This window comes from Hemiscyllium ocellatum, chromosome 46, assembly GCF_020745735.1.
Source record: "Hemiscyllium ocellatum isolate sHemOce1 chromosome 46, sHemOce1.pat.X.cur, whole genome shotgun sequence".
NCBI classification, from domain to species: domain Eukaryota; kingdom Metazoa; phylum Chordata; class Chondrichthyes; order Orectolobiformes; family Hemiscylliidae; genus Hemiscyllium; species Hemiscyllium ocellatum.
In genome coordinates, this window is record NC_083446.1 from 10,657,678 (window position 1) to 10,783,284 (window position 125,607).

The 125,607-nt window shown below is 50.4% G+C and overlaps 1 protein-coding gene across 1 annotated transcript; it reads right to left on the reverse strand.

Moving 5' to 3' along the window:
- Positions 1-5,399: 5,399 nt before the first annotated feature.
- Positions 5,400-114,244, reverse strand: LOC132836246 (transmembrane protein 151B-like). The gene is made up of 2 exons (XM_060855600.1): positions 113,826-114,244; positions 5,400-7,288 (listed from the first exon to the last, which is right to left on the reverse strand). Exons 1-2 carry the CDS (start codon positions 113,889-113,891, stop codon positions 5,846-5,848), a joined length of 1,509 nt encoding a protein of 502 aa, XP_060711583.1. The 5' UTR covers positions 113,892-114,244; the 3' UTR covers positions 5,400-5,845.
- Between the last annotated feature and the right edge of the window lie 11,363 nt (positions 114,245-125,607).

The window sequence follows — 125,607 nt, forward strand, 5'->3', positions numbered from 1 at the left end:
GGGCACTATGGGACCATTTAGCACGGCCAATCCACCCTAACCTGCACATCCCTGGGTACTATGGGACAATTTAGCACGGCCAATCCACCCGAACCTGCACATCCCTGGGCACTGTGGGACAATTTAGCACGGCCAATCCACCCTAACCTGCACATCCCTGGGCACTATGGGACAATTTAGCACGGCCTATCCACCCTAACCTGCACATCCCTGAGCACTATGGGGTAATTTAGCACGGCCAATCCACCTTAACCTGCACATCCCTGGGCACTATGGGGCAATTTAGCACGGTCTATCCACCCTAACCTGCACATCCCTGAGCACTATGAGACAATTTAGCATGACCAATCCACCCTAACCTGCACATCCCTGGGCACTATGGGATAATTTAGCATGGCCAATCCACTCTAACCTGCACATCCCTGGGCACTATGGGGCAATTTAGCACGGCCAATCCACCCTAACCTGCACATCCCTGGGCACTATGGGATAATTTAGCATGGCCAATCCACCCTAACCTGCACGTCCCTGGGCACTATGGGACAATTTAGCATGGCCAATCCACCCTAACCTGCACATCCCTGGGCACTATGGGATAATTTAGCATGGCCAATCCACCCTAACCTGCACATCCCTGGGCACTATGGGACAATTTAGCACGGCCAATCCACCCTAACCTGCACATCCCTGGATACTATGGGACAATATAGCATGGCCAATCCACCCTAACCTGCACATCCCTGGACACTGTGGGACAATTTAGCATGGCCAATCCACCCTAACCTGCACATCTCTGGGCACTATGGGACAATTTAGCACGGCCACTCCACCCTAACCTGCATATCCCTGGGTACTATGGGACAATTTAGCACGGCCAATCCACCCTAACCTGCACATCCCTGGGCACTATGGGACAATTTAGCACGGCCAATCCACCCTAACCTGCACATCCCTGGGCACTATGGGGCAATTTAGCACGGCCAATCCACCCTAACCTGCACATCCCTGGGCACTATGGGATAATTTAGCATGGCCAATCCACCCTAACCTGCACGTCCCTGGGCACTATGGGACAATTTAGCATGGTCTATCCACCCTAACCTGCACATCCCTGAGCACTATGGGACAATTTAGCACGGCCAATCCACCCTAACCTGCACATCCCTGGACACTATGGGACAATTTAGCACGGTCTATCCACCCTAACCTGCACATCCCTGGGCACTATGGGACAATTTAGCACGGCCAATCCACCCTAACCTGCACATCCCTGGACACTATGGGACAATTTAGCGTGGTCTATCCACCCTAAGCTGCACATCCATGGGCACTATGGGACAAATCAGCACGGCCAATCCACCCTAACCTTCACATTCCTGGGCACTATGGGACAATTTAGCACGGCCAATCCACCCTAACCTGCACATCCCTGGACACTATGGGACAATTTAGCACGGCCAATCCACCCTAACCTGCACATCCCTGGACACTATGGGACAATTTAGCACGGCCAATCCACCCTAACCTGCACATCCCTGGGCACTATGGGACAATTTAGCACGGTCTATCCACCCTAACCTGCACATCCCTGGGCACTATGGGACAATTTAGCACGGCCAATCCACCCTAACCTGCACATCCCTGGGCACTATGGGACAATTTAGCACGGCCAATCCACCCTGACCTACACATCCCTGGGCACTATGGGACAATTTAGCACGGCCAATCCACCCTAACCTACACATCTGCAGACAGTGGGAGGAAACCAGAGTACCTGGGTGAAACCCACGCAGACACAGGGGGAGAATGTGCAAACTCCACACAGACAGTCACCCAAGGCTGGAATTGAACCTGATTCCCAGGCGCCGTGAGGTAGCAATGTTAACCACTGAGCCCAAGTGGCAATTATCGTTTGTGCCACACCAGTCTCAGGAAATGACCGTCTCTAACCAGAGATCATATCACCGCTGCCTCCTGACATTTGATGGTGTTACCATCATTGAACTCCCCTGTTCTTGGCATCCTGGAGGTAATAGTTACGTAGCTTCACCTGATTGACGTTGAGAGTGTGTGGTGCTGGAAAAACACAGGCAGCATCCAAGGACCAGGAGAATCAACGTTTCGGGTATAAGCCCATCCCTCGAATGCGTGTAACCCGGAACGTTGACTCTCCTGCTCCTCAGATGCTGACCGAACGGCTGTGCTTTTCCAACGCCACACACTCCCTCGACTCTGATCTTCAGCATCTGCAATCTCCATTTTCTCCTTCTCCTGACTGACAGCCACCTTCAGGTCAGCCTGGTGCTGTTCCTGGCATGCGCCCCACCCCCACCCCACCTACACTCTCCATTGAACCAGGGTTGATCCCCTGACTGGGTGGTCATGGGTGAATGGTTGCAGATTGGGCAGGAGTACCGTTCTGCTGCTGTTGATAGCCCACTGCCCCTCATGGATGCCCAGCCTTGAGTAACTGGATCTGTCCGAAGTCTGTCCCATTTAGACCGCGAATGGAGGGCATTCTCAATGTGACCACCTCCCCACAAGAACTGGGCCGTGGTCACTGTTACCGATGCTGTCGTAGACAGATGCGTCTGCAGCCGGGAGATTGGTAGGGGCGAGGGTCAAGTATGTTTTTCCGTCTTGTTCCCTCTCCCTCACCATCTGCCGCAGATCCAGTCTAGCAGCTACGCCCTTCAGGCCCTGAACAGTCGTGCTGCAGCGGAGCCACTCTAGGTGGGGGCCATTGGAATCCCCCTCCCAGAGTATGTTTTGCCATCCTCAGTACCTCTTCCAACTGTTGTCCAATATGAGGCAGTACCAATCCATCACTCGAGGGAAGAGGTTACATGGGGTCCCTTGCCCATGTTTAAACTGAACCTACGAGTGTCAACATTGAGGACTCTCGGAGCCAATCCCTCCCAACTCAGCTAATGGGGCACGATATATTCAGGGACGGATGGTGGTGTCAGAGTCACTGCCTTAGACATACTCTCTGGTCTTCATGATATTAAATGCTTTAATGTACTTTTGATAGTCTCCAATATAAACGCAGTGGCAGCAATCACTCCCCACGACCCCTTCCCAACTCTCCAAAGACTGTCCACCATCAGGAGGGTGAGGGAATCCTCCTCACTTATCCCCAGAGGGGGTGGGCAGCTCCAACAACGCTCCCCCAGCCCGATTGGCGCCACACCCACTCCCTTCACCATCGACGCTCAGTGTGTACCATCTGTGAGATGCCCGGCAGAAATTCGCCGAAGGTGCTGAGACAGCACCTTCCAAACCCAGTACCGCTTCCATCTCGAAGGACAAGGGCAACAGGTACATGGGAACACTACCCACCCCCCACCCCCCCCCCGCAAGTTCCCCTCTAAGCCACTCACCGTCCTGACTTGGAAATAAATTGCCATTCCTTCAGCATGGCTGGGGTACCCTCCCCAAGGGGAGGGGCGGTTTCCCCACACCTTCTGGACTGCAGCAGTTCAAGATGGCGGCTCATCACAACAGAGGGGCAATGAGGAATGGACAGTAAATGCTAGCAACATCCACAGCCCGTGAACGACCATCCAGTTGGGTGGGCGGCCTGTAGGATTGGCCTGGTTTCGCTCGGTTGATCGGGGTTCAATTCCACCCTCAGGTGACTGTCTGTGTGGGAGTTTGCACTTTCTTCCCCACTCCGCCCCCCCCCTCCCCCCCAATTCCTTACCTGCGTGGGGTTCCCCCCCCAAAGACGCGCAGGTCAGGGTGAGATTGGCTGTGCTAAGTTGTCCCATTGCGGCCAGGAATAGGTGGGTTGACCAGGGAAAATAGGGTGGGGTGATGGATCCGAATAGCTCGCTCTTTGGAGGGTCGGTGTGGGCTGAATGGCTTGCTTCCACACTGTAAAGGATTCTATAACTGGCCTGCCCAGTTACCTCACCATCCCCCTCAGTGGAATATCTGTAGGATTTAACACCATGGTGAAGCAATGGAATCCTAATTGTTCGTGCACGTCCATCTTCACACCACTCAGCAAGACAAACACCTCCAAATATTCATGATTTATTTTAACCATGGTGGAAGCAACAGGCTGTGTGTGTGCGTGTGTGTGTGTGTGTGTTCACGCTGAAGAGAGAATGACCATCCATTGTTGACAGTAAATGTTGATCAGGATTAACTCGTAGCCAGTGTGCAGTTCAGGGAGAGCCCCGTCAAGAGTAAAACACTTAAATTGTCCGATTATTCTGGTAAACCTGATCAGATACAGATCCCTGGAAGGAAAGGTCACGTCAGACCGAATCCGGTAACCGTGTGTTTGAGGGTCGATAAAGGGGACCCGATGGATGTGGCGTTTGGAGAAAGACTAAGAGTTCGCAGGACGGGACAGGGGATAGGAGGAGGGGATGATATATTCACAGAGACATGAAAAAGCAGGTGGTTTTTCCAAGTACACTGAGCTGCCCCCAGCATGTGTGACCACCCTCCCACGCCCCACCCCCGCCATCCCCCACAAAGGACTGGTCAATACATTCCCCCCCGGGGAAAGGGGGACTCTTGGTGGGTCAGGCAGGCTCAATGACACTACCACCAGCACCACCACAAAACAAAATGGCGGCTGCAGTGAGGAGGGGGAGGGGAGGTGAGGAAGGGGGGAGGGGAGCCGCGGGTTCCGTGAGTGGGTGGCTGTGGGGAATGGAAAAGCGGACCAGACCGTAAATGGGAAAAATCGGGAATTGGGCTCCCATGTACCACGCATCACGGTGTTGATCACAGCAAGCAGGTGGGGAACCCACACCGAGCATTATCCTTCACTCACGATGGGATAATCCGCGCATAATACTAGAGAAGATTCTCTACTGTCACATAGGGCCGTGGAAAGTGTACAGAGTCCGTCTCCTTATTTAAGGAAGGGCACAACTGCCTTATGGAAGTTTAACCAAGAGATCCCTGGGTGCATAACGGACTGGACATGTGTGTGTGTGTGTGGAGGAACGGGAGGTGATCAGATGGAAATGTGTAACGTTTCGATTAAGGTAAGACATCGTGTCCCCCAGCACAGAGCACAGAAGGGGCACAGCTTCAGGACAAAGGGGCTAATTGTTTCGGACTGACGTGCTGGGGGAAGAGGGTGGTTAATCTTTGGAATTCTCTCCTGGAGTCTCCCTCCGTTGAGTAAGGCCAGGACAGGCACCTCTCAAGGGACTGAGGTGGGGGAGAGTGGGGCTGAGGCGTGCCCTCCAAGATGGCATCACCCGGGCATACAGCAGGAAGTGGGGGTGGGGGCCGCCAAATGGCCAAGTGCAATTTGCCCCAGGTCCTTGTCTATCTGGGAACTAGAACCCGGTTTGCCTTTGATCCCCAGGTGAAGGAGGGAAGGAGTGGGAGAGAGAGGAGGCCTTCTGGTAACTCAACACTGCACCCTCCCCACTCCATTTTTTCCACATCCCTCCCCCCCACCCACTCCCATCCCTCTTTCTCTACCCTCCGACACTGGAATCTCTTCCCAGAGGACTCAACGTCCAGTGGTTCAGTGAAGTTGGAACTCAGTTGTGAGGCTTTTTCAGGAGGGGGGGAATGGAGACAGGGGGGGAACCTTCCCTTGACCATGAGCTCCCCTTGAGCTAAAACAGCCGCCATCTTGGAGCATGAGAACATACGTAACGGGAGGGGGCGCCAGTGGCGGTGAGGAACCGTAGTTTGTTTTTGGTTTTGTTTTGACAGTTTCACCCCCTTTGGCTGTTCCTGTAGCGAGACGTGAACCGGTCGAGGGAGAGGGACGGGATTAGTTTGTCGATGGCGAAGGACGTTTTTCCTTTGAGGGGTGGGTGTGATGCGGATCAGTTGACAACAGTCGGGAGGTGAAAGTTCACAACGGTGTGTCTGGCCCCGAGCCCGGGCCTTCCTGTTGCCGGGGCTGGTGCCCCTGGCAACCGCTGCCCGCATGCACGATGAGGCGCGGGAAGTAGATGGCGTCCTGGTAAGAGGGTGGCTCTTCCTCTTCCTCCTCCTCGTCTTCCTCGTCGTCCGCCCTGACCCCCGTCCCCGGGGCCTCGACGAAACGCCCTCCGCTCAGGCTCCGGAAGAGGCAGGCCCGGCCTGGGCCCTGGAGCCGGCCTAGCGAGAGGCGGCTGCGGCTGAAGGGCAGGCGGGCGCACGGCTCACGGGCCGATGGCAGCGAGGAGCTGCTGACTGTCCGGCGGCAACGCTGGCACCTCTGGGGGTAGGGGGCGGCGGCGGCGGAGGAGGAGGGAGGCCGAGGCCTGGTGCCTCCTCCTGAGGAGGAAGCCTCCATCAGCATGGCCTCGGAGTAGCTGGGCACCAGCTGCTGGTTGGAGCGGATGTGCCACTCCAGCTCGGTCATGTCAATGGTGTTGACCCGGGTGACCCGCTGGCCGTAGGGACCTGCCTCCTCGGGGGTGAGGGCCAGCAGTCCCTCGTCTAGGCCGAAGAGCTTCTCCACGTGGTAGTGCACGCTGGCCGTGCGGTACTCCACCAGCACCCGGAGCGGCCACGACAGCACCAGGAAGGAGAGCGTCCAGAAGACATAGCGGGACACGTACCAGGGAGGGTTCTTGGGGTCAGAGAAGGCCAGCATGTGCTCCTTGAAGTCAACGTTCTTCAGGTGCATGCCCTCACGGGCCTCCATGTAGTCATCGAGGCCCTCGTTCTGGCTGAAGAACCGGGCCCTCTGGGTCAGGTAGGCCGTCTCCGACTCGGCGCTGGCGAAGCTGAAGCACTTGGTGAAGCGGAGCTTGGTCGCCGGGTAGTCGCCGAGGCCCAGCAGCTCCTTGGAGACGTCCCGGACCCCGTGCCGCGAGTAGTCGAACTCCGACTCGGCCAGGTGGGTGTTGACCCGCTCGTGGTAGACCTGCGTGGTGGTGTAGGCATCGCCGTTGCGGTAGCGGGTGACCTGGCGGGTCCGCCGGATGTAGTGGTAGCTGATGGCCTTCCACCAGATGCAGGGGGTGGCCTGCTGGAGGCGCTGCACTCTCTCGTACACGCTGTTGACGTCCACCTTGTGCTGCATCTCGTTCTTGCCATAGCAGTGCCAGCACTCCACCAGGTAGACCACGTACAGCATCATGAGGAAGGCCAGCGGGATGTAGACGTAGCCGCTGGAGCACGGGCTCTCGTGGTAGATCATCGACTCACGGCCGTAGGGCTTGTTGAAGGCCAGCCTGGTCACCTTGGACAGGTGGCACCAGGTCACCACGCCAAAGCAGCTGTACATCAGGAGGGTCAGGACCAAGCATTTCCAGTGAGTCTCCCTGCACAGCGAACTGCTCAAGGACTGCTTCAGGGGTCGCTGCTGCTTTGGGAAGAGGGGAAACACACAAGCAGAAAATAGCTTGGTTACAACTTTGCCCTTTCGCGCTCCGCCGATCCTACCCTCTTCCTCATTCGGAAAGGAGGAGAGAGTGAGGACTGCAGATGCTGGAGTATCAGAGCTGAAAATGTGTCGCTGGAAAAGCGCAGCAGGTCAGGCAGCATCCAAGGAACAGGAAATTCGACGTTTCAGGCATAAGCCCTCCATCAGGAATCCAAGGAACAGGAAATTCGACGTTTCAGGCATAAGCCCTTCATCAGGAATCCAAGGAACAGGAAATTCGACGTTCCGGGCATAAGCCCTTCATCAGGAATTCCTGAAGAAGGGCTTATGCCCGAAACGTCGAATTTCCTGTTCCTTGGATGCTGCCTGACCTGCTGCGCTTTTCCAGCAACACATTTTCAGCTCCTCAGTTGGAAACCCAACAAACGCACTGACTGGGTGGTACACATCGACCCAGCTCCCTCAGGGCCAGCTCGCAGAGTGTCTGACTCCCTCGGTTTGTTTTTTTTAATCTAGTTTTCTCTCTTTTTTTTTGCCTTTTCTTCCCCCCGATACTATCGTCCAGCAACGGTCGGGCTTATTTTTCCCCAGCACTGTCAGACAGAGTAAAAATACAAGTTAATCTTGATTTATATTCCACCACCAGGAAGAAAGGACACACCCGAGTGGCCAGTGACAAGCTGTGCCCCTCACATCAATGCTGCGGGATCAAACAGTGAAGGGGACGGTAGGGGTTAAATCAAAATAGAGTTGGGGGGGGAAATAATGCAGTCCACTCCCTGCGGCGCCCACCTCTCCCTGAACAACTCCAGGGTGTTGGCACACACCGCGTGCTCCTTCTCCAGAGACAACCGGGCTCTGATATAACCGCAGAAGATGGGCAGGAAGTCAGCCCCAAATCCCTCCCCCGCAACTCCACGGCCCACTGCCCTACCCTGCTCTTAAGAGGCAGACAACAAACTGGCGACACTCAGAGATCAATTGCTTTGACTGAGGTGGACATACATACGTGAGGGCACGGAGAGGTTAATTCCTCCTGCTGAGATTATCACACACATTTGAGGGTGATTCGTGATCGCTTGGTGCTGTTGAGGTGTAACCCAAATCCCTGAGGATAGTAAGAGTCCCCTTGCTCCGACCGCGGCTAAAGGGAAAGACGCCAGAGTTTGACCAGATCAGAGGACTGCCCTCTCACCTCAGAGACAGACAACTGGTGGTGCACCAGGCTAAGAGCCAGCACAGCTCAGGGAGAAGGGAGAGGGGGAGAGGCCTAAACAGGAACCACAGCCGGGCCAGGAATTCAACCCACCACGACGGCATCACTAACCAACTCGGTTAGCTGGCAAAAACGACAAGAAGGTTATGGAGAGAGAACGGGGCAGTTTGGGGATTGATACAGGGCTATGGGAGAGAGTGGGGCAGTGGGATTAGTTTGGGGATTGATACAGGGCTATGGGGAGAGAGTGGGGCAGTGGGATTAGTTTGGGGATTGATACAGGGCTATGGGGAGAGAGTGGGGCAGTGGGATTAGTTTGGTATCAATATAGGGCTATGGGAAGAGAGTGGGGCAATGGGATTAGTTTGGGGATCGATACAGGGATATGGGGAGAGAGAGTGAGGCAGTGGGATTAGTTGGGGATCGATAAAGGGCTATGGGGAGAGTGTGGAGCAATAGGAATAGTTTGGGAATGACACATGACGATAGGGATTGGGGCAATTGGATGTGTTTGGGAATTGGTACACAGCTATGGGGAGAGAGTGGGGCATTGGGATTAATTTAGGAATGATACAGGGCTATGGGGAGAGAACATGGCAGTGGGATTAGTTTGGTGATTGATACAGGGCTATGGGGAGAGAGTGGGGCAGTGGGATTAGTTTGAGGATTGATACAGGGCTATGGGGAGAGTGGAGCAGAGGGATTAGTTTGGGGATTGATACAGGGCATTGGGAAAAGAGTGGGTCAGTGGGATTAGTTTGGGGATTGATACAGGACTATGGAGAGAGAACAGGGCAGTGCAATTAGTTTGGGGATTGATACAGAGCTATGGGAAGAGAGTGGGGCAAACGGATTAGTTTGGGGATCGGTAGGGGCTATGGGGAGAGTGTGGAGCAATAGGAATAGTTTGGGAATGACACATGACGATAGGGATTGGGGCAATTGGATGTGTTTGGGAATTGGTACACAGCTATGGGGAGAGAGTGGGGCATTGGGATTAATTTAGGAATGATACAGGGCTATGGGGAGAGAACATGGCAGTGGGATTAGTTTGGTGATTGATACAGGGCTATGGGGAGAGAGTGGGGCAGTGGGATTAGTTTGAGGATTGATACAGGGCTATGGGGAGAGTGGAGCAGAGGGATTAGTTTGGGGATTGATACAGGGCATTGGGAAAAGAGTGGGTCAGTGGGATTAGTTTGGGGATTGATACAGGACTATGGAGAGAGAACAGGGCAGTGCAATTAGTTTGGGGATTGATACAGAGCTATGGGAAGAGAGTGGGGCAAACGGATTAGTTTGGGGATCGGTAGGGGATATGGGGAGAGAGAGTTAGGCAGTGGGATTAGTTGGGGATCAATAAAGGGCTATGGGGAGAGAGTGGGGCAGTGGGATTAGTTTGGGGATTGATACAGGGCTATGGGGAGAGAGTGGGGCAGTGGGATTAGTTTGGGGATTGATACAGGGCTATGGGGAGAGAGTGGGGCAGTGGAAATACTTTGCGGATTGTTACAGGGCTATGGGGAGAGTGTGGAGCAGAGGGATTAGTTTGGGGATTGATACAGGGCTATGGAGAGAGAACGGGGCAGTGGGATTCGTTTTGGGGATTGATACAGGACTATGGAGAGAGTGTGGGGCAGTGGGTTTAGTTTGGGAATTGATACAGGGCTATGGGGAGAGAGTGGGGCAGAGGGATTAGTTTGGGGATTGATACAGGGCTATGGAGAGAGAACGGGGCAGTGGGATTCGTTTTGGGGATTGATACAGGACTATGGAGAGAGTGTGGGGCAGTGGGTTTAGTTTGGGGATTGATACAGGGCTATGGGGAGAGAGTGGGGCAGAGGGATTAGTTTGGGGATTGATACAGGGCTATGGAGAGAGAACGGGGCAGTGGGATTCGTTTTGGGGATTGATACAGGACTATGGAGAGAGTGGGGCAGTGGGATTAGTTTGAGGATTGTTACAGGGCTATGGGGAGAGAACAGGGTAGTGGAAATAGTTCGGGGATTGTTACTGGGTTATAGGGAGAGAGTGGGGCGGTGGGATTATATTGGGATTGATATAGGGCTATGGGGAGAGAATGGGAACAGTGGGAATAGATTGCGGATTGATACAGAGCTATGGGAAGAGATGGGGCAAACGGATTATTTTGGGGATCAGTAGGGGATATGGGGAGAGCGAGTGAGGCAGTGGGATTAGTTGTGGATCGATAAAGGGCTATGGGGAGAGTGTGGAGCAGTAGGATTAGTTTGGGATTGACACCGGACTATTGGGATTGGGGCAATTGGATTAGTTTGGGAATTGGTCCACAGCTATGGGGAGAGAGTGGGGCATTGGGATTACTTTAGGATTGATACAGGGCTATGGGAGAGAGTGGGGCAGTGGGATTAGTTTGGGGATTGATACAGGGCTATGGGGAGAGAACAGGGCAGTGGAAATAGTTCGGGGTTGTTACAGGGCTATGGGGAGAGAGTGGAGCAGCAGGATTAGTTTGGGGATTGATGCAGGGTTATGGGGAGAGAGTGGGGCAGTGGGATTAGTTTGGGGATTGATACAGGGTTATGGGGAGAGAGTGGGGCAGTGGGATTAGTTTGGGGATTGATACAGGGCTATGGGGAGAGTGTGGGTCAGTGGGATTAGTTTGGGGATTGATACAGGGCTATGGGGAGAGAGTGGGGCAGTGGGATTAGTTTGGGGATTGATACAAGGCTATGGGGAGAGAACAGGGCAGTGGAAATAGTTCGGGGTTGTTACAGGGCTATGGGGAGAGTGTGGGTCAGTGGGATTAGTTTGGGGATTGATACAGGGCTATGGGGAGAGAGTGGGGCAGTGGGATTAGTTTGGGGATTGATACAGGGCTATGGGGAGAGTGTGGGGCAGTGGGATTAGTTTGGGGATTGATACAGGGCTATGGGGAGAGAGTGGGGCAGTGGGATTAGTTTGGGGATTGATACAGGGCTATGGGGAGAGAGTGGGGCAGTGGAATTAGTTTGGGGATTGATACAGGGCTATGGAGAGAGAATGGGGCAGTGGGATTCGTTTTGGGGATTGATACAGGACTATGGAGAGAGTGGGGCAGTGGGATTAGTTTGAGGATTGTTACAGGGCTATAGGGAGAGAACAGGGTAGTGGAAATAGTTCGAGGATTGTTACTGGGCTATAGGGAGACAGTGGGGCGGTGGGATTATATTGGGATTGATATAGGGCTATGGGGAGAGAATGGGAACAGTGGGAATAGATTGCGGATTGATACAGAGCTATGGGAAGAGAGTGGGGCAAACGGATTATTTTGGGGATCAGTAGGGGATATGGGGAGAGCGAGTGAGGCAGTGGGATTAGTTGTGGATCGATAAAGGGCTATGGGGAGAGTGTGGAGCAGTAGGATTAGTTTGGGGATTGACACTGGACTATAGGGATTGGGGCAATTGGATTAGTTTGGGAATTGGTCCACAGCTATGGGGAGAGAGTGGGGCATTGGGATTACTTTAGGATTGATACAGGGCTATGGGAGAGAGTGGGGCAGTGGGATTAGTTTGGGGATTGATACAGGGCTATGGGGAGAGAGTGGAGCAGCAGGATTAGTTTGGGGATTGATGCAGGGTTATGGGGAGAGAGTGGGGCAGTGGGATTAGTTTGGGGATTGATGCAGGGTTATGGGGAGAGAGTGGGGCAGTGGGATTAGTTTGGGGATTGATACAGGGCTATGGGGAGAGAGTGGGGCAGTGGGATTAGTTTGGGGATTGATACAGGGCTATGGGGAGAGAACAGGGCAGTGGAAATAGTTCGGGGTTGTTACAGGGCTATGGGGAGAGAGTGGAGCAGCAGGATTAGTTTGGGGATTGATGCAGGGTTATGGGGAGAGAGTGGGGCAGTGGGATTAGTTTGGGGATTGATACAGGGTTATGGGGAGAGAGTGGGGCAGTGGGATTAGTTTGGGGATTGATACAGGGCTATGGGGAGAGTGTGGGTCAGTGGGATTAGTTTGGGGATTGATACAGGGCTATGGGGAGAGAGTGGGGCAGTGGGATTAGTTTGGGGATTGATACAAGGCTATGGGGAGAGAACAGGGCAGTGGAAATAGTTCGGGGTTGTTACAGGGCTATGGGGAGAGTGTGGGTCAGTGGGATTAGTTTGGGGATTGATACAGGGCTATGGGGAGAGTGTGGGGCAGTGGGATTAGTTTGGGGATTGATACAGGGCTATGGGGAGAGAGTGGGGCAGTGGGATTAGTTTGGGGATTGATACAGGGCTATGGGGAGAGAGTGGGGCAGTGGAATTAGTTTGGGGATTGATACAGGGCTATGGAGAGAGAATGGGGCAGTGGGATTCGTTTTGGGGATTGATACAGGACTATGGAGAGAGTGGGGCAGTGGGATTAGTTTGAGGATTGTTACAGGGCTATAGGGAGAGAACAGGGTAGTGGAAATAGTTCGAGGATTGTTACTGGGCTATAGGGAGAGAGTGGGGCGGTGGGATTATATTGGGATTGATATAGGGCTATGGGGAGAGAATGGGAACAGTGGGAATAGATTGCGGATTGATACAGAGCTATGGGAAGAGAGTGGGGCAAACGGATTATTTTGGGGATCAGTAGGGGATATGGGGAGAGCGAGTGAGGCAGTGGGATTAGTTGTGGATCGATAAAGGGCTATGGGGAGAGTGTGGAGCAGTAGGATTAGTTTGGGGATTGACACTGGACTATAGGGATTGGGGCAATTGGATTAGTTTGGGAATTGGTCCACAGCTATGGGGAGAGAGTGGGGCATTGGGATTACTTTAGGATTGATACAGGGCTATGGGAGAGAGTGGGGCAGTGGGATTAGTTTGGGGATTGATACAGGGCTATGGGGAGAGAGTGGAGCAGCAGGATTAGTTTGGGGATTGATGCAGGGTTATTGGGAGAGAGTGGGGCAGTGGGATTAGTTTGGGGATTGATACAGGGTTATGGGGAGAGAGTGGGGCAGTGGGATTAGTTTGGGGATTGATACAGGGCTATGGGGAGAGTGTGGGTCAGTGGGATTAGTTTGGGGATTGATACAGGGCTATGGGGAGAGAGTGGGGCAGTGGGATTAGTTTGGGGATTGATACAAGGCTATGGGGAGAGAACAGGGCAGTGGAAATAGTTCGGGGTTGTTACAGGGCTATGGGGAGAGAGTGGGGCAGTGGGATTATTTTGGGATTCATACAGGGCTTTGGGGAGAGAGTGGGGCAGTGGGATTAGTTTGGGGATTGATACAGGGCTATGGGGAGAGAGTGGGGCAGTGGGATTAGTTTGGGATGTATACAGGGCTATGGGGAGAGAGTGGGGCAGTGGGATTAGTTTGGGGATTGATAAAGGGCTATGGGGAGCGAGTGGGGCAGTGGAAATAGTTCGGGGTTGTTACAGGGCTATGGGGAGAGGGTGGGGCAGTGGGATTATTTTGGGATTGATACAGGGCTATGGGGAGAGAGTGGGTCAGTGGGATTAGTTTGGGGATTGATATAGGGCTGTGGGGAGAGAGTGGGGCAGTGGGATTAGTTTGGGGAATGATACAGGGCTCTGGGGAGAGAATGGGAACAGTGGGATTAGATTGCAGATGATACAGAGCTATGGGAAGAGAGTGGGGCAAACGGATTATTTTGGGGATCGGTAGGGGATATGGGGAAAGAGTGAGGCAGTGGGATTAGTTGGGGATCGATAAAGGGCTGTGGGGAGAGTGTGGAGCAGTAGGATTAGTTTGGGATTGACACATGACTATAGGGATTGGGGCAATTGGATTAGTTTGGGAATTGATACACAGCTATGGGGAGAGAGTGGGGCATTGGGATTAATTTAGGATTGATACAGGGCTATGGGAGAGAGTGGGGCAGTGGGATTAGTTTGGGGATTGATACAGGGCTATGGGGAGAGAGTGGAGCAGCGGGATTAGTTTGGGGATTGATGCAGGGCTATGGGGAGAGAGTGGGACAGTGGGATTAGTTTGGGGATTGATAAAGGGCAATGGGGAGAGAGTGGGACAGTGGGATTAGTTTGGGGATTGATACAGGGCTATGGGGAGAGAACGGGGCAGTGGGATTCGTTTTGGGGATTGATACACGACTATGGAGAGAGTGTGGGGCAGTGGGATTAGTTTGGGGATTGATACAAGGCTATGGGGAGAGAACAGAGCAGTGGAAATAGTTCGGGGATTGTTACTGGGCGATAGGGAGAGTGTGGGGCAGTGGGATTAGTTTGGGGATTGATATAGGGCTATGGGGAGAGAGTGGGACAGTGGGATTAGTTTGGGGATTGATAAAGGGCAATGGGGAGAGAGTGGGACAGTGGGATTAGTTTGGGGATTGATACAGGGCTATGGGGAGAGAACGGGGCAGTGGGATTCGTTTTGGGGATTGATACACGGCTATGGGGAGAGACTGGGGCAGTGGGATTAGTTTGGGGATTGATACAGGGCTATGGGGAGAGAACAGAGCAGTGGAAATAGTTCGGGGATTGTTACTGGGCGATAGGGAGAGTGTGGGGCAGTGGGATTAGTTTGGGGATTGATACAAGGCTATGGGGAGAGAACAGAGCAGTGGAAATAGTTCGGGGATTGTTACTGGGCGATAGGGAGAGTGTGGGGCAGTGGGATTAGTTTGGGGATTGATATAGGGCTATGGGGAGAGAATGGGAACAGTGGGAATAGATTGCGGATTGATACAGAGCTATGGGAAGAGAGTGGGGCAAACGGATTATTTTGGGGATCGGTAGGCGATATGGGGAGAGAGAGTGAGGCAGTGGGATTAGTTGGGGATCGATAAAGGGCTATGGGGAGAGTGTGGAGCAGTAGGATTAGTTTGGGATTGACACCGGTATAGGGATTGGGGCAATTGGATTAGTCTGGGAATTGGTACACAGCTATGGGGAGAGAGTGGGGCATTGGGATTAATTTAGGATTGATACAGGGCTATGGGAGAGAGTAGGGCAGTGGGATTAGTTTGGGGATTGATACAGGGCTATGGAGAGAGAACTGGGCAGTGGGATTAGTTTGGGGATTGATACAGGGCTATGGGAAGAGAGTGGAGCAGTGGGATTAGTTTGGGGATTGATACAGGGCTATGGAGAGAGAGAGTGGGGCAGTGGGATTAGTTTGAGGATTGTTACAGGGCTATGGGGAGAGAGTTGGGCAGTGAGATTAGTTTGGGGATTGATACAAGGCTATGGGGAGAGAACAGGGCAGTGGAAATAGTTCGGGGTTGTTTCAGGGCTATGGGGAGAGAGTGGGGCAGTGGGATTATTTTGGGATTGATACAGGGCTATGGGGAGAGAGTGGGGCAATGGGATTAGTTGGGTATCAATATAGTTCTATGGGGAGAGAGTGGGGCAGTTGGATTAGTTTGGGGATTGATATAGGGCTTTGGGGAGAGAGTGGGGCAGTGGGATTAGTTTGGGACTTATACAGAGCTATGGGGAGAGAGTGGGGCAGTGGGATTAGTTTGGGGATTGATGCAGGGCTATGGGGAGAGAATGGGAACAGTGGGATTAGATTGCGGATTGATACAGAGCTATGGGAAGAGAGTGGGGCAAACAGATTAGTTTGGGGTTCGGTAGGGGATATGGGGAGAGAGAGTGAGGCAGTGGGATATTGGGGATCGATAAAGGGCTATGGGGAGAGTGTGGAGCAGTAGGATTAGTTTGGGATTGACACATGACTATAGGGATTGGGGCAATTGGATTAGTTTGGGAATTGGTACACAGCTATGGGGAGAGAGTGGGGCATTGGGATTAATTTAGGATTGATACAGGGCTATGGGAGAGAGTGGGGCAGTGGGATTAGTTTGGGGATTGATACAGGGTTATGGAGAGAGAACAGGGCAGTGGGATTAGTTTGGGGATTGATACAGGGCTATGGGGAGAGAGTGGAGCAGCGGGATTAGTTTGGGGATTGATACAGGGCTATGGGGAGAGAGTGGGACAGTGGGATTAGTTTGGGGATTGATACAGGGCTATGGAGAGAGAGTGGGGCAGTGGGATTAGTTTGAGGATCGATACAGGGCTATGGGGAGAGAGTGGGGCAGTGGGATTAGTTTGGGGATTGATACAGGGCTATGGGGAGAGTGTGGGGCAGTGGGATTAGTTTGGGGAATGATACAGGGCTATGGGGAGAGAGTGGAGGCAGTGGGATTAGTTTGGGGAATGATACAGGGCTATGGGGAGAGTGTGCGGCAGTGGGATTAGTTTGGGGATTGATACAGGGCTATGAGGAGACTGTGGGGCAGTGGGATTAGTTTGGGATTTATACAGGGCTATGGGGAGAGAGTGGGGCAGTGGGATTAGTTTGGGGATTGATAAAGGGCTATGGGGAGAGAGTGGGGCAGTGGAAATAGTTCGGGGTTGTTACAGGGCTATGGGGAGAGTGTGGGGCAGTGGGATTATTTTGGGATTGATACAGGGCAATGGGGAGAGAGTGGGTCAGTGGGATTAGTTTGGGGATTGATATAGGGCTGTGGGGAGAGAGTGGGGCAGTGGGATTAGTTTGGGGAATGATACAGGGCTCTGGGGAGAGAATGGGAACAGTGGGATTAGATTGCAGATGATACAGAGCTATGGGAAGAGAGTGGGGCAAACGGATTATTTTGGGGATCGGTAGGGGATATGGGGAGAGAGAGTGAGGCAGTCGGATTAGTTGGGGATCGATAAAGGGCTATGGGGAGAGTGTGGAGCAGTAGGATTAGTTTGGGATTGACACATGACTATAGGGATTGGGGCAATTGGATTAGTTTGGGAATTGATACACAGCTATGGGGAGAGAGTGGGGCATTGGGATTAATTTAGGATTGATACAGGACTATGGGAGAGAGTGGGGCAGTGGGATTAGTTTGGGGATTGATACAGGGCTATGGGGAGAGAGTGGAGCAGCGGGATTAGTTTGGGGATTGATGCAGGGCTATGGGGAGAGAGTGGGACAGTGGGATTAGTTTGGGGATTGATAAAGGGCTATGGGGAGAGAGTGGGACAGTGGGATTAGTTTGGGGATTGATACAGGGCTATGGGGAGAGAACGGGGCAGTGGGATTCGTTTTGGGGATTGATACACGACTATGGAGAGAGTGTGGGGCAGTGGGTTTAGTTTGGGGATTGATACACGGCTATGGGGAGAGACTGGGGCAGTGGTATTAGTTTGGGGATTGATACAGGGCTATGGGGAGAGAACAGAGCAGTGGAAATAGTTCGGGGATTGTTACTGGGCGATAGGGAGAGTGTGGGGCAGTGGGATTAGTTTGGGGATTGATACAAGGCTATGGGGAGAGAACAGAGCAGTGGAAATAGTTCGGGGATTGTTACTGGGCGATAGGGAGAGTGTGGGGCAGTGGGATTAGTTTGGGGATTGATATAGGGCTATGGGGAGAGAATGGGAACAGTGGGAATAGATTGCGGATTGATACAGAGCTATGGGAAGAGAGTGGGGCAAACGGATTATTTTGGGGATCGGTAGGGGATATGGGGAGAGAGAGTGAGGCAGTGGGATTAGTTGGGGATCGATAAAGGGCTATGGGGAGAGTGTGGAGCAGTAGGATTAGTTTGGGATTGACACCGGACTATAGGGATTGGGGCAATTGGATTAGTCTGGGAATTGGTACACAGCTATGGGGAGAGAGTGGGGCATTGGGATTAATTTAGGATTGATACAGGGCTATGGGAGAGAGTAGGGCAGTGGGATTAGTTTGGGGATTGATACAGGGCTATGGAGAGAGAACTGGGCAGTGGGATTAGTTTGGGGATTGATACAGGGCTATGGGAAGAGAGTGGAGCAGTGGGATTAGTTTGGGGATTGATACAGGGCTATGGAGAGAGAGAGTGGGGCAGTGGGATTAGTTTGAGGATTGTTACAGGGCTATGGGGAGAGAGTTGGGCAGTGAGATTAGTTTGGGGATTGATACAAGGCTATGGGGAGAGAACAGGGCAGTGGAAATAGTTCGGGGTTGTTTCAGGGCTATGGGGAGAGAGTGGGGCAGTGGGATTATTTTGGGATTGATACAGGGCTATGGGGAGAGAGTGGGGCAGTGGGATTAGTTGGGTATCAATATAGTTCTATGGGGAGAGAGTGGGGCAGTTGGATTAGTTTGGGGATTGATATAGGGCTTTGGGGAGAGAGTGGGGCAGTGGGATTAGTTTGGGACTTATACAGAGCTATGGGGAGAGAGTGGGGCAGTGGGATTAGTTTGGGGATTGATGCAGGGCTATGGGGAGAGAATGGGAACAGTGGGATTAGATTGCGGATTGATACAGAGCTATGGGAAGAGAGTGGGGCAAACAGATTAGTTTGGGGTTCGGTAGGGGATATGGGGAGAGAGAGTGAGGCAGTGGGATATTGGGGATCGATAAAGGGCTATGGGGAGAGTGTGGAGCAGTAGGATTAGTTTGGGATTGACACATGAGTATAGGGATTGGGGCAATTGGATTTGTTTGGGAATTGGTACACAGCTATGGGAAGAGAGTGGGGCATTGGGATTAATTTAGGATTGATACAGGGCTATGGGAGAGAGTGGGGCAGTGGGATTAGTTTGGGGATTGATACAGGGTTATGGAGAGAGAACAGGGCAGTGGGATTAGTTTGGGGATTGATACAGGGCTATGGGGAGAGAGTGGAGCAGCGGGATTAGTTTGGGGATTGATACAGGGCTATGGGGAGAGAGTGGGACAGTGGGATTAATTTGGGGATTGATACAGGGCTATGGAGAGAGAGTGGGGCAGTGGGATTAGTTTGAGGATCGATACAGGGCTATGGGGAGAGAGTGGGGCAGTGGGATTAGTTTGGGGATTGATACAGGGCTATGGGGAGAGTGTGGGGCAGTGGGATTAGTTTGGGGAATGATACAGGGCTATGGGGAGAGTGTGCGGCAGTGGGATTAGTTTGGGGATTGATACAGGGCTATGAGGAGACTGTGGGGCAGTGGGATTAGTTTGGGATTTATACAGGGCTATGGGGAGAGAGTGGGTCAGTGGGATTAGTTTGGGGATTGACATAGGGCTATGGGGAGAGAGTGGGGCAGTGGGATTAGTTTGGGGATTGATACAGGGCTATGGGGAGAGTGTGGGTCAGTGGGATTAGTTTGGGGATTGATACAGGGCTATGGGGAGAGAGTGGGGCAGTGGGATTAGTTTGGGGATTGATACAAGGCTATGGGGAGAGAACAGGGCAGTGGAAATAGTTCGGGGTTGTTACAGGGCTATGGGGAGAGAGTGGGGCAGTGGGATTATTTTGGGATTCATACAGGGCTATGGGGAGAGAGTGGGGCAGTGGGATTAGTTTGGGGATTGATATAGGGCTTTGGGGAGAGAGTGGGGCAGTGGGATTAGTTTGGGGATTGATACAGGGCTATGGGGAGAGATTGGGGCAGTGGGATTAGTTTGGGATTGATACAGGGCTATGGGGACAGAGTGGGGCAGTGGGATTAGTTTGGGGATTGATAAAGGGCTATGGGGAGAGAGTGGGGCAGTGGAAATAGTTCGGGGTTGTTACAGGGCTATGGGGAGAGGGTGGGGCAGTGGGATTATTTTGGGATTGATACAGGGCTATGGGGAGAGAGTGGGTCAGTGGGATTAGTTTGGGGATTGATATAGGGCTGTGGGGAGAGAGTGGGGCAGTGGGATTAGTTTGGGGAATGATACAGGGCTATGGGGAGAGAGTGGGGAATTGGGATTAATTTAGGATTGATACAGGGCTATGGGAGAGAGTGGGGCAGTGGGATTAGTTTGGGGATTGATACAGGGCTATGGGGAGAGAGTGGAGCAGCGGGATTAGTTTGGGGATTGATGCAGGGCTATGGGGAGAGTGTGGGACAGTGGGATTAGTTTGGGGATTGATAAAGGGCTATGGGGAGAGAGTGGGACAGTGGGATTAGTTTGGGGATTGATACAGGGCTATGGGGAGAGAGTGGAGCAGAGGGATTAGTTTGGGATTGATACAGGGCTATGGGGAGAGAACGGGGCAGTGGGATTCATTTTGGGGATTGATACACGACTATGGAGAGAGTGTGGGGCAGTGGGTTTAGTTTGGGGATTGGTACACGGCTATGGGGAGAGAGTGGGGCAGTGGGATTAGTTTGGGGATTGATACAGGGCTATGGGGAGAGAGTGGGACAGTGGGATTAGTTTGGGGATTGTTACAGGGCCATGGGGAGAGAGTGGGGCACTGAGATTAGTTTGGGGATTGATACAAGGCTATGGGGAGAGAACAGAGCAGTGGAAATAGTTCGGGGATTGTTACTGGGCGATAGGGAGAGTGTGGGGCAGTGGGATTAGTTTGGGGATTGATATAGGGCTATGGGGAGAGAATGGGAACAGTGGGAATAGATTGCGGATTGATACAGAGCTATGGGAAGAGAGTGGGGCAAACGGATTATTTTGGGGATCGGTAGGGGATATGGGGAGAGAGAGTGAGGCAGTGGGATTAGTTGGGGATCGGTAAAGGGCTATGGGGAGAGTGTGGAGCAGTAGGATTAGTTTGGGATTGACACCGGACTATAGGGATTGGGGCAATTGGATTAGTCTGGGAATTGGTACACAGCTATGGGGAGAGAGTGGGGCATTGGAATTAATTTAGGATTGATACAGGGCTTTGGGAGAGAGTGGGCAGCGGGATTAGTTTGGGGGTTGATACAGGGCTATGGAGAGAGAACTGGGCAGTGGGATTAGTTTGGGGATTGATACAGGGCTATGGGGAGAGAGTGGAGCAGAGGGATCAGTTTGGGGATTGATACAAGGCTATGGGGAGAGAACAGGGCAGTGGAAATAGTTCGGGGTTGTTTCAGGGCTATGGGGAGAGAGTGGGGCAGTGGGATTATTTTGGGATTGATACAGGGCTATGGGGAGAGAGTGGGGCAGTGGGATTAGTTGGGTATCAATATAGTTCTATGGGGAGAGAGTGGGGCAGTTGGATTAGTTTGGGGATTGATATAGGGCTTTGGGGAGAGAGTGGGGCAGTGGGATTAGTTTGGGACTTATACAGAGCTATGGGGAGAGAGTGGGGCAGTGGGATTAGTTTGGGGATTGATGCAGGGCTATGGGGAGAGAATGGGAACAGTGGGATTAGATTGCGGATTGATACAGAGCTATGGGAAGAGAGTGGGGCAAACAGATTAGTTTGGGGTTCGGTAGGGGATATGGGGAGAGAGAGTGAGGCAGTGGGATATTGGGGATCGATAAAGGGCTATGGGGAGAGTGTGGAGCAGTAGGATTAGTTTGGGATTGACACATGAGTATAGGGATTGGGGCAATTGGATTTGTTTGGGAATTGGTACACAGCTATGGGAAGAGAGTGGGGCATTGGGATTAATTTAGGATTGATACAGGGCTATGGGAGAGAGTGGGGCAGTGGGATTAGTTTGGGGATTGATACAGGGTTATGGAGAGAGAACAGGGCAGTGGGATTAGTTTGGGGATTGATACAGGGCTATGGGGAGAGAGTGGAGCAGCGGGATTAGTTTGGGGATTGATACAGGGCTATGGGGAGAGAGTGGGACAGTGGGATTAATTTGGGGATTGATACAGGGCTATGGAGAGAGAGTGGGGCAGTGGGATTAGTTTGAGGATCGATACAGGGCTATGGGGAGAGAGTGGAGCAGTGGGATTAGTTTGGGGATTGATACAGGGCTATGGGGAGAGTGTGGGGCAGTGGGATTAGTTTGGGGAATGATACAGGGCTATGGGGAGAGTGTGCGGCAGTGGGATTAGTTTGGGGATTGATACAGGGCTATGAGGAGACTGTGGGGCAGTGGGATTAGTTTGGGATTTATACAGGGCTATGGGGAGAGAGTGGGTCAGTGGGATTAGTTTGGGGATTGACATAGGGCTATGGGGAGAGAGTGGGGCAGTGGGATTAGTTTGGGGATTGATACAGGGCTATGGGGAGAGTGTGGGTCAGTGGGATTAGTTTGGGGATTGATACAGGGCTATGGGGAGAGAGTGGGGCAGTGGGATTAGTTTGGGGATTGATACAAGGCTATGGGGAGAGAACAGGGCAGTGGAAATAGTTCGGGGTTGTTACAGGGCTATGGGGAGAGAGTGGGGCAGTGGGATTATTTTGGGATTCATACAGGGCTATGGGGAGAGAGTGGGGCAGTGGGATTAGTTTGGGGATTGATATAGGGCTTTGGGGAGAGAGTGGGGCAGTGGGATTAGTTTGGGGATTGATACAGGGCTATGGGGAGAGATTGGGGCAGTGGGATTAGTTTGGGATTGATATAGGGCTATGGGGACAGAGTGGGGCAGTGGGATTAGTTTGGGGATTGATAAAGGGCTATGGGGAGAGAGTGGGGCAGTGGAAATAGTTCGGGGTTGTTACAGGGCTATGGGGAGAGGGTGGGGCAGTGGGATTATTTTGGGATTGATACAGGGCTATGGGGAGAGAGTGGGTCAGTGGGATTAGTTTGGGGATTAATATAGGGCTGTGGGGAGAGAGTGGGGCAGTGGGATTAGTTTGGGGAATGATACAGGGCTATGGGGAGAGAGTGGGGAATTGGGATTAATTTAGGATTGATACAGGGCTATGGGAGAGAGTGGGGCAGTGGGATTAGTTTGGGGATTGATACAGGGCTATGGGGAGAGAGTGGAGCAGCGGGATTAGTTTGGGGATTGATGCAGGGCTATGGGGAGAGTGTGGGACAGTGGGATTAGTTTGGGGATTGATAAAGGGCTATGGGGAGAGAGTGGGACAGTGGGATTAGTTTGGGGATTGATACAGGGCTATGGGGAGAGAGTGGAGCAGAGGGATTAGTTTGGGATTGATACAGGGCTATGGGGAGAGAACGGGGCAGTGGGATTCGTTTTGGGGATTGATACACGACTATGGAGAGAGTGTGGGGCAGTGGGTTTAGTTTGGGGATTGGTACACGGCTATGGGGAGAGAGTGGGGCAGTGGGATTAGTTTGGGGATTGATACAGGGCTATGGGGAGAGAGTGGGACAGTGGGATTAGTTTGGGGATTGTTACAGGGCCATGGGGAGAGAGTGGGGCACTGAGATTAGTTTGGGGATTGATACAAGGCTATGGGGAGAGAACAGAGCAGTGGAAATAGTTCGGGGATTGTTACTGGGCGATAGGGAGAGTGTGGGGCAGTGGGATTAGTTTGGGGATTGATACAGGGCTATGGGGAGAGAGTGGGACAGTGGGATTAGTTTGGGGATTGATACAGGGCTATGGAGAGAGAGTGGGGCAGTGGGATTAGTTTGGGGATTGATACAGGGCTATGAGGAGACTGCGGGGCAGTGGGATTAGTTTGGGGATTGATAAAGGGCTATGGGGAGAGAGTGGGACAGTGGGATTAGTTTGGGGATTGATACAGGGCTATGGGGAGAGAACGGGGCAGTGGGATTCGTTTTGGGGATTGATACACGACTATGGAGAGAGTGTGGGGCAGTGGGTTTAGTTTGGGGATTGATACACGGCTATGGGGAGAGACTGGGGCAGTGGTATTAGTTTGGGGATTGATACAGGGCTATGGGGAGAGAACAGAGCAGTGGAAATAGTTCGGGGATTGTTACTGGGCGATAGGGAGAGTGTGGGGCAGTGGGATTAGTTTGGGGATTGATACAAGGCTATGGGGAGAGAACAGAGCAGTGGAAATAGTTCGGGGATTGTTACTGGGCGATAGGGAGAGTGTGGGGCAGTGGGATTAGTTTGGGGATTGATATAGGGCTATGGGGAGAGAATGGGAACAGTGGGAATAGATTGCGGATTGATACAGAGCTATGGGAAGAGAGTGGGGCAAACGGATTATTTTGGGGATCGGTAGGGGATATGGGGAGAGAGAGTGAGGCAGTGGGATTAGTTGGGGATCGATAAAGGGCTATGGGGAGAGTGTGGAGCAGTAGGATTAGTTTGGGATTGACACCGGACTATAGGGATTGGGGCAATTGGATTAGTCTGGGAATTGGTACACAGCTATGGGGAGAGAGTGGGGCATTGGGATTAATTTAGGATTGATACAGGGCTATGGGAGAGAGTAGGGCAGTGGGATTAGTTTGGGGATTGATACAGGGCTATGGAGAGAGAACTGGGCAGTGGGATTAGTTTGGGGATTGATACAGGGCTATGGGAAGAGAGTGGAGCAGTGGGATTAGTTTGGGGATTGATACAGGGCTATGGAGAGAGAGAGTGGGGCAGTGGGATTAGTTTGAGGATTGTTACAGGGCTATGGGGAGAGAGTTGGGCAGTGAGATTAGTTTGGGGATTGATACAAGGCTATGGGGAGAGAACAGGGCAGTGGAAATAGTTCGGGGTTGTTTCAGGGCTATGGGGAGAGAGTGGGGCAGTGGGATTATTTTGGGATTGATACAGGGCTATGGGGAGAGAGTGGGCAGTGGGATTAGTTGGGTATCAATATAGTTCTATGGGGAGAGAGTGGGGCAGTTGGATTAGTTTGGGGATTGATATAGGGCTTTGGGGAGAGAGTGGGGCAGTGGGATTAGTTTGGGACTTATACAGAGCTATGGGGAGAGAGTGGGGCAGTGGGATTAGTTTGGGGATTGATGCAGGGCTATGGGGAGAGAATGGGAACAGTGGGATTAGATTGCGGATTGATACAGAGCTATGGGAAGAGAGTGGGGCAAACAGATTAGTTTGGGGTTCGGTAGGGGATATGGGGAGAGAGAGTGAGGCAGTGGGATATTGGGGATCGATAAAGGGCTATGGGGAGAGTGTGGAGCAGTAGGATTAGTTTGGGATTGACACATGAGTATAGGGATTGGGGCAATTGGATTTGTTTGGGAATTGGTACACAGCTATGGGAAGAGAGTGGGGCATTGGGATTAATTTAGGATTGATACAGGGCTATGGGAGAGAGTGGGGCAGTGGGATTAGTTTGGGGATTGATACAGGGTTATGGAGAGAGAACAGGGCAGTGGGATTAGTTTGGGGATTGATACAGGGCTATGGGGAGAGAGTGGAGCAGCGGGATTAGTTTGGGGATTGATACAGGGCTATGGGGAGAGAGTGGGACAGTGGGATTAATTTGGGGATTGATACAGGGCTATGGAGAGAGAGTGGGGCAGTGGGATTAGTTTGAGGATCGATACAGGGCTATGGGGAGAGAGTGGAGCAGTGGGATTAGTTTGGGGATTGATACAGGGCTATGGGGAGAGTGTGGGGCAGTGGGATTAGTTTGGGGAATGATACAGGGCTATGGGGAGAGTGTGCGGCAGTGGGATTAGTTTGGGGATTGATACAGGGCTATGAGGAGACTGTGGGGCAGTGGGATTAGTTTGGGATTTATACAGGGCTATGGGGAGAGAGTGGGTCAGTGGGATTAGTTTGGGGATTGACATAGGGCTATGGGGAGAGAGTGGGGCAGTGGGATTAGTTTGGGGATTGATACAGGGCTATGGGGAGAGTGTGGGGCAGTGGGATTAGTTTGGGGATTGATACAGGGCTATGGGGAGAGAGTGGGGCAGTGGGATTAGTTTGGGGATTGATACAAGGCTATGGGGAGAGAACAGGGCAGTGGAAATAGTTCGGGGTTGTTACAGGGCTATGGGGAGAGAGTGGGGCAGTGGGATTATTTTGGGATTCATACAGGGCTATGGGGAGAGAGTGGGGCAGTGGGATTAGTTTGGGGATTGATATAGGGCTTTGGGGAGAGAGTGGGGCAGTGGGATTAGTTTGGGGATTGATACAGGGCTATGGGGAGAGATTGGGGCAGTGGGATTAGTTTGGGATTGATATAGGGCTATGGGGACAGAGTGGGGCAGTGGGATTAGTTTGGGGATTGATAAAGGGCTATGGGGAGAGAGTGGGGCAGTGGAAATAGTTCGGGGTTGTTACAGGGCTATGGGGAGAGGGTGGGGCAGTGGGATTATTTTGGGATTGATACAGGGCTATGGGGAGAGAGTGGGTCAGTGGGATTAGTTTGGGGATTGATATAGGGCTGTGGGGAGAGAGTGGGGCAGTGGGATTAGTTTGGGGAATGATACAGGGCTATGGGGAGAGAGTGGGGAATTGGGATTAATTTAGGATTGATACAGGGCTATGGGAGAGAGTGGGGCAGTGGGATTAGTTTGGGGATTGATACAGGGCTATGGGGAGAGAGTGGAGCAGCGGGATTAGTTTGGGGATTGATGCAGGGCTATGGGGAGAGTGTGGGACAGTGGGATTAGTTTGGGGATTGATAAAGGGCCATGGGGAGAGAGTGGGGCACTGAGATTAGTTTGGGGATTGATACAAGGCTATGGGGAGAGAACAGAGCAGTGGAAATAGTTCGGGGATTGTTACTGGGCGATAGGGAGAGTGTGGGGCAGTGGGATTAGTTTGGGGATTGATACAGGGCTATGGGGAGAGAGTGGGACAGTGGGATTAGTTTGGGGATTGATACAGGGCTATGGAGAGAGAGTGGGGCAGTGGGACTAGTTTGGGGATTGATACAGGGCTATGAGGAGACTGCGGGGCAGTGGGATTAGTTTGGGATTTATGCAGGGCTATGGGGAGAGAGTGGGTCAGTGGGATTAGTTTGGGGATTGATATAGGGCTATGGGGAGAGAGTGGGGCAGTGGGATTAGTTTGGGGATTGATAAAGGGCTATGGGGAGAGAATGGGAACAGTGGGATTAGATTGAGGATTGATGCAGAGCTATGGGAAGAGAATGGAGCAATGGGATTAGTTTGGGGATCGATACAGGGATATGGGGAGAGAGTGGGGCAATGGAAATAGTTTGGGGATTGATACAGGGCTTTGGGAAAAGAGTGGGCTAGTGGGATTAGTTTGGGGATTGATACAGGGCTATGGAGAGAGAACGGTTCATTGGGATTAGTTTTGGCGATTGATACAGGACTATGGAGAGAGTGTGGGGCAGTGGGTTTAGTTTGGGGATTGATACACGGCTATGGGGTGAGAGTGGGGCAGTGGGATTAGTTTGGGGATTGTTACAGGGCCATGGGAAGAGAGTGGGGCACTGAGATTAGTTTGGGGATTGATACAAGGCTATGGGGAGAGAACAGGGTAGTGGAAATAGTTCGGGGATTGTTACCGGGCTATAGGGAGAGAGTGGGGCGGTGGGATTATATTGGGATTGATATAGGGCTATGGGGAGAGAATGGGAACAGTGGGAATAGATTGCGGATTGATACAGAGCTATGGGAAGAGAGTGGGGCAAACGGATTAGTTTGGGGTTCGGTAGGGGATATGGGGAGAGAGAGTGAGGCAGTGGGATTAGTTGGGGATCGATAAAGGGCTATGGGGAGAGTGTGGAGCAGTAGGATTAGTTTGGGATTGATACATGACTATAGGGATTGGGGCAACTGGATTCGTTTGGGAATTGATACACAGCTATGGGGAGAGAGTTGGGCACTGAGATTAGTTTGGGGATTGATACAGGGCTGGGGGGGAGAGTGGGGCAGTGGGATTAGTTTGGGGATTGATACAGGGCTGGGGGGGAGAGTGGGGCAGTGGGATTAGTTTGGGGATTGATACAGGGCTATGGGGAGAGAACAGGGTAGTGGAAATAGTTCGGGGATTGTTACCGGGCTATAGGGAGAGAGTGGGGCGGTGGGATTATATTGGGATTGATATAGGGCTATGGGGAGAGAATGGGAACAGTGGGAATAGATTGCGGATTGATACAGAGCTATGGGAAGAGAGTGGGGCAAACGGATTAGTTTGGGGTTCGGTAGGGGATATGGGGAGAGAGAGTGAGGCAGTGGGATTAGTTGGGGATCGATAAAGGGCTATGGGGAGAGTGTGGAGCAGTAGGATTAGTTTGGGATTGACACCGGACTATAGGGATTGGGGCAATTGGATTAGTTTGGGAATTGGTACACAGCTATGGGGAGAGAGTGGGGCATTGGGATTACTTTAGGATTGATACAGGGCTATGGGAGAGAGTGGGGCAATGGGATTAGTTTGGGGATTGATACAGGGCTATGGGAGAGAGTGGGGCAGTGGGATTAGTTTGGGGATTGATACAGGGCTATGGAGAGAGAACTGGGCAGTGGGATTAGTTTGGGGATTGATACAGGGCTATGGGAGAGTGTGGGGCAGTGGGATTAGTTTGGGGATTGATACAGGGCTATGGAGAGAGAACTGGGCAGTGGGATTAGTTTGGGGATTGATACTGGGCTATGGGGAGAGAGTGGAGCAGCAGGATTAGTTTGGGGATTGATGCAGGGTTATGGGGAGAGAGTGGGGCAGTGGGATTAGTTTGGGGATTGATACAGGGTTATGGGGAGAGAGTGGGGCAGTGGGATTAGTTTGGGGATTGATACAGGGCTATGGGGAGAGAGTGGAGCAGAGGGATCAGTTTGGGGATTGATACAGGGCTATGGAGAGAGAACTGGGCAGTGGGATTAGTTTGGGGATTGATACAGGGCTATGGGGAGAGAGTGGAGCAGCAGGATTAGTTTGGGGATTGATGCAGGGTTATGGGGAGAGAGTGGGGCAGTGGGATTAGTTTGGGGATTGATACAGGGTTATGGGGAGAGAGTGGGGCAGTGGGATTAGTTTGGGGATTGATACAAGGCTATGGGGAGAGAACAGGGCAGTGGAAATAGTTCGGGGTTGTTACAGGGCTATGGGAAGAGAGTGGGGCAGTGGGATTATTTTGGGATTCATACAGGGCTATGGGGAGAGAGTGGGGCAGTGGGATTAGTTTGGGGATTTTTATAGGGCTTTGGGGAGAGAGTGGGGCAGTGGGATTAGTTTGGGGATTGATACAGGGCTATGGGGAGAGATTGGGGCAGTGGGATTAGTTTGGGATTTATACAGGGCTATGGGGAGAGAGTGGGGCAGTGGGATTAGTTTGAGGATTGTTACAGGGCTATGGGGAGAGAGTGGGGCAGTGGAAATAGTTCGGGGTTGTTACAGGGCTATGGGGAGAGGGTGGGCCAGTGGGATTATTTTGGGATTGATACAGGGCTATGGGGAGAGAGTGGGGCAGTGGGATTAGTTTGTTATCAATATAGGGCTATCGGGAGAGAGTGGGGTAGTGGGATTAAGTTGGGATTTATACAGAGCTACGGGGAGAGTGTGGGGCAGTGGGATTAGTTTGGGGATTGATCCAGGGCTATGGGGAGAGAATGGGAACAGTGGGATTAGATTGCGGATTGATACAGAGCTATGGGAAGAGGGTGGGGCAAACGGATTAGTTTGGGGATCGGTAGGGGATATGGGGAGAGAGAGTGAGGCAGTGGGATTAGTTGGGGATCGATAAAGGGCTATGGGGAGAGTGTGGAGCAGTAGGATTAGTTTGGGATTGACACATGACTATAGGGATTGGGGCAATTGGATTTGTTTGGGAATTGGTACACAGCTATGGGGAGAGAGTGGGGCATTGGTATTAATTTAAGATTGATGCAGGGCTATGGGAGAGAGTGGGGCAGTTGGATTAGTTTGGGGATTGATACAGGGTTATGGAGAGAGAACAGGGCAGTGGGATTAGTTTGGGGATTGATACAGGGCTATGGAGAGAGAGTGGGACAGTGGGATTAGTTTGGGGATTGATATAGGGCTTTGGGGAGAGAGTGGGGCAATGGGATTAGTTTGGGGATTGATACAGGGCTATGGGGAGAGAGTGGGGCAGTGGGATTAGTTTGGGATTGATACAGGGCTATGGGGAGAGAGTGGGGCAGTGGGATTAGTTTGGGGATGATACAGGGCTATGAGGAGAGTGTGGGGCAGTGGGATTAGTTTGAGGATTGTTACAGGGCTATGGGGAGAGAACAGGGCAGTGGAAATAGTTCGGGGTTGTTACAGGGCTATGGGGAGAGAGTGGGGCAGTGGGATTAGTTTGCGGATTGATACAGGGCTATGGGGAGAGAGTGGGGCAATGGAAATCGTTTGGGGATTGTTACAGGGCTATGGAGAGGGAGTGGGGCAGTGGGATTAGTTTGGGATTTATACAGGGCTATGGGGAGTGAGTGGGGCAATGGGATTAGTTTGGGAACGATACAGGGATATGGGGAGAGTGTGAGTCAGTGGGATTAGTTTGGGGATCGATAAGGGATATGGGGAGAGAGAGTGAGGCAGTGGGATTAGTTGGGGATCGATACAGGGATATGGGGAGAGTGTGGAGCAGTAGGATTAGTTTGGGATTGACACATGACTATAGGGATTGGGGCAATTGGATTAGTTTGGGAATTGATACACAGCTATGGGGAGAGAGTGGGGCATTGAGATTAATTTAGGATTGATACAGGGCTATGGGGAGAGAGTGGAGCAGCGGGATTAGTTTGGGGATTGATACAGGGCTATGGGGAGAGAGTGGGACAGTGGGATTAATTTGGGGATTGATACAGTGCTATGGGAAGAGAGTGGGGCAGTGGGATTAGTTTGGGGATTGATACAGGGCTATGGGAGAGAGTGGGGCAGTGGGATTAGTTTGGGGATTGATATAGGGCTATGGGGAGAGAGTGGGGCAGTGGGATTAGTTTGGGAATTGATACAGGGCTATGGGAGAGAGTGGGGCAGTGGGATTAGTTTGGGGATTGTTACAGGGCTATGGGGAGAGAGTGGGGCAGTGGGATAAGATTGCGGATTGATACAGAGCTATGAGAGAGAGTGGGGCAAACGGATTATTTTGGGGATCGGTAGGGGATATGGGGAGAGAGAGTGAGGCAGTGGGATTAGTTGGGGATCGACAAAGGGCTATGGGGAGAGTGTGGAGCAGTAGGATTAGTTTGGGATTGACACAGGACTATAGGGATTGGGGCAATTGGATTAGTTTGGGAATTGATACACAGCTATGGGGTGAGAATGGGGCATTGAGATTAATTTAGGATTGATACAGGGCTATGGGGAGAGAGTGGAGCAGCGGGATTAGTTTGGGGATTGATACAGGGCTATGGGGAGAGAGTGGGACAGTGGGATTAGTTTGGGGATTGATACAGAGCTATGGGAAGAGAGTGGGGCAAACGGATTAGTTTGCGGATCGGTAGGGGATATGGGGAGAGAGAGTGAGGCAGTGGGATTAGTTGGGGATCGTTAATGAGCTATGGGGAGAGTGTGGAGCAGTAGGATTAGTTTGGGATTGACACAGGACTATAGGGATTGGGGCAATTGGATTAGTTTGGGAATTGGTACACAGCTATGGGGAGAGAGTGGGGCACTGAGATTAGTTTGGGGATTGATACAATGCTATGGGGAGAGAACAGAGCAGTGGAAATAGTTCGGGGATTGTTACTGGGCTATAGGGAGAGAGTGGGGCGGTGGGATTATATTGGGATTGATATAGGGCTATGGGGAGAGAATGGGAACAGTGGGAATAGATTGCGGATTGATACAGAGCTATGGGAAGAGAGTGGGGCAAACGGATTATTTTGGGGATCAGTAGGGGATATGGGGAGAGAGAGTGAGGCAGTGGAATTAGTTGGGGATCGATAAAGGGCTATGGGGAGAGTGTGGAGCAGTAGGATTAGTTTGGGATTGACACCGGACTATAGATTTGGGGCAATTGGATTAGTTTGGGAATTGGTACACAGCTATGGGGAGAGAGTGGGGCATTGGGATTACTTTAGGATTGATACAGGGCTATGGGAGAGAGTGGGGCATTGGGATTAATTTAGGATTGATACAGGGCTACGGGAGAGAGTGGGGCAGTGGGATTAGTTTGGGGATTGATACAGGGCTATGGGGAGAGAGTGGAGCAGCAGGATTAGTTTGGGGATTGATGCAGGGCATTGGGAAAAGAGTGGGGCAGTGGGATTAGTTTGGGGATTGATACAGGGCTATGGGGAGAGAGTGGGGCAGTGGGATTAGTTTGGGGATTGATACAGGGCTATGGGGAGAGTGTGAGTCAGTGGAAATAGTTCGGGGTTGTTACAGGGCTATGGGGAGAGAGTGGGGCAGTGGGATTATTTTGGGATTGATACAGGGCTATGGGGAGAGAGTGGGGCAGTGGGATTATTTTGGGATTGATACAGGGCTCTGGGGAGAGAGTGGGGCAGTGGGATTATTATGGGATTGATATAGGGCTATGGGGAGAGAGTGGGGCAGTGGGATTAGTTTGGGGATTGATGCAGAGCTATGGGAAGAGAGTGGGGCAAACGGATTAGTTTGGGGATCAGTAGGGGATATGGCGAGAGAGAGTGAGGCAGTGGGATTAGTTGGGGATCGATAAAGGGCTATGGGGAGAGTGTGGAGCAGTAGGATTAGTTTGGGATTGACACATGACTTTCGGGATTGGGGCAATTGGATTAGTTTGGGAATTGGTACACAGCTATGGGGAGAGAGTGGGGCATTGGGATTAATTTAGGATTGATACAGGGCTTTGGGAGAGAGTGGGCAGCGGGATTAGTTTGGGGGTTGATACAGGGCTATGGGGAGAGAGTGGGACAGTGGGATTAGTTTGGGGATTGATGCAGGGCATTGGGAAAAGAGTGGGGCAGTGGGATTAGTTTGGGGATTGATACAGGGTTATGGGGAGAGAGTGGGGCTGTGGGATTAGTTTGGGGATTGATACAGGGCTATGGGGAGAGTGTGAGTCAGTGGAAATAGTTCGGGGTTGTTACAGGGCTATGGGGAGAGAGTGGGGCAGTGGGATTATTTTGGGATTGATACAGGGCTATGGGGAGGGAGTGGGGCAGTGGGATTAGTTTGTTATCAATATAGGGCTCTGGGGAGAGAGTGGGGCAGTGGGATTAGTTTGGGGATTGATACAGGGCTATGGGGAGAGAGTGGAGCAGCGGGATTAGTTTGGGGATTGATACAGGGCTATGGGGAGAGAGTGGGACAGTGGGATTAGTTTGGGGATTGATGCAGGGCATTGGGAAAAGAGTGGGGCAGTGGGATTAGTTTGGGGATTGATAAAGGGTTCTGGGGAGAGAGTGGGGCAGTGGGATTAGTTTGTTATCAATATAGGGCTATGGGGAGAGAGTGGGGCAGTGGGATTAGTTTGGGGATTGATACAGGGCTATGGGGAGAGAGTGGGGCAGTGGGATTAGTTTGGGATTTATACAGAGCTATGGGGAGAGAGTGGGGCAGTGGGATTAGTTTGGGGATTGATATAGGGCTTTGGGGAGAGAGTGGGGCAGTGGGATTAGTTTGGGATTTATACAGAGCTATGGGATAGAGTGGGGCAGTGGGATTAGTTTGGGGATTGATGCAGGGCTATGGGGAGAGAATGGGAACAGTGGGATTAGATTGCGGATTGATACAGAGCTATGGGAAGAGAGTGGGGCAAACGGATTAGTTTGGGGTTCGGTAGGGGATATGGGGAGAGAGAGTGAGGCAGTGGGATTAGTTGGGGATCGATAAAGGGCTGTGGGGAGAGTGTGGAGCAGTAGGATTAGTTTGGGATTGACACATGACTATAGGGATTGGGGCAATTGGATTTGTTTGGGAATTGGTACACAGCTATGGGGAGAGAGTGGGGCATTGGGATTAATTTAGGATTGATACAGGGCTATGGGAGAGAGTGGGGCAGTGGGATTAGTTTGGGGATTGATACAGGGTTATGGAGAGACAACAGGGCAGTGGGATTAGTTTGGGGATTGATACAGGGCTATGGGGAGAGAGTGGGGCAGTGGGATTAGTTTGGGGATTGATATAGGGCTATGGGGAGAGTGTGGGGCAGTGGGATTAGTTTGGGGATTGATACAGGGCTATGGGGAGAGAGAGTGAGGCAGTGGGATTAGTTGGGAATCGATAAAGGGCTATGGAGAGAGAGTGGAGCAATAGGAGTAGTTTGGGGATTGACACAGGACTATGGAGAGAGAACAGGGCAGTGCGATTACTTTGGGGATTGATACAGGGCTATGGGGAGAGAGTGTGCAGTGGGATTAGTTTGGGGATTGATTCAGTGCTATGGGGAGAGATTGGGGCAGTGGGATTAATTAGGGATTGATACAGGGCTATGGAGATAGAGTGGGCAGTGGGATTAGGTTGGGGATTGATACAGGGCTATGGGGTGAGAAATTGGGGCAGTGGGATTAGTTTGAGCGTTCATACAGGGCTATGGGGAGAGTGGGGCAGTGGGATTAGTTTGGCATTGATGCAGGGCTATAGGGAGAGGGTGGGGCAGTGGGATTAGTTTGTGGATTGATACAGGGCTATGGGGAGAGTGTGGGGCAATGCGATTAGTTTGGGGATTGATACAGGGCTATGGGGAGAGAGTGGGTCAGTGGGATTAATTTGGGGATTGATACAGGGCTATGGGGAGAGTGTGGGGCAGTGGGTTTAGTGTGGGAATTATACAGGGCTATGGGGAGAGAATGGGTCAGTGGGATTAGTTTGGGGATTGATACAGGGCTATGGGGAGAGAGAGTGAGGCAGTGGGATTAGTTGGGAATCGATAAAGGGCTATGGAGAGAGAGTGGAGCAATAGGAGTAGTTTGGGGATTGACACAGGACTATGGAGAGAGAACAGGGCAGTGCGATTACTTTGGGGATTGATACAGGGCTATGGGGAGAGAGTGTGCAGTGGGATTAGTTTGGGGATTGATTCAGTGCTATGGGGAGAGATTGGGGCAGTGGGATTAATTAGGGATTGATACAGGGCTATGGAGATAGAGTGGGCAGTGGGATTAGGTTGGGGATTGATACAGGGCTATGGGGTGAGAAATTGGGGCAGTGGGATTAGTTTGAGCGTTCATACAGGGCTATGGGGAGAGTGGGGCAGTGGGATTAGTTTGGCATTGATGCAGGGCTATAGGGAGAGGGTGGGGCAGTGGGATTAGTTTGTGGATTGATACAGGGCTATGGGGAGAGTGTGGGGCAATGCGATTAGTTTGGGGATTGATACAGGGCTATGGGGAGAGAGTGGGTCAGTGGGATTAATTTGGGGATTGATACAGGGCTATGGGGAGAGTGTGGGGCAGTGGGTTTAGTTTGGGAATTATACAGGGCTATGGGGAGAGAATGGGTCAGTGGGATTAGCTTGGGGATTGATATAGGGCTATGGGGAGAGAGTGGGGCAAACGGATTATTTTGGGGATCAGTAGGGGATATGGGGAGAGAGAGTGAGGCAGTGGAATTAGTTGGGGATCGATAAAGGGCTATGGGGAGAGTGTGGAGCAGTAGGATTAGTTTGGGATTGACACCGGACTATAGGGATTGGGGCAATTGGATTAGTTTGGGAATTGGTACACAGCTATGGGGAGAGAGTGGGGCATTGGGATTACTTTAGGATTGATACAGGGCTATGGGAGAGAGTGGGGCAGTGGGATTAGTTTGGGGATTGATATAGGGCTATGGGAGAGAGTGGGGCATTGGGATTAATTTAGGATTGATACAGGGCTATGGGAGAGAGTGGGGCAGTGGGATTAGTTTGGGGATTGATACAGGGCTATGGGGAGAGAGTGGAGCAGCAGGATTAGTTTGGGGATTGATGCAGGGCATTGGGAAAAGAGTGGGGCAGTGGGATTAGTTTGGGGATTGATACAGGGCTATGGGGAGAGAGTGGGGCAGTGGGATTAGTTTGGGGATTGATACAGGGCTATGGGGAGAGTGTGAGTCAGTGGAAATAGTTCGGGGTTGTTACAGGGCTATGGGGAGAGAGTGGGGCAGTGGGATTATTTTGGGATTGATACAGGGCTATGGGGAGAGAGTGGGGCAGTGGGATTATTTTGGGATTGATACAGGGCTCTGGGGAGAGAGTGGGGCAGTGGGATTATTTTGGGATTGATATAGGGCTATGGGGAGAGAGTGGGGCAGTGGGATTAGTTTGGGGATTGTTACAGGACTATGGGGAGAGAGTGGGGCACTGAGATTAGTTTGGGGATTGATACAAGGCTAAGGGGAGAGAACAGAGCAGTGGAAATCGTTCGAGGATTATTACTGGGCTATAAGGAGAGAGTGGGGCGGTGGGATTATATTGGGATTGATATAGGGCAAGGGGAGAGAATGGGAACAGTGGGAATAGATTGCGGATTGATACAGAGCTATGGGAAGAGAGTGGGGCAAATGGATTATTTTGGGGCTCGGTAGGGGATATGGGGAGAGAGAGTGAGGCAGTGGGATTAGTTGGGGATCGATAAAGGGCTATGGGGAGAGTGTGGAGCAGTAGGATTAGTTTGGGATTGACACCGACTATAGGGATTGGGGCAATTGGATTAGTTTGGGAAATGGTACACAGCTATGGGGAGAGAGTGGGGCATTGGGATTAATTTAGGATTGATACAGGGCTATGGGAGAGAGTGGGGCAGTGGGATTAGTTTGGGGATTGATACAGGGCTATGGGGAGAGAGTGGGGCAGTGGGATTAGTTTGGGGATTGATACAGGGTTATGGGGAGAGAGTGGGGCAGTGGGATTAGTTTGGTATTAATATAGGGCTATGGGGAGAGAGTGGGGCAGTGGGATTAGTTTGGGGATTGATGGAGGGCTTTGGGGAGAGAGTGGGACAGAGGGATTAGTTTGGGGATTGATGCAGAGCTATGGGAAGAGAGTGGGGCAAACGGATTAGTTTGGGGATCAGTAGGGGATATGGCGAGAGAGAGTGAGGCAGTGGGATTAGTTGGGGATCGATAAAGGGCTATGGGGAGAGTGTGGAGCAGTAGGATTAGTTTGGGATTGACACATGACTTTCGGGATTGGGGCAATTGGATTAGTTTGGGAATTGGTACACAGCTATGGGGAGAGAGTGGGGCATTGGGATTAATTTAGGATTGATACAGGGCTATGGGAGAGAGTGGGGCAGTGGGATTAGTTTGGGGATTGATACAGGGTTATGGAGAGAGAACAGGGCAGTGGGATTAGTTTGGGGATTGATACAGGGCTATGGGGAGAGAGTGGAGCAGCGGGATTAGTTTGGGGATTGATACAGGGCTATGGGGAGAGAGTGGGACAGTGGGATTAGTTTGGGGATTGATACAGGGCTATGGAGAGAGAGTGGGGCAGTGGGATTAGTTTGAGGATTGATACAGGGCTATGGGGAGAGAGTGGGGCATTGGGATTAATTTAGGATTGATACAGGGCTTTGGGAGACAGTGGGCAGCGGGATTAGTTTGGGGGTTGATACAGGGCTATGGGGAGAGAGTGGGACAGTGGGATTAGTTTGGGGATTGATGCAGGGCATTGGGAAAAGAGTGGGGCAGTGGGATTAGTTTGGGGATTGATACAGGGTTATGGGGAGAGAGTGGGGCTGTGGGATTAGTTTGGGGATTGATACAGGGCTATGGGGAGAGTGTGAGTCAGTGGAAATAGTTCGGGGTTGTTACAGGGCTATGGGGAGAGAGTGGGGCAGTGGGATTATTTTGGGATTGATACAGGGCTATGGGGAGGGAGTGGGGCAGTGGGATTAGTTTGTTATCAATATAGGGCTATGGGGAGAGAGTGGGGCAGTGGGATTAGTTTGGGGATTGATACAGGGCTATGGGGAGAGAGTGGGACAGTGGGATTAGTTTGGGGATTGATGCAGGGCATTGGGAAAAGAGTGGGGCAGTGGGATTAGTTTGGGGATTGATAAAGGGTTCTGGGGAGAGAGTGGGGCAGTGGGATTAGTTTGTTATCAATTTCGGGCTATGGGGAGAGAGTGGGGCAGTGGGATTAGTTTGGGGATTGATACAGGGCTATGGGGAGAGAGTGGGGCAGTGGGATTAGTTTGGGATTTATACAGAGCTATGGGGAGAGAGTGGGGCAGTGGGATTAGTTTGGGGATTGATATAGGGCTTTGGGGAGAGAGTGGGGCAGTGGGATTAGTTTGGGATTTATACAGAGCTATGGGATAGAGTGGGGCAGTGGGATTAGTTTGGGGATTGATGCAGGGCTATGGGGAGAGAATGGGAACAGTGGGATTAGATTGCGGATTGATACAGAGCTATGGGAAGAGAGTGGGGCAAACGGATTAGTTTGGGGTTCGGTAGGGGATATGGGGAGAGAGAGTGAGGCAGTGGGATTAGTTGGGGATAGATAAAGGGCTATGGGGAGAGTGTGGAGCAGTAGGATTAGTTTGGGATTGACACATGACTATAGGGATTGGGGCAATTGGATTTGTTTGGGAATTGGTACACAGCTATGGGGAGAGAGTGGGGCATTGGGATTAATTTAGGATTGATACAGGGCTATGGGAGAGAGTGGGACAGTGGGATTAGTTTGGGGATTGATACAGGGTTATGGAGAGACAACAGGGCAGTGGGATTAGTTTGGGGATTGATACAGGGCTATGGGGAGAGAGTGGGGCAGTGGGATTAGTTTGGTATCGATATAGGGCTATGGGGAGAGTGTGGGGCAGTGCGATTAGTTTGGGATTTATTCGGGGATATGGGGAGAGAGTGGGGCAGTGGGATTAGTTTGGGGATTGATATAGTGCTATGGGGAGAGTGTGGGGCAGTGGGATTAGTTTGGGGATTGATACAGGGCTATGGGGAGAGAGAGTGAGGCAGTGGGATTAGTTGGGAATCGATAAAGGGCTATGGAGAGAGAGTGGAGCAATAGGAGTAGTTTGGGGATTGACACAGGACTATGGAGAGAGAACAGGGCAGTGCGATTACTTTGGGGATTGATACAGGGCTATGGGGAGAGAGTGTGCAGTGGGATTAGTTTGGGGATTGATTCAGTGCTATGGGGAGAGATTGGGGCAGTGGGATTAATTAGGGATTGATACAGGGCTATGGAGATAGAGTGGGCAGTGGGATTAGGTTGGGGATTGATACAGGGCTATGGGGTGAGAAATTGGGGCAGTGGGATTAGTTTGAGCGTTCATACAGGGCTATGGGGAGAGTGGGGCAGTGGGATTAGTTTGGCATTGATGCAGGGCTATAGGGAGAGGGTGGGGCAGTGGGATTAGTTTGGGGATTGATACAGGGCTATGGGGAGAGAGTGGGTCAGTGGGATTAATTTGGGGATTGATACAGGGCTATGGGGAGAGTGTGGGGCAGTGGGTTTAGTGTGGGAATTATACAGGGCTATGGGGAGAGAATGGGTCAGTGGGATTAGTTTGGGGATTGATACAGGGCTATGGGGAGAGAGAGTGAGGCAGTGGGATTAGTTGGGAATCGATAAAGGGCTATGGAGAGAGAGTGGAGCAATAGGAGTAGTTTGGGGATTGACACAGGACTATGGAGAGAGAACAGGGCAGTGCGATTACTTTGGGGATTGATACAGGGCTATGGGGAGAGTGTGGGGCAGTGGGTTTAGTTTGGGAATTATACAGGGCTATGGGGAGAGAATGGGTCAGTGGGATTAGCTTGGGGATTGATATAGGGCTATGGGGAGAGAGTGGGGCAAACGGATTATTTTGGGGATCAGTAGGGGATATGGGGAGAGAGAGTGAGGCAGTGGAATTAGTTGGGGATCGATAAAGGGCTATGGGGAGAGTGTGGAGCAGTAGGATTAGTTTGGGATTGACACCGGACTATAGGGATTGGGGCAATTGGATTAGTTTGGGAATTGGTACACAGCTATGGGGAGAGAGTGGGGCATTGGGATTACTTTAGGATTGATACAGGGCTATGGGAGAGAGTGGGGCAGTGGGATTAGTTTGGGGATTGATACAGGGCTATGGGAGAGAGTGGGGCATTGGGATTAATTTAGGATTGATACAGGGCTACGGGAGAGAGTGGGGCAGTGGGATTAGTTTGGGGATTGATACAGGGCTATGGGGAGAGAGTGGAGCAGCAGGATTAGTTTGGGGATTGATGCAGGGCATTGGGAAAAGAGTGGGGCAGTGGGATTAGTTTGGGGATTGATACAGGGCTATGGGGAGAGAGTGGGGCAGTGGGATTAGTTTGGGGATTGATACAGGGCTATGGGGAGAGTGTGAGTCAGTGGAAATAGTTCGGGGTTGTTACAGGGCTATGGGGAGATAATGGGGCATTGGAATTAATTTAGGATTGATACAGGGCTATGGGGAGAGAGCGGGGCATTGGGATTAGTTTGGGGATTGATACAGGGCTATGGGAGAGAGTGGGGCAGTGGGATTAGGTTGGGGATTGATACAGGGCTATGGAGAGAGAGTGGAGCAGCGGGATTAGTTTGGGGATTGATACAGGGCTATGGAGAGAGAGTGGGGCAGTGGGATTAGTTTGAGGATCGATACAGGGCTATGGGGAGAGAGTGGAGCAGAGGGATCAGTTTGGGGATTGATACAGGGCTATGGGGAGAGAGTGGGGCAGTGGGATTAGTTTGGGATTTATACAGGGCTATGGGGAGAGAGTGGGTCAGTGGGATTAGTTTGGGGATTGATATAGGGCTATGGGGAGAGAGTGGGGCAGTGGGATTAGCTTGGGGATTGATAAAAGGCGATGCGGAGAGAATGGGAACAGTGGGATTAGATTGAGGATTGATGCAGAGCTATGGGAAGAGAGTGGGGCAATGGAAATAGTTTGGGGATTGATACAGGGCTATGGGGAGAGAGTGGGGCAGTGGGATTAGTTTGCGGATTGATACAGGGCTGTGGGGAGAGAGTGGGGCAATGGAAATAGTTTGGGGATTGTTACAGGGCTATGGAGAGGGAGTGGGGCAGTGGGATTAGTTTGGGAATTATACAGGGCTATGGGGAGAGAGTGGGGCAGTGGGATTAGTGTGGGGATCGATAAGGGATATGGGGAGAGAGAGTGAGGCAGTGGGATTAGTTGGGGATCGATTAAGGGCTATGGGGATAGTGTGGAGCAGTAGGATTAGTTTGGGATTGACACATGACTATAGGGATTGGGGCAATTGGACGAGTTTGGGAATTGGTACACAGCTATGGGGAGAGAATGGGGCATTGGAATTAATTTAGGATTGATACAGGGCTATGGGGAGAGAGCGGGGCAGTGGGATTAGTTTGGGGATTGATACAGGGCTATGGGAGAGAGTGGGGCAGTGGGATTAGTTTGGGGATTGTTACAGGGCTATGGGGAGAGAGTGGGGCAGTGGGATAAGATTGCGGATTGATACAGAGCTATGAGAGAGAGTGGGGCAAACGGATTATTTTGGGGATCGGTAGGGGATATGGGGAGAGAGAGTGAGGCAGTGGGACTAGTTGGGGATCGACAAAGGGCTATGGGGAGAGTGTGGAGCAGTAGGATTAGTTTGGGATTGACACAGGACTATAGGGATTGGGGCAATTGGATTAGTTTGGGAATTGATACACAGCTATGGGGTGAGAATGGGGCATTGAGATTAATTTAGGATTGATACAGGGCTATGGGAGAGAGTGGGGCAGTGGGATTAGTTTGGGGATTGATACAGGGCTATGGAGAGAGAACTGGGCAGTGGGATTAGTTTGGGGATTGATACAGGGCTATGGGGAGAGAGTGGAGCAGCGGGATTAGTTTGGGGATTGATACAGGGCTATGGGGAGAGAGTGGGGCAGTGGGATTAATTTGGGGATTGATACAGTGCTATGGGAAGAGAGTGGGGCATTGGGATTAGTTTGAGGATTGATACAGGGCTATGGGAGAGAGTGGGACAGTGGGATTAGTTTGGGGATTGATATAGGGCTATGGGGAGAGAGTGGGGCAGTGGGATTAGTTTGGGGATTGATACAGAGCTATGGGAAGAGAGTGGGGCAAACGGATTAGTTTGCGGATCGGTAGGGGATATGGGGAGAGAGAGTGAGGCAGTGGGATTAGTTGGGGATCGTTAATGAGCTATGGGGAGAGTGTGGAGCAGTAGGATTAGTTTGGGATTGACACAGGACTATAGGGATTGGGGCAATTGGATTAGTTTGGGAATTGGTACACAGCTATGGGGAGAGAGTGGGGCACTGAGATTAGTTTGGGGATTGATACAATGCTATGGGGAGAGAACAGAGCAGTGGAAATAGTTCGGGGATTGTTACTGGGCTCTTGGGAGAGAGTGGGGCGGTGGGATTATATTGGGATTGATAGAGGGCTATGGGGAGAGAATGGGAACAGTGGGAATAGATTGCGGATTGATACAGAGCTATGGGAAGAGAGTGGGGCAAACGGATTATTTTGGGGATCAGTAGGGGATATGGGGAGAGAGAGTGAGGCAGTGGAATTAGTTGGGGATCGATAAAGGGCTATGGGGAGAGTGTGGAGCAGTAGGATTAGTTTGGGATTGACACCGGACTATAGATTTGGGGCAATTGGATTAGTTTGGGAATTGGTACACAGCTATGGGGAGAGAGTGGGGCATTGGGATTACTTTAGGATTGATACAGGGCTATGGGAGAGAGTGGGGCATTGGGATTAATTTAGGATTGATACAGGGCTACGGGAGAGAGTGGGGCAGTGGGATTAGTTTGGGGATTGATACAGGGCTATGGGGAGAGAGTGGAGCAGCAAGATTAGTTTGGGGATTGATGCAGGGCATTGGGAAAAGAGTGGGGCAGTGGGATTAGTTTGGGGATTGATACAGGGCTATGGGGAGAGAGTGGGGCAGTGGGATTAGTTTGGGGATTGATACAGGGCTATGGGGAGAGTGTGAGTCAGTGGAAATAGTTCGGGGTTGTTACAGGGCTATGGGGAGAGAGTGGGGCAGTGGGATTATTTTGGGATTGATACAGGGCTATGGGGAGAGAGTGGGGCAGTGGGATTATTTTGGGATTGATACAGGGCTCTGGGGAGAGAGTGGGGCAGTGGGATTATTTTGGGATTGATATAGGGCTATGGGGAGAGAGTGGGGCAGTGGGATTAGTTTGGGGATTGTTACAGGACTATGGGGAGAGAGTGGGGCACTGAGATTAGTTTGGGGATTGATACAAGGCTAAGGGGAGAGAACAGAGCAGTGGAAATCGTTCGGGGATTATTACTGGGCTATAGGGAGAGAGTGGGGCGGTGGGATTATATTGGGATTGATATAGGGCAAGGGGAGAGAATGGGAACAGTGGGAATAGATTGCGGATTGATACAGAGCTATGGGAAGAGAGTGGGGCAAATGGATTATTTTGGGGCTCGGTAGGGGATATGGGGAGAGACAGTGAGGCAGTGGGATTAGCTGGGGATCGATAAAGGGCTATGGGGAGAGTGTGGAGCAGTAGGATTAGTTTGGGATTGACACCGACTATAGGGATTGGGGCAATTGGATTAGTTTGGGAAATGGTACACAGCTATGGGGAGAGAGTGGGGCATTGGGATTAATTTAGGATTGATACAGGGCTATGGGAGAGAGTGGGGCAGTGGGATTAGTTTGGGGATTGATACAGGGCTATGGAGAGGGAACAGGGCAGTGGGATTAGTTTGGGGATTGATACAGGGTTATGGGGAGAGTGTGGGGCAGTGGGATTAGTTTGAGGATTGATACAAGGCTATGGGGAGAGAACAGGGCAGTGGAAATAGTTCGGGGTTGTTACAGGGCTATGGGGAGAGAGTGGGGCAGTGGGATTAGTTTGGGGATTGATACAGGGTTATGGGGAGAGAGTGGGGCAGTGGGATTAGTTTGGTATTAATATAGGGCTATGGGGAGAGAGTGGGGCAGTGGGATTAGTTTGGGGATTGATGTAGGGCTTTGGGGAGAGAGTGGGACAGTGGGATTAGTTTGGGGATTGATGCAGAGCTATGGGAAGAGAGTGGGGCAAACGGATTAGTTTGGGGATCGGTAGGGGATATGGCGAGAGAGAGTGAGGCAGTGGGATTAGTTGGGGATCGATAAAGGGCTATGGGGAGAGTGTGGAGCAGTAGGATTAGTTTGGGATTGACACATGACTTTCGGGATTGGGGCAATTGGATTAGTTTGGGAATTGGTACACAGCTATGGGGAGAGAGTGGGGCATTGGGATTAATTTAGGATTGATACAGGGCTTTGGGAGAGAGTGGGCAGCGGGATTAGTTTGGGGGTTGATACAGGGCTATGGGGAGAGAGTGGGACAGTGGGATTAGTTTGGGGATTGATGCAGGGCATTGGGAAAAGAGTGGGGCAGTGGGATTAGTTTGGGGATTGATACAGGGTTATGGGGAGAGAGTGGGGCTGTGGGATTAGTTTGGGGATTGATACAGGGCTATGGGGAGAGTGTGAGTCAGTGGAAATAGTTCGGGGTTGTTACAGGGCTATGGGGAGAGAGTGGGGCAGTGGGATTATTTTGGGATTGATACAGGGCTATGGGGAGGGAGTGGGGCAGTGGGATTATGTTGTTATCAATATAGGGCTATGGGGAGAGAGTGGGGCAGTGGGATTAGTTTGGGGATTGATACAGGGCTATGGGGAGAGAGTGGAGCAGCGGGATTAGTTTGGGGATTGATACAGGGCTATGGGGAGAGAGTGGGACAGTGGGATTAGTTTGGGGATTGATGCAGGGCATTGGGAAAAGAGTGGGGCAGTGGGATTAGTTTGGGGATTGATAAAGGGTTCTGGGGAGAGAGTGGGGCAGTGGGATTAGTTTGTTATCAATATAGGGCTATGGGGAGAGAGTGGGGCAGTGGGATTAGTTTGGGGATTGATACAGGGCTATGGGGAGAGAGTGGGGCAGTGGGATTAGTTTGGGATTTATACAGAGCTATGGGGAGAGAGTGGGGCAGTGGGATTAGTTTGGGGATTGATATAGGGCTTTGGGGAGAGAGTGGGGCAGTGGGATTAGTTTGGGATTTATACAGAGCTATGGGATAGAGTGGGGCAGTGGGATTAGTTTGGCGATTGATGCAGGGCTATGGGGAGAGAATGGGAACAGTGGGATTAGATTGCGGATTGATACAGAGCTATGGGAAGAGAGTGGGGCAAACGGATTAGTTTGGGGTTCGGTAGGGGATATGGGGAGAGAGAGTGAGGCAGTGGGATTAGTTGGGGATCGATAAAGGGCTATGGGGAGAGTGTGGAGCAGTAGGATTAGTTTGGGATTGACACATGACTATAGGGATTGGGGCAATTGGATTTGTTTGGGAATTGGTACCCAGCTATGGGGAGAGAGTGGGGCATTGGGATTAATTTAGGATTGATACAGGGCTATGGGAGAGAGTGGGGCAGTGGGATTAGTTTGGGGATTGATACAGGGTTATGGAGAGACAACAGGGCAGTGGGATTAGTTTGGGGATTGATACAGGGCTATGGGGAGAGAGTGGGGCAGTGGGATTAGTTTGGGGATTGATACAGGGCTATGGGGAGAGAGAGTGAGGCAGTGGGATTAGTTGGGAATCGATAAAGGGCTATGGAGAGAGAGTGGAGCAATAGGAGTAGTTTGGGGATTGACACAGGACTATGGAGAGAGAACAGGGCAGTGCGATTACTTTGGGGATTGATACAGGGCTATGGGGAGAGAGTGTGCAGTGGGATTAGTTTGGGGATTGATTCAGTGCTATGGGGAGAGATTGGGGCAGTGGGATTAATTAGGGATTGATACAGGGCTATGGAGATAGAGTGGGCAGTGGGATTAGGTTGGGGATTGATACAGGGCTATGGGGTGAGAAATTGGGGCAGTGGGATTAGTTTGAGCGTTCATACAGGGCTATGGGGAGAGTGGGGCAGTGGGATTAGTTTGGCATTGATGCAGTGCTATAGGCAGAGGGTGGGGCAGTGGGATTAGTTTGTGGATTGATACAGGGCTATGGGGAGAGTGTGGGGCAATGCGATTAGTTTGGGGATTGATACAGGGCTATGGGGAGAGAGTGGGTCAGTGGGATTAATTTGGGGATTGATACAGGGCTATGGGGAGAGTGTGGGGCAGTGGGTTTAGTTTGGGAATTATACAGGGCTATGGGGAGAGAATGGGTCAGTGGGATTAGTTTGGGGATTGATATAGGGCTATGGGGAGAGAGTGGGGCAAACGGATTATTTTGGGGATCAGTAGGGGATATGGGGAGAGAGAGTGAGGCAGTGGAATTAGTTGGGGATCGATAAAGGGCTATGGGGAGAGTGTGGAGCAGTAGGATTAGTTTGGGATTGACACCGGACTATAGGGATTGGGGCAATTGGATTAGTTTGGGAATTGGTACACAGCTATGGGGAGAGAGTGGGGCATTGGGATTACTTTAGGATTGATACAGGGCTATGGGAGAGAGTGGGGCATTGGGATTAATTTAGGATTGATACAGGGCTATGGGAGAGAGTGGGGCAGTGGGATTAGTTTGGGGATTGATACAGGGCTATGGGGAGAGAGTGGAGCAGCAGGATTAGTTTGGGGATTGATGCAGGGCATTGGGAAAAGAGTGGGGCAGTGGGATTAGTTTGGGGATTGATACAGGGCTATGGGGAGAGAGTGGGGCAGTGGGATTAGTTTGGGGATTGATACAGGGCTATGGGGAGAGTGTGAGTCAGTGGAAATAGTTCGGGGTTGTTACAGGGCTATGGGGAGAGAGTGGGGCAGTGGGATTATTTTGGGATTGATACAGGGCTATGGGGAGAGAGTGGGGCAGTGGGATTATTTTGGGATTGATATAGGGCTATGGGGGGAGAGTGGGGCAGTGGGATTAGTTTGGGGATTGTTACAGGACTATGGGGAGAGAGTGGGGCACTGAGATTAGTTTGGGGATTGATACAAGGCTAAGGGGAGAGAACAGAGCAGTGGAAATCGTTCGGGGATTATTACTGGGCTATAGGGAGAGAGTGGGGCGGTGGGATTATATTGGGATTGATATAGGGCAAGGGGAGAGAATGGGAACAGTGGGAATAGATTGCGGATTGATACAGAGCTATGGGAAGAGAGTGGGGCAAATGGATTATTTTGGGGCTCGGTAGGGGATATGGGGAGAGAGAGTGAGGCAGTGGGATTAGTTGGGGATCGATAAAGGGCTATGGGGAGAGTGTGGAGCAGTAGGATTAGTTTGGGATTGACACCGACTATAGGGATTGGGGCAATTGGATTAGTTTGGGAAATGGTACACAGCTATGGGGAGAGAGTGGGGCATTGGGATTAATTTAGGATTGATACAGGGCTATGGGAGAGAGTGGGGCAGTGGGATTAGTTTGGGGATTGATACAGGGCTATGGAGAGAGAACAGGGCAGTGGGATTAGTTTGGGGATTGATACAGGGTTATGGGGAGAGTGTGGGGCAGTGGGATTAGTTTGAGGATTGATACAAGGCTATGGGGAGAGAACAGGGCAGTGGAAATAGTTCGGGGTTGTTACAGGGCTATGGGGAGAGAGTGGGGCAGTGGGATTAGTTTGGGGATTGATACAGGGTTATGGGGAGAGAGTGGGACAGTGGGATTAGTTTGGGGATTGATGCAGAGCTATGGGAAGAGAGTGGGGCAAACGGATTAGTTTGGGGATCAGTAGGGGATATGGCGAGAGAGAGTGAGGCAGTGGGATTAGTTGGGGATCGATAAAGGGCTATGGGGAGAGTGTGGAGCAGTAGGATTAGTTTGGGATTGACACATGACTTTCGGGATTGGGGCAATTGGATTAGTTTGGGAATTGGTACACAGCTATGGGGAGAGAGTGGGGCATTGGGATTAATTTAGGATTGATACAGGGCTTTGGGAGAGAGTGGGCAGCGGGATTAGTTTGGGGGTTGATACAGGGCTATGGGGAGAGAGTGGGACAGTGGGATTAGTTTGGGGATTGATGCAGGGCATTGGGAAAAGAGTGGGGCAGTGGGATTAGTTTGGGGATTGATACAGGGTTATGGGGAGAGAGTGGGGCTGTGGGATTAGTTTGGGGATTGATACAGGGCTATGGGGAGAGTGTGAGTCAGTGGAAATAGTTCGGGGTTGTTACAGGGCTATGGGGAGAGAGTGGGGCAGTGGGATTATTTTGGGATTGATACAGGGCTATGGGGAGGGAGTGGGGCAGTGGGATTAGTTTGTTATCAATATAGGGCTCTGGGGAGAGAGTGGGGCAGTGGGATTAGTTTGGGGATTGATACAGGGCTATGGGGAGAGAGTGGAGCAGCGGGATTAGTTTGGGGATTGATACAGGGCTATGGGGAGAGAGTGGGACAGTGGGATTAGTTTGGGGATTGATGCAGGGCATTGGGAAAAGAGTGGGGCAGTGGGATTAGTTTGGGGATTGATAAAGGGTTCTGGGGAGAGAGTGGGGCAGTGGGATTAGTTTGTTATCAATATAGGGCTATGGGGAGAGAGTGGGGCAGTGGGATTAGTTTGGGGATTGATACAGGGCTATGGGGAGAGAGTGGGGCAGTGGGATTAGTTTGGGATTTATACAGGGCTATGGGGAGAGAGTGGGGCAGTGGGATTAGTTTGGGGATTGATATAGGGCTTTGGGGAGAGAGTGGGGCAGTGGGATTAGTTTGGGATTTATACAGAGCTATGGGATAGAGTGGGGCAGTGGGATTAGTTTGGGGATTGATGCAGGGCTATGGGGAGAGAATGGGAACAGTGGGATTAGATTGCGGATTGATACAGAGCTATGGGAAGAGAGTGGGGCAAACGGATTAGTTTGGGGTTCGGTAGGGGATATGGGGAGAGAGAGTGAGGCAGTGGGATTAGTTGGGGATCGATAAAGGGCTATGGGGAGAGTGTGGAGCAGTAGGATTAGTTTGGGATTGACACATGACTATAGGGATTGGGGCAATTGGATTTGTTTGGGAATTGGTACACAGCTATGGGGAGAGAGTGGGGCATTGGGATTAATTTAGGATTGATACAGGGCTATGGGAGAGAGTGGGGCAGTGGGATTAGTTTGGGGATTGATACAGGGTTATGGAGAGACAACAGGGCAGTGGGATTAGTTTGGGGATTGATACAGGGCTATGGGGAGAGAGTGGGGCAGTGGGATTAGTTTGGTATCGATATAGGGCTATGGGGAGAGTGTGGGGCAGTGCGATTAGTTTGGGATTTATTCGGGGCTATGGGGAGAGAGTGGGGCAGTGGGATTAGTTTGGGGATTGATATAGTGCTATGGGGAGAGTGTGGGGCAGTGGGATTAGTTTGGGGATTGATACAGGGCTATGGGGAGAGAGAGTGAGGCAGTGGGATTAGTTGGGAATCGATAAAGGGCTATGGAGAGAGAGTGGAGCAATAGGAGTAGTTTGGGGATTGACACAGGACTATGGAGAGAGAACAGGGCAGTGCGATTACTTTGGGGATTGATACAGGGCTATGGGGAGAGAGTGTGCAGTGGGATTAGTTTGGGGATTGATTCAGTGCTGTGGGGAGAGATTGGGGCAGTGGGATTAATTAGGGATTGATACAGGGCTATGGAGATAGAGTGGGCAGTGGGATTAGGTTGGGGATTGATACAGGGCTATGGGGTGAGAAATTGGGGCAGTGGGATTAGTTTGAGCGTTCATACAGGGCTATGGGGAGAGTGGGGCAGTGGGATTAGTTTGGCATTGATGCAGGGCTATAGGGAGAGGGTGGGGCAGTGGGATTAGTTTGTGGATTGATACAGGGCTATGGGGAGAGTGTGGGGCAATGCGATTAGTTTGGGGATTGATACAGGGCTATGGGGAGAGAGTGGGTCAGTGGGATTAATTTGGGGATTGATACAGGGCTATGGGGAGAGTGTGGGGCAGTGGGTTTAGTTTGGGAATGATACAGGGCTATGGGGAGAGAATGGGTCAGTGGGGTTAGTTTGGGGATTGATACAGGGCTATGGGGAGAGAGAGTGAGGCAGTGGGATTAGTTGGGAATCGATAAAGGGCTATGGAGAGAGAGTGGAGCAATAGGAGTAGTTTGGGGATTGACACAGGACTATGGAGAGAGAACAGGGCAGTGCGATTACTTTGGGGATTGATACAGGGCTATGGGGAGAGAGTGTGCAGTGGGATTAGTTTGGGGATTGATTCAGTGCTATGGGGAGAGATTGGGGCAGTGGGATTAATTAGGGATTGATACAGGGCTATGGAGATAGAGTGGGCAGTGGGATTAGGTTGGGGATTGATACAGGGCTATGGGGTGAGAAATTGGGGCAGTGGGATTAGTTTGAGCGTTCATACAGGGCTATGGGGAGAGTGGGGCAGTGGGATTAGTTTGGCATTGATGCAGGGCTATAGGGAGAGGGTGGGGCAGTGGGATTAGTTTGTGGATTGATACAGGGCTATGGGGAGAGTGTGGGGCAATGCGATTAGTTTGGGGATTGATACAGGGCTATGGGGAGAGAGTGGGTCAGTGGGATTAATTTGGGGATTGATACAGGGCTATGGGGAGAGTGTGGGGCAGTGGGTTTAGTTTGGGAATTATACAGGGCTATGGGGAGAGAATGGGTCAGTGGGATTAGCTTGGGGATTGATATAGGGCTATGGGGAGAGAGTGGGGCAAACGGATTATTTTGGGGATCAGTAGGGGATATGGGGAGAGAGAGTGAGGCAGTGGAATTAGTTGGGGATCGATAGAGGGCTATGGGGAGAGTGTGGAGCAGTAGGATTAGTTTGGGATTGACACCGGACTATAGGGATTGGGGCAATTGGATTAGTTTGGGAATTGGTACACAGCTATGGGGAGAGAGTGGGGCATTGGGATTACTTTAGGATTGATACAGGGCTATGGGAGAGAGTGGGGCAGTGGGATTAGTTTGGGGATTGATACAGGGCTATGGGAGAGAGTGGGGCATTGGGATTAATTTAGGATTGATACAGGGCTATGGGAGAGAGTGGGGCAGTGGGATTAGTTTGGGGATTGATACAGGGCTATGGGGAGAGAGTGGAGCAGCAGGATTAGTTTGGGGATTGATGCAGGGCATTGGGAAAAGAGTGGGGCAGTGGGATTAGTTTGGGGATTGATACAGGGCTATGGGGAGAGAGTGGGGCAGTGGGATTAGTTTGGGGATTGATACAGGGCTATGGGGAGAGTGTGAGTCAGTGGAAATAGTTCGGGGTTGTTACAGGGCTATGGGGAGAGAGTGGGGCAGTGGGATTATTTTGGGATTGATACAGGGCTATGGGGAGAGAGTGGGGCAGTGGGATTATTTTGGGATTGATATAGGGCTATGGGGAGAGAGTGGGGCACTGAGATTAGTTTGGGGATTGATACAAGGCTAAGGGGAGAGAACAGAGCAGTGGAAATCGTTCGGGGATTATTACTGGGCTATAGGGAGAGAGTGGGGCGGTGGGATTATATTGGGATTGATATAGGGCAAGGGGAGAGAATGGGAACAGTGGGAATAGATTGCGGATTGATACAGAGCTATGGGAAGAGAGTGGGGCAAATGGATTATTTTGGGGCTCGGTAGGGGATATGGGGAGAGAGAGTGAGGCAGTGGGATTAGTTGGGGATCGATAAAGGGCTATGGGGAGAGTGTGGAGCAGTAGGATTAGTTTGGGATTGACACCGACTATAGGGATTGGGGCAATTGGATTAGTTTGGGAAATGGTACACAGCTATGGGGAGAGAGTGGGGCATTGGGATTAATTTAGGATTGATACAGGGCTATGGGAGAGAGTGGGGCAGTGGGATTAGTTTGGGGATTGATACAGGGCTATGGAGAGAGAACAGGGCAGTGGGATTAGTTTGGGGATTGATACAGGGTTATGGGGAGAGTGTGGGGCAGTGGGATTAGTTTGAGGATTGATACAAGGCTATGGGGAGAGAACAGGGCAGTGGAAATAGTTCGGGGTTGTTACAGGGCTATGGGGAGAGAGTGGGGCAGTGGGATTAGTTTGGTATTAATATAGGGCTATGGGGAGAGAGTGGGGCAGTGGGATTAGTTTGGGGATTGATGTAGGGCTTTGGGGAGAGAGTGGGACAGTGGGATTAGTTTGGGGATTGATGCAGAGCTATGGGAAGAGAGTGGGGCAAACGGATTAGTTTGGGGATCAGTAGGGGATATGGCGAGAGAGAGTGAGGCAGTGGGATTAGTTGGGGATCGATAAAGGGCTATGGGGAGAGTGTGGAGCAGTAGGATTAGTTTGGGATTGACACATGACTTTCGGGATTGGGGCAATTGGATTAGTTTGGGAATTGGTACACAGCTATGGGGAGAGAGTGGGGCATTGGGATTAATTTAGGATTGATACAGGGCTTTGGGAGAGAGTGGGCAGCGGGATTAGTTTGGGGGTTGATACAGGGCTATGGGGAGAGAGTGGGACAGTGGGATTAGTTTGGGGATTGATGCAGGGCATTGGGAAAAGAGTGGGGCAGTGGGATTAGTTTGGGGATTGATACAGGGTTATGGGGAGAGAGTGGGGCTGTGGGATTAGTTTGGGGATTGATACAGGGCTATGGGGAGAGTGTGAGTCAGTGGAAATAGTTCGGGGTTGTTACAGGGCTATGGGGAGAGAGTGGGGCAGTGGGATTATTTTGGGATTGATACAGGGCTATGGGGAGGGAGTGGGGCAGTGGGATTAGTTTGTTATCAATATAGGGCTATGGGGAGAGAGTGGGGCAGTGGGATTAGTTTGGGGATTGATACAGGGCTATGGGGAGAGAGTGGGACAGTGGGATTAGTTTGGGGATTGATGCAGGGCATTGGGAAAAGAGTGGGGCAGTGGGATTAGTTTGGGGATTGATAAAGGGTTCTGGGGAGAGAGTGGGGCAGTGGGATTAGTTTGTTATCAATATAGGGCTATGGGGAGAGAGTGGGGCAGTGGGATTAGTTTGGGGATTGATACAGGGCTATGGGGAGAGAGTGGGGCAGTGGGATTAGTTTGGGATTTATACAGAGCTATGGGGAGAGAGTGGGGCAGTGGGATTAGTTTGGGGATTGATATAGGGCTTTGGGGAGAGAGTGGGGCAGTGGGATTAGTTTGGGATTTATACAGAGCTATCGGATAGAGTGGGGCAGTGGGATTAGTTTGGGGATTGATGCAGGGCTATGGGGAGAGAATGGGAACAGTGGGATTAGATTGCGGATTGATACAGAGCTATGGGAAGAGAGTGGGGCAAATGGATTAGTTTGGGGTTCAGTAGGGGATATGGGGAGAGAGAGTGAGGCAGTGGGATTAGTTGGGGATCGATAAAGGGCTATGGGGAGAGTGTGGAGCAGTAGGATTAGTTTGGGATTGACACATGACTATAGGGATTGGGGCAATTGGATTTGTTTGGGAATTGGTACACAGCTATGGGGAGAGAGTGGGGCATTGGGATTAATTTAGGATTGATACAGGGCTATGGGAGAGAGTGGGGCAGTGGGATTAGTTTGGGGATTGATGCAGGGCTATAGGGAGAGGGTGGGGCAGTGGGATTAGTTTGTGGATTGATACAGGGCTATGGGGAGAGAATGGGTCAGTGGGATTAGTTTGGGGATTGATACAGGGCTATGGGGAGAGAGAGTGAGGCAGTGGGATTAGTTGGGAATCGATAAAGGGCTATGGAGAGAGAGTGGAGCAATAGGAGTAGTTTGGGGATTGACACAGGACTATGGAGAGAGAACAGGGCAGTGCGATTACTTTGGGGATTGATACAGGGCTATGGGGAGAGAGTGTGCAGTGGGATTAGTTTGGGGATTGATTCAGTGCTATGGGGAGAGATTGGGGCAGTGGGATTAATTAGGGATTGATACAGGGCTATGGAGATAGAGTGGGCAGTGGGATTAGGTTGGGGATTGATACAGGGCTATGGGGTGAGAAATTGGGGGCAGTGGGATTAGTTTGAGCGTTCATACAGGGCTATGGGGAGAGTGGGGCAGTGGGATTAGTTTGGCATTGATGCAGGGCTATAGGGAGAGGGTGGGGCAGTGGGATTAGTTTGTGGATTGATACAGGGCTATGGGGAGAGTGTGGGGCAATGCGATTAGTTTGGGGATTGATACAGGGCTATGGGGAGAGAGTGGGTCAGTGGGATTAATTTGGGGATTGATACAGGGCTATGGGGAGAGAGTGGGGCAGTGGGATTAGTTTGGGATTGATACAGGGCTATGGGGAGAGAGTGGGGCAGTGGGACTAGTTTGGGATTGATACAGGGCTATGGGGAGAGTGGGGCAGTGGGATTAGTTTGGCATTGATGCAGGGCTATAGGGAGAGGGTGGGGCAGTGGGATTAGTTTGTGGATTGATACAGGGCTATGGGGAGAGTGTGGGGCAATGCGATTAGTTTGGGGATTGATACAGGGCTATGGGGAGAGAGTGGGTCAGTGGGATTAATTTGGGGATTGATACAGGGCTATGGGGAGAGTGTGGGGCAGTGGGTTTAGTTTGGGAATTATACAGGGCTATGGGGAGAGAGTGGGGCAGTGGGATTAGTGTGGGGATGGATAAAGGGCTATGGGGAGAGTGTGGAGCAGTAGGATTAGTTTGGGATTGACACAGTAGTATAGGGATTGGGGCAATTGGATGAGTTTGGGAATTGGCACACAGCTATGGGGAGAGAATGGGGCATTGGAATTAATTTAGGATTGATACAGGGCTATGGGACAGAATGGGGCAGTGGGATTAGTTTGGGGATTGATACAGGGCTATGGGGAGAGAGTTGGGCAGTGGGATTAGTTTGGGATTGATACAGGGCTATGGGGAGAGTGTGGAGTAGTGGGATTAGTTTGGGATTGATATAGGGCTATGGGGAGAGAGTGGGGCAGTGGGACTAGTTTGGGGATTGATACAGGGCTATGGGCAGAGAGTTGGGCAGTGGGATTAGTTTGGGATTGATACAGGGCTATGGGGAGAGAGTGGGGCAGTGGGATTAGTTTGGGATTGATACAGGGCTATGGGGAGAGTGTGGGGTAGTGGGATTATTTTGGGATTGATACAGGGCTATGGGGAGAGAGTGGGGCAGTGGGATTAGTTTGGGATTGATATAGGGCTATGGGGAGAGAGTGGGGCAGTGGGATTATTTTGCGGATTGATACAGGGCTATGGGGAGAGTGTGGGGTAGTGGGATTAGATTGCGGATTGATACAGAGCTATGGGAGAGAGTGGGGCAAATGGATTATTTTGGGGATCGGTAGGGGATATGGGGAGAGAGAGTGAGGCAGTGGGATTAGTTGGGGATCGATAAAGGGCTATGGGGAGAGTGTGGAGCAGTAGGATTAGTTTGGGATTGACACAGGACTATAGGGATTGGGGCAATTGGATTAGTTTGGGAATTGATACACAGCTATGGGGAGAGAGTGGGGCATTGAGATTAATTTAGGATTGATACAGGGCTATGGGAGAGAGTGGGGCAGTGGGATTAGTTTGGGGATTTATACAGGGCTATGGACAGAGAACAGGGCAGTGGGATTAGTTTGGGGATTGATACAGGGCTATGGAGAGAGAACAGGGCAGTGGGATTAGTTTGGGGATTGATACAGGGCTGTGGGGAGAGAGTGGAGCAGCGGGATTAGTTTGGGGATTGATACAGGGCTATGGGAAGAGAGTGGGACGGCGGGATTAGTTTGGGGATGATACAGTGCTATGGGAAGAGAGTGGGGCAGCGGGATTAGTTTGAGTATTGATACAGACTATGGGGAGAGAGTGGGGCAATGGAAATACTTTGGGGATTGTTACAGGGCTATGGGGAGAGTGTGGGGCAGTGGGATTAGTTTGGGATTTATACAGGTCTATGGAGAGAAAGTGGGTGAGTGGGATTAGTTTGGGATTTATACAGGCCTATGGGGAGAGAGTGGGGCAGTGGGATTAGTTTTGGGATTGATATAGGGCTATGGGGAGAGTGTGGGGCAGTGGGATTAGTTTGGGGATTGATATAGGGCTATGGGGAGAGAATGGGAACAGTGGGATTAGATTGCGGATTGATACAGAGCTATGGGAAGAGAGTGGGGCAAACGGATTAGTTTGGGGATCGGTAGGGGATATGGGGAGAGAGAGTGAGGCAGTGGGATTAGTTGTGGATCGTTAAAGGGCTATGGGGAGAGTGTGGAGCAGTAGGATTAGTTTGGGATTGACACAGGACTATGGAGAGAGAACAGGGCAGTGCGATTACTTTGGGGATTGATACAGGGCTATGGGGAGAGAGTGGGGCAGTGGCATTAGTTTGAGGATTGATGCAGGGCAATGGGGAATGTGTGGGATATTGGGATTAGTTTGGGGATCAATACAGGGCTATGTGGAGAGAGAGGGGCATTCAGATTAGTTTGGGGATCGATACAGGGCTATGGGGAGAGAGTGGAAACAGTGGGCTACGTTTGGGGATTTATACAGGGCTATGGGGAAAGAGTGGGAACAGTGGGATAAGTTTGGGGATTGATACAGGGTTATGGAGAGAGAGTGGGCAGTGGGATTAGTTTGGGGATTGATACAGGGCTATGGGGAGAGTGTGGAGCAATAGGATTAGTTTGGGATTGACACAGGACCACAGGGATTGGGGCAATTGGATGAGTTTGGGAATTGATACACAGCTATGGGGAGAGAGTGGGGCATTGGAATTAATTTAGGATTGATACAGGGCTATGGGAGAGAGTGGGGCAGTGGGATTAGTTTGGGGATTGATACAGGGCTGTGGGGAGACTTTGGGGCAGTGGGATTAATTTGGGGATCGATACAGGGATATGGGGAGAGAGAGTGAGGCAGTGGGATTAGTTGGGGATCGATAAAGGGCTATGGGGAGAGTGTGGAGCAGTAGGATTAGTTTGGGATTGACACAGGACTATAGGGATTGGGGCAATTGGATTAGTTTGGGAATTGATACACAGCTATGGGGAGAGAATGGGGCATTGGGATTAATTTAAGATTGATACAGGGCTATGGGAGAGAGTGGGGCAGTGGGATTAGTTTGGGGATTGATACAGGGCTATGGAGAGAGAACAGGGCAGTGGGATTAGTTTGGGGATTGATACAAGGCTATGGAGAGAGAACGGGGCAGTGGGATTAGTTTTGGGGATTGATACAGGACTATGGAGAGAGAACGGGGCAGTGGGATTAGTTTGGGATTGATACAGGGCTATGGGGAGAGTGGGGCAGTGGGATTAGTTTCGGATTGATCCAGGGCAATGGGGACAGAGTGGGGCAGTGGGATTAGTTTGGGGATTTTTACAGGGCTATGGTGAGAGACTGGGGCAGTGGGATTAGTTTGGGATTGATATAGGACTATGGGGAGAGAGTGTGTCAGTGGGATTAGTTTGGGGATCGATACAGGGATATGGGGAGAGTGTGGAGCAATAGGATTAGTTTGGGATTGACACAGGACTATAGGGATTGGGGCAATTGGATGAGTTTGGGAATTGATACATAGCTATGCTATGGCGGCACGGTGGCACAGTGGTTAGCACTGCTGCCTCACAGCGCCAGAAACCTGGGTTCAATTCCCACCTCAGGCAACTGACTGTGTGGAGTTTGCACATTCTCCCCGTGTCTGCGTGGGTTTCCTCCGGGTGCTCCGGTTTCCTCCCACAGTCCAAAGATGTGCAGGTCAGGTGAATTGGCCAGGCGAAATTGCCCATAGTGTTAGGTGCAGGGGTAAATGTAGGGGAATGGATCTGGGTGGGTCCGCTTCGGCGGGTCGGTGTGGACTTGTTGGGCCGAAGGGCCTGTTTCCACACTGTAAGTAATCTAATCTAATCTATGGGGAGAGAGTGGGGCAATGGAATTAATTTACGATTGATACAGGGCTAGGGGGGAGAGTGGGGCAGTGGGATTAGTTTGGGGATTGATACAGGGCTGTGGGGAGAAAGTGGGAACAGTGGGATTAGTTTGGGGATTGATACAGGGCTATGGGGAGAGAGTGGGGCAGTGGGATTAGTTTGGGGATTGATGTAGGGCTATGGGGAGAGAGTGGGTCAGTGGGATTAGTTTGGGGATTGATACAGTGCTATGGGAAGAGAGTGCGGCAATGGGATTAGTTTGGGGATCGATACAGGGATATGGGGAGAGAGAGTGAGGCAGTGGGATTAGTTGGGGATCAATACAGGGCTATGGAGAGAGAGAGTGGGCAGTGGGATTAGTTTTGGGGATTGATACAGGGCTATGGGGAGAGAGTGGGGCAGTGGGATTAGTTTGGGGATTGATACAGGGCTATGGGGAGAGAGTGGGGCAGTTTGATTAGTTTGAGGATTGATGCAGGGCTATGGGGAATGTGTGGGATATTGGGATTAGTTTGGGGATCAATACAGGGCTATGTGGAGAGAGAGGGGCATTCAGATTAGTTTGGGGATCGATACAGGGCTATGGGGAGAGAGTAGAAACAGTGGGCTAAGTTTGGGCATTGATACAGGGCTATGGGGAAAGAGTGGGAACAGTGGGATAAGTTTGGGGATTGATACAGGGTTATGGAGAGAGAGTGGGCAGTGGGATTAGTTTGGGGATTGATACAGGGCTATGGGGAGAGTGTGGAGCAATAGGATTAGTTTGGGATTGACACAGGACTACAGGGATTGGGGCAATTGGATGAGTTTGGGAATTGATACACAGCTATGGGGAGAGAATGGGGCATTGGGATTAATTTATGATTGATACAGGTCTGTGGGAGAGAGTGGAGCTTTGGGATTAGTTTGGGGATTGATACAGGGCTATGGAGAGAGAACAGGGCAGTGGGATTAGTTTGGGGATCAATACAGGGATATGGGGAGAGAGAGTGAGGCAGTGGGATTAGTTGGGGATCGATAAAGGGCTATGGGGAGAGTGTGGAGCAGTAGGATTAGTTTGGGATTGACACAGGACTATAGGGATTGGGGCAATTGGATTAGTTTGGGAATTGATACACAGCTATGGGGAGAGAGTGGGGCATTGGGATTAATTTAGAATTGATACAGGGCTATGGGAGAGAGTGGGGCAGTGGGATTAGTTTGGGGATTGATACAGGGCTATGGAGAGAGAACAGGGCAGTGGGATTAGTTTGGGGATTGATACAGGGCTGTGGAGCAGTGGGATTAGTTTGGGGATTGATACAGGGCTATGGAGAGAGAGTGGGGCAGTGGGATTAGTTTGGGATTGATACAGAGCTATGGGGTGAGAGTGGGGCAGTGGGATTAGTTTGGGGATGGAAACAGGGCTATGGGGAGAGAGTGGGAACAGTGGGATAAGTTTGGGGATTGATACAGGGCTATGGGGAGAGAGTGGGGCAATGGAAATAGTTTGGGGATCGTTACAGGGCTATGGGGAGAGTGTGGGGCAGTGGGATTAGTTTGGGGATTGATACAGGGCTATGGGGATAGTGTGGGGCAGTGGGATTAGTTTGGGGATCGATACAGGGATATGGGAAGAGAGTGGGGCAGTGGGATTAGTTTGGGGATTGATACAGGGATATGGGGAGAGAGAGTGAGGCAGTGGGATTAGTTGGGAATCGATAAAGGGCTATGGAGAGAGAGTGGAGCAATAGGATTAGTTTGGGGATTGACACAGGACTATGGAGAGAGAACAGGGCAGTGCGATTAGTTTGGGGATTGACACAGGGCTATGGGGAGAGAGTGGGCAGTGGGATTAGTTTGGGGATTGATTCAGTGCTATGGGGAGAGAGTGGGGCAGTGGGATTAGTTAGGGATTGATACAGGGCTATGGAGATAGAGTGGGCAGTGGGATTAGGTTGGGGATTTATACAGGGTTATGGGGAGACAGATTGGGGCAGTGGGATTAATTTGAGAGTTAATCCAGGGCTATGGGGAGAGTGGGGCAGTGGGATTAGTTTGGGATTGATGCAGGGCTATGGAGAGAGAGTGGGGCAGTGCAAATAGTTTGGGGATTTTTACAGGGCTATGGGGAGAGAGTGGGTCAGTGGGATTAGTTTGGGATTGATGCAGGGCTATGGGGAGAGAGTGGGGCAGTGGAAATAGTTTGGGGATTTTTACAGGGCTATGGGGAGAGAGTGGGTCAGTGGGATTAGTTTGGGATTGATGCAGGGCTATGGGGAGAGAGTGGGGCAGTGGGATTAGTTTGGGGATTGATACAGGGCTATGGGGAGAGAGTGGGTCAGTGGTATTAATTTGGGGATTGATACAGGGTTATGGGGAGAGAGTGGGGCAGTGGGATTAGTTTGGGATTGATATAGGACTATGGGGAGAGAGAGTGAGGCAGTGGGATTAGTTGGGGATCGATACAGGGATATGGGGAGAGTGTGGAGCAATAGGATTAGTTTGGGATTGACACAGGACTATAAGGATTGGGGCAATGGATGAATTTGTGAATTGATACACAGCTATGGGGAGAGTGTGGGACAATGGAATTAATTTACGATTGATACAGGGCTGGGGGTGAGAGTGGGGCAGTGGGATTAGTTTGGGGATTGATACAGGGCTATGGAGAGAGAACAGGGTAGTGGGATTAGTTTGGGGATTGATACAGGGCTATGTGGAGAAAGTGGGAACAGTGGGATTAGTTTGGGATTGATGCAGGGCTATGGTGAGAGAGTGGTGCAGTGGGATTAGTTTGGGGATTGATGTAGGGCTATGGGGAGAGAGTGGGTCAGTGGGATTAGTTTGAGGATTGATACAGTGCTATGGGGAGAGTGGGGCCGTGGGATTACTTTGGGATTGATACAGGGCTATGGGGAGAGAGTGGGCAGTGGGATTAGATTGCGGATTGATACAGGGCTATGGGAAGAGAGTGCAGCAATGGGATTAGTTTGGGTATCGATACAGGGATATGGGGAGAGAGAGTGAGGCAGTGGGATTAGTTGGGGATCAATACAGGGCTATGGAGAGAGAGTGGGCAGTGGGATTAGTTTTGGGGATTGATACAGGGCTATGGTGAGAGAGTGGGGCAGTAGGATTAGTTTGGGGATTGATACAGGGCTATGGGGAATGTGTGGGATATTGGCGTTAGTTTGGGGATCGATACAGGGCTATGGGGAGAGAATGGAAACAGTGGGCTAAGTTTGGGGATTGATACAGGGCTATGGGGAAATAGTGGGAACAGTGGGATAAGTTTGGGGATTGATACAGGGCTATGGAGAGAGAACAGGGTAGTGGGATTAGTTTGGGGATTGATACAAGGCTATGTGGAGAAAGTGGGAACAGTGGGATTAGTTTGGGATTGATGCAGGGCTATGGGGAGAGTGTGGGGCAATAGGATTAGTTTGGGATTGACACAGGACTACAGGGATTGGGGCAATTGGATGAGTTTGGGAATTTGTACACAGCTATGGGGAGAGAGTGGGGCATTGGAATTAATTTAGGATTGATACAGGGCTATGGGAGAGAGTGGGGCTGTGGGATTAGTTTGGGGATTGATACAGGGCTATGGAGAGAGAACAGGGCAGTGGAATTAGTTTGGGTATTGATACAGGGCTATGGGAAGTGATTGGGAACAGTGGGATTAGTTTGGGTATTGATGCAGGGCTATTGGTAGAGAGTGGGGCTGTGGGATTAGTTTGGGAATTGATACAGGGCTATGTGGAGAGAGGGAGGCAGTGGGATTAGTTTGGGGATTGATACAAGGATGTGGGGAGAGTTGGGCAGTGGGATTTGTCTGGGGATTGGTACAGGTCTATGGGGAGAGCGGGGCAGTGGGATTAGATTTGGGGGTTGATACAGGGCTATGGGGAGAGTGTGGAGCAATAGGATTAGTTTGGGATTGACACAGGACTATAGGGATTGGGGCAATTGGATGAGTTTGGGAATTGATACATAGCTATGGGGAGAGAGTGGGGCAATGGAATTAATTTACGATTGATACAGGGCTGGGGGGGAGAGTGGGGCAGTGGGATTAGTTTGGGGATTGATACAGGGCTATGGAGAGAAAACAGGGTAGTGGGATTAGTTTGGGGATTGATACAGGGCTATGGAGAGAGAACAGGGTAGTGGGATTAGTTTGAGGATTGATACGGGGCTATGGGGAGAAAGTGGAAACAGTGGGATTAGTTTGGGATTGATGCAGGGCTATGGGGAGAGAGTGGGGCAGTGGAAATAGTTTGGTGATTGTTACAGGGCTATGGGGAGAGAGTGGGCAGTGGGATTAGATTGCGGATTGATACAGGGCTATGGGGAGAGAGTGCGGCAATGGGATTAGTTTGGGGATCGATACAGGGATATGGGGAGAGAGAGTGAGGCAGTGGGATTAGTTGGGGATCAATACAGGGCTATGGAGAGAGAGAGTGGGCAGTGGGATTAGTTTTGGGGATTGATACAGGGCTATGGGGAGAGAGTGGGACAGTGGGATTAGTTTGAGGATTGATGCAGGGCTATGGGGAATGTGTGGGATATTGGGATTAGTTTGGGGATCGATACAGGGCTATGGGGAAAGAGTGGGAACAGTGGGATAAGTTTGGGGATTGATACAGGGCTGTGCGGAGAGAGTAGGGCAGTGGGATTAGTTTGGGATTGATACAGGGCTATGGAGAGAGAGTGGGCAGTGGGATTACTTTGGGGATTGATACAGGGCTATGGGGTGAGAGATTGGGGCAGTGGGATTAGTTTGGGGATTGATACAGGGCTATGGGGAGAGAGTGGGGCAGTGGGATTAGTTTGAGATGGATACAAGGCTATGGGGAGAGAGTGGGGCAGTGGGATTAGTTTGGGATTTATACAGGGCTATGGGGAGAGAGTGGGTCAGTGGGATTAATTTTGGGATTGATACAGGGTTTTGGGGAGAGAGTGGGGCAGTGGGATTATTTTGGGGATTGATATAGGGCTATGGGGAGAGAATGGGGCAGTGGGATTAGTTTGGGGATTGATACAGGGCTATGGAGAGAGAACAGGGCAGTGGGATTAGTTTGCGGATTGATACAGGGCTGTGGGGAGAGTGGCGCAGTGGGATTAGTTTGGGATTGATACAGGGCTATGGGGAGAGAATTGGAACGCTATCAACAAACACATTGACTTGACCCCGATTTATCACCTCCTGAGAAAAAGAACAGGAACTGACATCACCATAGGAAATGACATCACCAACCCAAGGAAATCCAAACATATAAACAGGAAGTGGGCTACATCACCACTGCTTCATCCGGAGGCCCACTGAAGATGTTACCTAGTATAGTGATGAAACATCTGAAAACAAACCTCCCAGCTCAGCGAGTAAACCTACATCCAGAACCTCAACCTGAGCAATGGGTCTTCTCAAAACTCGCTAACCTACATATCGCTGAACACGATGGGCAATTTAGCACAGCCAATTCACCGGAGCCTACACATCCTTTTGACTGTGGGAGGAAACTGGAGGAATCCCACGCAGACACGGGGAGAATGTGAAAAAACTACATATAGACTGTAAGTAATCTAATCTAGACAGTCGCCCAAGGCTGGAATCAAACCCAGGTCCCTGGCGCTGTGAGGCAGCAGTGCTAACCACTGAGACACCGTGCCGCCCCAAGTGTAACTATGCTAGCTGAAGCCCAACTAGACTTCAAATGGGCGCTACAACTGACTTTATCATTGGAAAATGCAGCACATGGAGCATATCAGTTGCAAGGTATTCTGATGAGATAGGATAAGGCAGAGCCACACATAACTCTAGCCCCCATTCAGTGGGAGGGGAGGAGGGGGCTCTCATTCTAAACGCTTATAAGTTAGAGCACTGTCTGATGAAGGGCTTATGCCCGAAACGTTGATGCTCCTGCTCCTCGGAAGCTGCCTGACCTGCTGTGCTTTTCCAGCACCACACTCGTCGACTTTGAGTCTGCAACATCCTTCGTGGGAGGGCAAATGTTAAATGTAGATGGATTGATCCACCTCCCATCAGCAGATGCACCATCAGTGGTTCCTCCATTGGAAGGGTCCGATGTGAGATTAAATGCTCTGGTGACACAACTAACCTTACCAGACCTTGGGCACAGAAAGAAACACAGTCTTTTCCAAACTGAAACAGTTGGGGTCAATTGGGGGGGAAAGCAGAGGACCATCACCACTGGAATTAAAACCTTTTTGTGGGACTTGGAGAGATCAGCTCATGACAGAGGACGGGATATTGTTATGGGGAGCGAGAACAAGCAACAGTCTAATACTGGCAGAACACCGACCGGGTGGTGATAGGGGGATCTCCAAAACGGAGACACTGTCGAGAGGTCACGTCTGCTGGTCACGCCCTGGATGCAGACAGCGCCGCGTTGTAGGGGGCAGTGCCAAGCAGGGCAAAGAAATGACAGCCAGCAACTCCCCCGCCCCCGTCTCTGGGAATGGGAGGGTAATCCCAGAGCTCAGTGACACATCAACACAGGAGGGCTGTTGGAATGGGTGCCAGGATGGCTCGGTGGTTAGCACTGCTGCCTTACAGCGCCAGGGGCCTGAGTTCGAATCCTGCCTCAGGTGACTGCGTGGGTTTCCTCCCACAGTCCATAGAGGTGCAGGTTAGGGTGGATTGGTTGTGCTAAATTGCCCCCCAGTGCCCAGGGATGTGCAGGTTAGGGTGGATTGGCCGTGCTAAATTGCCCCATAGTGTCCAGGGATGTGCAGGTTAGGGTGGATTGGCCGTGCTAAATTGCCCCATAGTGCCCAGGGATGTGCAGGTTAGGGTGGATTGGCCGTGCTAAATTGTCCCATAGTGCCCAGGGATGTGCAGGTTAGGGTGGATTGGCCGTGCTAAATTGTCCCATAGTGCCCAGGGATGTGCAGGTTAGGGTGGATTGGCCGTGCTAAATTGTCCCATGGTGCCCAGGGATGTGCAGGTTAGGGTGGATTGGCCGTGCTAAATTGTCCCATAGTGCCCAGGGATGTGCAGGTTAGGGTGGATTGGCCGTGCTAAATTGTCCCATGGTGCCCAGAGATGTGCAGGTTAGGGTGGATTGGCCGTACTAAATTGTCCCATAGTGCCCAGGGATGTGCAGGTTAGGGTGGATTGGCCGTGCTAAATTGTCCCATAGTGCCCAGAGATGTGCAGGTTAGGGTGGATTGGCCGTACTAAATTGTCCCATAGTGCCCAGAGATGTGCAGGTTAGGGTGGATTGGCCGTGCTAAATTGTCCCATAGGTTAGGGTGAATTAATCTGGGATAAATGTAGAAAAAAAGAATAGGGGGAAATGGGTCTGGGAGGGATACTCTTCGCAGGGTTGGTGTGGACTTGATGGGCTGAATGGCCTGTTTCCACACTGTAGTGATTCAGTGATTTCTATGAATTGCAGAAATAGCCCTGAATCGGTGAGAGACATGAGGGTCAGGACCAGTGACGGATAAGGTTCAGGGAGGAGTGATGGTCCCGAATAATCAGGTGGACCATACAGAAAACCGCAAATTTGCAAACAGTGTGGGAGCAAAACGTGCCTCAGACCGTTTGGAAATGCTGCCGGAAACCATGAATCCACCCTCTCCATCGGATCCTCGGAATCAGAGAACGGACAATGCCAGAGGTGGTCACCTCGATGTCTGTGTCACCAGAAGAAGAGAATGAAATTCTACCCGGGGCTCAGAGCTCTCAAAGACATCTCTCTGTTGGTTTTTGGGTGTTTGACTGTCGTGGATGCAACGGGCAATGCCGTAGATTTCTGTGACTCTGTGACAGATGGATGTGGTGCTGCTTTCCTTCCTATGGAGAATTTGTGAGCATCTCTCGCTCTCTCGTTCCAAGTACTATTAAAAATTCATCACTCCAAAAATAGCGACCCCCCTTCCACCTCAGCTGCTAGCTCCTGGTCTCTCTCTCCTTTCTCCTCATTGCGTATAGCTCAGATATCCTACTGCAAATATCAGAGCCAGAGCACTTAGGGCCCAGAGGGCTGGAGCCATTGTTTTATGACTCAGCAGAGACAACGGGAGGCCACTCGGTCCTTCGAATCTGCTCAATTCACTAGGATTGCAGCTGATCATCCCGCTCAATCCCCTGCCCCTGATTTCTCCCTCTCACCTTCGAGACTCAAGAACTACGCCCAACCCACCTCTTGAAAACATGCAATGTTTTTTTTTTGGCCTGACAGAATTGCACTGAAGAAGGTGCAGAGGAGATTCACCAGATTGGTGCCAGGGCTGGCTCAGTGGTTAACACAGCTGCCTCACAGCACCAAGGACCTGGGTTCGATTCCAGACTGAGGTGGCTGTCCCTGGGTGTGTATGTTGGTCCTCTACCTCCGATCGGAAGCAAATGAAAGCCACCACAGTCTCAGAAGACTATAGACTGCTCTCTTCTTAGAGAGAGAGAGACAACAGCTATTGAGTTCCACCCTGGGGGGTTAACACACCTCAGGCGAGAAGACAGACCTCAGTCGCTCTGGGCATTGAACCCATTGTTGGATCCATTCTATGTCATAAACTAACAGAACAGCCAACAACATGAACTTTAATAGCAGGTTATGAAAGGTTTTTAGGTTCTTTACACATGAGTGGTGAGTGCTAGCAGTGCTAGCAGAGTCAGGTATGTTAGGCACATGGATGATAGTAAAATGAAGTGTGTGTAGGTTAGTTTGATCTTAGATTAGGATAAAAGGTTGGCACAACATCGAGGGCCGAAGGGCCTGTGCAGTGCTGTTTTGTTCTAACAGGACGAGGCAGGAAGGCTATTCCTGATGACCAGGTGATTCCAAAACCAAGGGGGGTTTTGGGGAGAGGAATCACAGTGTAAGGATACAGGGTAGACAGTCTTGGACTGAGATGGGGAGAAATGTCTTCACCCAGAGAGTGGGGGGAGAACCTGCGGAATTCATTGCATCATACAGTAAAGAGGCCATTCGGCCCATTGAGTCTGTACCACTGAAAATACACTACTACCTACGTCAGGCCCACAGCCTTTAATGTTTTGACATTTCAAGTGCTCTTCCAAGTATTTTGTAAAGGCTGTGAGGTTCCCTGTCTTAGCTACCCTCCCAGACAGCGCATTCCAGACCCCCACCATCCTCTGAGTGTTTTGATTTTTCCTCTCATCCTCCTGCCTTTCACCTTATCCGATGTGACTTTCTTGTTGACCCTTCGATTAAGGGGAAAAGCTCTTTTCTCTCCACCCTGGCCACACCCCGTCATGTTCTTCTACACCTCCATCAGGCATGTTGTTCCCTCCCCCACCCCAACCCCAGCCTTCTCTGCTCTGAAGAAAATGACCCTTCTTGTCGGATGTGGGAGTTTAAGGAGAGTTTACAGGTTACTGAGAATTATATCTACAATAAATGCCGCTGGTTGTGAATCCTATCAGATCGAATGGATCGGTTGGAGTGACAGTTAGAGGCAATGATGCATTTACAAGAGCAAGGGGGTGTGATGGACAATAGTTCTCGGAAGGGAGAAAAGTTGTAGATACAGTCAGGTAGATTGGTTAACTCCAGGAAAGGTAGGAGGTGTAGACTATATCCTATGCAGGAGTCTTCTGTGGCTATCCCCATTTCAAACAAATGCGCTGTTTTGGAAAATGTAGGGGGTGATGGATTCTCAGGGGAATGTAGCACAGACAGCCAAGTTCCTAGTATGGAGACTGGCTCTCACGCAATGAAGGTACGTCGGGTTCTAAGCAATCAATTGTGTTAGGGGACTCTCTAGTCCGAGGCACGGATAGACATTTTTGCGGCCAGCAGCGAAAAATCAGAATGGGGTGTTGTCTCCCTTGGGCCAGGATCAAGGATGTCTCAGAGAGGGTGCAGAATGTTCTCACGGGGGAGAGGGACCAGCAAGTGGTCATTGTACACATTGGAACCAACAGCATAGGAAAGGAAAAGGATGAGATTCTGAAGGCAGAATATAGAAAGTTCGGCAGGAATTTAAAAAGAAGGTCCTCAAGATCTGGATTACTCCCGGTGCTGCGAGCTAGTGAGGGCAGGAATAGGAGGATAGAGCAGATGAATGCATGGCTGAGGAGCTGGTGTATGGGTGAATGATTCACATTCTTGGATCATTGGAATCTCTTCTGGGGTAGAAGTGACCTGTACAAGAAGGACGGATTGCACCTGAATTGGAAGGGGCCTAATATACTGGCAGGGAGATTTGCTAGCACTGCTCGGGAGGATTTAAACTAGTAAGGTGGGGGTGTGGAAGCCAGGGAGATAGTGAGGAAAGAGATCGATCTGAGCTGGGTACAGTTGAGAAAATAAGCAAGTCAAACAGTCAGGGCAGGCAGGGAGGTCTGATAAATCAAACTGCATTTATTTCAATGCAAGAGGCCTAACAGGGAAGGCAGAGGAACTCAGGGCATGGTTAGGAACATGGGACTGGGATATCATAGCAATTACAGAAACATGGCTCAGGGATGGGCAGGACTGGCAGCTGAATGTTCCAGGATACAAATGCTACAGGAAGGATAGAAAGGGAGGCAAGAGAGGAGGGGGAGTGACGTTTTTGATAAGGGATAGCATTACAGCTGTGCTGAGGGAGGATCTTCCTGGGAATACATTCAGGGACGTTATTTGGGTGGAACTGAGAAATAGGAAAGGGATGATGACCTTATTGGGATTGTATTGTAGACCCCCTAATAGTCAGAGGGAAATTGAGAAACAAACTTGTAAGGAGATCTCAGCTATCTGTAAGAATAGTAGGGTAGTTATGGTAGGGGATTTTAACTTTCCAAACATAGACTGGGACTGTCAAAGTGTTAAGGGTTTAGGTGGAGAGGAATTTGTTAAGTGTGTCCAAGACAATTTTCTGATTCAGTATGTGGATGTACTTACTAGAGACGGTGCATAACTTGACCTACTCTTGGGAAATAAGGCAGGGCAGATGACTGAGGTGTCAGTGGGGGAGCACTTTGGGGCCAGCGACCATAATTCTATTCGTTTTAAAATAGTGATGGAAAAGGGTAGACTGGATCTAAACATTGAAGCTCTAAATTGGAGGAAGGCTAAATTGATGGTATTCGGCAAGAACTTTCAAGAGTTGATTGGGTGCAGATGTTCGCAGGTAAAGGGACGGCTGGAAAATGGGAAGCCTTCAGAAATGAGGTAATGAGAGTCCAGAGACAATATGTTCCTGTTAGGGTGAAAGGAAGGCTGGTGGGTATAGGGAATGCCAAATGACTGGAGAAATTGAGATTTTGATTAAGAAAAAGAAGGAAGCATATGTCAGGTATAGACAGGATAGATCGAGTGAATCCTTAGAAGAGTATAAAGGCAGTAGGAGCACACTTAAGAAGGAAATCAGGAGGGCAAAACGGGGACATGAGATAGCTTTGGCAAATAGAGTTAAGGAGAATCCAAAGGGTTTTTACAAAGATGTGTGGGTTCGGTGAATTGGCCGTGCTAAATTTCCCATAGTGTTAGGTGCATTAGTCAGAGGGAAATGGGTCTGGGTGGGTTACTCTTTGGCAGGTCGGTGTGGACTGGTTGGGCCGAAGGGCCTGTTTCCAAACTGTAGGGAATCTAATCTAATATATTAAGGACAAAAGGGTAACTAGGGAGAGAATAGGGCCCCTCAAAGATCAGCAAGACGACTTTGTGTGAAGCTGCAGGAAATGGGCAAGATACTAGATGAGTATTTTGCATCAGTGTTTACTGTGGAAAAGGACATGGAAGATATAGACTGTAGGGAAATAGATGGTGACATCAGCTATCAGCAGCCAAAGAAAAAGGCTCTCACTGTCCACCCTATCTAACCCTCTGGTTATGTTGTACGTCTCTGATGATCTTCTAGAGTACTGTGTCCAATTCTGGTCATCCAGTTTTCGGAAGTGTATCATTAAGGTGGAGAGGGTTCAGAAGAGATTTACCAGGATGTTGCCGGGTGTGGAAGATCTGGGTTATAAAGAAACGCTGGACAGGCTGGGACTTCTTTCATCGGAGCGTAGGAGGTTGAGAAGTGGCCATATGGAAATTTATAAAATCATGAGGTACATAGATAGAATTATTGGTCGTTGCCTTTTCCCTGAGGTGGGGGATTTGACTACGGGGCACATTTTTAAGGTTTACAAAAGACATGAGGGGCACCTTTTCACCCAGAGAGTGGTTGATGTGTGGAATGAACTTCCTGAGGAAGTGCTGGATGTGGGTACACAGTTACAACTTTTAACAGACATTTGGATAAGTTCATGAATAGAAAAGGTTTGAAGGAGTATGGGCCAAGCGCAGGCAGGTGGGACTAGTTTAGATTGGGATTATGGTTGGCATGGACTGGTCAGCATGTGTAGGAATGCATATGAGAAAGCACATGTGCCAGAGTGTGCCAGAGTGTGTGCGTGTGAGCATTGATTGTTACTGACCCACCATAGAAAGCATCCTACCCGGATGCATCACGGCCCGGTACAGCAACTGCTCTGCCCAAGACCGTGAGAAACTCCAGGGAGCTGTGAACAGAGCCCAGTCCATCACACAAACCCAACCTTCCATCCTCTGACTCCACTTACACTTCCCACTGCCTCAGGAAGGCAGCCAACATGGGTGGCACAGGGGTTAGCACTGCTGCCTCACAACGCCAGAGACCCAGGTTCAACTCCTGCCTCAGGCAACTCTCTGTGTGGAGGTTGCACATTCTCCCCGTGTCTGTGTGGATTTCCTCCGGATGCTCCGGTTTCCTCCCACAGTCCAAAGATGTGCGGGTCAGGTGAATTGGCCATGCTAAATTGCCCATAGTGTTAGAACATAGAACAATACAGCACAGAACAGACCCTTCGGCCCACAATGTTGTGCTGAACATTTGTCCTAGCTAAGCACCTATCCAATTGCCACTTAAAGATCACCAATGACTCTGACTCTGCCACTACCACAGGCAGCGCATTCCATGCCCCCACCACTCTCTGGGTAAAGAACCTACCCCTGACATCCCCCCTATACCTTCCACCCTTCACCTTAAATTTATGTCCCCTTGTAACACTCTGTTGTACCCAGGGAAAAAGTCTCTGACTGTCTACTCTATCTATTCCCCTGATCATCTTATAAACCTCTATCATATCACCCCTCATCCTTCGCCGTTCCAATGAGAAAAGGCCGAGAACTCTCAACCTATCCTTGTACAACCTATTCTCCATTCCAGGCAACATCCTGGTAAATCTCCTCTGCACCCTCTCCAAAGCTTCCACATCTTTCCTAAAGTGAGGCGACCAGAACTGCACACAGTACTCCAAATGTGGCCTTACCAAGGTCCTGTACAGCTGCAACACCACCTCACAACTCTTGAATTCAATCCCTCTGCTAATGAACGCCAATACACCATAGGCCTTCTTACAAGCTCTATCCACCTGAGTGGCAACTTTCAAAGAGCTATGAACATAGACCCCAAGATCCCTCTGCTCCTCCACATTACTAAGAACCCTACCGTTAACCCTGTATTCCGCATTCTTATTTGTCCTTCCAAAATAGACAACCTCACACCTGACAGGGTTGAACTCCATCTGCCACTCCTCAGCCCAGCTCTGCATCATATCTAAGTCCCTTTGCAGCCGACAACAGCCCTCCTCACTATCCACAACTCCACCAATCTTCGTATCGTCTGCAAATTTACTGACCCACCCTTCGACTCCCTCTTCCAAGTCATTAATAAAAATTACAAACAGCAGAGGACCCAGAACTGATCCCTGCTGAACTCCACTTGTAACTGGGCACCAGGCTGAATATTTACCACCTACCACCACTCTCTGACTTCGACCGGTTAACCAGTTCTCTATCCAACTGGCCAAACTTCCCACTATCCCATGCCTCCTGACTTTCCGCATAAGCCTACCATGGGGAACCTTATCAAATGCCTTACTAAAATCCATGTACAGTACATCCACTGCTCTACCCTCATCCACATGCTTGGTCACCTCCTCAAAGAATTCAATAAGACTTGTAAGGCAAGACCTACCCCTCACAAATCCGTGCTGGCTGTCCCTAATCAAGCAGTGCCTTTCCAGATACTCATAAATCCTATCCCTCAGTACCCTTTCCATTACTTTCCTACCACCGAAGTAAGACTAACTGGCCTGTAATTCCCGGGGTTATCCCTATTCCCTTTTTTGAACAGGGGCACAACATTCGCCACTCTCCACTCCCCTGGTACCACCCCCGTTGACAGTGAAGACGAAAAGGTCATTGTCGACGGTTCTGCAATTTCCTCTCTTGCTTCCCACATAATCCTAGGATATATCCCGTCAGGCCCGGGGGACTTGTCTATCCTTAAATGCCAAACACATCTTCCTTCCTAACAAGTATCTCCTCTAGCTTACCAGTCCGTTTCACACTCTCCTCTTCAACAATACGGTCCCTCTCATTTGTAAATACTGAAGAAAAGTACTCGTTCAAGACCTCTCCTATCTCTTCCGACTCAATACACAATCTCCCACTACTGTCCTTGATCGGACCTACCCTCGTTCTTGTCATTCTCATGTTTCTCACATACGCATAAAAGGCCTTGGGGTTATCCTTGATTCCACCTGCCAAAGATTGTTCATGCCCTCTCTTAGCTCTCCTAATCCCTTTCTTCAGCTCCCTCCTGGCTATCCTGTATCCCTCCAACGCTCTGTCCGAACCCTGTTTCCTCAACCTTATGTAAGCCTCCTTCTTCCTCTTTACTAGACATTCAACCTCCCTCATCAACCAAGGTTCCCTCACACGACCATCTCTTCCCTGCCTGACAGGTACATACATATCAAAGACACGTTGTATCTGTTCCTTGAAAAAGTTCCACATTTCAACGACATCCTTCCCTGACAGCCTATGCTCCCAAATGTATGCTCCTCAGATCCTGTCTTGCAGCATCGTATTTACTTCCCCCAATTGTAAAACCTGCCCTGTTGTGCGCACCTATCTCTCTCCATAACCAAGGTGAAAGTCATAGAACTGTGGTCACCATCACCAAAATGCTCACCCACTAACAAGCCCATCACTTGTCCCGGTTCGTTACCAAGTACCAAATCCAATATGGCCTCCCCTCTGGTCGGACAATCTACATACTGAATTAGAAAAGCTTCCTGGACACACTGCACAAACACCGGCCCGTCCAAACTACTTGATCTAAAGAGCTTCCAATCAATATTTGGGAAGTTGAAGTCGCCCATGACTACGACCCTGTGGCTTCTGCACCTTTCCAAAATCTGTTTCCCAATCTGTTTCTCCACATCTCTGCTGCTATTGGGGGGCCTATAGTAAACACCCAACAAGGTGACTGTACCTTTCCTATTTCTGACTTCAGCCCATACTACCTCCGAAGGCAGATCCCCCTCGAACTGCCTTTCTGCAGCCATTATACCATTTCTAATTAGCAACGCCACACCCCCTCCTTTTTTACCACCCCCCCTAATCTTACTGAAACATCTGTAACCAGGAACCTCCAACAACCATTCCTGTCTCTCTTCCGTGATGGCCACAACATCGTAGTCCCAAGTACCAATTCATGCCTTAAGTTCACCCACCTTATTTCTGATACTCCTTGTGTTGAAGTATACGCACTTGAGCCCATCTCTGTGCCCACAAGTATTCCCTGTCAGTGCTACCTTCTCCACAGCCTCCCTACATTCTTGGACATCCTGACAAACAGCTAGCTTACTTGCTGAACTACAAGTCCGGATCCCATCCCCCTGCCAAATTAGTTTAAACCCCCCTGAAGAGTGCTAGCAAACCTACCCCCCAGGATATTGGTGCCCTTCTGGTTCAGGTGCAACCCGTCCTGCTTGTACAGGTCCCACCTTCCCCAGAATGCAGTCCAATTGTCCAAATACCTGAAGCCCTCCCTCCTACACCATCCTTGCAGCCACGTGTTCAACTGCACTCTCTCCCTATTCCTTGCCTCACTGTCACGTGGCACCGGCAACAACCCAGAGATGACGACTCTGTCCAGCCTAGCTTTTAGCCTCCAGCCTAACTCCCTGAATTCCTGAATGGCCTCCCCACCCCTCTTCCTACCTATGTCGTTGGTGCCAATGAGCACCACAACTTCTGGCTGCACACCCTCCTCCTTAAGGATTCTGAAGACACGGTCCGAGACGTCTCGGACCCTGACACCCAGGAGGCAACAAACCATCCGAGAGTCTCTCCACAGGACCGCCTGTCTGTCCCTCTAACTATAGAGTCTCCTATAACTAGCGCTCTCCTCCTCACCCCCTTTCCCTTCTGGGTCTCAGAGCCGGACCTCGTGCCAGAGACCCGGTCACTGCAGCTTACCCCTGCTAGGCCGTCCCCCCCAACAGTATCCAAAGCGGTATACTTATTGTTGAGGGGAACGACCACAGGGGATCCCTGCACTGCCTGCTTCCTCCCCTTCCCACCTCTAACTGTTACCCAGCTGCCTCTGTTCTCTGGTGTAACTATGTCCCTGTAGCTTCTATCTATCACCCTCTCAGCCTCTCGAATAATCCTCAGTTCGTCCAACTCCAGCTCCAGTTCCCTAACGCGGTCTGTGAGGAGCTGGAACTGGCTGCACTTCCTGCAGATGAAGTCAGCAGGAGCGTCGGTGTTAGGTGAAGGGATAAATATAGGGGAATGGGTCTGGGTGGGTTGCTCTTCGGAGGGTTGGTGTGGACTTGTTGGGCCGAAGGGCCTGTTTCCACACTGTAAGTAATCTAATCTAATCTAATTTAATAAAAAAACATCAAAGACCCCTCCCACCCCGGTTATAATCTCCCCCGCCCTCTTCCCTCAGACAGGAAGTACAATAGCTCAAACACGCGCACTAACAGATTCAAGAACAGCTTCTTCCCCAATGTTACTAGACTTCTGAACGGACCTCTCAAATTTTTAATTTAATGTTGATCTCGCTCTCTGCCCACCTTCTCTGCAGCCATAACGCTTTACTCCTCACTCTGTTCTATCGCCCTGATGCACTTTGTATGGTATGATCTACCTGTACTGCACACAAAATTTTTCACTGTACCAAGGTACATGTGACAATAATAAATCCAATCAAAAAAGAAGGGGGAAAGGAAATGGTGGAACAATCAATGAACACATGACAGTTACATTTTGGGACTTATGGGAGCAAACAGCGATTACCATTGCGCAGAGAGAGGGACAGGTCTGTGGGTTCAAAGGTCCACGCTGGGGTGCCATCAGAAAGGAGTGCTTCATGAAGATGGAACGAGACAGCAAGAGGGACAGGATCATCTGCAAGGTGACAGAGGTGAGTAATGATGTCCCTCTCGGCTGGAGGTGGGAACTGTCCCGGACACAGGCAGCAGCAGGATGGGGAGAGATCTCCTCAGCACCCTGAGGAAAAGGCAACCAAACCAAACCGCTCCAACAGCCAGCTCACACAAATGCTGGGAAAGATTGCTCTTTGTGTGAGAGAGGCTATAACTGTGTGTGGGAGTGTCTGACTCTGAGAGTGTGTGTATGTGTGCCTGTACTTGAGTGTGTGTGTGCACGCATGGGAGATTGGGACTGAGTGAGAATGTGTGCGCAAGAGTGTGTGAGGGCATTTTTGTCAGTGTGTGCACGTGAGACTGTGTGTGTGTGTGTGTGAGTGTAAATGTGCACGAGTGTGTGAGTGCCTAAGAGTGAGAGTGCTTAAGAGTGTGTGTGTGACTGAGTGTGCGTAGGTATATTCACATGCACGATGTGTACATGTCCATAAGTGTGTGAGAGTGTGTGTGTGTGTGTGTGTGTGTGTAAGAGTGTACGACAGTGTGTTTTCTTGACAGCATGTTCGAGGGTGTGTGTGAGTGTGCAAAAGATTGTGCGCACGAGTGTGTGTACATGTGAAATTATGTTACTGCGTGAGAGAATGTAAATGCAAGAGTGCCTTAGACTGTCCGAGAGTGAGAGAGCACGTGTACACTTGCAGGAATGCGAGAGCACATGTGTGTATGTGTGAGCGGGTGCACACGAGTGTGCAGATGCATATGAGAGTGTGCGTAAGATGGCATAACAGTGCACGTTAGCAGATGTGCACATACTCGTATGTAAAAGTGTGTGAGAATGTGTGCATAAGAGTGTACAAGAGTTTGTGCATGTGAGAGTGTATGTGAGCACGTTTGTGAGCACGAGTTCATGCCAGAATGTGTGCATGCATGAGAGTGTGTGCAAGATCGTGCATGTGAGAAAGTGAGAGTGTGTGTGAATGCACATGTGTGAGTGTGAATGCTCATCAGTGTGCATGTATGTGTGTTCATGTGTAAGAGTGTGTTCATGTGTAAGAATGCACGTGCAAGTATGTGCCAGAGCGTGTGCATGTGCAAATGTGTATGTGAGACAGTGTTTGGGGGCAAGACGGTGCATGTATTTACATGTGAGAGAGTGCATGTGTACAAGAGGTGCCCACCGTGCATGTAAGAGTTGTGAGTGAGTGTGAAGAGTGTGTGTTTGCATAAAGAATGTGCATGTGTGAGAGTATACAAGTGTTTGTGTGTAAGGGTGGACATGCATGTGCGAATGTATGTGCTTGTGAGAGTTTGTACATGTGTGGGAGAGTGTATGACAGGGTACATGTATGAGAATGTGTGAGAGAGTGTGCACACAAGATTGTGCGTTTCTGTGAGTGTGTGTGTGTGTGAGAGAGTGCATGCATGAGAGCGTGTGTGTAGGAGTGCATGTGCCTGAGTACTTGCACGAGTAGGCATGTATGAGTGTGTGTGTTCTGGTGAGAGTGTGTTGTGAGGAGGACAGTGTGACTGTGTGGGAGAGAGTGCGACTGTAAGAGTGAGACCATGAGTGTGCGCACATTTGTTTGTCTCTCCCCGTCCATGTGTCTGTGAGCAGGACGTGAACTTGGACAAGAGGCCAATCCCTGAACACTCATCTCTTACATCCCGATACCCGGGTCATTCCGGTAGAGATCAATCCCCAGGTTGGGATGTAAGAGATAGGGCTGGGGAAGTGGAGAACTCAGACAGAGACATTCACTCTAACCAATCTGCTCTGTACAGGAGCAAAAGATACTGAGAGACACACAGCACATCGCCACAGATAATATCGAGACACCCTCAAGTCCATGTTGCTTTTCTATCTCTGACTCATGAGGGCAGCCAGTTTAAATGGCTGCAGCCAGTGGGATTTTGATACACAGAGTGAAAGATAGAGTCTGTGGTTCCTTAAGAAACTATAACAGATAATGAGGCATTGAGTGAGTTGAAGAGTGGAGAAATGATTAGACCGTGCAGTTTTCTGCATTATTTGTCCGGAACAGTTAAGGTGAACATTGAGTGTTCTCTCAAGTGAGGCAATGACCTAGTGATATTATTATTAGACTATTCATCCAGAGAAACCCAGATGATGTTCTGGGGACCAACAGTTTGAAATTGCCGTGGCAGAATTTGAATTCAATGGAAATCTATTCATGCAACTATTGTCATTGGGAAAAAAAATCTGATTCACTCACATCCCTTTAGGGAAGCAAAATACTTATTGTCCTCAATGGTCTGACCTACATGTCACTCCAGACCCACAGCAATATGGGTAATAAATGTTGGCCCAGCCAGTGCCACCCCTGTCCTGTGAATGAGTGGTGAAAAAGAATTAGCCAGGCAAATACCTAGCCAAATGTTCCTAATTATATACCAGGGTTTGTGTGTCTGTCTGTGTATGTGTTGGTGTTCCTGTGTGTGTGTTGTGTATGTCTGTCTATCTGTCCATCTGTCTGTGTCTGTGTCCGTGTGTGTGTCTGTCTGGCTGTCTGTCTGTGTCTGTGTCCGCGTGTGTGCGTGCGTGCGTGTGTTTGTGTCTGTCCGTGTCTGTGCCCGTGTGTGTGTCTGTCTGTCTGTCTGTCCGTCTGTCTGTGTCTGTGTCAGTGTGTGTGTGCATGCGTGTGTGTTTGTGTCTGTCTGTCTGTGTGTCTGTGTCCGTGTGTGTGTGTCTGTCTGTCCGTCCGTCTGTCTGTGTCTGTGCCTGTGTCCATGTGTGTGTGCGTGCATGTGTTTGTGTCTGTCTGTCTGTCCATCCATCTGTCTGTGTCTGTGTCCGTGTATGTGCATGCGTGTGTGTTTGTGTCTGTCTGTCTGTCCATCTGTCTGTGTCTGTGTGTGTGTGTGTGTGTGTGTGTGTGTGTCTGTCTGTCTGTCTGTGTCTGTGATCGTGTGTGTGTGCGTGTGTCTGTCTGTGTGTGTGTGTCTGTCTGTCTGTGTCTGTGATCGTGTGTGTGTGCGTGTGTCTGTCTGTCTGTGTGTGTGTGCGTGTGTCTGTCTGTCTGTGTGTGTGTGTGTGTGTGTGTGTGTGTGTGCGTGTGTGTGTGTGTGAGAGAGGGAGTGTGAGATCATGCCTTATTCCACCCTCACACACACATATACATAAAACATAGAACACTACAGCACAGGCCCTCCATGTTGTGCCAATATGTGAAACCAATCTGAAGCCTATCTAACCCACACTATTCCATTCTCGTCCGTATGTCTATCCAATGACCATTTAAATGCCCATAAAGTTGCTGAGTCTACTCCTAATGCTGCAGGCAGTGTGTTCCATGCCCCTACCACCCTCTGAGTAAAGCCTGCCCTTCCTGCAGTCCAAAAGCTTCTCCTTGTATCGTCCACACCCACAACCTGCTCAGCTGCCCGCTCTGACCAGTCTGACTTGTTTGATACTTCATTGGGAATTATGCCCGAAACGTCGATTCTCCTGCTCCTCGGACGCTGCCTGACCTGCTGTGCTTTTCCAGCAACACACCCTGGACTCTGGTTTCCAGCAGCTGCAGTCCTCACTTTCTCCTCGGAGTTTGTGTGCATGAATGTTCCTCACTTGGCGGTCAGTGAGTAAAATGGGGAGGGGAATGGAAGTTGGTGGGAGCTAAAAAGCACAAGGAAGTAGACGGGGTAAGAGCCAAAATGGCAGGTCTATCAGGCAACCAATCACACTGACTGTCCTTAACCACATGAGGGTGGGTGGGAACAAAATAGTGACTGATTGCTGCACCAATTGCACCTTATATTCACAGGGAGTAAACATGCTCCTTGAACATGGAGTCGCAGGTAGATAGGATAGTGAAGAAGGCATTTGCTATGCTTTCCTTTATTGGTCAGAGTATTGAGTACAGGAGTTGGGAGGTCATGTTGTGGCTGTACAGGACATTGGTCAGGCCACTGTTGGAATATTGAGTGCAATTCTGGTCTCCCTGCTACAGGAAGGATGTTGTGAAACTTGAAAGGGTTCAGAAAAGATTTCAAAGGATGCTGTGGCCAGGGTTGGAGGGTTTGAGCTATAGGGAGAGGCTGAACAGGCTGGGGCTGTTTTCCCTGGAGTGTCGGAGGCTGAGGGGTGACCTTATAGGGGTTTACAAAATTATGAGGGGGCATGGATAGAGTAAATAGGCAAAGTCTTTTCCCTGGGGTCAGGGAGTCCAGAACTAGAGGCCATAGGTTTAGGCTGAGAGGGGAAAGATACAAAAGAGACCTGAGGGGCAATTTTTTCACACAGAGGGTGGTACGTGTATGGAATGAGCTGCCAGAGGAAGTGATGGAGGCTGGTACAATTGCAACATTTAAGAGGCATCTGGATGGGTATATGAATAGGAAGGGTTTGGAGGGATATGGGCCGGGTGCTGGGAGGTGGGACTAGATTGGGTTGGGATATCTGATCAGCATGGACGGGTTGGACCGAAATGTGTGTTTCCATGCTGTACATCTCTATGACTCTGTGCAAGGCCACAGAGACTGGGCAGGGAATGTGACTGACAGAATTGTCAGTGGGATGCTGGGAGATGGAATGGCCCCCTCCTGAACCTTAATACACTTTAAAACCCCTGTCATTTGCACTTTGCTAAGTCTCACTGACCTCTCCCTGCCTGTCAGTGACTTTCTGCACAGACTCACTAGAGCGCACCGAAAGTCTCACGGTGCATTTTGTCCACTTGAGGCCACCGTCTGCAGCTGTACCAGCAGAGAGAGTCTGTGAGCAGGAGTTGGAAAAGGACTCGTACTGTTCGAAATTGAAAGGCCTCTTGATTAATCACACTTAAATCATCAACATTCTTCCTTTTATATTCTTCCTGCATAACAACGTCAAACAAGTGTAGCAGAAGGTATATTTCTATAGTGCCTTTCACATCCACCTTACCACTGAATGAGCAATCAGTGCAGCCAATTGTAATGCAGAAACACAGCAGTCAATGTGCACATAGCAAGACCCACAAACAGCAGTGTCATAAAGAGCCACATGTGTGTTATTTACCAAGTGACATTGGTACTATTTCCCACAACAATGAGGAGAGTTCACCAGCCCTTTACGCTTACAAACCTCACCACTCCCCCAACCCTTTTACACACCTTTTAAAGTAATGGCAGGTCAATTTTGATGTCCACCAAAATACATAGTCCAAGCAACTGCTCTGAAAGAGGGCAGCTCTGACAGTGCAGGACTTCCTGAGTACTGACCCCCAGACAATGTGGCACTCCCTCAGTACAGACCCTCTGACAGTGCAGCACTCCCTCAGTACTGACCCTCTGACAGTGCAGCCCTCCCTCAGTACTGACCCTCCGACAGTGTGGCACTCCCTCAGTACTGACCCTCCGACAGTGCAGCACTCCCTCAGTACTGAGCCCCTGACAGTGCAGCCCTCCCTCAGTACTGACCCTCCGACAGTGCAGCACTCCCTCAGTACTGAGCCCCTGACAGTGCGGCACTCCCTCAGTACTGACCCTCTGACACTGCAGCACTCCCGCAGCACTGATCCTCCGACAGTGTGGCACTCCCTCAGCACTGATCCTCCTACAGTGCGGCACTCCCGCAGCACTAACCCTCCAACAGTTCAGCACTCCTCGGTAATGACCCACCGACAGTGCAGCACTCCCTCAGTACTGACCCTCCTACACTGCTGCACTCCCTCAGCACTAACACTCCGACAGTGCGGCACTCCCTCAGCACTCACCCTCCAACAGTGCGGCACTCCCCCAATACTGACCCTCCGACAGCGCGGCACTCCCTCAGTACTGACCCTCAGACAATGTGGCATTCCCTCAGTACAGACCCTCTGACAGTGCAGCACTCCCTCAGTACTGACCCTCTGACAGTGCGGCCCTCCCTCAGTACTGACCCTCCGACAGTGCAGCACTCCCTCAGTACTGAGCCCCTGACAGTGCGGCACTCCCTCAGTACTGACCCTCCGACAGTGCGACACTCCCTCAGTACTGACCCTCCGACAGTGCAGCACTCCCTCAGTACTGAGCCCCTGACAGTGCAGCACTCCCGCAGCACTGATCCTCTGACAGTGTGGCACTCCCGCAGCACTGATCCTCTGACAGGGCGGCACTCCCGCAGCACTAACCCTCCAACAGTTCAGCACTCCTCGGTAATGACCCACCGACAGTGCAGCACTCCCTCAGTACTGACCCTCTGACAGTGATGCACTCCTGCAGCACTGACCCTCTTACACTGCTGCACTCCCTCAGCACTAACACTCCGACAGTGCAGCACTCCCTCAGCACTGACCCTCCGACAGTGCGGCACTCCCTCAGTATAGACCCTCTGACAGTGCAGCACTCCCTCAGTACAGACCCTCTGACAGTGCAGCACTCCCTCAGTACTGACCCTCCGACAGTGCAGCACTCCCTCAGCACTGACCCTCCGACAATGTGGCTGTCCCTCAGTACTGACCCTCCGACAGTGCGGCACTCCCTTAGCACTGACCCTCTGATAAAGTGGCACTCCCTCAACACTGACCCTTCCATAGTGTGGTGCTCCCTCAACACTGACCCTCTGACAGTGTGGCACTCCCTCAACACTGACCCTTCAACAGTGTGGCACTACCTCAGTACTGACCCTCTGATAGTGCGGCACTCCCTCAGTACTGACCCTCGACAGTGCAGCACTCCCTCAGTACTGACCCTTCAACTGTGCGGCACTCCCTCAGTACAGACCCTCTGACAGTGATGCACTCCCATAGCACTGACCCTCTGACAGTGTAGCACTCCCTCAACACTGACCTTCCCATAGTGTGGTGCTCCCTCAGCTCTGACCCTCAGACAGTGTGGCACTCCTTCAACACTGACCCTTCAACAGTGTGGCACTCCCTCAGTACTGACCCTCTGACAGTGCAGCACTCCCTCAGTACTGACCCTCCGACAGTGTGGCACTCCCTCAATACTGACCCTCTGACAGTGCTGCACTCCCTTAGCACTGACCCTCTGATAGTGTGGCACTCCCTCAACACTGACCCTTCCATTGTGCGGTGCTCCCTCAGCACTGACCCTCTGACAGTGTGGCACTCCCTCAACACTGACCCTTCAACAGTGTGGCACTCCCTCAGTACTGACCCTCTGACAGTGCGGCACTCCCACAGTACTGACCCTCTGACAGTGCGGCGCTCCCTCAGTACTGACCCTCTGACAGTGCGGCACTCCCTCAGTACTGACCCTCTGACAGTGATGCACTCCTTCATTACTGACCCTCTGACAGTGTAGCACTCCCTCAACACTGACCCTTCAACAGTGTGGCACTCCCTCAGTACTGACCTTCTGACAGTGTAGCACCCCCTCAGTACTGACCCTCCGACAGTGCAGCACTCCCTCAATACTGACCCTCCGACAGTGCGGCGCTCCCTCAGTACTGACCCTCTGACAATGATGCAATCCTTCAGTACTGACCCTCCGACAGTGCGGCATTCCCTCAGCACTGACCCTCTGACAGTGCTGCACACCCTCAGTACTAATCTTCCGACTGTGCGACTCTCCCTCAGTAGTGACCCTCTGACAGTGCTGCGCTCCTGCAGCATTGATCCTCTGACAGTGCGGCACTCCCTCAACACTGACCCTCCAACAGTGCTGCACACTTTCAGTACTGACCCTCTGACAGTTCGACACTCCCTCAGCACTGACCTTCTGACAGTGCTGCACTCCCTCAGCACTGACCTTCTGACAGTGCTGTACTCCCTCAGTACTGATCTTCCGACAGTGTGGCACCTCAGCACTGACCCTCCACAGTGCGGCACTCCCACAGTACTGACCCTCCGACAATGTGGCATTCCCTCAGTACTGACCCTCTGACAGGGCGGCACTCCCGCAGCACTAACCCTCCAACAGTTCACCACTCCTCGGTAATGACCCACCGACAGTGCAGCACTCCCTCAGTACTGAGCCCCTGACAGTGCAGCACTCCCGCAGCACTGATCCTCTGACAGTGTGGCACTCCCGCAGCACTGATCCTCTGACAGGGCGGCACTCCCGCAGCACTAACCCTCCAACAGTTCAGCACTCCTCGGTAATGACCCACCGACAGTGCAGCACTCCCTCAGTACTGACCCTCTGACAGTGATGCACTCCTGCAGCACTGACCCTCTTACACTGCTGCACTCCCTCAGCACTAACACTCCGACAGTGCGGCACTCTCTCAGCACTGACCCTCCGACAGTGCAGCACTCCCTCAGCACTGACCCTCCGACAGTGCGGCACTCCCTCAGTATAGACCCTCTGACAGTGCAGCACTCCCTCAGTACAGACCCTCTGACAATGATGCAATCCTTCAGTACTGACCCTCCGACAGTGCGGCATTCCCTCATTACTGACCCTCTGACAGTGGTGCACTCCCTTAGCACTGACCCTCTGACATGTGTGGCACTCCCTCAACACTGACCCTTCCATAGTGCGGCGCTCCCTCAGTACTGACCCTCTGACAGTTCGACACTCCCTCAGCACTGACCTTCTGACAGTGCAGCACTCCCTCAGTACTGACCCTCCGACACTGCGGCACTCTTCAGTGCTGATCCTCTGACAGTGCGGCACTCCCTCAGTACTGACCCTCCGACAGTACGGCGCTCCCTCAGTACTGACCCTCCAACAGTGTGGCACTCCCTCAGTACTGACCCTCTGACAGTGCAGCACTCCCTCAGTACTGACCCTCCGACAATGTGGCCCTCTTCAGTGCTGATCCTCTGACAGTGCCGCACTCCCTCAGTAATGACCCTCTGACAGTGCTTCACTCCCTTAGCACTGACCCTCTGATAGTGTGGCACTCCCTCAACACTGACCCTCTGACAATGCGGCACTCCCTCAGTACTGACCCTCAGACAATGCGGCACTCCCTCAGTACTGACCCTTTGACAGTGCTGCACTCCCTCAGTACTGACCCTCCAACAGTGCGGCACTCCCTCAGTACTGACCTTCCGATAGTGCGGCACTCCCTCAGTACTGACCCTCTGACAGTGCGGCACTCCCTCAATACGACCCTTCCATGGTACTGCACTCCCTCAACACTGACCATCTGACAGCGCTGCACTCCCTCAGAACTGACCCTCCGACAGTGCGGCACTCCCTCAGTACTGACCCTGTGACAGTGCAGCGCTGCTTCAGTACTGACCCTCTGACAGTGCGGCACTCCCTCAGTACTGACCCTCTGACAGTGCGGCACTCCCTCAGTACTGACCCTCCGACAGTGCGGCACTCCCTCAGTACTGACCCTGTGACAGTGCAGCACTCCCTCAGTACTGACCCTCCGACAGTGCTATCTTATGTGAAGTTCGGAAACTCTCTGTTAAGGTAGTAACAGGCTGGAAGTGGTCATTATGGCCAGGTCCTTGGTGAAACAGAGGAAGATGCAGCTATTGAAAGCTGAATGGACTGTTTACCCCATGTCAGTTACAATGTTGATTAGCTATATTGGGGCAACTGTCACTTCTGCTGTCTAACTCTCCTGCATATATAACGTTTAGTCTGTATTTTGTTAGTCATTTGTTGCAATAAACTATTTTTTTATTCTTTCACGGGATGAGGGTATGGCCAGGATGTATTGCCCATCCCTAATGAGCCAGAGGGTAGCTAAGACTCAACGACATTGCAGTGGGTCTGGAGTTACATGTCGGCCAGAACAGGTTAGGATAGCAATTTCCTTCCTCGAAGGATATAAATGAATCAGATGGGTTTTTCTTGACAGTTAACAATGGATTCAGGGTCATGATTACACACGTAACTCTAAATATTTGTCAAATTCAAATTTCACCATCTGCCACGGCGGGATTCAAACCCAGATCCCCAGAGCACTACCTGGGTCCACGAATTAACAGTCGATCGATAATACTGCTGGGCCTTTGCCCCCCGCTAAATGTGTGAGATTTTGTCGCGTCGTCCTGTTCATCTATGAACTGGAAATGCTTTTAAAATACTCTCTGTAGATTGAAACAACAACTAATTCAAAAGATATTTGGATAGGTCGGTGAATAGGAAAGTCTTGGAGGGCAATAGGCCGATTGCAGTCAGGGAGGATATGTTTAGTTTGGGGTTATGGTCAGCATGGACTGGTTGGATCAAAAGGTCGGTTTGAGTGCTGTATGACAGGGTGGTTAAGAAGGCATTAGCACACTTGCCTTCATTCCTCCGACCTTTTAGTATAGGAGTTGGGACATCATATTGCGGTTATACAGGACACTGGTGAGGCCTCTTCTGGAGTACTGCGTCCAGTTCTGGTCACCCTGTTACAGGAGGGAGGTTATTAAACTGGAGAGGGGTCAGAAAAGCCTTACGAGGATGTTGCCATGAATTATAAAGATACACTGGGAGTTATTTTCACTGCTGCAGTGGAGTTTTAGGGCTGATTTTATACAGGTTAATAAAATCATGAGGGGCATTGATAAGATGAATAGCCAAGGTATTTTCCCTGAGGTAGGAAGAGATCAAAACTAAGGGGCATATTATTCGGGATCTCATTCTGATGAAGGGCTTCTGCCCAAAACGTCGATATTCCTGTTCCTCGGATGCTGCCTGACCTGCTATGCTTTTCCAGCACCACTCTAATCTTGACTCCAGCATCTGCAGTCCTCACTTTCGCCTGGCATATTTTTAAGGAGAGGGGTGAAAGATTTAACAAATACATGAGGGACAATTTTTTTTACACAGAGAGGTGGTTCCTGGGTGGAATGAACTTGTAGGGGAAATGGTGGATGTGGGTACAGTGACGTCATTTCAGACACTAGGATAAGAACACGAATAGGAGGGGTTTGGAGGGATATGGGACCAAATGCAGGCAGGTGGGACTAGTTTAGTTTGGGATTGGGGTCAGGATGGACTGGTTGGACTGAAGGGTCTGCTGTACATCTCTACGACTCTACAACTCCATAACAAGGCGATTAAAATCAATTGACTGGCGCAACATTTGTCTGCATTTTGTTCCCATTGGTGTCTTGAACTTCCATCCTGGAGAGTCCAAGACAATCCTGGAGGAGTTCAGAACCCTCACAAAGCTAACCAGCTCTTTCGCTCATTGCCATGGATATCACACTGCTGTTTAAATTCCAGTCAGACGTTTCCACCAGATCATGCCTGCCCTTCACTGCAGACCAGCTTTGTTGTGCTCTGTGCGAGAGTGAAGGCTGCTAGAACTCTGGCTGGATCCTGACCTTGGAAAGGATGAACGGGGAACCTGATCTCCCACAGCCTTTCGATTCCATCCACAAATCCATCCGCTGGCTTTACATCCACTGTGAGTCACTCCACTCAGCCAGATAGAGGCTCAGAACTGAGAGTGCCGCACTGTCAGAGGGTCAGTACTGAGGGAGTGCCGCACTGTCAGAGGTCAGTGCTGAGGGAGTGCTGCACTGTTGGAGGGTCAGTGCTGAGGGAGTGCCGCACTGTCGGAGGGTCAGTACTGAGGGAGTGCCACACTGTCGGAGGGTCAGTACTGAGGGAGTGCCGCACTGTCGGAGGGTCAGTGCTGAGGGAGTGCCGCACTGTCGGAGGGTCAGTGCTGAGGGAGTGCCGCACTGTCGGAGGGTCAGTACTGAGGGAGTGCCGCACTGTCGGAGGGTCAGTGCTGAGGGAGTGCCGCACTGTCGGATGGTCAGTGCTGAGGGAGTGCCGCACTGTCGGATGGTCAATGCTGAGGGAGTGCCGCACTGTCGGAGGGTCAGAGCTGAGGGAGTGCCGCAATGTCGGAGGGTCAGTGCTGAGGGAGTGCCACACTGTCAGACGGTCAGTACTGAGGGAGTGCCGCACTGTCGGAGGGTCAGTACTGAGGGAGTGCTGCACTGTCGGAGAGTCAGTATTGAGGGACTGCCGCACTGTCAGAGGGTCAGTACTATAGGAGTGCCGCAGTATTGGAGGGTCAGTACTGAGGGAGCGCCGCATTGTCGGACGGTCAGTACTGAGGGAGTGCTGCACTGTCGGAGGGTCAGTATTGAGGGAGTGCCACACTGTCGGAGGGTCAGTACTGAGGGAGTGCCGCACTGTTGGAGGGTCAGTACTATGGGAGTGTCGCACTGTCAGAGGGCCAGTACTAAGGGAGCGCCGCACTGTTGGAGGGTCAGTACCAGGGAGTGTCACAGTATTGGAGGGTCAGTACTATGGGAGTGCCGCAGTGTTGGAGGGTCAGTACTGAGGGAGTGCCGCACTGTCGGAGGGTCAGTACTGAGGGAGCGCCGCACTGTCGGAAGGTCAGTACTGAGGGAGCGCCGCACTGTCGGAGGGTCAGTACTGAGGGAGTGCCGCACTGTCGGAAGGTCAGTACTGAGGGAGCGCCGCACTGTCGGAGTGTCAGTACTGAGGGAGTGCCGCACTGTCGGAGGGTCAGTACTGAGGGAGCGCCGCACTGTCGGAGGGTCAGTACTGAGGGAGTGCTGCACTGTCGGAGGGTCCGTATGTGGGAGTGCTGCAGTGTCGGAGGGTCAGTACTGAGGGAGTGCCGCACTGTCGGAGGGTCCGTATGTGGGAGTGCTGCAGTGTCGGAGGGTCAGTACTGAGGGAGTGCTGCATTGGTGGCTTATCTATTTGTAACCTCATATCCACATTCCCAGCTGACCTCAATGACCTTTCACCCCTATTGCTTGACAAGAACTTATGTGCTTCTGCCTTACAAATATTCGAGGATCTGTCTCCTGCCACCTATGTGAGAAAGTTTCGAAGACATACAACCCTCAGAAATAAATACATTGTCATCTTCATTTTAGAAGTGTGGTGCTTTATTTTTAAGCAACGTTTCCTTGTCCTCGATTCTCTCACAAGAGGAAACATCATCTCCACATCCACCCGGTCAAATCCCCTCAGGATCTTATATATCTCAATCAATGTTTCAATAACTTTAACCCTCTAACACCACCACAGACCCTTCTAAACTCCCGTCTGTCCAACATTTCCTTTCAGACAATCTGCTGATTCCGGGTATTAATCTGGAATGCATCCTATGCATTCTGAATCTTCCTTAAATCTAACCACCGCACGTTGACATTCAAAGGTGTTACCATCACTGAGTTCCCCACTATCAACATCCTGGGGCTACCATTGATCAGAATGAGTGGAGCTGCAACAAAACTAGAGAGGCTCAACACCATCCAGGACAAAGCAGCCCCCGCCTGATTGGCACCACATCCGCAAGTAACCCCTCCCTCCACCGCTGACGCTCAGTCGCAGCAGTGTGTACCATCTACAAGATGCACTGCAGAAATTCACCCAAGATCCTGCGACGGCACCTTCCGAACCCACGCCCACCAAGAAGGGCAAGGGCAGCGGATGCAGGGGAACACCCCCATTCCGCCCCCACCCCCACCCCCGCAAGTTCCCCTCCGAGCCACCCGCCGTCCCGACTCGGAAACATATCGGCCGTGCCATCAGTGTGGCTGGGTCAGAATCCAGGAACTCCCTCCCCAAGGGCATTGTGGGTCTACCCGCAGCACACAGACTGCAGCGGTTCAAGATGGCCCCTCACCTCCCCCATCTTGGGGCAACCAGGGATAAGCAATAATGCCAGGCCCAGCCAGCAATGCCCATGTCTCATGAGTGAATGAAAGAAACAGTACTCCAGATGTGGTCTCAACACTACTCTGCGTGACTGAAGCATAACATCCCTTCCTGTTGTGTTCAATTGCCCTCACACACAGAAACCATAACACTCTATTAGCTTTCCCTGATTAACTTCCTGTGCACTAACCCTTCGCAATTCCTGCAAAAGGCGGGCACTGGGTAATTGTCTGGATGGAAATGCTATTGGCAGGGATTGGGAGAAAGGGCAGGAGACACAGGGGATAGAACGAGAGCAGGCGCTAGGCGCCTGAATGGCCTCCCTCTGTGTCATAACAATTCTGTGACTCTGTGACGCTGTGACGAGAACACCCAGTTCCCTCTGCATCTCTGAGCCCAGCGATCTCTCAACATTGTGATCCCGAGCCTTCTTCCCAATTCTGCCAAAATGGATAATTCCACATCTTCCCCGCACTATTTCCTCACAGGAAGTGGGCATCTCTGGCTAGGCCAGCATGCATTGCCCATCCCTAATTACCCAGAGAGTAGTTAAGAGTCGACCGCAGTCACGTCTCGCCCAGACCAGGTAAGGATGGTAGTTTCCTTCCCAAAGGAACACGACACCGGGTTATAGTCCCAGCAGGTTGATTTGAAAGTACAGTTCTGTGTAGATAGCTGATGAAGGAGCAGCGCTCTGAACGCTTGGACTTCCCTGTTGGACTATAACCTGGTGTTGGCTGATTGTTAACTTTGTTCCCCCACCAGTCCCAAGAGAAAAAGTGAGGACTGCAGATGCTGGGGATCGGAATCAAAATGCACAGCAGGGTCAGGCAGCATCCGAGGAGCAGGAGAGTCTAGGCTCCCACTAGCTCTCTGACGAAGGAGCGTCGCTCCGAAAGCTTGTACTTTCAAATAAACCTGTTGGACTATAACCTGGTGTTGTGTGATTTTTTACTTTGTCCACCCCCATATCTCCCATCTTCCCTAAGGTGCATTAATGAACCTAATTGGTTTTCCAATACTCAACAATGGATTTGTGGTCATCATTATACTTTTTTTTAGATTAGATTCCATACAGTGTGGAAACAGGCCATTTGGCCCTACAAGTCCACACTGACCCTCCGAAGAGTAACCTTCCCAGACCCATTTCCCTCTGACTATTGCACCTAACACTATAGGACAATTTAGCATGGCCACCAATTCACCTAACCTGCACATCCCTGGGTACTATGGGACAATTTAGCATGGCCAATCCACCCTAACCTGCACATCCCTGGGTACTATGGGACAATTTAGCATGGCCAATCCACCCTAACCTGCACATCCCTGGGTACTATGGGACAATTTAGCATGGCCAATCCACCCTAACCTGCACATCCCTGGGCACTATGGGACAATTTAGCACCGTCAATCCACCCTAACCTGCACATCCCTGGGCACTATGGGACAATTTAGCACGGCCAATCCACCCTAACCTGCACATCCCTGGGCACTATGGGACAATTTAGCACGGCCAATCCACCCTAACCTGCACATCTGTGCAATTTTTTTTACAATTTTATTTAGGGGCGGCACGGTGGCACAGTGGTTAGCACTGCTGCCTCACAGCGCCAGGGACCTGGGTTCAATTCCCGCCTCAGGTGACTGACTGTGTGGAGTTTGCACGTTCTCCCCGTGTCTGCGTGGGTTTCCTCCGGGTGCTCCCGGTTTCCTCCCACAGTCCAAAGATGTGCGGGTCAGGTGAATTGGCCATGCTAAATTGTCCGTAGTGTCAGGTAAGGGGTATACGTAGGGGTATGGGTGGGTTGTCGCTTCGGCGGGTCGGTGTGGACTTGTTGGGCCGAAGGGCCTGTTTCTACACTGTAAGTAATCTAATCTAATCCTTTTGGACTGTGGGAGGAAACCCCACACAGACACAGGGAAAATGTGCAAACTCCACACAAACAGTCGCCCAAGGCTGGAATCGAACCTGGGAGTTTGGTGCTGTGCTAACCACTGAGCCACCGTGCTGACCCCTCTTTGTTCCAGATTTTTTAATTGAATTCAAATTTCACCATCTATCGTGGTGGGATTTGAACCCAGCTCCCCAGAACATCCGGGTTCAATTCCCACCTCAGTGAACTGACTGTGTGGAGTCTGCACGTTCTCCCCGTGTCTGTGTGGAGTTTCCTCCGGGTGCTCCGGTTTCCTCCCAAAGATGTGCGGGTCAGGTGAATTGGCCATGCTAAATTGCCCGTAGTGTTAGCAGAAGGGGTAAATGTAGGGGTATGGGTCTGGGTGGATTGCTCTTCAGTGTGGACTTGTTGGGCTTAAGGGCCTGTTTCCACACTGTAAGTAATCTAATCTAATCAGATAATACCAGTAGGCCATCACCTTCCCCATAAGCCAGACCTTTGCCGCTCATTTCACCCAGCAATATGTTTTTGTCACCTCTTTGCACTGCAACTTCACTTTCTGATTTGGCTGTCGTTGTCAGCAAACGTGGTAACCAGTCCTTCCGTCCCTTCATCGACATCAAGAGGTACTGAAGCTTGGAAGGTGGGCGGGATCTTTATAAGGCCCTGCTTAGGCTTCAGCAAGAGTACCGTGCCCAATTCTGGGAACCAGCATTTTTGGAATGACGTCAACGGCCTTGGAAAGGGTGCCTGGGATCAGAGACGATCAGCGAACGCGGGGACGCTGGGATCGTATCTCCTTGGAACAGCGACGTTTTGTGGGAAGATTTCATCGGGGTGTTCAAAATCATGAAGCATTTTGATAGGTTGAAGAAGGAGGAACCGTTTCCAGTTGGAGGAAGGCAGGTGAAAATAAAAACCTAAGAACTAGGAGCAGGAGTAGGCCGCCTGGCCCATCGAGCCTGCCCTGTCATTCAGTAAAGATCATGGCTGACCTTCTCATGGATTCGGTTTCACTTACCCGCCCGCTCACCGTAACCCTTAATTCCTTTACTGTTCAAAAATCGGTCTATGTTTGCCTTAAAAAACATTCAATGAGGTAGCTTCCCTGGGCAGGGAATTCCACAGATTCACAACCCTTTGGGTGAAGAATTTCCTCCTCAGTTCAGTTCGAAATCTGCTCCCCCGTATTTTGAGACTGTGCCCCCTAGTTTTAGTCTCCCCCGAAAGTGGAATCAACCACCCTGCTTCTCTCTTACTTATTCTCTTCATAATTTTATATGTTTCCATAAGATCCCCCCCTCATTCTTTTAAATTCCAATGAGTATAGTCTCAGTCTCCTCAGTCTCTCGTCAGTAGCCAATAACTTCAACTCCAGAATCAACCTCCTCGGCACCCCCTATCCAGTGCCAATACTCAAGTAAGGAGACTGAAACTCTACACAGTATTCCAGGTGTGGCCTCACCAGCGCCTTATACAGCTGCAGCATCACCTCCCTGTTTTTAATGTATATCCCTTCAGCAATGAAGGACAATATTCCATTTGCCTTCTTAATTACCTGCTGCACCTGCAAACCAACCTTCTGTGATTCGCGCACAAGGACACAGAGAGTGGGTAAACGAACCACAGGAAGGGACGCGTGGAGAATTATTGCGATGTCGCTGAGATCTGGAATGTGATGCCTTAATTCCGGAAGCAGCTTCAATCGGAACTTGCGAAAGGGGAATGGGAAAACTTTGCAGGGAGAGGGGGCAAGAGCGAACGGAACAGTTGTATAAATCAGACAGATCGGTCATGAAATCAGCACTGGAGAGATGAGCCAAATGGCCACCTGCGTGATTGAGGAATCCAAAGTTGTAATTCCAACCCTCACTCCTTCCTTGCTCCTCACTCCAGTTCGCCCAGGCCCACGCTATCAACTGAGGTGTCATTTTGGGCTCTGTGCTGTCAGAAGGACGTTGTGGCTTGAGGTCAGGGTTCCGTTACACTTTACCCAGCAGCCACACCGGTCTGGAGTCCAGATACAACCAAAAGCATTTTGGCTTAGCAACTTAAAGCTACACATCCTCTGCAAACAGAAAGGACATGCCCAGCCATTGTGAATTTTCCAACTTAGATGGACACTTAGGGAAGATTAATTGGTGCGGTGTCTTCGACACAGCAATGGTTCAACCAGTCAGAGTCAACTTGACTTTTTGTTGGATTTAAACTAAACTTTGGAGGACAACTGTTCCACGGTGAATTCTCCCTGGCAACCCCTTGCCCGATGGGAGTTGGCTTGCCAACTAATCATCTCACCATTTTCTCAGGCGACATAGTTGTTGTTCCCTCTGAGATTTGGCATTCTTGCCATTCTGTCCTGACGAGTGCAAGATGCAAATCTTCAATGGCATCTCCTCGTGCGTAGAAGAGAGGAGAAACCCCACTTGGGACTAGGGTTGAAATACCTGCTTGTGAATGCTGACCTGGAGGTATAGCTTAGATCATAGAAGGATACAGTGCAGTACAGGCCCTTCGGCCCTCGATGTTGCGCCGACCGAATCCTACCTAACCTATACTAGCCCAATAACTTCCAAATGCCTATCCAATGCCCGCTTAAATGACCATAAAGAAGGAGAGTTCACCACTGATACGGGCAGGGCATTCCATGAACTCACAACCCGCTGTGTGAAGAATCTACCCCTAACATCTGTCCTATACCTACCACCCCTTAATTTAAAGCTATGTCCCCTAGTAACACCTGACTCCATTAGCGGTAAAAGGTTCTTAGTATCTACCCTATCTAAACCCCTAATCATCTTATACACTTCTATCAGATCTCCCCTAAACCTTCTCTTCTCCAATGAGAACAGCCCCAAGTGCCTCAGCCTTTCCTCATAAGATTTTCCTACCATTCCAGGCAACATCCTGGTAAACCTCCTCTGCACTCGTTCTAAAGCTTCCACATCCTTCCTATAGTATGGCGACCAAAACTGCACACAATACTCCAGATGAGGCCTCACCAGAGTCTTATACAACTGCAACATGACCTCAGGACTCCGGAACTCAATTCCTCTGCCAATAAAGCCCAGTACACCATATGCCTTCCTCACAGCACTATTTACCTGGGTGGCAACTTTCAGAGATCTGTGTACATAGACACCAAGATCCCTCTGCTCATCAAGAGCTTGCCGATTTTGAAGTCTGCAAACAATACGAGGCCTGGCCGATGGTGAGAGAAGGGAAGGAATAAACTCTGAGAGGGCACTAGTCGGCAGGGGGAATAGGGGCAGATGAGTAGAGTCAAGCTAACCTTGAAACAGTGCAACCCTGACTAAGATTTGGCAACCTTTGTCACTCAGAAAGCACAAATAATCTGGACCATGTTGCTGTTTGTGAGATCTTTCTGTACACAAATTAGCTGCCATGTTACCAGCATTGTATGGAGACAGCGCTTCAGGAAGGGGTTCATTGGCCGCAGAGTGCTTTTAGATGGGGACCTTTTAGTGCAGGTTTGTAGTTCCTTGAAAGTGGAGTCACAGGTAGGCAGGATAGTGAAAAAGGTGATTGGTACACTTGGCTTTGTTGGGAGGTCATGTTGCAGCTGTATAGGACAGTGATTAGGCCACTGTTGGAATATTGTGTGCAATTCTGGTCTCCTTCCTATCGGAAAGATGTTGTCAAACTTGAAAGGGTTCAGAAAAGATTTACAAGGGTGTTTTCAGGGTTGGAGGGTTTGAGCTATAAGGAGAGGCTGAACAGGCTGGGGCTGTTTTCTCTGGAGCATCGGAGGCTGAGGTTTATGAAATCATGAGGGGGCATGGATAGGGTGAACAGCCGACGTCTTTCTCACAGAGTAGGGGAGTCCAAAACTAGAAGGCGTAGGTGAGAGGGGAAAAATTTAAAAGGGGCATCTTTTTGCACGCAGAAGGTAGCGCGTGTAAGGAACGAGCAGTCAGAGGAGGTGGTGGAAGCTAGTATAATTGCAACATTTAAAAGACATCTGGATGGGTATATGAATAGGAAGGGTTCAGAGAGATACGGGCCAAATACTGCAAATGGGACTAGGTAGGTTTGGATATCAGGTCGGCATGGACTAGTTGGACCAAAGGGTCCATTTCCGTGCCGTACATCTCTATGACTCTATGATTGTGTGAGATGGCAGGTGGACATGAGGAGCAAGCCTTTTTAAAGAGAGACTTGAGGGTGTTGCATGCAGAGTAAAAAATGAGGTCTGCAGATGCTGGAGATCACAGCTGCAAATGTGTTGCTGGTCAAAGCACAGCAGGTTAGGCAGCATCTCAGGAATAGAGAATTCGACGTTTCGAGCATAAGCCCTTCATCAGGAATAAGAGAGAGAGAGCCAAGCAGGCTGAGATAAAAGGTAGGGAGGAGGGACTAGGGGAGGCCCGTCCCCCTAGTCCCTCCTCCCTACCTTTTATCTCAGCCTGCTTGGCTCTCTCTCTCTTATTCCTGATGAAGGGCTTATGCTCAAAACGTCGAATTCTCTATTCCTGAGATGCTGCCTAACCTGCTGTGCTTTGACCAGCAACACATTTGCAGGTGTTGCATGCAGAGCTTTGCAAAAATATCTGGGCAGGTGGTGTCATAAATACAATTTAAAAATAGAAGCGTAGAGTACAAAGGCTTCACAAAAACCCAAACAGAGTCCCAATTTGGCTCAATATTGTCCAATTCCGGGCACCATACTTTAGGAAGGATGTCAAGACTTCGAAGAGGGTGTGGAGGGTGAACGAGACAGCTTTTGATTACCTGAAAGAGCTGGAGATGTTCTCAGAGAAGGGGAGATTTGCTAGAGGCGTTTAGAGTCAGGGAGCGGCTCCATCAAGCAGATCAAAAGAATTGGTTTTCAACAACTGAAGGGGGCACAAGTTTAAAGAAAATGTGCAGGGTTAGGAAAATGTCCGTTACAAAATGAAAAGGTCATGTAGCCAAACAACTATCTGTCACCATTTTTAAAGGATGCTAACTCCAGACATTGGTCATTCAATGATTTACAGTGTTCACAAGTTAACACCATGTAAAACGTCTGTGGCTTTTCACCAAGCCCTTCTGTCACTGCAGATTGCTAAATTTCTATTCTATGTCAACAGTCACACTGTAGCGACAGGCTCTGGCCACCAGGAGGCAAGATGGAACCGTCTCATAAAGATTCCCAAATCTGGAGAGAACAAAGAACAGGAACAAAGCCCACCCAGACAGTACCAACACGAGATACCTTTCTAAGCTAAAGACCTTTTGCCTCCGCACAGTCCGTATCTCTCTATTCCTTCCCTATTCATATATTTGTCAAGTTGTGTCTTAAATGTTGCAATTGTACCAGCCTCCACCACTTCCTCTGGCAGCTCATCCCATACACGTACCACCCTCTGCGTGAAAAAGTTGCACCTTATGTCCCTTTTAAATCTTTCCCCTCTCACCCTAAACCTATGTCCTCTAGTTCTGGGTTGGCCCATCTGATCGAGGTCCCGTTCACTCTGAGATAACTTTCTTCACTGTCTGATTTTAATGTCATCTGCAAACTTAACTAACCATAACTTCAATATTCCCATCCAAATCCTACAGGTGGGCGGCACAGTGGCTAGCACTGCTGCCTCACAGCGCCAGAGACCCGGGTTCAATTCCCGACTCAGGCGACTGACTGTGTGGAGTTTGCATGTTCTCCCCGTGTCTGCGTGGGTTTCCTCCGGGTGCTCTGGTTTCATCCCACAGTCCAAAGATGTGTGGGCCAGGTGAATTGGCCATGCTAAATTGCCCGTAGTGTTCAGTTAGGGGTATGGGTGGGTTGCGCTTCAGCGGGTCGGTGAGGACTTGTTGGGCCAAAGGGCCTGTTTCCACACTGTAAGTAATCTAATCTTTGAGGACTCAATTTGCCTTCAGGTTACCTATGCCTCCTTTTCCTTTTTGACTATATCCAAAGCCACAGAGCCGAGAGTTTCTATATATTTTATCTATGCCTTATTGATCTCCAGGTCTGTCTCTCAACTGTAACTGTGCTTTCCTCCAGAGAAAGGAGACATTGGGACGGAGTGGGATGGTAATGCAAAGGCCTCGATTGATGCTTATAGTCACAGGTTCGAATCCCACCAGAGCAGGTGGGGGAATTTAAGTTCAGTGAGGGGAAAGTGGAATTAAAAGCTCTTCGCAGGAATGAGGACCACAGCAACTATCATCAGGCAGAAGGTACAGAAGCGTGAACACACGCACCAGTCGGTTTCGTAATAATTTCTACCCTACTGTTGTTAGAATACTGAATGGACTCACAAACTCTTAATATTCGCCTGTATCTGTGTTTTTGTTTTTGCCGCTGTTTACCTATTATTTGCTTATCTATGCTACTTAACTCTGAGATCTGCCTGTATTGCTCACAAGACAAAGCTTTTCACTGTGTCTCAGTACACGGGACAATCAATTCAATTCACCGCCCCCAGTCCAGGATCACTGCAAAGTTGTATGACTGAAATTGACTTGATTCAAGTCAACTAGGGATGGCCAACCAATGTTGGTCTTGCCATTAGATGATGCTTTGAAAAAGGCTCTGGTCAGACCGTATTTGGAATAGCACGGGCAGTGTTTGGGGCCCTGTATCTAAGGAAGAATGTGCTAGCAATGGACAGAGTCCAGAAGAAATCTATGAAGCGCATATCACATGAGGAGCATTTGCAGGCTCTGGGTCTGCCCGCGATGGGGTTTAGAAGGATGAGCAGGGGTCTGATTGGAAATTACAGAATACCGAGGGGCCTGGGTAAAGTGGACGTTGGGAAGATGTTTCCAACAGTAGAGAGACTAGGACTCTAGGGCACAGCCTCAAAGTGAAGGGATGGCCCTTCAGAACTCAGATGAGGAGGAATTTCTTCAGCCAGACTTTGTGGAACTCATTGCCACAGAGGGCTGTGTATACCAAGACACAGAGTGTCTTTAGGACAGAGAAGGTTGGTAAGGGGACCAAGCAGAGAAAGTTGGTGATGGGGGTCAGGGGTTATGGGGAGAAAGTTGGTCAGGGATCAGGGGTTATGAGGAGAAAGTTGGTCAGGGATCAGGGGTTATGGGGAGAAAGCAAGAGAATGGGGTTGGGAAACACATCAGCTATGATCGAATGGTGAAGCAGACTCAATAGGCCAAATGGCCTCATTCTGTTCCTATATCTTATGGTCATTATAAAAGAATGCGAGAGATACAGTCAACAGGCAATGAATGGCAGAAAGTGAATGGTACATTGGCCTTCATAGTGAGAGGATTTGAATGCAGGAGCAGGGATGTCTTGCTGCTGGGACCTTACTGAAACCACAAGAACAATAAGAATAGTTCATCACAGCAACAGGTCCGTCGGTTCACCAAGACTACAACAATGCATGATGCCTTTCCAAACTCAGAACAGTGTCGCCTCAACACTGTCTGTATCCCCCTATTGCCTGCCTGTTCACATGTCTGCCTCTAAAGTGTTGCTATTGTACCCACCCCCACCACCTCCTCTGGCTGCCCATTCCAGGCACTTACCACCCTCGGTGTCAAATATTTGCCTCTCACATCTCCTTTCAGCTTTCCCCCTTTTACCTAAAACCTATGTCCCCATGCAATTGACAGTTCTACCACTGGAAAAGACACCAACTATCCATTCTAGCTGTTCCTCTGATAACTTTGTAAGCTTCTCTCAGGTCGCCCTGCGACCTTCAATGAGAAAACAAACCAAGTTTGCCCTTGTAGCTAATTCCCTCCGGACCAGAAAAATATCCTGATCAATCATTTCTGTGACCTTGCCAAAGCCTCCACATCCTTCTGGTAGTTTGGCGAACAGAACGGTACACAATTTCCCAAATGTGGACTAACTACTGTCCTATACAGCTGCAACTTAGCCTGTCAATTTTTGTACTCTCTGCTCCTAGTGATAAAGGCAAGCCGGACATATGCTTTCTTGACTACCATATCCACTTGGGTTCCCACTCTCAGGGAACTGTGGACCAGTATGCCTCGATCCCTCTGCATGTTGATGCTACTAAAGACTCTGCCATTTCCTGATTACTTCCATCTTGCATCAGATGTTCCAATTTGTCCGATCGTCCGATTAAATTCCAGCTGTCACTTCTCTGCCCCAGACTCCGGCCTATCTACATCCTGCTCTGTCCTCTGGCAATCCTCCTCATTATCCGCAGTTCCCCCCGATTCCCCCATATTGTGGGCAGTCTCCTTATCGGAGGGAGGATGTTCTGCCTATGCAAGGAGCACAATGAAGGTGTACCCGACTGACTCCCGGGAGGGCAGGACTGTCGTATGAAGAGAAACTGGATAGATTCACAAGAGACCTATACGATTCTAACAGGGCCAGACAGGGTAAACGCAGGAGGCGCGTTCCCGATGACCCGGGGAGCCCAGAACCTTGTGGGGGTCACAGTCTAAGGATTATGGGGTGGGGCCATTTCGGACTGAGATGGGGAGAAAGGTCTTCACCCAGGGGGTGGGGTGGTGGGCTGTGGGATTCTCTGTCGCAGAAACGTTGATTTTTCTTAGGAAGGTGTTCAAGGTCGCAAGAAGAGTGGGCGGCACGGTGGCACAGTGGTTAGCACTGCTGCCTCACAGCGCCTGTAGACCCGGGTTCAATTCCCGACTCAGGTGACTGACTGTGTGGAGTTTGCACGTTCTCCCCGTGTCTGCGTGGGTTTCCTCCGGGTGCTCCGGTTTCCTCCCACAGTCCAAAGATGTGCGGGTTAGGTGAATTGGCCAAGCTAAATTGCCCGTAGTGTTAGGTAAGGGGTAAATGTAGGGGTATGGGTGGGTTGCGCTTCAGCGGGTCGGTGTGGACTTGTTGGGCCGAAGGGCCTGTTTCCACACTGTAAGTCTAATCTAATCTATACTAAGACACCAGCAAGCAAGAAGTTGGTTTGAAGTGACTTGGGACCTTCCACAATAAGGTGGGTGACCTTGCAGCATGGGCTGGTACCTGAGATTTCGATGTTGTGGCCGAGCAACGACAGGAATGGTTGTTGCAGGTCCCGGGATTTAGATGTCTCAGTAAGAACAGAGAAGATGGTAAAAGGGGTTGGGTGGTGGCATTGTTAGTCAAGGACAGTATTATAGTGGCAGAAAGGATGTTTGAGGACTCGTCTACTGTGGTTGTATGGGCTGAGGTTAGAAACAGGAAAGGAAAGGCCTCCAAATAGTTCCAGAGATGTCGAGGATAGGAGATGATCTTTGATAGAATGAGAGTGACAGGGTAGTTATTATGGGGGGACTTAAACGTTCCAAATATTGACTGGGAATACTGTAGTACACGTACTTTAGATGGGTCCATCTTTGTCCAATGCGTGCAGGAGGGGTTCCTGACACATTAGAGTTGGTATTGGGTAATGAACCCAGTCAGGCATTAGATTTGAAGGCAGGTGAGCAGTTAGTTGATACTGACCACAATTTGGATATATTTAGTGATGGAAAGGCATAGGTATATATCACGGGGCAAGAGTTATAGCTGGGGGAAAGGCAATTACAATGCAATTAGGGAGGATTTGGGATGCACAGGATGGGGAAGGAAACTGCAGGGAATGGGTACAATTGAAATGTGGAGGTTATTCAAGGAGCAGCTACTGTGGATACTTGGTAAGTATGTACCGATCAGGCAGGGAGGAGGGTGTCAAGCGTGGGAGCTGTGATTTACGAAGGAAGTTGAACCTCTTGTCTAGAAGAAGACTGATATTAGGATGAGATGTTAAGACTCAGTTAGGGTGCTTGGAGAGTTACAAGTGAGCCGGGGAAAACCGAAAGAGAGAGCTAAGAGCCAGGAGGGGACATGAGAAGTCACTGGCGGATGGGATCAAGGAAAACCCAAAGGCTTTCTATAGGGATATCAGGAATAAAAGAATGACTAGAGTAAGAACAGGACCAATCAAAGGTAGTAGTGGGAAGCTGTGCGTGGAGTCAGAGGAGATAGGGGAAGTCTTAAATGAACATTTTTCGTCAGTATTCACACTGGAAAAAGATAATGCTGTCGAGGAGAATACTGAGATACAGGCTACTGGACTAAATAGGATTGAGGTTTAAAAGGAGGAGGTGTTAGCAATTTTGGAAAGTGTGAAAATAAATAAATCCCCTGGGCTGGGTGGGATTTATCCTAGGATTCTCTGGGAAGATAGGGTGGAGATTGCCGAGCCTTTGGCTTTGATCTTTATGTCATCATTGTCTACAGGAATAATGCCAGAAGATTGGAGGATAACAAATATTGTCCCCTTGTTCAAGAAGGGGGGGAAGGTCCAACCCTGGTATTTATAGACCAGTGAGCCTTATTTTGGTTGTGGGTAAAGTGTTGGAAAGGGTTGTAAGAGACAGGATTTATAATCACCGAGAGATGAATAATTTGACTAGGAATAGTCAACGGGGTTTTGTGAAGGGTAAGTTGTGCCTCACTAACCTTATTGCGCTCTTTGAGAAGGTGACCAAACAGGTGGATGAGGGTAGAGTGGTGGATGTGGTGTATATGGATTTCAGTAAGGCGCTTGATAAGGTTCCCCACGGTAAGCTATTGCACAAAGTACGGAGGCATGGGATTGAGGGTGATTTAGCAGTTTGGATCAGAAATTGGCTAGCTGAAAGAAGACAAAGGGTGGTGGTTGATGTGAAATATTCATCCTGAAGTTCAGTTACTAGTGGTGTACCGCAAGGATCTATTTTGGGTCCACTGATGTTTGTCATTTTTATGATGACCTGGATGAGGGCATAGAAGGATGGGTTAGTAAATTTGCAGATGACACTAAGGTCGGTAGAGTTGTACATAGTGACGAAGGATGTAGTAGGTTACAGGGGGACATAGATAAGCAACTGAGCTGAGAGGTGGTGAATGCAGTATAATCCGGAAAAGTGTGAAGTGATTCACTTTGGAAGGAGTAACAGGAATGCAGAGTATGGTAACATTCTTCGTAGTGTAGATGAGCAGAGGGATCTCGCTGTCCAGGTACATAGATCCCTGCAAGTTGCCATCCAAGTTGATAGGGATGTTAAGAAGGCTAACGGTGTGTTAGCTTTTATTGGTAGATGGATTGAGTTTCCGAACCACAAGGTCATGCTGCAGCTGTACAAAACTCTGGTGAGGCTGTGTATTGCGTACAGTTCTGGTCACCACACTATAGGAAGGATGTGGAAGCTTTGGAAAGGATGCAGAGGAGATTTACTAGGATGTCGCCTGGTATGAAGGGAAGGTTTGATGAGGAAAGGCTGAGGGACTTGAGGCTGTTTTCGTTCAAGAGAAGTGAATTAATTGAGACGTATGAGATAATCAGAGGGTTAGATAGGGTGAGAGCCTTTTTCCTCAGATGGTGATAGCTAGCATGAAGGGGTGATCGATATAGGACAGATGTCAGAAGTAGTTTCTTTACTCAGAGAGCAGTAGGGGCGTGGAACACACTGCCTGCAACAGGAGTGGACTTGCCAACTTAAAGGGCATTTAAATGGTCATTGGATAGGCATACAGATGAGAATGGAATCGTGTAGGTAAGATGGACTTCAGATTGATTTCACAGGTTGATGCAACATCGAGGGCCGAAGGGCCTGTACTGCGCTGTAATGTTCTATATTCTATGAGTTGGATGTAGTTCTTCGGGCTAGAGGGATTGAAGATTATGGGGTTAAAGTCGGACTGAGTTGGATGATCAGCCACAATCTTATCAATGACAGACCAAGCTCAAAAGGGCGAATGACCTATTCCTGCTCCTATTTCCTGTGTTTCTATGACTGGACCCTTCAGCCCCTCAATCCTGCTCCACTGCCCAGCAAAATGGTGACTGATCAATCGATGTTTTGAATTCCACATTTCCATCTACCCCGATAACCTTTGAACCCTCGGCCTAGCATGGATCTATCTAATTCCACCTTAAAAAGTTCAAAGACCTCCCCCCCTCCCCTCCCCACCCCCCCCCCGCCCCTCCCCACTCCCCCCCAGCCCTCCCACCTTCGCTGCTTTCTGAGACACAGCTCCAAAGTCACATAGCCTTCAGAGGAAAACAAAGTGCTCCTCATTTATGTGTTCTAAAACAGTGTCCCCTTTTTGGACTGCGCCACACAAGGAAATACCCCTTCCACACCCATCTTGTCGAGATGAAGTGAAGTAGGTTATCTAAGATTATAAAGAGATCTTTATCGCTGAAAGTTGCCACCCAGGTAAATAGTGCTGTGAAGAAGGCATATGGCGTACTGGCTTTTATTGGTAGAGCAATTGAGTTCCGGAGTCCTGAGGTCATGTTGCAGTTGTATAAGAGCTGAAAATGTGTTGCTGGTTAAAGCACAGCAGGTCAGGCAGCATCCAAGGAACAGGAAACTCGACGTTTCGGGCATAAGCCCTTCATCAGGAATGAGGAGAGTGTGCCAAGCAGGCTAAGATAAAAGGTAGGGAGGAGGGACTTGGGGAAGGTGCGATGGAGATGTGATAGGTGGAAGGAGGTCAAGGTGAGGGTGATAGGCCGGAGTGGGGGGGGCCGGAGAGTTGTATAAGACTCTGGTGCGGCCGCATCTGGAGTATTGTGTGCAGTTTTGGTCGCCATACTATAGGAAGGATGTGGAGGCCCTGGAACGGGTGCAGAGGAGGTTTACCAGGATGTTGCCTGGTATGGTAGGAAGATCATATGAGGAAAGGCTGAGGCACTTGGGGCTGTTCTCATTGGAGAAAAGAAGGTTTAGGGGTGACTTGATAGAGGTGTACAAGATGATTAGGGGTTTAGATAGGGTTGACCATGAGAACCTTTTTCCATGTATGGAGTCAGATATTACGAGGGGGCATAGCTTTAAATTAAGGGGAGGTAGTTATAGGACAGATGTTAGGGGTAGATTCTTTACTCAGCGAGTCGTGAGTTCATGGAATGCCCTGCCAGTAGCAGTGGTGGACTCTCCCTCTTTATGGGCATTTAAACGGGCATTGGATAGGCATATGGAGGATAGTGGGCTAGTGTAGGTTAGGTGGGCTTGGGTCAGTGCAACATCGAGGGCTGAAGGGCCTGTACTGCGCTGTATTTTTCTATGTTCTATGTTCTATCTTGATCAATTGGGTCAATGGGATGAGGAGTGGCAGGTGGAGTTTAATTTTGATAAACATGATGTGTTGCATTTTGGTAAAATAAACAAGGGCAGAATTTATACAACTAAAAATAGGGCCTTGGATAGTGTTGTAGGACAGAGACCTAGGGGTTCAGGTACCTAATTCTTCAAATTTTGCATCACATATAATGGGGTGGTCGAGAAGGTGTTTAGCCTTCATTGCTCAGTCCTTTGGGTGTAGGAGTTGGGACATTCATGTTGAGGTTGTACAAGGCATTGGTGAGACCTCGTCTGGAGTACTGTGTCCAGTTCTGCTCCCTCTGTTACAGGAGGAATAATATTAAGCTGGAGAGGGTTCAGGAGCGATTTACCAGGATGTTGCTGGGAGTTGAGCTATAAGGAGAGACTGGATAAACTGGATTTTTTCCACTGGAGCATAGGAGGTTGAGTGGTGTCTTTATACAGGTTTATAAAATCATGACAGATATAGATAAGGTGAACAGCAGGTGTCTTTTTCCCTAGGACAGGGGATTTCAAGACTGGGAGGGTATTTTTAAGATGTGAGGAGAAAGATTTTTTTAAAAATGAGGGGTAATTTTATTTACACAGAGAGTGGTTCGTGTGTGAAATGAACTTTCAGAGGAAGTGGTGTATGCAGGTACAATTACAATGTTTAAAAGACACTTATCTAAGTCCATAAATGAGCAAGGTTTGAAGGGCAAAGCGCAGGCAGGTGGGACTTGTTTAGTTTGGGATCATGGTCAGTGTGGACTGGTTAGACAGAAGGGTCTCTTTAGGTGCTGTATGACTTTATGACCCTGTGATTCAGGACCTTATATACTTCAATCAGGTCACCTCCCACACTTCCAAATCCCAGTTTGCCGAACCCTTTCCTCATAGGACAACCTGCTCACTCCAGATATCGATCTGGTAAACCTGCTGTGAACTGAACTCCAACAGAGTAACATCTTCCCTTAAATAATTTGGAGATGCCGGTGTTGGACTGGGGTGGACAAAGTTACAAATCACACAACACCAGGTTAGAGTCCAACAGGTTTAACTGGAAGCACACTAGCTTTCGGAGCGACGCTCCTTCATCAGGTGATTGTGGCAGGCTCGATGGTAACACAGAATTTATAGCAAACATTTACAGTGTGATGTAACTGAAATTATACATTGAAAAATTGATTGTCTGTTAAGCCTTTCATCTGTTAGAATACAGTGATAGTTTCACTTCTTTCATGTGTAAATCACAAAACCCTTTTTTAAAAAGTTGCATTCTCGGGTTAGCTGTTAACAATGGTGATAGCTGGACAATATGTTGAAGGTGTTAGCCCCCTGTGTTCTCTGTCTATGACCTGATGTTTAGATTGATTCTAATCTAAAAAGTGAGGTAACAATTTTACATAAATTCCTGCAGTGTTTGAGCTCAGAGTTCGACATGAATGTATGCAGTTTTCGAGCAAAGTACAATGTAACTCTGCAAGTACAAATTCACCCCACAAAATATATGTGTGCATGTGGGTCTTTGTGTGTGTGTGTGTGTGTGTCTGGGGTGGGGGTTGTGAGTGTGAGAAGGTGTGTGTGTGGTGAATTTGTACTTGCAGGGTTACATTGTACTTTGCTCAAAAACTGCACACATTCATGTAGAACTCTGAGCTCAAAAACTGCATGAATTTATGTAAAACTCTGTTATCTCACTTTTTAGATTAGAATCAATCTAAACATCAGGTCATAGACAGAGAACACAGGGGGCTAACACCTTCAACATATTGTCCAGCTATCACCATTGTTAACAGCTAACCCGAGAATGCAACTTTTAAAAAAAGGGTTTTGTGATTTACACATGAAAGAAGTGAAACTATCACTGTATTCTAACAGATGAAAGGCTTAACAGACAATCAATTTTTCAATGTATCATTTCAGTTACATCACACTGCAAATGTTTGCTATAAATTCTGTGTTACCATCGAGCCCGCCACAACCACCTGATGAAGGAGCATCGCTCCGAAAGCTAGTGTGCTTCCAATTAAAGCTGTTGGACTCTAACCTGGTGTTGTGTGATTTTTAACTCCCTTAAATAAGGACAGCAAAACATTTTTTTGGTTCATTTGCAAGAAGTGAGTGTCACTAACTAGTCTAGCATTTATTGCCCACCCCTAATTGCCCAGACAGCAGTTTAAGAGTCAATCATTTCTGTGGGTCTCAAGTCGCATGTAGACCAGACCAGGTGAGGATTCCAATTTCCTTCCCTAAAGGAGATTAGTGAACCAGATGAGTTTTTCCCCAATAATCAACAACGGATTCGTGGTCATCATTAATATCTTACTTAATTCCAGATTTTTAATTGAAATCAGATTCCACCATCTGCCAAGGCAGGATTTGAACCAAGGTCCACAGAACATTACCTGGGAATCTGGATTAACAGTCTGTTGATAATAGCACTAGGCCATCACCTCCCCTTAGCATCCAGCATTCAAGATGTGATCTCACTAAAGAAGATTGCAGGTTAGGAAGGTGGTGCTGAGTTCGAGGAAGATTGCAGGTTAGGAAGGCGGTCTTCTTCCTGACCTCTCCCGCCCCCACCCCACTCCAGCCTATCACCCTCACCTTGGCCTCCTTCCACCTATCGCATCTCCAACGCCCCTCCCCCAAGTCCCTCCTCCCTACCTTTTATCTTAGCCTGCTGGACACACTTTCCTCATTCCTGATGAAGGGCTTATGCTCGAAACGTCGAATCTCCTGCTCCTTGGATGCTGCCTGACCTGCTGCGCTTTCCCAGCAACACATTTTCATGCCAATCATAGTACCAAACTAAACTAGTGCCATCTGCCTGCGCTTGGCACATATTCCTCCAAACATTTCTTCTTCATGAACTTATCCAACTGTCTTCCAAACTGTACCCGCATCCACCACTTCCTCTGGAAGTTCGTTCCACAAACGAACCACTCTCTGGGTAAAAGAATCGCCCCTCTTGTCTTGTGTAAATACTTCTCCTCTCACCTTAAAACCATGCCCCCTAGTCTTGCAATCCCCCTCCCTAGGGAAAAGACTTCTGCCACTCACCTTATCTATATCCCTCATTATTTTATAAACCTGTATCAGGTCAGCCTTGAGCCTCCTACGCTCCAGTGAAAAAAGTCGCGGCCTACCCAGCCTCTCCTTATATCTCAAACCCTCCATTCCCGGCAACATCCCAGTAAATCTCCTCAGAATCCTCTCCAGCTTACTAATATCCTTCTTATAACAGGGTAACCTGACCTCCATACAACCCCCCAGAAGAGGCCTCACCAACATCCTGGAGGAGACAGTGAGGACTGCAGATGCTGGAGATCAGAGCTGAAAATGTGTTGCTGGAAAAGCGCAGCAGGTCAGGCAGCATCCAAGGAACAGGAGATTCGACGTTTCGGGCATAAGCCCTTCATCAGGAATAAGGAAAGTGTGCCCAGCAGGCTAAGATAAAAGGTAGGGAGGAAGGACTTGGGGGAGGGGCGATGGAGATGAGATAGGTGGAAGGAGGTTAAGGTAAGGGTGATAGGCCGGAGTGGGGTGGGGGGCGGAGAGGTCAGGAAGAAGATTGCAGGTTTGGAAAGCGATGCTGAGTTCGAGGGATTCAACTGAGACAAGGTGGGGGGAGGGGAAATGAGGAAACTGGAGAAATCTGAGTTCATCCCTTGTGGTTGGAGGGTTTCCAGGCGGAAGATGAGGCGCTCTTCCTCCAACCGTCATATTGTTATGTTCTGGTGATGGAGGAGTCCAAGGACCTGCATGTCCTTGGTGGAGTGGGAGGAGGAGTTAAAGTGTTGAGCCACGGGGTGGTTGGGTTGGTTGGTCCGGGTGTCCCTGAGGTGTTCTCTGAAACGTTCCGCAAGTAGGCGGCCTGTCTCCCCAATATAGAGGAGACCACATTGGGTGCAGCGGATGCAATAGATGATGTGTGTGGAGGTGCAGGTGAATTTGTGGCGGATGTGGAAGGATCCCTTGGGGCCTTGGAGGGAAGTGAGGGAGGAGGTGTGGGCGCAAGTTTTGCATTTCTTGCGGTTGCAGGGGAAGGTGCCGGGAGTGGAGGTTGGGTTGGTGGGGGGTGTGGACCTGACGAGGGAGTCACGGAGGGAGTGGTCTTTTCGGAACGCTGATAGGGGAGGGGAGGGAAATATATCCCTGGGGGTGGGGTCCGTTTGGAGGTGGCTGGCGATGGAGGAGTCCAAGGACCTGCCTCACCAACATCCTGTACAACCTCAACATGACATCCAACTCCTGTACTCAAAGGACTGAGCAAGAAGGCAAATGTGCTAAACACCTTCATAACCACCCTTTTGATGCTAATTTTAAAGAATTATGTATCTGAAACCCTCAGTCTCTCTCTGTTCAACAATACTACCTGTACAACTGAAGCATAACATCCTTACTTTTGTAATCAGTTCCTCTCAATAGTTCAGTAAAATCATGGCAGTACTTTTCAGAATATATTCAAATATATTTGATCATGCAGCACCCCAATCATCTGTGGGGAGGGTATGATTTCAACATTAGGGAAGCGCTTCATTGTTACCTCTACCCCACACATACACACCCTCCTCTTGATCACAAACCCTGACTCTGCTTCCTGTCTTCTACATTCTGAACAAACCATGTGTTACATTCATCCAGTCATAGAGATGCACAGCATGGAAACAGACCCTTCGCTTCAACTTGTCCATGTCGACCAGATTTCCCAACCTAATCAAGTCCCACTCGCCAGCACTGGACCCATATCCATCTACTTTTCGCTTCCCCAGTCCCCAACACCTTATTTTCACCATGGACATCCAGTCCCTGTACACCTCCATCCCCCATCACGAAGGACTCAAAGCCCTCCGCTTCTTCCTTTCCCGCCGCACCAACCAGTACCCTTCCACTGACACCCTCCTTCGACTGACTGAACTGGTCCTCACCCTGAACAACTTCTCTTTTCAATCCTCCCACTTCCTCCAAACTAAAGGAGTTGCCATGGGCACCCGCATGGGCCCCAGCTATGCCTGTCTCTTCGTAGGATATGTGGAACAGTTCATCTTCCGCAACTACACTGGCACCACCCCCCACCTTTTCCTCCGCTACATCGATGACTGTATCGGCGCTGCCTCGTGCTCCCACGAGGAGGTTGAACAGTTCATCAACTTTACCAACACCTTCCATCCCGACCTCAAATTCACCTGGACTGTCTCAGACTCCTCCCTCCCCTTCCTAGACCTTTCCATTTCTATCTCAGGCGACCGACTCAACACAGACATCTACTATAAACCGACTGACTCCCACAGCTATCTGGACTACACCTCCTCCCACCCTGCCCCCGTAAGAACTCCATCCCATATTCCCAATTCCTTCGTCTCCGCCGCATCTGCTCCCAGGAGGACCAGTTCCAATACCGTACAGCCCAGATGGCCTCCTTCTTCAAGGACCGCAGAATCCCCCCAAACGTGATCAACGATGCCCTCCACCGCATCTCCTCCACTTCCCGCTCCTCCGCCCTTGAGCCCCGCTCCTCCAACCGCCACCAAGACAGAACCCCACTGGTTCTCACCTACCACCTCACCAACCTCCGTATACAACGTATCATCTGCCGTCATTTCCGCCACCTCCAAACGGACCCCACCACCTGGGATATATTTTCCTCCCCTCCCCTATTAGCGTTCCGCAAAGACCACTCCCTTCGTGATTCCCTCGTCAGGTCCACACCCCCCACCAACCCAACCTCCACTCCCAGCACCTTCCCCTGCAACCGCAGGAAATGTAAAACTTGCGCCCACACCTCCTCCCTCACTTCCCTCCAAGGCCCCAAGGGATCCTTCCATATCCGCCACAAGTTCACCTGTACCTCCACACACATCATCTATTGCATCCGCTGCACCCGATGTGGCCTCCTCTGTATTGGGGAGACGGGCCGCTTACTTGCGGAACGCTTCAGAGAACACCTCAGGGACGCCCGGACCAACCAACCCAACCACCCCGTGGCTCAACACTTTAACTCTCCCTCCCACTCCACCGAGGACATGCAGGTCCTTGGACTCCTCCACCGGCAAAACATAACAACACGACGGCTGGAGGAGGAGCGCCTTATCTTCCGCCTGGGAACCCTCCAACCACAAGGGATGAACTCAGATTTCTCCAGCTTCCTCATTTCCCCTCCCCCCACCTTGTCTCAGTCGGTTCCCTCAACTCAGCACCGCCCTCCTAACCTGCAATCCTCTTCCTGACCTCTCCGCCCCCACCCCACTCTGGCCTATCACCCTCACCTTGGTCTCCTTCCACCTATCACATCTCCATCGCCCCTCCCCCAAGTCCCTCCTCCCTACCTTTTATCTTAGCCTGCTTGGCACCCTCTCCTCATTCCTGATGAAGGGCTTATGCCCGAAACGTCGAATTTCCTATTCCTTGGATGCTGCCTGACATGCTGTGCTTTAACCAGCAACACATTTTCAGCCATATCCATTTACGTTTAGATCAGAGTGGCGCTGGAAAAGCACAGCAGGTCAGGCAGCATCCGAGGAGCAGGAAAAACCCATGTTTCGGGCAAGAGCCCTTCATCAGGAATAGAGGCAGGAAGCCTCCAGGGTGGAGAGATAAATGGGGGGTGGAGGGGAGAGCTGGGGAGAATATGGCCAAGAGTACAATAGGTGAATGTGGGTGGGGATGGAAGTGATAGGGCAGAGAGGAGGGTGGAGTGGATAGGTGGGAAGGGAGATAGACAGGTAGGGCAGGTCATGGGGACAGTGCTGAGCTAGAAGGGGTAAGGTGGGGGAGGGGAAATGAGGAAACTGTTGAAGTCCACATTGATGCCCTGGGGTTGAAGTGTTCCGAGGCGGAAGATGAGGTGTTCTTCCTCCAGGCGTCTGGTGTGAGGGAGCGGCGGTGAAGGAGGCCCAGGACCTCCATGTCCTCGGCAGAGTGGGAGGGGGAGTTGAAATGTTGGGCCACAGGGTGGTGTGGTTGATTGGTGCGGGTGTCCCAGAGATGTTCCCAAAAGCGCTCTGCGAGGAGGCATTCAGTCTCCCCAATGTAGAGGAGACCGCATCGGGAGCAATGGATACAATAAGTGACATTGGTGGATGTGCAGGTGAAACTTTGATGGATGTGGAAGGCTCCTTTGGGCCTTGGATAGAGGTGAGGGAGGAGGTGTGGGCACAGGTTTTACAATTTCGGCGGTGGCAGGGGAAGGTGCTGGGAGGGGAGGATGGGTTGTTGGGAGGCGTGCACCTGACAAGGGAGTCGCGGAGGGAACGGTCTTTGCGGAAAGCGGAAAGGGGTGGAGAGGGAAACATATCCCTGGTGGTGGGGTCCGTTTGAAGGTGGCGGAAATGTCGACGGATTTCGGCCATATCCCTCCAAACCCTTCCGATTCATATCCCCATCCAGATGCCTTTTAAATGTTGTAAATGTACCAACCTCCACCACTTCCTCTGGCAGCTCATTTCATACACGTACCACCCTCTGTGTGAAAAGGTTGCCCCTTAGGTCTTTTTTATATCTTTCCCCTCTCACCCTAAACCCTATGCCCTCAAGTTCTGGACTCCCCCACCCCCAGAGAAAAGACCTTGGCTATTTACCCTGTCCATGCCCCTCATGATTATATAAACCTCCATAAGGTCACCCCTCAGCCTCCGACGCTGCAAGGAAAACAGCCCCAGCTTCCTCAGCCTTTCATCTCTGTCTTAAACAGGTGACTCCTTACTGTGAAAGAGTGACCACTAGGTGCAGATTCTCCCCACAAGAGGAACCGTTCTCTCCCCATCCATCTTATCGAGCTCGCTCAGGATCTTAGATGTTTCAACCATATCACCTCGCACTCTCCGAAACTCCAGTGGACACCCAGCCTATCCTGTCCGACCTCTCTGTGTAAGACAACCCACCCCATTCCAGTGATTTATTGAGGTAAACCTTCAACAAAAATAAGGGAATCAGATTTAATAATTACTACAGTTTATCAAAAGAGGGAGTTGGGGTCTCGTGTGTATCAACCACTGAAGGTGCCAGAATATAGTATAGGATCCCGACAGAGTGGGAGCAGGCCATTTGGCCCATCGAGTCCACATTGACCCTCCGAAATGCATCCCACCCGGACACAATCCCCGTAAACCAGCATTTCCTACGGCTAATCCACGTAGTCTATGCACCTCGGGATTCTATGGGCAACTTAGCTTGGCCATCCCAGTCTAACCCTGCATAGCCCTGGACTGTGGGAGGAAACCGGAGCACTCAGAGGAAGCCCATGCAGACGCGTAGGGGATGTGCAAACTCCACACCAACAGTGGCCAGAGTATTTTACAAAATGTATGGTATCTAGGGCTTCAAAAGTAGAAGGACTGAGCAGAAAAACGGGGACCTCACTCTTTATGAACCTTGAGTCAGGCCAACCCTGACTGCAGCATTGTTTCCAATCCTGCAACCCACTCTCATTCATCTCCACCCTCTCCCACACTCTCTTCAGGAGGTGAGGGTCCCCCAAGAAGGTGCCGAGGGACATTGATCGGAACAGTTCCCGGGATTGGGGGGCAATGAGTGGGGGTGGGGGGTTGGAGGTGGAAAGATTTTAACTACCAGGTCAAGGGTCGCAAAGGCTCGGGGTCGTTCATCTCAGAGCGAAGGAGATGAAGGAGAGGCAGGAGTGAGATTTGATGGAGTTGGTTGCCATGGCCACAGATGCGGCGAAGTCTGGGAAAGAGAAGCTAGGTCCCGTTGGCTGATGGGACAAAGACTGGGGAGGGAGGAGACACAAGGTTGAAGGTTTTGAGGGTGAGGAGGAAGATTGATTTCCGCAGCGAGGGGGAACAAGCTTGAACCCATTGCCCACGAGATGGGTGGGGAAGGAGAGACGACGAACGATTTGAGGAGCTGTTTGGACTGGAACCTGAGGGGGAGTAAACTCGCAGGGCAGCGAAGGGGAGCATGGAGGAGTTGAGGACCCATCTGGATCGGTGCACAGAGGGCCTGTTTTGACCAGACAGGGTGAATGGCCTCATACACCGCTCTAACAAGTTGGCAACTTTAAAAAGAGAAGACATTGAGTCCTTGAAAAGGGGGTGTTTACAGGGCCATGAGAAAAAATGGAGTGAGAAGTCAATTGGGTAGCTATTCCAAAACGCTGACACAGGCTGAGAGACATCGAGTCATGGAGATGTGCAGCGCAGACACAGACCCTTTAGTCCAACTCGTCCATGCCGACCAGGTATCTGTAACTCACTACCAGTGAAGTAACCAGAGGCAGAAACCCTCATCACGTTTACAAAGTTCATAGATATGCATTTGAAACACTCAAGGCTATGGGGCAAGTGCTTTGAAATGGGATGAGGATCGGTCGATGCTTGATGGCCTGCACAGACATGATGGGCCGAAGGCTCCCTTTCTGTGCTGATAAACAATAAATGACTATATTAAGGGTCATAGAGTTGTACAGCATGGAAACAGACCCTTTGTCAATGCTGAGCAGATATCCTGAATTAATCTAGTCCCATTTGCCAGCACTTGGCCCATATCCCTCTAAACCTTTCCCATTCATATACCCACCCCGATGCCTTTTAAATGTCGTAATTGTACCAGCCTTCACCACTTCCTCTGGCAGCTCATTCCATACACTCACCACCCTCTGCGTGAAAAAGTTGCCCCTCGTGTTCCTTTTATACCTTTCCCCTCTCACCTTAAACCTATGCCCCTCTAGTTCTGGACTCCCCTAGACTTGGCTCCTCCTGTTGTACGGGATGGGAATGGGGGACGTTGGTTTCGGTCGTTATCCAGGGAATCGCAGGCTCTGATTGGAACAGGATGCTCTCGCGAAAAGAGACCAGGAGTGTGGACCCCCCCGCATCTTACCAAGCCTGGCCAAGGGGAGATGTGCATGCTCCAATAGGAGGGGGGGGGGAGAAAACACCTTCATAATCATGGAAGAGTCAAACCTTGGGCATCGACATCCCCCAGCCTTTCCCTCCCACCTCCCCCCAGCTTCACGCAAAGCCAAAATAAACATCAACACCAGCAGATATCTCATTCTCCAGCAGCAATGCCTCCTCCCACCAACCCCCATTCCCCCCCCCCCCCCCCCCACCAAACAAAAGACTTCCTTGCTCAGAACAGCTGAGGAGATTAAACTGGGGAAGAACAATGTCAGAGAGAGAGAGAGAGAGAGAGAGAGAGGTGTGAAAAAAAAACCGAGGGAACATTTCACTGCAATGCAGTGGATGCATTCCAGAAATATCACCCCCCATCTCCACCAACATCCACTCCACCCATCTCTTGCCCCCACTATCTTGCCCAGTCTCTCAAAATTAAATCAGACAATTTTGGAGGAGGGTTTTTTAAAAAGGGCTTCTGTTTCCGCCCCCCCAGCTTCCCCCCCCCCCCTATAAATTAGCAGGCTCTGGGTGTCAAAATTGATATTTTTGTTAAAGGCGCACAGAATTGATTAGAGGGGAAGGTGACAGAGCGTTTCCCCCCTCCCCTCCCACATTTACTGTCTCCCTTTCTGCACTCACAGCAAGACACACACCTCCCTCCTCTCCCTTTTGAAGCTTCGTCTTCCTGGTGAAGGTGAAATTTAATTTCCTTGGTATTTCACGAACTCAGTAGGCAAGGGCGACAATGCCATTCTCTGTGTCTGCGTTTGTGTGTGTGTGTGTGTGCACACGCGTGTGTGTGTGTGTGTTAGTCAGACTCACCTCCTCTCTGATGTCTTGCAGGCTCGGGGTGTTACCTTCGTTCACCGCTCCTGACAAACTCTGCATGATCTTTCCTCAGCCTCCCAGGCACAGGTCCAGCCGAGCGAAAACGCCATGTGGAAACGGCCAAGTCATTTCCTATCAGGGACAAAAGCTGCCCAGAGGGGGAGCAGGGCGATAGAGATACACAGAGAGAGAAAGAGCAGCTCCCCTTTCAATCCTCCTTAGTAAAGCACTGTGATTTTACCCTTACAGAGACACACACACGGTGTGTATACAATAGAGCCATCCTGCAGCATTCAGTTCCAATGAAGCATCTCACATATCCAAGTCTAGTTTTAGTGTAAAGCTGAAAGGCATGTTCTAGCAATGGTCCCTGTTTTATATGCAGCACCTTCACTGCAATGGGTCCCCCTTTATGTATTTAAATCTGAAATTGCTTTGCCTCACCTAGCCACTGACCCCTGTACTCTACAATTTCTGCCTGAAATACATAGCTGACGTCAGCTACCTTGGATACTGTTCCCAGCTCCTGCAATATTTAAAGGGGCAGGCCACGTCGTGATGCTTGTGGGGAACTGGGGGGAGAGGAGGCTGCCTCACAACCCCATCCGGGGATAGGTCCAGGGTTTGTTGCCCCACCCTTAATTGCCCCTCTAGAAAGTGGTGGTGAGCCACCTTCATGACCCACTGCAGTCCGCGGGCTGTGGGTAGACCCACAATCGCCTTAGGGAGGGAATTCCAGGATTTTGACCCAGCGACACTGAAGGAAAGGCCGCTGTGTTTCCGAGTCAGGATGGCGAGCGGCTCGCGGGGGATCTTGCAGGGGCTCTTGTTCCCATGTACCTGCTGCTCTTGTACAGGGGCAGTTGGTAGGGGCTCTTGTTTCTTTTTCATATTGGGATCATGGAATCCCTACGGTGTGGAAGCAGGCCATTCAACCCATCAAGTCCAAAACGACCCTCTGAAGAGCATCCCACACAACACCTCCCCCCCCCAGCCAATTCCTGTAACCATGCATTTCCCATAGCTGATCCACCCTAACCTGCACATCTTTGGACACAATGGGACAATTTAGCACGGCCAATCCACCCTAACCTGCACATCCCTGGGCACTATGGGACAATTTAGCACGGCCAATCCACCCTAACCTGCACATCCCTGGGACACTATGGGATAATTTAGCACGGCCAATCCACCCTAACCTGCACATCCCTGGGCACTATGGGACAATTTAGCACGGCCAATCCACCCTAACCTGCACATCCCTGGGCACTATGGGACAATTTAGCATGGCCAATCCACCCTAACCTGCACATCTTTGGACACAATGGGACAATTTAGCACGGCCAATCCACCCTAACCTGCACATCCCTGGGACACTATGGGACAATTTCGCACGGCCAATCCACCCTAACCTGCACATCTTTGGGAGGAACCCTCGCAGATGAAGGGAGAGTGTACAAACTCCTCACAGTCATCCAAAGGTGGAATTGAACCAAGCCCCGTGAGGCAGTAGTGCTAACCGCTAAGCCACTGTTCGCTAAAGAGGCATTAGTGAACCAGATGTGTTTATATGACAACCAGTGTTCGTTGTCAATGGTCACCATCTCTGAGACCAGTTAAATTGCAGATTTTTAATCGAGTTTATGCCCAACATCTTAGACTGGACCACCTTGTAAAGGCCACCTACACTGTCTAGTCGGACATTTGTTAACCCAAGCGGTTATGGACGTTCCCTAGCCCCGGGCAGATCCCTTGAAATGTTATCTCCACCATTTCCCCACAAGAGATGTGAGTCTTCAGAGAAAGCCAGTTCAAATCCAGGGCTGGCTATTACCAACTGGAACATTCCCCCCACATCCCCACTCCTCCATATCACTCCACAACCCTGCCTCCCACTTTCAAAGATGATATTAGACTACACAGAGCATGGAGGGGATGTTAGGAATTGTAGATCATATAGATGTACAGATCCATCTCGGCCACACTGACCAGATAACCCTAAGCTCATCTAGTCCCATTTGCCAGCATTTGGCCCGTATCCTTCTAAACGATTCCTACTCATGTACCCATCCAGATACCTTTTAAATGTTAGAAGTCACATGACACTAGGTTATAGTCCAACAGGTTTATTTGAAGTCACAAGCTTTCAGGGCACTGCTCCTTCATCAGTCCAACACCAGGATCTCCACATCATGCCCTCTTACATGTTGTCATTGTACCAGCCTCCACCACCTCCTCTGGGAGCTCATTCCATACACACACCACCCTCTGTGTGAAAAAGTTGCCACTTAAGTCCTTTTTGAATCTTTCCCCCTCTCACCTTAAACCTATGGTTTTGGGGAGACGATCTTGACTGGTCACCCTATCCATGCCCCACATGATTTTATAAACCTCTATAGGGTCACCCCTCAGTCTCCGACGCTCCAGGGAAAACAGCCCCAGCCTGTTCAGCCTCTCCCTGTAGCTCAGATCCTCCAACCCTGGCAACACCCTTGTAAATCTTTTCTGAACCCTTTTACATTTCATAACATCCTTCCGATCGGAAGGAGACCAGAATTGAATGCAGTATTCCAAAAGTGGCCTAAACAATGCCCTGTACAGTCACGGCATGACTTCCTAACCCAATGCACTGACCAATAAAGTCGTGTACCAAATGCCTTCTTTACTACCCGAATAAAAAAAAGTAAAATGAAGACAAAGTTCATCACTGTTTGGTTAACTGCTCCTGGGTCGGGGGAAGGCCGATTAAGAAACAATGGAATACCCTGAAGATGCAGCTGAGACGAGACTGCTGTTCTGGGCCCAGAGCACCACGCACAGGCATTGGAATACTGGGCCGGAAGCTTCCACCAAATAAGGCAGCCATGCTGGACCTAGATGACTAGGCCAGGACAAGACTGCCATGTCCGGACTAAATTGCCTTCTCTTCCTTCAGGTGCCCAGGTATAGATGCAGATATGGAGCCTTGGCCTAGCTGTGAATCCGGGCCTAGACTGCCTTTTTCCTCCTTCAGGCGCCCGGGCCTAGATGTAGATGTGGAGCCTCGGCCTAGTCTGTGATTCTGGGCCTAAACCGCCTTTCTCCTCCTTCAGGCGACCGGGCCTAGATGCGGATCTGGAGTCTCGCCCTAGCCTGCGATTCCAGGCCGAGACCGCCTTTCTCCTCCTTCAGGCGCCCGGGCCTAGATGCGGATCTAGAGCCTCGCCCTATCCTGCGATTCCAGGCCGAGACCGCCTTTCTCTTCTTTCAGGTGTCTGTGCCTAGACTTGGACCCGGAGCCTCAGCCTAGCCTGCGTGTCTAGGCCGGGGGAGTCAGCCCAGACCTGTTCCTTGCTCAACAGCAGATCCCGGGCTGGGCTGGGGGCATTTCTGGTTCGTACTAGCGTCACTGCTGCCAGAGGCCTCCTCCCTCACCTGCCACTCTCTTGGCTTTGAAGAAAAGAAAGTGAACAAAAGAAAGGGAAAAAAAGCAAAAGTAGAAAACAAAGAAAGAAAACTGACTGGAACGGATGCATTCCTGTGCTCAGCACCCCCCTACTCTGCCACTATCTTGAAATATTAACCTGGATCTCTGGATTAGTAGCTTGGTGTTATTACTACAACACCGCCATTTCCTCCAAGGTCATATCTCAGATGCCCATTTGCCGGCCATTTATGTAAAGAAAGAACATCCAGGTTGCTACTCACAACCCAGGAGTGTTTGGCCGGGATCTCTGCAGCCTCTACGATGTTGTGGTCTATATTGACAGACATTCTTTTGGCGTGATCCCATTAATTTTTAAAATACTGTGGCTGGGGAGAAAATAGCGGCTTGACTGAGCTTCAAAAACCATCCAATGAGGAGTCAGCTTGCTCCCTGATTGTCGCTGGATGCATGGACTCCATGAGAATGAACAAGCCTGGAAGCCAATCACAGGAGAGTGAGACGGCGATGGTTGACAACAGGAGCTGAGTCGTCCAGGTATTGGCCCAAAACAGAATTCACAATGTGATTGGTCAGGCCTGAGTTAGTACCTGTGAAAACTGTTATTTCACTGTTTCATTCTATATCTAACCTCATGCTGTACCTGTCCTGGGAGCATTTGATGGGGACAGTACAGAGGGAAATTAACTCTATCTAATCCTGTGCTGTCCCTGTCCTGGGAGTATTTGATGAGGGACAGTGTAGAGGAAGCTTTACTCTGTATCTAACCCCGTGCTGTCCCTGTCCTGGGAACATTTGATGGGGACAGTGTAGAGGAAGCTTTACTCTGTATCTAACCCCATGCTGTCCCTGTCCTGGAGAGTGTTTGATGGGGGACAGGGGAGAGAGAGCTTTACTAAGTATCTAACCCTGTGTTGTCCCTGTCCTGGAGAGTGTTTGATGGGGGACAGGGGAGAGAGAGCTTTACTAAGTATCTAACTCTTTGCTGTTCCTATCCTGGGAGTTTTTGATGCGGGATGGTGTAGAAGAGGCTTTGCTCTGCATCTAAGTCCATACTGTCCACATCCTGGGGTTGTATGATGGTGACAATGTAGAGCAAGCCTTACTTTCAGTTTTAAAGTGTATAGAGAGCTTGACTAGTAGATAATTCCGGTATCCGAGCTGACTGTGCCTCCAGTTAAATGACACAGACTATGCCAAAAATGAATACCTCCCCCCCGCTCAACTCATTAGCATGAACCAGTTTTCCGTCATTTAACTCCACGGGGGTTTTGGTGTATGAATGACTCATTCGAAGCCTTTCAGTCTTGATGTGTCTCTGTCCGGGTTTCAGACTGGTCACGTTCTGACTGCGACGGGCCCTGGCAGTGGTCCCCAGCCAAATCCCTCGCTCTCAGTCCTGCTCAGTACTTTCAGATTGCATTTTTTCCGGTAATTCTGACTGACTCCATTTCCCGCGCTCCCAACCCCCTCCGCTCCCCCCCCCCCCAACGGCCTCTTGACTGGCTCAATGCTGCAAGAGCTTTGGCTCATCCAGTTAGATCCCAGGGTGGATCCCCTCCTGATCAACAACCACCCTGACCAGGGAGGATCACTGGGCAGGGTAGGCCAAGGATGGTGGTGAGGGCATCTGCAGTGGGATAGCCACTCAACAAGCTGTAGGTTCACGGATGAATTGCGTCCATCTCTCTCGCAGTGAATGGCTACCATTACTTTTATAATGCACTGTAACACTGCAGAGCAACAGCACGGCACAGTGGCTCAGTGGTTAGCACTGCTGCCTCACAGCGCCAGGGACCCAGGTTCAATTCCTGCCTCAGGCAGACTGTTTGGAGTTTGCACATTCTCCCCGTGTCTGTGTGGGTTTCCTCTGGGTGCTCCGGTTTCCCCCCACATTCCAAACATGTGTGAATTGGCCATTCTGAATTGCCCATAGTGTTAGGTGCATTAGTCAGGGGTAAATATAGGATAGGGGAATGGGTCTGGGCGGGTTACTCTTCGGAGGGTCAGTGTGGACTTGTTGGGCTGAAGGGCCTGTTTCCATACTGTAGGGAATCTAACCTAATCAATAATCAGCAAACATCTTCAGTCCGAGTGAATTCAGCCATCTCCTTCCCCTCACCTTAGCCCCAGCCTCCACAGCTGAATCCAATGCACTGAAACTTACCTTCCATTCTTTAAAGAGAGCAAAACTATCGGACAGTCAGTATTAAAGGAGTGCCGCAATGTCAGAGGGTTTGTACTGAGGGAGTGTAGCATTGTTGGAGGGTCAGTACAATATGGGGGCTGTATTGTCGGATCGTCAGGATTGAGGGAGTGCTGCACTTTCGGTGGGTCAGTACGATATGGGGGCTGTATTGTCGGATCGTCAGTATTGAGGGAATGCTGCACTGTCGGAGGGTCAGTATGATATGGGGGCTGTATTGTCGGATCGTCAGTATTGAGGGAGTGCCGCACTGTCAGGGGGTCAGTACGATATGGGGGCTGTATTGTTGGAGGGTCAGTACTGAGGGAGTGCCGCACTGTCAGGGGGTCAGTACGATATGGGGGCTGTATTCTCGGATGATCAATGTGTGTGTGTGTGTGTGTATCTGTGTTAGCTCCTGTACATGCACAGTGCACGCTAGTAAAAGGGAATGATTCACTCCTCTGTGGTACTGTACAGAGCTCAGACCTCTGTTTGTGTATGTATGCCTGTGTGCGTCTCACACCTGTTTGACTATTCCCCTTCGGCTACTGATACAGCAGTAAACAAGCTGTCAGGTTTCACTGGGATTAGTTGAATGCAGCCTCTGCCTTCCCGGGGACGCACACCAGAGGGCACCAGGCACCAGCTGTTGACTGTGGCTGTCCCACACTGCTCATTCACAGTGCAATTCATCTCCGTACTGCTCCTACCTGTGTACTTTCCAACAGCTCAAGGGACAGGCTGAGGCCATTCAGCCCTGCCGGCCTGTCCTGTTCTGCGAATCGATGTTGGCTGATCTGCATCTTTGCTCCATCCAACTGATCTGGTTCCACTCATCTTCCATATCCCATCTGAAAATCTCAACTGTGTGAGGAGAGTGTTTCATGATTTCTCACTCCCCTCTAAGTGGGGATTCTTCCTGACGTGAAAGATGTCGTAATTTTAAGATTGTTGGACCAGACTCCTCTGGTCTGAGAGGAAATAGCTTCTCTCCGGCAACCTTATCAAATCCTTTAGGGGGAAGTGCGCTTCAGAGGACATCTCTGGGACTCCAGCATCAACCAACCCTACTACCCTGTGGCTGAACACTTCAACTCCCCCTCCCCCTCCGCCAAGGACATGCAGTTCCTGGGCCTCCTCCATCGCCAAACCCTCACCACCCAACGCCTGGAGGAAGACTAACTCATCTTCTGCCTCAGGAACCCCCCCCCCCCCCCCAACCCCATGATTTCTTTATTTCCCTTCCCCCCCCACCTTATCCAAGTCCCAACCTTCCAACTTGGCACCGCCCTTCTGACCCGCCCTACCTGTCCATTTTCCTTCCCACCCTCCTCTCCGTCCTATCACCATTATCGCCACCTCCGATCGCACTCTCAGCTACATTCCCCCCCACCACTACCCCCTCCCATTTATCTCACCATCCCTCAGCTCACAGCCTTACTCCTGATGAAGGGCTTTTGCCCGAAATGTTGATTCTCCTGCTCCTCGGATGCTGCCCTGACCTGCTGTGCTTTTCCAGCACCACACTCTTGACTCTAATCCAAATCCTTTAATCATCTCAAATTCCCAGCTTAGATTGCGTTTCAATCTACTTCACAAACCCAGTCTGTGCAACCCCTCCTCTACATTTCGCCCCCTCTTCCTGGTGAAGGGCTCCTCGGATGCTGCCTGACCTGCTGTGCTTTTCCAGCAAACACACTCTCAACTCTGATCTCCAGCGTCTGCAGACCTCACTGTCTCCCTTCAGTCCCCGGAGCGTTCTGTTGAATCCGCACTGCACCCTGCAAGTTGAGACTGTCCTGCCTGAAGGTGCGGTGTCCAGGTTGAACGTGGTCACTCCCAGTGGGTCTCTGCCCAGACCTTTACATCAGCAGGAACAAAACTTCAACACTGTGCAGCAGAGAGGCAGTCACCCTGGAAGTGGGGGGAGGGGAGAGGCCACAGGGAGATGGGGACTCTGCTCAGACTATGAAGAGATGGGCCAAGAGGCACCAACTGTTGAGGTGAGGCTTGAAATGTGACAGGAGAGGGTATAACTCCCATTCAGCGTGGTGCCATATAATATCTAGGGATGGACAGGAACACACTTTATTTCCACTGTCAAGTCTCCAATGCACTGCCAAATGAGTTACAGACTGGAATCTAATCGAGGGGTTCAGGGCGGTTAATACATAGAATAACAGATACCCAGGAGTGAGTTACTGGCTGGAATCTAACTGAGGGGTTCAGGGCAGTTTATACATAGAATAACAGATACCTGGGAGTGAGTTACAGACTGGAATCTAATCGAAGGATTCAGGATGGTTTATATATTAAATAACAGATACCTGGGAGTGAGTCACAGTTTGGATTCTAATCGAGGGGTTCAGGGAATTTATACATAGAATAACAGATACCCAGGAGTGAGTTATAGGCTGGAATCTAACTCGAAGGGTTCAGGGTGGTTTATATATAAAATAATAGATACCCGGCAGTGAGTTACAGACTGGAATCTAACTGAGGGGTTCAGGGTGGTTTATATGTAGAATAACAAATACCAGGGAGTGAGTTACAAATTGGAATCTAATCAAGGAGTTTGGGGTGGTTTATATCTAGAATAACAGATACCTTGGTGTGAGAAACAGACTGGAATCTGTAGTGATTGTAACAAGGTCACCCGGGGGACCTCATAGAATATGAGTTCCCTGATTGGGGCCACCCTACACTCCCCTGGTGCTCACCTTCCACCCCACAAACCTTCGCATAAACCAAATCATCCGCTGACATTTCCCCCACCTCCAAAAAAACCCCACCACCAGGGATATATTTCCCTCCGCACCCCTTTCCGCCTTCCGCAAAGACCGTTCCCTCCGTGACTACCTGGTCAGGTCCATGCCCCCCTACAACCCACCCTCCCATCCTGGCACTTTCCCCTGCCACCGCAGGAACTGTAAAACCTGTGCCCACACCTCCTCCCTCACCTCTATCCAAGGCCCTAAAGGAGCCTTCCACATCCATCAAAGTTTTACCTGCACATCCACTAATATCATTTATCGTATCCGTTGCTCCCGATGCGATCTCCTCTACATTGGGGAGACTGGGCACCTCCTAGCAGAGCGCTTTAGGGAACATCTCCGGGACACCGCACTAATCAACCACACCGCCTCGTGGCCCAACATTTCAACTCCCCCTCCCACTCTGCCGAGGACATGGAGGTCCTGGGCCTCCTTCACCGCCGCTCCCTCACCACCAGATGCCTGGAGGAAGAATGCCTCATCTTCCGCCTCGGAACACTTCAACCCCAGGGCATCAATGTGGACTTCAACAGTTTCCTCATTTCCCCTTTCCCCACCTCACCCTAGTTCCAAATTTCCAGCTCAGCACTGTCCCCATGACTTGTCCGGACTTGTCCTGCCTGCCTTGCTCCTTTTCCACCTATCCACTCCACCCTCTCCTCCCTGACCTATCACCTTCATCCCCTCCCCCACTCACCCATTGTACTCTATGCTACTTTCACCCCCACCCTCCTCTAGCTTATCTCTCCACGCCTCAGGCTGTCTGCCTTTATTCCTGATGAAGGGCTTTTGCCCAAACATCGATTTCGCTGCACTTTGGTTGCGGCCTGAACTGCTGTGCTCTTCCAGCACCACTAATCCAGAATCTGGTTTCCAGCATCTGCAGTCAGTGTTTTTACCCTGCTGTTAATCCAGAAATCCCTGGCTGACAGATAAGAACAGGAGTGTCGAGGGCTGACTGCCTGCCCCTCTTCCACAGTTACGTTAGAGCCCGGTTGTCTCTGGAGAAGGAGCACGCGGTGTCCACCAACACCCTTGAGCTGTTCAGGGAGAGGTGGGCACTGTAGGGAGTGGACTACATTATTTCCCGTCCAATTCTATTTTTCTTTAACCCCTGCCCTCTCCCTCACTGTTTGATCATGCAGCATTGCCCTTTGATGTGAAGGGCACTGCTTGTCACTGGCCACTTGGGTGTTTCTTTTCCTTCCTAGTGGTGGGAATTAAGTAAAGATTTGTACACCTTGGGTCTTTCACTGTGTCTCAGGCCTGCACGCACACAACATGGGTGCTGGGGAATACATAAGCCACTGCTGCAGACAGGCGGTAGTGTGGGGAAACAAAAAAAAACTCAGGAAAAAAATAAACAGGAGTAAAAAAATAAAAAATAAAAAAAAGAACAGCAGTGTCAGACTTCCTGTTCGCTCTGAGATCTGGATCACTGTCAAGGCCTCTCCACATATAAATAAAGAGGACTCGGTGACGCTTTACTGGCCTCTGTGGAGTTATTTCAGAATTTGATCAAGGGATTTTGGAGGGGGTTATATATAGAATAACACATCACCCAACTGTGCATTATAAACTGGAATATATTGGAGTCGCTCAGATTTAACCTTTAACCTTACACATTAGCCCTTCGAATCTATCCCATCATTCACCCTACCTCGAAATCGATTCTTTCCTTAATTCCAGGTGCTTTGACTGGATGGTGGATGTAGGTACAATTATACAACATTTCAAAGACAGTTGGATAAGTACATGAACAGGAAAGGTTTGGCGGGATATGGGCCAAACACAGGTAAGTGGGACTAGTTTAGATTGGGAAACAAGATAAGCATGGACTAATTGGACCGAATGTATGACTGCATGTTGTGTGACTCTGTGAGAAATCTTCCAGGCATTGACAAGGAGAGGTAGATCAGGTCCAGAGTATAAGAGAGAGAGAGAGAGAGTGCAGAGGCTAAACAGGAGCACTGAAGGCAGTCGAGAGAATGTGCAAACAAAACATGCCCGAAACAGAGTGACTTACAGGACACTGGTTAGACCACTCCTGGAATATCGTGTCCAATTCTGGTCCCCCAGCTATAGGAAAGATGTCGTTAAACTTGAAAGGGTTAAAAAAAGATTTACAAGGATGTTGTCAGGGTTGGAGAGAGTATAAGGAGAGGCTTAATAGACTGGGGGCTGTTTTCCCTGGAGCGTTGGATGCTGAGGGGTAGTCTTATAGAGGTTTATAAAATCATGAGAGGCATGGATATGGTGATATAATCAAGGACTTTTTCCCCAGAGTAGGGGAGTCCAAAAATAGAGGCCATAGGTTTAAGGTGAGAGGGGAATGGTATAAAAGGGACCTAAGGGGCATTCTTTTCATGCAGAGGGTGAAAAAGTTGAGGTGCATGCATTTAAGGTGAGAGGGGGAAAGTTCAAAGGAGATGTGAGGCATAGGTTTTTTTTAGACAGAGAGTGGTAGAAGTCTGAAAGGTGCTGCCAGGGCTGATGGTGGAGTCAGATATGATCGGGACATTTAAGGGATTTGTAGATAAGCACATGAGTATGCAAGAAGTGTAGGGATATGGACCAAGATTAGTTTATTTTGAGATCAAGTTCGGCACAACATCGTGGGCTGAAGGGCCCGTTGCTGCGCTGTATTGTTCTATCTTCTACGTCTTTTCCCTAGGGCAGGGGAGTCCAAACTTTGAGGGCACAGGTTTAAGGTGAGAGGGGGAAAAATTTAAAAGGTACCTAAGGGGCAACTTTTTCACTCAGAGGGTGGTGCGTGTATGGAATGAGCTGCCAGAGGAAGTGGTGGAGGATGGTACAATCACAACATTTAAAAGGCATCTGGATGGATACATTAATAGGAAGGGTTTAGAGGGATATGGGCCAAATGTTGGCAGATTACAGTAATTTGGGGGTATCTGGAAGTTGGGACTGAATTGAATTTACTGTCACGTGTACTGAGGCACAGTGAAAAGCTTTGTCTTGTGAGCAATCCAGGCAGATCACAGAGTTAAGTAGCACAGATAAGCAAATAATAGGTAAAACAGCGGCAAAAAACAAAAACACAGGTACAGGCGAATGTTAAGAGTTTGTGGGTCTATTCGGTACTCTAACAACAGTAGGGTAGAAACTGTTGCGAAACTGGTTGGTGCGTGTGTTCAGGCCTCTGAAGGGTCTGGTTCCCCGCTGCACAATGATGCGGAGCGTTGGACAAAATTGAAAATCACACAACACCAGCTTATAGTCCGACAGGTTTATTTGGAAGCATTGCCTTTTGGAACGCCGCTCAGACGGCTAGCTCCGAAGGCTCGTGCTTCCAAGCAAACCTGTTGGGACTACGTCCTGGATCGGTGGTGCTGGAAGAGCGCAGCAGTTCGGGCAGCATCCGAGGAG

What these genes read in the sequence shown, in the direction of transcription:
- LOC132836246 (XM_060855600.1), bottom strand. Translation starts at nt 113,891, where the DNA reads ATGCAGAGTTTGTCAGGAGCGGTGAACGAAGGTAACACCCCGAGCCTG. An exon ending in TGCAAGACATCAGAGAGGAG is followed by an intron (nt 7,289 to 113,825) that starts GTGAGTCTGACT and finishes TTCCCAAAGCAG; the next exon opens with CAGCGACCCCTGAAGCAGTC.